General features: G+C 28.6%; 3 protein-coding genes and 2 long non-coding RNA genes across 7 annotated transcripts; 3 read left to right on the top strand and 2 right to left on the bottom strand.

Annotated features, from left to right (window-relative positions):
• The first annotated feature begins 5,931 nt into the window (after window positions 1-5,931).
• Window positions 5,932-51,991, top strand: LOC105848888 (macro domain-containing protein CT2219). 3 transcript variants are annotated; one of them, XM_065806145.1, is made up of 10 exons: window positions 5,933-6,774; window positions 22,552-22,695; window positions 24,505-24,615; window positions 26,021-26,050; window positions 26,927-27,022; window positions 33,130-33,150; window positions 33,625-33,728; window positions 34,245-34,275; window positions 51,218-51,291; window positions 51,726-51,991. In XM_065806145.1, the coding sequence occupies exons 1-10, from the start codon at window positions 6,075-6,077 to the stop codon at window positions 51,807-51,809; spliced, it is 1,395 nt and encodes a 464-aa protein (XP_065662217.1). In that variant the 5' UTR covers window positions 5,933-6,074; the 3' UTR covers window positions 51,810-51,991. The 3 variants fall into 3 exon arrangements, with proteins under 3 accessions (XP_065662218.1, XP_065662217.1, XP_065662220.1); XM_065806148.1 differs by lacking the exon at window positions 5,933-6,774 and adding an exon at window positions 20,278-20,400; XM_065806146.1 differs by lacking the exon at window positions 24,505-24,615 and having other exon boundaries at window positions 5,932-6,774.
• On the top strand, window positions 18,451-19,202 carry LOC100214378 (peptide deformylase, mitochondrial). The gene has a single exon (XM_065806144.1). It carries the CDS (start codon window positions 18,586-18,588, stop codon window positions 19,174-19,176), a length of 591 nt encoding a protein of 196 aa, XP_065662216.1. The 5' UTR covers window positions 18,451-18,585; the 3' UTR covers window positions 19,177-19,202.
• Window positions 42,784-45,275, bottom strand: LOC136084886 (uncharacterized). Its single transcript, XR_010640922.1, has 5 exons — window positions 45,091-45,275; window positions 44,799-44,880; window positions 43,202-43,280; window positions 42,982-43,079; window positions 42,784-42,889 (listed from the first exon to the last, which is right to left on the bottom strand). It is a non-coding gene; the product is annotated as an uncharacterized LOC136084886 (long non-coding RNA).
• Window positions 51,992-71,155: 19,164 nt separating the features above from the next.
• On the bottom strand, window positions 71,156-72,270 carry LOC136085140 (uncharacterized). Its single transcript, XR_010641110.1, has 3 exons — window positions 72,174-72,270; window positions 71,727-71,882; window positions 71,156-71,365 (listed from the first exon to the last, which is right to left on the bottom strand). It is a non-coding gene; the product is annotated as an uncharacterized LOC136085140 (long non-coding RNA).
• A 6,208-nt stretch (window positions 72,271-78,478) lies between these two features.
• Window positions 78,479-91,563, top strand: LOC100211993 (synaptotagmin-14). Its single transcript, XM_065806143.1, has 6 exons — window positions 78,479-78,695; window positions 79,264-79,386; window positions 79,531-80,252; window positions 90,126-90,312; window positions 90,664-91,036; window positions 91,277-91,563. The coding sequence occupies exons 1-5, from the start codon at window positions 78,686-78,688 to the stop codon at window positions 90,975-90,977; spliced, it is 1,356 nt and encodes a 451-aa protein (XP_065662215.1). The 5' UTR covers window positions 78,479-78,685; the 3' UTR covers window positions 90,978-91,036; window positions 91,277-91,563.
• The last annotated feature ends 18,437 nt before the right edge of the window (window positions 91,564-110,000 follow it).

Here is a 110,000-nt window from a genome sequence, read left to right as displayed (position 1 = left end):
TCTACAACAACATGAGTGATGATGCTGATGATGATGGTGGTGAGGATGTAGAACTGCAACTAAACATGGGTGATGAAGTTCTTGATTATGAAATTTCCAGTGGTGAATCTGATGATGGTGTTGCAGCACCCAGAAACATGAAACAATATCCGGAGTTGTGCAAAGCTTTGGACAGATGCAAGATTAGTAACAGAGAAGCTTGTCTTGTAGTGAATGCAGTGCTAAAAGATATGAAGCTATTGTCGGCAGAAACTGCAATAGATCCTGCAAAACTTAGACGTCAGAGAGGTCTTTGGCGGCAGAAACAAGTTTCTAAGCATGCTGCCAAGATGCAAGAACTAATTTGTATTGGATTTGATGGGAAGAAAGACTTAACTTTTGTTGAGAAGTCTGGTATACGTAGAAGCATAAAGGAAGAACATTATGTTATTGTATCATTTCCAAACAATAACTACATTGATCATGTAATGGCAGAAACAGGTAAAGCAGTTGACGTTGCAAATGAGATATTATCGATAATTGCAAATACAAATTCAGCAAGTACGCTACTAGCAGTTGTTTGTGACGGTACAGTAACCAATACAGGCAAACGAAATGGTGTGATTCGAAAATTAGAGAAAGACGTTGCAAGACCACTGCAATGGCTTGTTTGCCTGTTGCATGCTAATGAACTACCATTTCGGAAATACATTTCTGCTATTGATGGAGGATGTACAAGAGGTCCTAGTAGTTCCAGTGGTGTAATTATGAGTGCGCTAGACTTTGACCCCAAGGATTTACCAATTTCAAAGTTTAAAGCTATGTAAGGAAAAGTGGTTGAGATTAATGATGAGGTTAAGAACAGTCTAAGTACAGATCAAATATATCTTCTTAGAGCATGCTTAGCAGTGTAGCAAGGTTATACAAATAGTGATGAAATTAGGTCTTTACAGAACGCAATGCCAGGAAATTTTAACCATGCTAGGTGGCTAACAAAAGCCAACAGAATTTTGAGATTGTATATGTCAAAAGAAGTCTGTTCCCCATCACTATACAAAATTGTACGCTTATAGTAAATGTTTACGCTCCTTCATGGTTCAATATCAAGAGTCATCCTTCTTGCGCTGATGGTGCAAAGAACTTTTTTTATTTGCTGAAGCATTGTCATGAGCTTGGAGCAGAAGATTGGAAAATATTAGAGCCTGTGTTGCAGAACAACAACTACTTTGCCCACTCCGAAAACATTCTTCTTTCTGGTGTTTGTGACAATGATGATTCTGTGCGACATTTCTGTTGTGAAAAAATAATTAATTTGAGAAGTACTTCGTGTAGTTCTTCTGTGCGTGTTTTTGATAAGTCAAGTATCAAGCTAAACGCCAATGCTTTGACTTACGTTGATATGATTGACTGGACTACAGCTAACCTCACACCACCACCGTTGCTAGCAGCTATTGAAAGTGAAAAACTTCAACACTGTCAGTTTGATTTCATTTTTGGTATACCCTGTCACTCTCAGGCAGTTGAGCGTGCTATCCAAGATATCTCTGCAGCAAGCTCAACCGTGTTTTTGCATGAATCGCGACATGGAATGATTTTACAGTGTACTGCATCAAGAACAGAACTACCTAGTGTTAGCTGTAAATCAGACTTTTTGTAAATTACGTTTGATTATATTGTTTCATTGAACTAATAATATCTAGAACTTCACCATTTAAGTGAATTTTATGTTTTGACGTCGATAACACCCCCTTATCGTTGACAGGGCCGCAATTAAGGGGGTGCATTTAAGGGGGTGCATTTTAAACTTTTTTTTATAGTAAGCAAAAAATGCTTATAAAACCCCTAAAAAAATACTTTTTTGCGCTAGCCATGGATATGGCCTCTGTATCATATTAAGTGCTTAATGAATTTCTTATATTTTTAGCTATAAGCCATTAAAGGGTAAATCTTTGCGGTAAAGTTGCAAGTACAAGACACCTGTTGTTTTAAATGTTTTTGGCCTTTTTACAATAAGTAGCACCTAGAGCAACTTTTTAGACCATAGCCAGGTTAGCAACTCTAAAAAAAAAAAGTATGACCCGCCCTAATATATATATATATATATATATATATATATATATATATATATATATATATATATATATATATATGTATATAAAATATATATACATATTGTATATATAGATATAGATATATAGATACATATTGTATATTTATATATTGTTATTATATTTTTTCTTTGATAGAGAAAAAGTTATTATTTTTTGCATACAGTTACCTAATATGATTAGAAAATACAAACGTCTAATTAATCGACAATCCTGGGAAGAAAATTCAATGAAAGCAGCTATTGAATCAGTAATGAAGAAGAACAAGATGCCACATAGCTTTAACAAAAAAACAGGAATGGCAGGCTACCAGTGGGCAAAAAGCTTTGTAAAACGCAATCCTGTTATTTCTTTGCGTATGAGGGAACTTTTGGAGCTAGAGCAATGGGATTTAACCGACCTGCTGTGAATAAATTTTTTGAACTATTGACTAAAAGCATAGGTGAAAATAACATAACTCCAAATAATATATATATAATGTTGACGAGACAGGAATTTCTTCAGTACCAAAAAAAGTGTCAAAAGTAATTGCTAAGAGGGGTAAAAGAGGTGGGCAAGAGAAAATCATAACAATCAAAATGTGTATGAGTGTCTATATATGAGTGGTATATACGTGCCCTCCTTGATTATTTTCCCCCGTGTTAGAGCTCCCAAGAATGTTAATATTATCGAAAAAGCTCCTCTGGGTACTATTGCATCATATCACCCTAGTGGTTGGATGCAAACAGATATATTTTTGAAGTGGTTTGACCATTTTCTGTCCTTTGTAATGCCATCCAAAAAAAGGCCTGTACTGCTATTATTAGATGGTCATGCAACACATACAAAAAAATATGGAGTTCATAATGAAAACACGTTTAAATTATGTTACTGTTTTCCACAACATTGTTTACACCGTCTGCACATGAAAATTATGTTACTTCTTTCCACCACATTGTTTACACCGTCTGCCGCCACTAGATGTCTCCTTCATGACACCATTTAGTAGCAACTATTTGAATGAAGTTCATATTTGGCTGCGTACACATTATCCTAGAGTTGTGACCGAATATGAGATTCCAGAACCATTTGGAATAGCTTATATGAAATCTGAAAACATGTTGACAGCTGTAAATTGTGAAGCTTTTGATGATTGGATGTTTGAGCCTTCAGAAACAACCAACAGGTCATTTCCTGAGATGGATTCAGCAACACCAAATCTAACTACCAAGTCTCAAACACAAACTATTTTACTGCAAGAATTATCCCTGACATCTTGCTCTAAATCAGAAACTTTGTCTTTGACATCTATGGCTTCTTTCACAATTGCTTCACCTGCAGAAATTGTAAGTATTTCGAATGAGAAAACTCAGCAAACCAAATGGGCAAAACAGCTATACTCACCAGTTCACCATATAAAGCGGAGCTGGCAAAAAAGATGGTTATAAAAACTAAAAAAAGAAAAAGCGCTCAAACAGTTGACAAGACTGTAGAAACAAAAAATGATACACCTACAGAAATTGTACCACGAAAAGTATACCCCCAGCAATTTTTGTGATTTTTGTTTAATAACATTTTCAAAAACTGTTGCATTTTTTTCTAAATTGCTAAAATTAAAAGCTTTTTTTTGTTGTTGTTGGTTGTTGAAATACACTGGTAAAAAAACACAGGTCGTTTTTATTTTCCTATTTCATTAATCTAAACCTTACGGTGGCTGTTATGACCCTACTTTCCTATATATATATATATATATATATATATATATATATATATATATATATATATATATATATATATATATATATATATATATATATATATATATATATATATATATATATATATATATATATATATATATATATATATATATATATATTGCAACTATTAATATATGATATAATAATAGTAGAAATATAATTTATATCCATATCAATAACTAATTAACAGATTTAAAAACAACACATTTGGAAAACATCAAGTTAAAACACTTTTTTTGTAATTCGTATAAGTTGTTGCAAGGGAATTAAAATATTATGGGGAGTTAATTTGTTTCGCCGCCAGAGGTTAATTTATTTCACGACACCGGCCTATAGGCCGGCGTCTGTTTTTACAATATTTTTACAATATTTCGATTACAAATAACAAATTTCTACGAAATGTTTTTTCAACAACTATAGTCGTTGAACATTTTGTAGAAATTCGCAACTTTTTGCAAAGCATTCTTATTTGAAATAAGTAAAAACATAAAAATAAATTTTTTTAATATTGATACATAGTAGCGTTACACAGATAGTCACGATAAGTTAAAATAAAAGAAGTAAGTTAGACCGTTGCATATTGTCCAGTTTATTTTCCATGGTGTGTTACTTTTAAGTGTTTTATATTTTACTTTTTTAATGGAAAAAGTTAGAAGAAGACCCTTGGCTATCCAAAAAACACCAAAATTTCATACTCGATTACTAATACATTTACAATTGTTAGGTTATGTCGCCTGAGCCAACTTGATATCGGAGTAAGTTAGCTCAGGTATAAGATAGTGATAACATAGTTTTTATCTTCTTTTTTTTTTTTAGATTATAAAAAAGTAGTTTATTATAACTTGAATATTTTATAGCATGAAGGTCCTTCTAATTTGTAAACTATTTCTAACTAAACTTAATTAACTAATTAAACTTAATTTCTAACTTCTAAATTCTAAATAAAAACCAACTGATCTATCCAGCTACTATTATTATTAAGTATGTTTCCCTCAAACCTTATTTCCATGTTAGTTCTTTTTTATAATTATTTAGAGCAGAGATTTTAAAATCTTTCTCTTATTTATAAAATAAATATTACTTATATACTTGATTGTGTTTTATAAACTAGATATAAAAAGCAAAAATTTCCTATTTTATTTTATATTTAAAAATTTTTTGCGGTGGACCAAGTCCTGTCATTTTTTTGCGGGGAGGGAAGAGGGGATTTTTAGTCACTCATCTTTCTCTAAACTATGCTAGTGTTATTTTCTTTTATTTTGCTAGATTAGTTCCACATTTTCTGCAAATTTGAAAAACGGCTATCATTTAAGTTTATATTGTCAATGAAGCATTTTTCGATTCTCCCTAAAACTACGCCTCCGTCACATATTTTATTTATATTTTTTTTCCTTTTTTAAAAAGCAAATTAAACAAACTTTACTTTAGCTGTGACTTAACATTGAATAAAAAATTTTAAATGTGAAGAACTTATTAATATTTATATTTTCAAAGCACAATTAACGGGTGTTGGGGAGGGGGCTAAAATTTTTGGGTTTTCATGTTCCCATGTCTGGAAGCTAAATGTCTCGAAGACCAAAAAATGCTGGCAACACCCCCTGTATATACATATATACATATATACATCTAGCTTTCACTTAATCAAGAACTCCAAGGAAGGGGTGTTTTTAGTCAGACTTTAACTTACTTTGCCTAATCTTCGCATAGAAAAGTAAGCCTTAGAAGTTAGTGAGATATGTGAAGATTATGCTGAAATGCATAATACTATCGACTACTTTTATGCAATAGACACATCACCATATATATCATAAGGATGTGTACAAATACGCAAGTTTGATAAGTTTCAAATATAAGATAATTTTAGATTTACAGAAAAAAGTTTTAAATATAAAACAACTTGTGCAAAATAATTGTGAAAATTTTTGCTGAAAATTAAAGGTCGAAGTTTTGATAGTTTGAAAAAATTTGCATTCTGAATTGTTTACCTATCATGAATCGATTACCTAACGAGACTTGAAAAATCTATGCCAAATCTCGAAATATTTCCGAACAGAAACCCTGCTCGGACGTCCATCATCATCTCTAACCCTATTTGCGCAATTCGAACTATTTCCGTGTTTTTACCGTCTAGAGAAAGCTCTACTCCTTTTATATTATTTAATGATAATAGGTAACTTAGTTAAATGGACGAAAAATAATCGCTGTTTTGAAATACTTTTACTAATAAATCATTTTAAAACTTAGAGACATGCATGCCTTACTTGCTGAATTGGATGACAAGCTTCCGAAAGTCGGGTGGTTTAGAAATTGTCTAATTACTCTTGGTGTTGGTACAAGTGTTTTGTTTTGCTGTCGCTTTTATCTTGCCTTTAGACGTGCAAAGTGCAATAATAAAGTGTTGTTGTCAGGAAAGACTTGCATTATTACAGGTGCTAATACTGGTATTGGAAAAGCTGTAGCACTTGAATTTGCTCGACGTAAAGCAAAAGTTATTTTGGCATGCCGTGATGTTCAAAAAGGTAACGATGCAGCTATTGACATTCGAAGATCTATCAAGGACGCAAATGTAAATGTCTATCAACTTGATCTTGCATCGTTTACTTCTATTAGAAATTTTGTGCAATTATATAAAGAAAATGAAAATACTTTAGACATTTTAGTTAACAATGCTGGTCTCATGTATGCACCGTTCACCAAATCTGAAGATGGCATTGAGTTGCACTTTGCTGTGAATCATTTAGGACATTTTTTACTAACAAATCTGTTACTTGATTATATGAATAACCATTCAAGAATTATTGTTGTGTCATCAGCTCTTTATAAAAAAGCTCAGCTAGATCTTATAAACTTTAATGAGGAAGAGATTTATGATGCTTTTCAGGCATATGGAAAAAGCAAACTTGCAAATATTTTGTTTGTTAATGAACTTCAACATTATTTGCCGCCTCGTAAGTTCTTATTTTATTCATGTTTAAAATTATCAATAAAATATTATCTTTTATTTGAACTACAATCTGAACTACAAAATAGGAAAGTAAACTGAGTTCATAGATCCATAGTAAAATAGAAATACCTAACCAAACCTCAGCAAACAATTTTTCATCTAATTATTATTATCACCATTATTAGTATTATGATGATGATGATGATGATGATGATGATGATGATGATGATGATGATGATGATGATGATGATGATGATGATGATGATGATCATCATCATCATCATCATTATCATCATCATCATCATCATCATCGTTATCATCATTATGAGAAGTTAACATAAATAGTTTCATCTAAAAGTTGCTTCGCTTTTAATAATGCTGTTTATTTTAATCAATCTAATTGTCTTGGTTTAAAATACAATTTTTCTTTTGAATGACAACTCTGCAGTAAATTAACAAACTAACAATTAGTGATCTAAAAACTATTAAAGATGACATGCCTTAAATCATAATGAAGTATATATAGTAAGCTTTTTTTAAAATTTTTTTTTGAATTTAAATCCATGTTAAAAATAATACATACATGTAACATACATGAAATTAATTACCCTTTACAGAAAGGTATTTCAAAGAGAAGATGGGATATGACTGCAAAGTTTTTCCCCAAATTACCATTTTTAAATAAAGTTTATCTTTAAATAGGGTTGCATAGTTTTATTCTGGATAATAATAGAGCAAGTATGTATCTGTAATTAAAATATGTGTTTCTTAAGGGTAAAATTAAAAAAAAAATTGATTTGGCGATAGATATAGAATTAATGGTTATGATTGTATATTTGTCATTAGGAGGACAAAACATTCAGATTGTCTGAAAAGCGAGTTGGAAAGTTGATTATTTTTGTAAGAGATTGAAAAAAAGCAAAAGTTGTGGGCTTTAAGCCCTGCAGAGTCACTGATACTAGAACCAGGCAGTTCTGTATGATGAGCAATAAAGTCACCACCAACAATAATATTGGCTAAAGGGTACAGAGAAAGGAGTTGGTCTATTTGATCAGAGATAACATCGAAAATAGTGCAGTCTTAAGATAAAAGAGAGCAATATAGAACAGAGAATGGTGGTAGAGTGAAGTGGTACTAAAAGAAAGCACATAAATGAATAGTCTGTGGATTCAAACCTAGTTTTAAGACAAATCGGTGAATTCTTACAAATGTAAATGCCCAGGCCAAGCATGTGACTATTGGAGTCTTTACAAATTAAAGGAAGATAACCATCAACACGAAGATCGCAAGATGAGACAGCTGAACTCAAATTAGTCTCACGAAGAGCAAGTAGGTCCGGTGAACTTGGCAAGAGATAATACTTAACAGAAGTTACTTCAAAGACCGCAAATATTAGTGAATGTTAGATTTAGAGAACTTGGTGATGACAATTGTTTTTTGTGTTTTATAGTATTTGGTACTTTAGTCATTATTTGGTTTGTTAAAGAACTTGACTCAAACCACGGATAGTACTCAATACACTTGTTAATAGTCCAAGCTATTGTCTTGGTACTATTAATAATCCTAAGATGTAACAAAAGGCTCCAAATGTTGCTTCAACAATGCACACCAAAATACGAATAGGGACACCATCCATATGCAACATGACACTGTTAGTACTCTGATTCTTTACAGTTGTTGATGAAATCAGCCTCTCTGAAAGCTACCACAGAGTTCGGGAAGCCTGACTACCAGCTGACCCCTGAACCATAAAACTGAGTTTTAGACCGTACCTTCTGTACTCCTCTAGAATGAGTTGCCTAGTCATAAAAACAGAGACACAAGCAAAAGCTATGCATTGAGTCAAGAAGATCCAGCATTCAACATCCTAAACTGAAAACAATGTATTATAAATACATCTATGTCAGCATAATTGATGAAGAAGGGGTGCGAAGCTGGTCAACAGATAGAATCTGTTTACCTCTTAAGTCTTTGCCTAGGAGGCCTTCTACAAGACAGTAGCCGGATGTATTTTTATTAAGACATTATCTATAGCCTTTACTCAACCAAGATCCTCAAGGAAGGGAGGGTGTTAATTCAGAGTTTGCCTCGAAAAGTGTATCCTACAAGGCAGCAGGACATAAAGCATATTGTACTGGGTTACATGTTACAAGTAGCAAGATAACCTGTTATTGTGTTTTTTATTGATAATTGTCAATAATAATAAATTTAAGAGAACTTAAAATATAAAAACTGCAGTTTTTCTATATATTTATCCATTTATTAAACCATAAAATATAAAAATTTACAATAATATTTTATAAACTCACATAAATAAGGTTAGGTTTCACTCATATAGTTAAAAACTAGTCAACGAAGTGACACCTAAAAAAACAAAAAAAAAAAACAAAAAAAAAAAACTATTAATAAAACATAGAAAGAATTTAAAATATAATAAAGAGAAAAAAATTAGATAAAGTTAAATAAAGCACTAATAAATATAGTATTAATGATTGCAATAATAGTATAATAATAATAATAATAATAATAATAATAATAATAATAATAATAATAATAATAATAATAATAATAATAGTAATAATAATAATAATAATAACAATAATAACAATAATAATAGCAATAATAATAATAATAATAATAATATGATTAAAAAAACATTACAAATAGTAACTATAACATGATAACTTTACTAAAAATTGTAACTAATGAACTATAGTAAAAATAATTATAGTAAAGTTTGTAACTATGACAGAAATTATTAAAATAAACATAACATTTGCAAAAGTTAGGACAATAACCATAAAACTATTACTACAATTGAATCACTACCACTATCATTATAAATAATATATTAATAAGATTTCTAAAATAAAGGTAAATTAATGATAATAGTAATATTAGTAGTAGAGTCAAAAAAGACAGTATAAAATAAAAGTAATAATAGTTTTATAAATAGAGTAATATAAAAAAAAAACAATAATAATATAAAATAAAATATATATTTATTAAGTATATACTCAAATAAAAAATTTTTATTTTTGTTTTGATTAAGGAGAAGAATGTTGGTAATAAGAGGGCACTTAGTTAAATTCTTTTTTATTATAAATGGTATTATTTGGTTCCATTGAGAAATACATCGGTGTTTTATAGATAGTTTGCCATATTTGATAGTGTTGAAAAAGGAAGTGAGCAAGTTAAGATTGTCCGTAATTCGAGTATAATATTTGTGTGTGTCACTTGTTTTAGTAAAAAAATTATTAAACGAATTTGGTAGTTTATTTTGAAGAAAATCAAACACAAAGAGACAATTATAAAGCTTTATCTTGATCTTGAAATTTTAGAATTTTTAATTCAGAAAACCTATTTTGGATATTAGATCGTAAAGGAGAAATGTCATAGTTCTTATGAAAGTGCATTGTAGACTGTTTATACAATGTAAAACTACCTTTTTGACCTCAAACAGTGCAACAATAACATAGATGTGAGGAGAACAAGGAATAGTAAATTTATATTAGAATATGTTGGGGAACATAGTGTTGTATTAATGATGACATACTATTGGCACATGAGAGTTTTTTATTTAATTGAATTAGTTTATAGTACCATGATAGGTTTTTGTCAAGAAAAAGCCCGAGGTATTTTATATATTTAGATGGGAAAAGTATTTTACCATTAATTCTAATTTTCACATAATCACTATCAACCATTTTTTAGAGGGTGAAAAATAAAAAATTCGGTTTTATTGATATTTAGAGAAAGACGGTTACTATTTAAGCAATAACAAATGATGGACATCTGAATTAACTTTTTTACAAAGCTGTGCAAGTGATTTGTTTATGCATAGAAGATTAGTGTCGTTAGCAAAATGATGAATAATCGAATTATTTATAGAGTGAGGCAGATTGTTAATATATATTAAAAACAGTAAAGGCCCTAGAACGAAACCCCGTGGGACACCATACTTAATAACTTTACTTGTAGATTGAAACCTGTTAATCAAGAAACTAAGTACCATTTTTAATATAGAATGAAAACCAATCATTAGCGATACCCCATATACCTTAGTGATACAATTTTTTAATAAAATCATATTGTCAACTGTATCAAATGCTTTTTGGAGATTTTTTTTTTTAAACATCTTCGCTTCCAATAAGGTTGCAAGAAGCTACTAATTAAAGTTGGAAGTTACTGAAAGAGAAAAGATGAAGATTGCAGAGCAAGATAACGATTGATGAACGACAAAGGATTGCAAATTATATGAATCAGGAAAGCAAGATGAAGGAAGCGAATTCCAAAGAGCTGATGTTCGAGGAAAAAAACTAGACGAATAAGCGTTTTTAGAGCACTTTGGAACAGTCATTAAAAAAGGATGAGACCTAATTGAATAACGACTAACACGAGAATGAATTTTAGTAGATGGTACAAGAGACGCTAGCTCTTTAGAGCAGTGCCCATTATAGTATTTGTAGAAAAGAGAAAGAGAAGCAACATTACGATGATGTGATAATGGTCGGAGGTTGGCTGCAAGAGAAGGTCCAACTATGTTTACAATGCGTTTTTGTACCATGTCTAAAAGAGAAAGGGTATCATTAGAAGATCTGCCCCAGATATGGCAACAGTATTCCATACAAGGCCAGATTTGAGATTTATAGTAATAGAGAATAGAATCCAAAGTAAGAAAATGACCAGCTTGATAAAGAGATGTAACCTTAGCAGACGCTAATTTTGCAACTGATTTGATATATGGTTTCCAAGAAAGATTGGAAGTAAGAGTTAATCCTAGAAGATGAAGAGTAGGTGACTCATCGAGTACATCACCGTTCATAAATATAGGAAGATCTAAATTATTGCGATTACAATTGGCTGAAAAAAATTGAGTTTTGTCTGTATATGAAGTTCACCAGCCACTGTGAGCCCCATGCTGTAGCAGAAGTGAGATCCTTTTCAAGCTCAAATGCCCCCTCCAAGCAATCAGGTGTTGCTTTCTTATCACAACAAGAATAAATAGTAGTATCATCAGCAAACAATGCTACCTTAGATGTGAGAATATCTGGAAGATTGTTAATTTTATTATTATTAAGTATTAAAAAGAGTATAGGCCCTAGGATAGAACCTTGAGGAATCCCTGAAGTTACAGAAGAAGAAGAAGAGCGCTGTCCATTGAGGACAACTTTTATACTACAATTGGAAAGAAAGGATTCAATAATCTTAAAGATGTTGCCAGATACACCATAAGAAGAAAGCTTATGAAGAAGACCAGCATGCCAAACTTTATCAAAAGTTTTTGAATGTCAAGAGCAATGGCCTTAACCTCTCCACCTTTATCTAATGCGCAATAAAACCTATCAGTTATTACTGTTAGCAAATCAGTTTTAGAACGAGAAGATCGAATTCCATATTGATGGTCAGAAAGTAAGTTATTAGATTCAAGATTAGAAATTGAGTGTTTGTTAAATAAAGATTCAAAAACCTTGCTTATGATAGGAAGAAGACTAATGGGACGGTAGTTAGACGAATCAGATCGCTCTCAAGAATTTTTGAAGATAGGGATAACAGATGCTGTTTTCCAGCAGGCTGGAAAACAAGATTCTGATAAGCACTAGTTGAATAGTTTTGAGAGTATAGACGACAGCTCCAGAGAACACTTCTGCAAGACAAAAACAGGTATGTTGTCCGGGCCACAAGTTGTAGAAGAGTCTAGGCAGGAAATCACTTTAGATACATAAGCTGGAGTGATACGAATGTCAAGCAATGGATCAACCTGTTTGAGGGCTAAATCAGGTAGAGCGCAACTAGTGGAATCAAGAGATGATATCGATGAAAAGTTTTTAGCAAACAATTCAGCTTTGTCTTTAGGTGAGGTGACAAAGTCTGAACCATACAAGAGAAGTGGAAATAAAGATTTGCTCTTTTTATTAATACTATTAAAGATTCTCCAGAAGTTACGAGAGCCTAATTTTTGAGATTAGATGCAAGATTTCATGACGACGAGCTCTCAATTTATTGGTATTGGTAGTAAAGTAGTGAGAAAAGTGTTTTTTTTTTTGCAGTGTTACAAGTAAATTTCTATAAGTTTTATAAGTTTTTTCAAGAATTAGTTTGTCATAAAGATTTTTTGTTTTAAGAAACTTCTTAAATACATTGTTTGGTTTTTATCGAGGTTAAAATTGCTGAATTAATCCATGGTTTAAGGCCCTGATTTAAGCCACTTAGTTTTTTTAGCGTTGCGTGTTTGTCAGAAGAGAGTTAATGCTAGTGAAAAAATCTTCATATGATTTATTTGTATTACCGTTGGAAACTTTAATTACTTTATCCTTGTTTGTTTTCAAGTAATCATTCCTGAATTCTTTACTATTTAATTTTTGGAAGTTTTAAAGAAGAACATTACTTTTACAAGAATTAATATTTTTTTTTTAAAAGATGAATAAATTATAAACTGTGGCAAATAATCCAATATTCTAATAATTAGATTGCCCGAAAAAATATCTTTAGAAGTTAAGTTAGAAAATATATTATCAGTTAAAGTACTTGAGTGATTGGTAATTCTTGTTGGTAAAGATATAAAAGGTAGAAAGTTGTTTGAAACAAGTTGGTGTTCTAATACTCCAAGATTAAATTATCTGAGTTTGCTTTTATAAGATCTTTATTAAAACCACCCATTATAAAGATAGTTTTTTTTTTTTTCAAAAGCAAGTTTTTCAAATACAATAGCTAGATATGAAACAATAAGTTCATTAATATCCATCTTAGGATGGTGATAAGCACAGCCTACTGGGTCAAATCATTATATTTCAACCAATGGGCTGTGGGGCCCCATCTTTGATTTTCCTGATTTTTACATGTCATTATCTACATTATGTAGATAGGTTAAATTTAAAATTTCAGACTTTCAAGTGCCGCGGTTTAGAAAATATAGCTTTATAAACACAGCCCAGTGACAGTGTTTATAAAGCTATGTTTTCTAGACTGTTCAATTGCCCCCCTCGATTCAAGAATTATAAAAACAGACTACTTCAAAGCCTTATAACTTTTTTCTAACTTTTAAAAAGTAACATCTTAAAAAAGTATAATAGCTTCTATAATAAAAATAATGATTAATGAAGGAAAAAGTCGAAACTTGTTAGAAACCACTTTTATTATAAGGTTTTGTTTTTACTTTTAAATTGATAATTAGTTGCTAATTCAAAACAATTAATACAGTATAGTTTATTTAATCTTTTTTTTATTGGATAGGAGTAAAACCATCTTGTGTTTTGGAGCTCAGGCTCATTTAATGTGGCAATAATGTCACTGACTGGATACCAATGGATATCTGATGTTTTTGGATATTTGAAATAATTGCCAGCTTTATGTAAACAGCTGACAGATATATAGTCATTTTTAACATCTATTACCTTTCCAAGGAAAAAATCACCAAAATAATGTGCTAATACCCAATCAGCAATATTGATGTCAACATTTGCTGACTTTAGCGTATTAATGCAAGTATCTTCCAGCATGTGAAAAATTTCAAATGTTTTGCTCATTGATGTTACATAAGCTTTTAAACAACATGATAGAAGTGAGAAACAATGATATGAGCGGGTTCCTTTAAAAGAAACATTCTCAAATTGTTTAGCAAGTACTTCATGAGTGTTAACAGCTGTTTCATTTTCAGAAATATAAAGAAATCTAAAAAAAAAGTTAACATAAATCTTATAATCCAAGAACATAATTTTTAAAATGTATTTAGTAAGCTTTTTTTTTAAAGTACTATTTTCTTTATAATTTTCCTAATAAAAAACCTTTATAGCAAAAAGTTCAAAATTTGTTTTTTATAGGATTGACTTTTTATAACTAAGAATAATATAAGCTATTTTCTTCATTTTAATTAAAAGTTCATAACAATATCGAATACAAGACATCCATTATTTGAAAAAAAATCATAACCAAAATCCACAAACATTTAAAAAACAAAGTGCTATATCTAATGTTTTTAAAATTTTCTATAGCAAGTAAAAGCATGCCCTTTGGTGTCAAAATTTGATTTCCAATCGGCCTTTGGAGGGACAGGTTATTAATTACTCTTTTCACTGTACCACTTACTCCATCACATGCACTTTTTCCATGCGCAGTGCCAAAAAAATGCTGATCTGCTTTCAGCCCGTAGTCTTTTTCATGAAAACAAAGGTTTTTCGGATTAAACCTATAATATATTAAGAAAAATTATATTCATAAAATAAAATCAATAAATTTGATAAAAAAATAATATCCTAATTAGTCTATAGCAAATTTGACAAGCATCATTCTAGTAGCCGAATATGGTTTGATTAAAAATAGTTTATCAGAATTTTTTTGAATTTTTTGAAATGAGCTGGCTTACCTATTTTATACTGGCTGCCTGCACCATCAGTGAAATAATGAATCTTTTGAATTTGTGGGTATTCTTCTTTCAGAATAAATACGATTATTGAAACATAAGTGAAGACTGCCTCAGTATTGTGGATCAGATTGTCTGATATAATGCAATAACATTTGCATGTCTGAGGTTTGCTGAAATAATGATGTTTTGTGAGTTCATATAAGTTGTTTGTTAAATCTTCAAAAAACTCATCAAGATTTTTAACTATTGTTTCTAAGGAGTATCTATCAGTTTTCAACCATTGTTAATAAGTTATTTCATTTTCTGAATTGTCAACCAGATTATTTATCTTTTTTCAATTCTTTCTTTTCCAGGACACTTTTTACACTCGTGAAACATACATTCTTTATTTTCTAATGAGCAAACAAGTCATCAGTTCTTTTAACTTTTATTCATTTTTGAATGCTTTTACCATTAGATTTGCATTTTGATGGTGGATATGAACACAGACATTATGGGTGCCAGATTTTCCAGCAAGTACACAGTGTTTTGGCCTTAAAAGAGCGAATTATGTTAATCCCACCTTAACTATATCATTAGACTTTGATTCTTCTATCCAATTTTGGTATACTTCTGAAAGATTGCATAAAATAAGTCTCTTCTGAATGTGCTTTCTACCTTCAACTGTTTTTATACTTATATACTCCTTTGCACCTGGCAATAATCATTATTTTCATAAAAGTTGACATTTTGATTTATAACTTTGGAAGTCAATTTTTTTGGATTTCTTATGTCAGTTGATCTCTCACCACAGATTCCTTTAGTGTCCTGCAAAGCTCTTGCTTGCTTTACCATATATTGTGTTGTTTTAAATTCATTTACCGTTTCCTGAATGGTCCAATGGACGGGAACTAAGGTGAGTAATTTTATTTTCTGTGTAATACTATTCTCATTATGAAACTTTTGTTTTAGCTGTTCTACTAGATAATCTAAAGAGGAGCTTTTAAGTGCCGTAATTTGTGACTCTTCTTGTTCATATGAATTCAAAGACTCATTTAACAACTTGACTTTTTTTTTACTTTTTTGTCTTTTTGTAACATACTCATGCTTACTGATCTTTTAGTCAGCGACAAACCAAATTTTATAAGACAAGGATTTAGGTTATCAATTTGTATAACAGAGTTATCAGGTAATACATAATCTGGATCTTTTCTCTCTTCAACTGCTTCAACATTCTTGATTTTTCTAACGCAACTAAAACATATTTTTTCCCAGGAATCAAAGCAGAGTTCAGTTGATTATGCTCCAAAGTGACAGTTGTCAGATTTCCTTTAATAATCTTTGAATCAATCGAGAGAGAGTCACAGCATGACTTATGAAATGTTGGATAGTATTTAACAAATTGTAGAGTACAGAGTATGATGAGTACAATTTGTATGCAGATTATTATTTTTTATTCCAGTTCTTAAGGTCAGCAAGTATTTTTCCTCATTTAACATTTCCAAAATTTCAGACTGAACTCAGTATGTATTTTTATCTAACTTTTGTTCAATCCCAATAGAACAAGAATTCATTATTTTCTTCACTATAAACAAATGAATCGAATTGAATTATTATTGAACCTACTATATAAATGCAAAATGATGATGATTTACACGTGAAGATTTTAAGTTTTGTTTGTGAACCCAATTTTAGCAAATTAGAAGCTAATAATATTTTGTTAATTGTTTTAAAATTAATTTATGAAGCTAAAAAAAAGGAACAAATTAAATAGAATAAGTTTAGCATTTGGAAAACAAAAACAAAAGTTGATTTGAGGAAATCATGTTTAACTTAAAAAAACGAAAACTTGAAACAAAAACCAGTGGTATGTTTACTTTAAGTATATAAAAAATTTATTATAATGCATATAATTTGTTTTTATTGTTATTTTCTTAATTAAACAAAAAAAGGAAAACAGAAAAAAAGTCAGAGTATTCAGATATCTGCAAAAAAAATCAGAGAACCATCAGGAAAACCATCAGGGAACCATCGGGGTTTAGTTTTGAAAAAATCGGGAAGAAGTTATCATGGAAAATGGATTGTCATTAAACTTATGTACTTATATAAGATGTATATCGTACATGTAGTATAAAATTTTATTAGCTAGATAGTTTTATGAACTTCTCTTAATACTTTGTTTGAAATTATTTTAAAAACTTCTTTTTTAATTTTGATAACTTTATCTGTTCAAGTTTTATTTGGTTTTCTTAAAGTTTCAAATTTTCATCTTTCACAAAAATATATCTTGGCAAAGTTGAAAAATGTAAACTTTGTACCATTATGCTCTACAAAAAATAAAGCACCAATCATTGATGGTTTTTTCTATTTTGAAAAATGACAACCATTAATTGGAAGTTTAGCATAAAAAATTTTCTTTTTAATCTTCTAACCAAGGTTGTTTTTTGTTTATTTTAATAGACTATGGTATAATAATGGTCTTAACAATAAATAATTTATATTACAAATAAGCACAATACCAAATGATTCTCAATAATACTAGGTTTTAGTTTGTTAAAGTTAAAAAGCAAATTTGCTTTTCTTTTTATGTGTTAGTGTTAAAATAACTAATCAGAATAACATTTATCTAAGTTTTTATTATTTAATAAATGTCTAACAATTCATGAAATATTATATTTTGTTATGTAATTTATTTGAAACACAGTTAACTGTTACTAATTCTTTTTTAGACTTGGATATTACCGCTAATTCTATGCATCCTGGTATTGTATGGACTGAGCTAGCTCGTTACAAGTTGTCAAATTTTGTAACAAAACTTCTATACAATTTCTTTGGATTCTTTTTTTTAAGAACACCTGATCAAGGAGCGCAAACAATTATTTATATGGCAACTGATCCTAGTTTGAAAGGTATAACCAACCAATATTTTGGTGATTGTCAAATCGAAGAACTTTTACCACATGCCAGATGTGAAAAAAGAAGTTCAAAATTGTGGGAAGTATCAGAAGAATTAACTGCTTCAAATTTTACGAGATTTACTAAATGAAATTTTTATTTTTCAATCCAGTTTAACTCTAATTTATATTTAAAAAATTATATATTTTGTAGTCTAGCTTTACATATTATGTTTTATAGATTGTTAAATCTTCTTCAATGCATGTTTTTACGAACACTATAAATTACATTTACATAAAGTATATTCATATTAAATGGATTAAGTATAATTATGCACTAACAACAACAACAACAAAATGATAAAAATTAACTTTTAATTTTCTCTAAATTGATTTTTATTTTTTTAATAACAATTATAGCAATAAATTATAATAATTATGATAATTAATCAATAATAATAATTAATCAATAGTCAATAAATAGTAAAGCATTAAAGATATTTAGTATAATATTTTTTCAAAGTATGAAATCCATATATTTGTTTTTTGGAGTTTTGTAAATATATTTTTTAGTTATATCATGTCTTCATTATTCTATAAATTAAAAAGTGAAATAGACATCTTACTTACAAGAGAAAAAATAAAACTTCGGCAGAATGGGGACCCCGTATTAAGAAAGGTTGCTCGTGAAGTGCCTCTTGACTACATAAATACTCAAGATTTCAAAGATCTTATCACTAAAATGATTCTGATAATGCGTAGCAATAAAGGTCAAGGTATTGCTGCACCTCAAGTTGGTGTAGATTTACAAGTTATAGCTATTGAATTTACCGATCATGACCTTGAAATGGCTACAAAACAATATGGCAAAAATGAAGTTGAAAAAAGGCAAATGAGAACATTTCCTTTGCATATTTTTATAAATCCTAAGTTAAAAATAATTAATTATGAAACTACATGTTTTGAAGAAGGATGTCTAAGTATTTTAGGAACAGTTGGAGTTGTTCAGCGATACCGAGAAGTGCAACTTGAATTTGTTAATGAGAAAGGTGATAATGTTTTGATGAATTTTGATGGTTGGTTAGCTCGCATGGTTCAACATGAAATGCACCATCTTAAAGGATTGTTAATTTTAGACTTTTTTACTAAAAAAAAAAATTTTTTTAGGTAACTTAATATTTTGTGGAGACTTTAAAATTAGTTAGTTTTTGATTTTGAAATAAATCAGCAAAATTACTCATGTGAAAATATTCATATGATGTAATCATAGGCACATATGCCATAAGGGGAATCTAGGTAACTGACTATGGGCACCAACCATATGGGATCGCTTAATTTTTTACTTTCTTTGATCAACTTTATCAGACATTGTTTTACTTTATTTTTTATCATGTATCAGAATTAATTTTAAATTTTTTAAAAATTATTCTTATGATTAGTTTAAAATGAATAACAAAGATTTTAAGCAATGTTTTTAAATAGTTTTTGATAAAAATTGACAAGTATAAAATTATATACATTCACAAGCCACAGTTGTTTCATGTTCAATAGCCATTTTCCAGGCAGGGTGCAAATTTTAAACTTTTATGTTTAAATACTGGTATCAAATTAGCTTGTGTTTAGATTATGGTAACTGGCGCTTAGATTCAAAAATACCTTGTCAATACATCAAGAAAATTAATATTATTAGTCACTACTTCTGAACACCAATAGGTATTTTGGTGGTAATTAGTAAATTATTTTAAATGGTAAGAGTCGTTTTAACATGACTAAACAAGTAAATCATATTAAAATGACTCTTACCATTTAAAATAATTTACCAGTTCTTTTGTTATATTTGACATTTGTTAAAATGATTTTTAAAAATTCTTTTTGTATATATAGGAATGTTATCAATTTTATGGCTTTATTATGTTTATTTTTACAATTATATGCATTATTTTATACCATTTTTAACAAATATATTTTAACTGATGATGACTATATATACTTGAAACATGTCTTGAATTAAAAATGATAAAATGTTTTTAAGTGAATTTTAAAAAAAGTTTTAAATATATATATATATATATATATATATATATATATATATATATATATATATATATATATATATATATATATATATATATATATATATGTATATATATATATATATATATATATATATATATGCATATATATACATATTTATATATATATGTATAGATATGTGTATATATATATATTTATATATATATATGTATATATATATATATATACATACTTGTATACATGTATATGGTTATTAACTGCAAACAGATTAATTTCTAAAGAAAATATAACATGTCAAGTGAAAGATCAATTGGTACTTCTACTTCACAAAATCAATTATCTAATGAATTAAAAAAAGCTGGTATTTATTTAGATATATGTGTGTGCGCTTGTTTTTATAAATATATAAATTTGAGATATGTTTTTTAACTGTTTTTTAACTTAATAAATTTAAAAAGTCGTCAAACCAGTCAAACCAGTAAACAAACAAAAAAGAAACATGCCATACATTTTCATATCTCAAAATTTTAAAAAAAAAAAAAGTAAATTTCAAAAAAGTATACTAATAAAAGTTTTTATGTTTTAAATTTATTAGCACAGAGCTCTTTCAACAAATCATCAGTTTTTAAAGAATCATCCGTAAAAAAAGCTGATTGTGTTATCATTTTTCATAAATTCTGTACCAAATTTGATTGTAAAACTAATTGAGTCATTTAATTCATATAAAGAAATTTGAATATTTCTAATGTCATGATTTTTTTGACTAGATTATAAAACCATCATTATTAAATCTAAAATAATATTTGTCTATACCATGTACTTCATGGTTAGAAAAACACAGAGTTTAGATTTTTGAAAAAAGCTTAGTCTTTTCTAAAAGCTCAATAGTAAGATTTTCATAATCTAGTGCAAAATCTGTACCCAAGGTTTTACTAATTGTTTGGTAAAACAATTGTTAATTAAAAATGAAATTATTATTATTTAAAATAAAAGATGCTGAATAAATGAATTCAGGTGTAAATTATTTATCTATTGATTCTTAATTTAAAGTTTTAAGGCTTCTATCCTAAAATTATGTGGGATATATGAAGTTAACAATGCCACATATCATTATACAACTTTCTGATTCAAACTCTCTTTTTTTTAACTCAATTTTTCTGAAAAAATCCTAGTCATCTTTAACAAATGTTTTTTGTTTCCTTATGATTAGAGACAAAAATATATTTATAAACTGTCATAAATGAGATAATGGTGTGTCTATTCTGGCAATAATTGATTTTTAAGATTAAGCCTTTAAGATTATTTGGTGGTTTCATTTCAATAAACAAAGAGTTGTAAAGTTTTAATATGTCGATACTTTCATTTATTAATTTTAGGAATTATATAGAAACTTCAAGACTTCCATTTAAAGTTTAAAATATTTTATCTCATTTGCTGTGAGGGATTTGTTTATTTATTATTTTATTTATTTATTAAAATAATTAGACTGCTAAAAACTATTTTGTTGTTTTCAAAATTTATTGTTTTCTTGATAATTGTTTACTACTGACCTTTCATAGAAACCATATATACAATCTATTGCTAAATCAGCATCTGCTAAGGTTGTTTCTCTTTATTGTATTTGCCATTTTCTTACTTCTGATTCCATTCTTTTCTTACTTCTGATTCCATTTTCTACCTCTACAAATCTTTTACTCGTCCCTGTATGGAATACTGTTCTCATATTTGGGCTGGACAAGGTCTAAAAGTGCATTGTAAACGTAGTTGGACCCACTCTATCTGCTAAGCTTGAGTCCCTTTCCCATTGTCATAAAGTTGCATCTCTTTCTCTTTTCTACAAATGCTATCATGGTTGATGCTCAAAGGAGCTATCGTCTCTAGTTCCATCAACTAAAACCCATTCTCGCTTGACTTGTCATTCAGCAAAGTCTCATCTTTTACTGTATCTGTCCCTGCATGCTCTAAAAACCTTTATTCGTCTAGTTTTTTTCCCTGCACTTCAACCCTTTAGAACTGAATACAGAATACAATATTATATATATATATATATATATATATATATATATATATATATATATATATATATATATACATATATATATATATATATATATATATATATATATATATATATATATATATATATGTATACAATGTATATATATACAAATATTTTATATTTTTATTAATAATAATTGACTAATTCCATATAAAAAAATTTTAAAAATCAAAAACTTTTGCATTGCAAAACAAATATTTGCATATGTATATTATATTATGCATATTATATTTGCATATTATATTATGCAAATATTTGTTTTGCAATGCAAAAGTTTTTGATTTTTAAAATTTTTTTAATGCAATTAGTCAATTATATAAAATATTTGTATACGAAATTTAATATATTTATAAGTAAAGTTAATGTTATTTAAATATTTTAAATATAGTGTAAGTAATTATGTTATATTAAAATTATTTTTGTATAAATTATTTAATTTCTTTCTGATACAAGGTGATCCTTTGAACAATGTATACAATTCAAAGTATTTCAACTTATCATTGGATGAAAAGCGTACTTTTTATAAATGTGGAAACAAGTTTAAAACTTTAGATGATATTCCTTTGTGGGATGCATATCAAAAAATTTATTGCAAAGGTAAGCATCTTAAAAACTTTCAGTAGGAATCAGACCGATCTTTTCTGCCCTCTTTTTTATAGCTATTTTTTGTTTAAAATATTATGGGATAGCGACAATTTTTGCACTTAATAATAAATGACAATAATATATGAAATAAGTATAGAATGCATTAGTTTGATATCGCCTAACAAAGGCTGATGCTGATACTTTTGATACCGTTAATTGATTACTAATACCATTAACTGATTACTAAAATATTAATAATAACAATACTTCAAGTTGAGATTAGAATCATCGTGTTCTACAAGTAATCTGTAATCCAGTATAATTGCACATTAGGAATGATTATTGCACCAGGAATTTTAGCCCCTAAAAATTTACCAGGAACCCCAATAATTGCTTGTTTACAAAAAAAAGCTTTAAAATGCTTGGTGATTATATAATTGTTGTGATAAGGTGTTTTAATTGCACACAGATGTGTACAATTAAAGTGTACATTTAATCTGTACAATTAAAACAATTGGTTACAATTAAAACAGGAAATTAAAATAATTGGTAGTATTTCAGTTGAATGATAATGACCGGACCGGACTTCAGTTGAATGATAATATTTATAAATAATGATTTTAAAGTCTATTTTTGAAATTATGAATGACACTGAATTGGAATCTTCTTAAATCATTTTTTTGGTATCTTTGTCAGCAATCTTCTGAAATCACACAAATAGCACAAAGTAATGCTAGTATTTATTTAACTGAACTAATGATGTTTCTTTGATTAGATATCCAATGGAACATTTAAAAGGAGCTTATACTCCATCAGAACAACATACTATGGGTATTTTTGTATTTTATTACTTAATACTAAAAAAGACCATTAATGACTGCTCATAAAGACTTTATGACCAGCCTATGCCATTTTGATAGTCTCATTTCACAACTTGACATAAAGTTCATGTATTAAAGAAAATCATTGACATGTATTCGGACTATTTAAAGTAAAAAAATGAAGCCAGAGGTAATGAAAAAGATTTTGAAAACCAAGCACGTTTTAAGAAAGCTTGATAACTTGACTAATATGGAGCTGCTGAGCAAATAAAACATTGTTTGCCCAAATTGATCTCCAGCAGTTCAACTCTAATTGATCATCTACCTGTCCAGCTAATGTCTGCTGTTAATATTAGTTTCAAACTTCTTGGATTTGCATTATTGTCTGGGATTGCCAATTATAAAAATATTTTGTACAACTTCAGTTGTCTAGTCTTCACTCATAAGAATAACTTTATCACCTAAAGGAAGTTTGTTAAAATAAAATTGTTGTAATAACCTATCAATTGCATTCAAACAAACATTCACACATTTTTTTTTTTAAATAGATGAAATTGTGATAATATTTTACAATCTTCTTCGAATCATGTTGCATTTTTAAAAGGTAGGAGAAAAGGATTGAAGCATTTAAGTATATTTATCTGGGTAAACAAACAAAGATAAACATACTCATGTATAGAAATCAGTAAAAAAAAAAAAATAGATAGAAGGAAAAAATAGGTATTCTTTTTTTCATTTTTATTCACTTGATTTCAAATAGTAAGGTTTTCAATCAAAAAATGTAAAATTAATTAGGGTTTTAGCCAGGGAGAATATTGTCCCTACATTTATCTGCTATTGGAAATTTTTCTTTTATCCTTCCCTTTCCATCATTTTCATCCTTTAAGTTACACTAATCTTTTGAAAATTTCATTTTTGTAAGTTTACCACAGGTTTTTTCTTATTAAATACTAATAAAATTTATAAAATCTTTTTTGCTGATAGTATTGTTTTTATTTAGACAATTATGGTCATAAAAATAAATATCCATCTCAAAAAGAAGTAAACTCTAAAGTTTCGTTATGGCAAGGAGATATTACAACACTTGAAATAGATGCAATTGTTAATGCTGGTATATAACTTGTTAACTTTGTCTATTTTATAGAAAGTTTTGATAAAAACCCATTGTAAATGATGAGTCATTTAAAATGCATTGTTGGATCTTCTGTAAAAAAGAAAGATTTTCATTAGAAGAACCAGCCCAAATATGATAATAGTATTCCATACAAGGATGAATAAGAGATTTATAGAGGAAAAGAATAGAATCAGGTGTATGAATCAGGGGTCTTGCCAATTGCAATAGAGAGGCAATCTTAGTTGACTCAAACTTTGTGAACGGTTCTGTGTTTTTCATGAGAGGTCAGTAAATCATAATATCAGAAGTCATAGAACTCAATAAGAAAACCATTTCATCTGGAAAATTAAAAGGTTAATATTGTTATTTATTATACATATCATCATCATCATCATCATCATCATCATCATCATCATCATCATCATCATCATCATCATCATCATCATCATCATCATCATCATCATCATCATCATCATCATCATCATCATCGTCATCATCATCATCATCATCATCATCATTATCATCAATATAGTGACTTTATCTCCACACTTGTAAGGTTTGCCCATTTCTCATCATGCCATTTCTCCAACATGGACAATCTTTAAGATCTTTTTTTCTCAACTAAAGCTTTTTAATGTCATTTGTAATGCACACTCCCCAGGTTTTCTTACTTGTACCTTTTTTTTTACTATACCTTTTTATCCTGAATCTACAAATTCTGTACATTGGGATACCTAATTAACAGTTCCCTGATACACTTATCAGATATACTCACTATTCCCTATCTGTCTAAAGTCAATTCATTTTTTTTTTATCTTGAAGAGTCACACATACATCTATCTAATCATTGTTTTTTCTTTTGATCTTTAATAATGTGCCTCTTGCTGTTAAAAGTGGAGAAGATTTTCTGAGCTTTATCTAGGTACAGTTTACTTTTGCCCATTATTCCTCTTTTGCTCCACCAGCTGATTCATTTGAATCTCTGAGATGTTAAAACTTAACAACAGGCTTCATCTTTTTACCATTTATTTATTTCATTCTTTTTAAAGTTTTCAAAGTAAAAGTATATGACTAATTTCCAAAACAGTATATTCTCCATACCCTTATACACTTTTCAATATTTATATATATAGATATAAAAATGAATGAAGGTTTGTTTGTACATATGTTTTTCATTCTTTCCATTGCTATTCATTTAGTCTTCACCAAATTTTTCACAGACAATCTATAGGACGATGGAAAAAACATTGGCTAAATAAAGCAACCATTTTTTAATCCTTCTTGACATTCACAAATTTTTTGTATGAAGTTATTTTACTTAAAGATAAATAAAAGATTTTTAAAAAAAGTTAAAAATAAATGTTTAAAAAATGTTATTAATGTTTAGTAATTTTTTCTTAAGCAAATCCAAGTCTGATGGGTGGTGGTGGTGGTAAGACATTTTTTGTTATAAATTTACATGTATTTTATATAGAAGTTTATTTACAGTTTGTATATAAATTTAAGGAGTAGATATAGTTTTTTCCTTATAAGACTAGGATTATTTTATGTCATAACATTAAAAATATTTAAAAAAAGCACTAATTGCTGGTTTTACTTACTGAAAGTTCTACTTACTGAAAGTTCTACTTACTGATGACAAGGGTCAAACTTCTTAAAGTTGTATACAATTTTTATTACACATGCACATACATTTTACATGAATTCATATTTGCATTAACTTTTATATGTTTTATATGTTTTTCTTATTTTGTGAACATAAATTTACTGTAGTGTCTAAGATTAGAGCTGCATTAAAGCTCTTATCTAGTTAAAACTTTTTAAGTTAAAGCCAGCAATCTGTTTGGTTAAAATTGCAAACAGTCAAAACATCAGATTACAAAAAGAGTCAGATTTTAATGCATGTTGATGAAGTAAGGTATAAAGTTGCAGTTAAATAAAGTCAAAAGACTTGATTTAGCTGCAGTAAACTTGAGTTTATCAGTCAATCAGATGATTGACTGATAAACTCAAGTTTACTGAATGATTATTTGTAAAGTTGAGTTAATCAGTACTCAAGTACCTTTCAAGCACTGATTAACTCAAACTTTACCAATAACCAAGTACGTAGTTTAATTAACTCAAACTTTACCAATAATCAAGTAATCACTTAATCAAGTACCTACTCAAGCACTGATTAACTCAAACTTTTTGACTTAAGTAAAATATTTGTTTAGTCAAACTGTTTTCTTTGGTCTTTTGGCTGTTCGAGTTACCGGAATTTAACTGTACATACATTTTATATATCATTTGTTTTATAATTATTAAGTTGATGGATGCATACATCAAGCTGCTGGATCTACACTCAAGAAAGAGTGCTTAAGCCTTAATGGTTGTTGTAGTGGCGAGGCAAAAATAACAGCAGGTAAATATTTTTCAATAATATGTTAAATTTATAAATATAAATTTAAAGTTGTTTTCAAAATCTTTGAACTGAAAATATAACATTGTTTTTATAAAATATATGAGTGTAGAAAAATATGAAGTTATTAGGATAAAGACTGAAATGTGGTTTTATTTGCAGAAAATATTTTTAGCCAAAGTTTGTAAAAATTAAATTTTATTCTCTTTTTTTTTTTAATAACTTTTAACGGTTTTCTAGTTAGATTTTGTAGCTTATTTGTTTACTATTTTTTCAAAAATAAGTAAATAAAAAATAATAACTTTATAAGTAAAATAGTGACTTAAATAGTAACTTTAAGTATTTTAATTTACCTCAAAAAAAGTAATACTTATCGCAGACGATCTGTTTTTCAGTATTAGGGTACCTTTAATGTTAATGTTAGCTAACCTGGTATAAATGCAGGATTTATAGCACTCAGAAAACAAGAAAAAATAGGAAAAAATACATTAATAAAGCTGAAATTAATATCTTAATGAGTGTGTTGGCTTATGTACAATCGGTTGAAAAGTTTATTAAGCAAACTACATTTATTCATTGTATGCAGTTTTATTGTTGTAAATACAAATACAATCATAAGGACGTCTGCAGGAGAAAATTTTTTTCTTTTAAATTTAAAATATTACTTTTTTTTTCTGATCAAGGTTTCGATTTACTATCTTTGTTGGGGAATTAATAGTGTTTCAAAGCATGAAATGAAGTGAGAAATAGAGGATTTGAATGGCTTCTGTTTTAATATTGCCAGTGGTTTCAGTCAAAAAACACAGTACTGGCTCAAAATTTGTTCAATAATCCTTTAGTAAAAATCATTTACTATAAAATTTTTCTATCAAATTTCGAAATGATTCTTAAAAAAAAAAGCTTATAAGAAATTTAAGCTATGTGTACCAGGATAAATTAAAAACATTAAAAAACTCGCAGATAAAGAAAGAAAGTGATCAAAAAAATTTAAATGGTTCAAAATGTAAAAATGTTTAAATTTACAATTTAAATATTCACAGAATTTACTTTTTTATTAATTAAAATATTCATCAACAATAGTTTAAACTTTACCAAAATTATTATAAGTAATAAAGAGAAAAAATGGTTTGCTGTTTACCAATTAGTTTATGCCTTTTTGATAAAAACTTAGTACTATGTTAATAAATAAAGATAATTTTTTATGATGGTAATATCAATTGTATCACAATTTGAATTTTTATGATACTATTGCAAGGTTGTGTATCTGTGTATATATATATATATATATATATATATATATATATATATATATATATATATATATATATATATATATATATATATATATATATATATATATATATATATATATATATATATATATATATATATATATATATATATATATATATATATATATTAGGACGGAGCTTATTTTAGGAAAAAAAAATTTTTTTAAACTTTGATGGTCGTACCCTTTTAAGTTGTTCCTTTCAAGTAGAAAACACTCCCATAAAAATTTCAGCAGAAAACATTTATATTTAGGGGTAGCTTAAGTGCTCAAAAGTTTCGAAAGTTTTGAAAAATTTGACAGATTAAGAATAAATTAACGATTATTTTCATTTCTTGATACATCACAGTAATCATTAAATGTTATAATTTTTGACGACTATTGATTAAACATAAACAAATTTAATAAGTTTATTAATTTCACAAACCATATTTTTGAAATAATACAACTTCACGTCGTATGAGTATTGTGTAAAATACGCAATTATTGTCATGTTATGCAATATAAAATTTTTGATTAAAAATATGAATTTTAAAATTAATTAACAATAACTCTTGAGTTAATATGTTCTACTCTTTTGCTGGCTTCTTTGCCAAAGTTTGCTTTCGGCTGTCTGGGTAGGCTCAACGATGTTCTTCCACAACTTGTAGCAGAAACTGGATTCATCGCGAGTGATAAGTCCACTATACTCCTGGGTTAGTGCAACTCCTCGTTCTGCATGATCGTTTACTACTTTCAACTATTTTACCATCTCTGTTGCTTGTTTGAAAATGTTGTCACGTTCATTCCATAATTCAGGATCAACATTTAAAAATCCATCTGGTAACTCCATCATTGAAAAGGATTTCATGGATTTGGCAGTGACAAAATCTTCCGAATTCTTGTTTTTTAATACATCCATTGGAACACTAAGCCTTTTGGTGTGATCTTATTCCAAATCTTCGTTCTGCATGGCACTCGCCATAAGTCGTTTTGTGGTTGAACTGACCTGATCATCAAAAAATGCTAAACCCACAAGTTCAGGCGACAAATACCATAAATGATTGGATAGCTTGATTGGTGTAGCTTTCGCAATTACTGGATGGATGGTCGAGTACTTCAGCAAAGATTTCATCAACATCAAATTGCTGTATGGAGCATTTGCAGCTAGTGGGGCTGTGATTCATATTTTCAGGTAGACACAAACCGTAAATACACAAACATCACGTAATCCTGGGAAAAACCTCTGGAGCAGATGTTGATCCCATGCATACTTGGAATACAGCACCAATGATGAGTTCCATAATATGATGTCGGCATGCAAATTACAGAAGCTCCTTGCCAAGCTTTTGCTCCAGAAGAACACATGCACCAGCAATTCTGCCTGTGTTGGAACTTGTCGTATCAAAACACATTGCTCGGATGCTTGGATTATATTCCAATTGCCCCAAAGACAGCAGAAGCTTGAGCCTCCCCAGTTCCAGATAACAGCTTGGCAACAGTTAAAAGTTGAGAAACACCTTTGCCAGAAACCATTACTGGCAGACGATCCACCTTTTCTTTGCCAGTCAAATGAGGAATAAGTATTCTGTCCCAATGTACAACCAAAGGAATTTGAACACAAAACTCTGCTTTTAAACTTGCTGATCTCTTGGCTCGATGCTCCTGCCTTTGTCGATGTATTGAATCTAGATTTATAGCAAGATTGTCAATATTTTGACCCAAACTTCTAGTTGTTTCAGCAATAGCAAATGCAGCTTTGCAGTGAGATAATATGGTTCTGTCTAGAGCAGCTGCCAGACCTGGTGTAACAACAGATTTTGTGCCCCATTTTCTTTTTGCTGGAGTACAAAATGTGGTGCCTCCAACTGCTCCAGCGGCACTCTCGTCTTCAGTTTCCACATTTGAACTATCTTCTTCGGATGATGAGCAACTTTCAGTTGCAGCCTGTATGTGCTGCATATCCTGATCCTCCATTTATTGATGCCTGAAATCCAGTTTCCTTTTTCTTTCGGCTGCCCTTTTTTCTTTCATTGTCAAAGTTAGATCTAATCCGTCCATTGATCCTCGTCTTCCTTTCTCTCGCTGTGCAAACAAGAAGTCTTTGTCTTCTTGAATGTTAATCATGCTCACAGCATTAGCATGAGCCAAATCAAATAAATTATCCAATCTGGAGATAAAAAAATCCTCTCTTGCTTAATGAGTTACAGATTTTCTTCCTTTGTTTTTTTTTTAGCAAACGTCATTCTTCAAACAATTGTTCCAATTTTGTATGGCAATTTCGATGTTCCCTCATTGGAATTCGAGCTTTCGGCCAAAACTTAGCAATCTCATTAACTGTAACAGACAATGATTGTCGAACGGTTTCTTTCAGGTCTATGTGGTGATGCAAAAACAAACCAAGAGCCATACCCAAAGATGGAAGCTTCCTGTGAGTTCAGCCACTGAATCTCCAAGTAGATACACCTGTGTTTTAGATCTAGTTGCTACTGATATTTTTCTATATTCTAAAAAAAAAAGAAATTCACAATATTAAAAATAAGCTTATATTGCAGAAAGTATTCATTTATTTAAAAAAAAAATTTCATTGTGATTACCCTGTGCATTGTGAATACCATTTAATAAAATACCATTTAAGTTGATTTAACCAATCAATAAATGGAAAGGAATAAACAGGCCAGTAGGGCCAACAAAAGAAAACAAGCAACAATGTGCATAAAGGACCACGCAGGGTCGTAAAGAGAAAAGGGTTACACATACCCGGTAAAAGTAAACGCCTTCTACAGTATGCCTCGCCCCAGAAGGGAGCTAAGGAAAATTGAGCAATCTCTAAATTTTGTCCAAATGAGCCCATATTTGGTAGTAATTATTTGTATATGTAAAGGAATAGAATGGGAGGGTAGGACAATCAAAATTTGAAACTTAAAAAATAAACTCCACCCATGTATATATATATATATATATATATATATATATATATATATATATATATATATATATATATATATATATATATATATATATATATATATATATATATATATGTATATATATGTATATAAATAAATAAGAAAGATGAAAAAAAAACAACTTTTTTACAGTACTTAAAGTTTCATGCCGTTTGCGGCACTCATCAGCCATATATTTAAATCAAGAAAAAACCGTTCAAAAATACAATTAAAAAACCGTTACATAATTAAAAAAAACAACAATGGAATGAGTTCTGACGTCAAATAATAATAATAGTAATACTAATGATAATAATAAAAATAATAATAATATGGAAAAACATCTTTTTTAATGGCAAGTGTCATATTGGGAAAGAAGGAATCTGTTTCTATGTCTACACTTAGAAACAATCTCACTCCTTTTATATGTTATAGCATTTAATTAAAAAAAAATTAAATGCCATTGACTTTTTCTTTTGTCAGATAGTAGTTTGTGTTGTATTTTGAGTGATTGGTATTTACAGATGAATGGCTGACAGAAGCACAGAGATGGCTAGTAGGCTAATAACAGCCATGTCACATGTATTAGCAACAGGATTTGTTTTAATAAAATTAATATTTCATTAGTATAGTTAGTAGTTTCTGCTGCTCAATAAAGTTTCAATATTATATTAGTTTCAGTAATAGTAACAATAAAATTAGTACTTTTTGCTGCCAGAGGATAATTCTGAATGTAAGTTGAACTTCTAAACTAAATTGTGTTTCTCTTTATATTTTATATTTAGTATTTTTAAAACTCAAACAAACATAAACACTTGGAATTATTTTTAAAAAGAATTCCAAGTGCAGGCACATTTTATTTAAATCCAAGAATATTACAACTTTTTTTACTTATATAAAGTATGCACTTTTTGGATTATTGTAAAAGTTTTGAAGTATTTTTATAATATTTTTATTATACGATTTTTACAAGAAAAGAACAATTAATTTTGGTTTATTGCTTTATTTCTTTTGTTTATCAAAAAGAATTGCTTATAAAAAAATGGAAATTAAAATCATAATAATTTTACTTAATTTTAGTTGAATTAAAAGAAACTTTTTATGTCATAAATTATATTCTTCTTTTATTTAATACAAAATTTTTAATTCAAAAAATCCTTGAAAAAGGATTAAATTCTGAATTTGTACATATGCTGAAGTTTAACTTCTAAACTAAATTTTGTTTCTCTAATATTTATTCTTATATTTATTTTCTTATATTTTATATTAATATGGTAATTTTAAACTTAAAGAAATATAAAATTTATGTTTATTTGAGTTTTTTTTTATTACAGAATGTACAATGTATAAAAGTTGTATTTTACTGTTTTATGTAGTTCATTTGAAGAAATTGAAATTTTTAGTTTTCTTTAATTTTTTGATTTAGCTATAGCAAATTATATTTAAAAAATACAACTTCAATTGATTAATTCTATTTAGGTGTGGTACACTTATTAATCAAGGAGGGAAAAGGGGTCAAGATATATACAGATAACATTTATTAGTTGCATAAATTATGAGCATTTCATGGCCGCCTGATAAAAATGAGCCAGTTTAAATCAAAATTTATACTAAATATGATGTGACAAGTCTTGTGCCAAAAAAATAATCTCAAAATGTGTGTTAACTTGATTTTAAATATATCTTAAAATTTGTTGAAAATATCTTAAAATGTGTGTTAACCAAATGTTAAATATATATCTTAAAATGTCTCTTAACTTGTAATTAATGTATTTTAATTATACAACTTTTTGTGTTTCATTATAATTTTTTTTATTTTTTTATTGTATGATAGTTCTTCGATTTTGCACTTAATTAAAATGATATTTATTTTATATTGCGAATCCTTCAAGGCCACTGTTTACCTGCTAAATGTAAGTTTCTATTTTTTAACAAAGTTTTTTTTATTTCTAATAGTTTATATTAAAAAAATAGCACTTAATAAAAACTATAATGATTTAAATTTTAGGCAATTTAAAAATTCAAAGTCTGCAAACTACATAAACTTATTGTCATTAATTCATTTCCTAAATTAATTTTTGTTAAAAACTGTAAATACCTTAAATAATTAAAAATATTACCAGTGATGAGCAAACTTCTTTTTGCAACAAAGTTCGTTAAAAACGAATTAAAACAAATTATATATAAAAGCAAAATACAGTGTTATAGGTTTAAAATAAAATTATTTATAATAAATATATAAGTGTTTGTAAAAAAGTGGTTTTCAATTTAATTAATTGAAATGTCTTAGCAGGTTGCGTTTAAACATCTGACAGATAGTTGGTTGTTCATCACTGGTTACAATGTGCATTGATTTTTTGAAATAAATGGTTTTATACTGCATGCAGATATAATTCATACTGTGGGGCCAGTGGGAAAAAATCCTGACCTTCTTGAAAGTTGTTATAAAAACTGTCTTCAGCTTGTCCTAGATTTTGAAATAAAGACCATTGTAAGTGTTTCATGAATTCTGTTTTAAGATTTCTAAGAATATATAAATAATACTCTTTACCTATATACTCTTACATTTTATGATTTTGTTTATTAACTTTTTTGTTTCACTGATTTAATAGTATCCAAGCAAACATTGTTTTAGTGAATTTGCAGTGGACTTATATAGGCATTTTGAGCGGTTTATTGGAGTTTTGTTCATTGGTTACTTAGTGTACCATTAGTGGTAACCACTATAAATGGTTAGTCGATAACTTTTCGACATGTTAATTCTGATTAGTCATCAGCCACTTTTGACGGCTGCCACAAATGGTCTACTAAGTAACAGACGAGCAAAACTACAGTGGACTGCTCAAAATGCTTATGTAGGTCCACTGAAATATTCCCCTATAGAATGTTTGCTGGGATTATTTTATGTTATTCACTTGTGTTTAATATTGATGAAATGTTATCCATTTGTGGCAATACTATTGTGATATAAAAATGATATAGAATATTTCTTCTTTTATTTATATAGGCATTTTGCTGCATATCAACAGGAATTTATGGTAAACTTTGCTTTTGTAATGATAACTTTTTTTAAAAAACTTTTCTTTTATTTTTGTAGGCAAAACTTTTTATTTATAAACAAAAAAAGCCTGTGTAGATAATTTTATTATAAACATTAAACTTTCAGTTTCAGTACTCTAAAAAACCTTTGTTTAGACTTCTAATTTTATTTATGTTATAGAGATATAACATAAATTGTTTTTACATGACAAAATAAAACAGCTATTAAAGTGAATAAGTTATTTAAAAACTAAATACTAATAATACTATAAATTAAATAGTATTTCAATTAGCTTATATAAAGCAAGTAATAATCTCGAATAATATTTCAATTTCCTTATATAAAACAACTAATAATCTTGAATAATATTTCAATCAGCTTATTTAATCTAATGTAAAGTAAATATAGTATAAATAATGGTACCATAATCTTTGAAGATCAGTCTGATTTAAATTAATTTATACACTGAATTATATCAAAATTATTTTTAAAATAATAATAATAATTTTTTTCTTGTTTAATAATAATAAAAAATCTTTTATTATGCAAAAAAAAAGAATTTTGTAATAGCGTAGAGTTTTGATGACGTTACAAAAATATTTTGTTTGTATATCAATCCCACTTGCATTATCTAGATTTTAAAGATGCATTAAAACTTGCATTATCTAGATTCAAAGATGTTTTGACTGGATTTATTTCATTTTATTTCTTTCCAAATTCTTTAATAACTTACAAGACATACTTTCAGAGACTTTTAGTAGAATAGACTTAAAAGTTAAGAGACAAATCAAGGTTAAATAAAAGCCAGTTCTGGTTTCCACTATGCCAGGATTTGGCATGCAGTTGTTTGTAAAAAGAACTTTAGTAGTGATTTTTCACAGTTTATAAACAATATTACAAGTTTTATTACCATAGATGTTGCAAGGTGGACATACATGGCTTCTTGTTTTTTTTATAAAAAGTTTCACTAAATAGGTGCTCCTGTAAATTTTAAATATTTTATGTAAACGATAATAAATTTGTCAGTTTTTGACGTTTAACAAAATAGTTTAACCTTTCCAGGATTTTGAATAAACGGAGCGCAGATTTGACGACTTTAGCTGAATTTCAATAAATTCATGCTTTTAATCAAAAATAATTTGAAAACCTATATTTTTGATATAAATTTTTTAATAAAAATATTTTTTATTAAAATAAAAGCCAAAAAAAAACTCTACTTAAACCTAATGCGAACACATTCAGGGAATAATAGTCAGGCAAAAATGAAAAAAAAGATTTTATTTTATTTTTTTTTAAACATCTTCGCTTCCAACAAAGCTGCAAGCAGCCACTAATTAAAGTTGGAAGTTACTGAAAGAGAAAAGATGATGGTTGTAGAGCAAGATAATGATTGACGGACGACTTAAAGGATTGCAAATTATATAAATCAGGAAAGCAAGATGAAGGAAGCGAATTCCAAAGAGCTGATGTTCGAGGAAAAAACTAGACAAACAAGCGTTTTTGGAGCACTTAGGAACAGTCACAGAAAAAGGATGAGAATTGAATGACGAGTAACACAAGAATGAATTTTAGTAGATGGCACAAGAGACGGTAGCTCTTTAGAGCAGTGCCCATTATAGTATTTGTAGAAAAGAGAAACAGAAGCAACATTACGACAATGTGATAATGGTCGGAGGTTGGCTTCAAGAGCAGGTCCAACTATGTTTACAATGCGTTTTTGCACCTTGTCTAAAAGAAAAAGGGCATCATTAGAAGAACCGCCCCAGATATGGCAACAGTATTCCATAAAAGGCTGGATTTGAGATTTATAGAGATAGAGAATAGAATCCGAACTAAGAAAGTGATGAGCTCGATAAAGAGATGCAACCTTAGCAGATGCTAATTTTGCAACTGATTTGATATATGGTTTCCAAGAAAGATTGGAAGTAAGAGTTAATTCTAGAAGATGAAGAGTAGGTGACTCATTGAGTAAATCACCGTTCATAAATATAGGAAGATGAAAATTATTGCGATAACGATTGGCTGAAAAAAATTGAGTTTTGTCTGTATTGAAGTTCACCAGCCACTGTGAGCCCCATGCTGTAGCAGAAGTGAGATCCTTTTCAAGCTCAAATGCCCCCTCCAAGCAATCAGAGGGTGTTGGTTTCTTATCACGACAAGAATAAATGGTAGTATCATCAGCAAACAATGCTACCTTAGATGTGAGAATATCTGGAAGATCATTAATGTAAATTAAAAAGAGTATTGGGCCAAGGATAAAACCTTGAGGAACCCCTGAACTTACAGAATAAGAAGAAGATTGCTGTTGATTGAGGACAACTTTTATACTACGATTGGAAAGGAATGATTCAATAATCTTAAAGATGTTGCCAGATACACCATAAGAAGAAAGCTTATGGAGAAGACCAGCATGCCAAACTTTATGAAAAGCTTTTAAAATATTAAGAGCAATGGCCTTAACTTCTCCACCTTTATCTAATGCACGATAAAACCTATCAGTTATTACTGTTAGCAAATCAGCTGTAAAACGAGAAGATCGAAATCCATATTGATGGTCACAAAATAAGTTATTAGATTCAAGATGAGAAATTAAGTGTTTGTTAATTAAAAATTAAAAAGCTTACTTATGATAGAAAGAAGACTTATGGGACAGTAGTTAGACGAATCAGATCGCTCTCCAGAATTTTTGAAGATAGGGATAACAGATACCGCTTTCCAGCAGGCTGGAAAACAAGACTCTGATAAGCACTAGTTGAATAGTTTTGAGAGTATAGATGACAGCTCCAGAGAACACTTCTGCAAGACAATAACAGGTATGTTGTCGGGGCCACAAGCTGTAGAAGAGTCTAGGCAGGAAATCACTTTAGATACATAAGCTGGAGTGATACGAATGTCAAGCAATGGATCAACCTGTTTGAGGGCTAAATCAGGTAGAATGCAACTAGTGGAATCAAGAGATGATATTCATGAAAAGTTTTTAGCAAACAATTCAGCTTTGTCTTTAGGTGAGGTGACAAAGTCTGAACCATACAAGAGAGGTGGAATTATAGATTTGCCCTTATTATTGATATTATTAAAGATTCTCCAGAAGTCACGAGAGCCTAATTTTTGAGATGAGATACGAGATTTCATGACCTGAGAATAGCAGGATTTGGCGTTAGACAAAACCTTTTTACAATGGTTTCTAGTAGCAATAAACAGACGTCTGTTTTCTGGAGAATTGTTTTGCTGATAAATATGGAAGTAACGGTTTCGGTTGGCAATCGCAGCAGCACTGTATGAGGAAAACCATGGAGGAGAGTGAGGCTTGACCTGGAATCGTTGAGAAGAACATTTGTCGACAGGAAGACAAAAGATTTCTACCCAAGGGCCATCATGAAGAAAATCACGGAAAGAATCCCAGTCAGCTTTACTGTAGTTGTAAGAGGTTCGATAATAGGGGGATTCAGGTGATGAAGAAGAATGAGATATTAGTTTTAGAGAGATCAAACTGTGATCAGAAGCACCTAAGGGTGAATGTGGAGAAACTGAGCACTGGCTAGGATCAGAAACAAGACATAAGTCGAGTAGAGAAGGTAAATGATTAGGGTTGTCAGGAAAGCGAATTTGAAAGTTGACTATTTGAGTTAGGGATTGAGAAAGGCAAAAGTTGTGGACTTTAATGCCTGCAGAATCACTGACACTAGAGCCAGGCCATTCAGAGTGGTGAGCATTCAAGTCACCAACAACAACTATATTAGCTGATGGATAAAGAGAGAGGGCTTGGTCAATATGATCAGAAATAATATCAAAAAGAGTTCAGTCTTGAGATGAAGGAGAGCGATATAGAACAAAGAGAAAGGCAATAGAGTGAAGTGGTGCTAAACGAAAGCACATGAAAGAATAGTCTGTGGATTCAAACCTAGTTTCACGACAAATAGGTGAATTCTTACGAATGTAAATGCCCAGGCCAAGCATGTGACTATTGGAGTCTTTACGAATTAAAGGAAGATAACCATCAACACTAAGATCACAAGATTAGACAGCTGAACTCAAATTAGTCTCACAAAGAGCAAGTAGGTCTGGTGAACTTTGCAAGAGATAAGACTCAACAGAAGAAAAGTTACTTCGAAGACCACAAATATTAGTGAATGATAGGTTTAGAGAACTTGGTGATGATGATGGTTTTTTGTGTTTTATAGTTTTTGGCACTTTATTTATTTTTAAATTAGATTGAAGAACTTGATTCAAAGCATAGATAGTACTCAGAACACTGTTTATAGCCCAAGCAATTGCCTCATTACTACTAATAAACCCTAAGCCGTAACAAAGGACTCCAAATGTGGCCTCCGCAATGCACACCAAAAGTACAAACAGGGACACCATCCATGTGCAACATGGCACTGTTAATACTTTGATATTTTTCAGCTGTTGATGGAATCAGCCTCTCTGAGAGCTACCACAGAGTTCGGGAAACCTGACTACCAGCCGGCCTCAGAACCATAAAACTGAGTTTTAGAGCTGTACCCTCATTAGGAGATAATAGAATGAGTTGTCTAGTCATAAAAACAGAGACACAAGCAAAACCCATGCATTGAGTCAAGAAGATCCAGCATTCAACATCCTAATCTGGAAACAATGTATTAAAAATACATCTGCGCCAGCCTAAAAGATGAAGAAGGGGTGCAAGGCTGGTCAACAGATAGAATCTGTTTACCCCTTAAGTCTTTGCCAAGGAGGCCTTCTACAAGATAGTAGCCGGGTGCAAAAAGGGGGAAAATCTGAAAAAATTCAAAACACTGTTTCTTGATCAATTTTTTTTGAAACTTAATAATTTCTTGTTTATAGCTTCATTATATTATTATCATTCATTTTTACTCAAACAAAAGAAAAGTATTTAAAAAATCTCAAATTGAACAAATATTAAAAAAAAAAAAAAACTATACATTAAAAAAACAGTTGTTTGGGGTTATAAAAGTTATAAAATTATTCTCAGTTAACTATTTTAGTACATCTGAAATCTTTATGATGAAGGAAGATGCAGTGAAAATTTCAGCCAAAAATGCTCTTCTCAATCACGAGATATCTGGTTTTAAAGTTGCAAAAAAATAAGGAAAAAGGAAAAGCTTGTAAAAACAAAAACAGAAACAAAAAAAGATTTGAAACAGTTACATCAACTTAAAAACCACCAAAAACATCAGCAACATCTTTGTTGCTGATGTTTTTGGTGGAGAGCTTTTATCTTGTTTCTTAATTGTTTGTATCTTTTTTTAGTCTTCTCATTACTCTTATTTACAGACCATCAAATACTTTACAGACCATCGGATACTTAACTTTTTAAGTAATATATTAGCTTTTTGCAAAAATCTGCATCTATTAATTGCAAACTCTGCCATTTTATTGTTTACACCATTTTCTCCATCATTAAAATAAATTATGGTAGAATTGATACCAATCTCTAATATATCTTTTGTTACAAAAGTGTTTTTCGGACAATGTGACTATACAATATTGTTAAAACCTTCGTTGGCATTTTGGGTTTGCCCGTAAAGGCATTTTGATAATAAATCGTCACTTCTGAGTTCTAAAAATGTTGGCAGCAAAATTTGAAAACTCCATGATGGTAAAGTTATATTCTTTTTATAATTGTTAGTGCCATTAATTAAATCTTTTTTATATTTGCACCAACTGGACGATCTAGGTGGACAAAACTGATGTCAAACTTCGTCCCCTTTATCTGTTTCACAGCAATGCCAAACAATTGCTAAGACAGCTTTTTTCATAGCGTATAAGTTATTTAAATTTTGTCGAACGGCAAGTCCATAAAAGTTTTGCATTGAGTTAATTGTTTTATCTGTTAGCTTACCGCAATCAGACAGAATTTTTTGTTCCTTTGAACTTTTTACGAAGATTTCCACATTTCTTTTGCACATGTCCAACACATTCTAATTTAATTGGACTAATACCATAAAATCCCCACTTCTGCCAAGAACCACCTACTGAAACACGACATGTTGTGATGCCTAAATGAGCTTTATTTTCAGGGTTTAACTTAATCTCACTAACTGCTTTTACTATGCTATTACTTGCAACATTATTTTAAGCTTTATACAATTGACTGATTATGTTTCGATAACTGGGTTCAGATAATGACTCCATATTGAGGCGTCTAGCAAAACTTTTTATTGCTGCAAGACCTTTCCCATTTTCTCGAAAAGCAATTACATTTCGAACATTAATTTCAAATAGATTGCGCCCCTGTGTGTAAATGTTATTTTCATTATAGACATCAACAGTTATTGGTGCATCTTTAGGACACGAGTTGGAGATGTATAAAATTAATTGCTCCAATCACAAAAAAAGCATTTATTTAAAAATTTGTTTGCAAAATCCATTCTTAGATCAAGTTTATTGAATGAACTCAGCTTTTGTGCATTACACACAGAGCATGTTAAACTACTTATAAGATCTTTAAGAATTTTAAAATTTACAAACAAAAAATAGTTATTATCTTCTTTAGAAGTCTCATTCGAAGTTTTTGATATTTTTTGATAACGAAGTGAAGAAGATTTTAAAGTTTCTGTCACCTTGCTTGACTTCCTAAACCGATTTCCTTTAAACTTAGATTTTTTCTTTCTTCTCAAATTCTGTTTACTGGACATTATCAATAATCTAATAAAAAATACAAGTAAAATGTTTTGAGATATCAATAGGTCCCAAAACTTGAATCAAGCTGTACAGCACACTCTACAATACATGACAAATCAAAAGCTGTTTTATTTAGTTGCATTTATTGTACAATATACAGACTTTATTTAGATATTTGTTTCATATTTTAGAATAAAAATACATAATTTTTAAATAAAAATTTATTTCAATATTATTTAAAAATTTTCCGCCAAAAAGATATTTTAATCATAAAAAATTAAACTTACCTATGAAAAATTAAGCTAATAGTAGTAAGTATTTTATGCAAAATATATTTTCTAGAAGGATAAATTTTGCATTGAATGATATATTAAAATAAAAATAAAATTTAAAAAAAAAAATGAGTTTTTTTTTCTATATGAGCTTAAATAAATACACAACTAAAAAAAGACATTTAATAACTAGTTATCTAATTAAACAAAAAAAAAATTGTTTTATAATGACTTCAGTTGATTTTATGATTAGAAATTCTTTTACATGAAAATGTTTGTAATCTATATAATAATACTGAACTTCATAGTAGTAGTGCCCTTTCGAGCCTGTTTGACACAGAACTCTTGGTAGCCATTGCAACTAAGGTAATGGCGAGAAAGAGTTGCAGCAGCTTTGTATAATAAGAAAGCGTGAACGAAAGTGTATGCAAATATGTAACGTACGCAAACTTCAAATTATGTAATGTTAGAACATACTAAAACATATATCAAGTTTTATAGTTTTACGTTTGCTTGAAAACTGCATTTCGCCACGTCTCCTTAATATTGATCGAAAGCAATTATTTCCGTTAAAAAAAAATTATTATTTACTTTTAAAATTTTGTTAGTCAATGTGCCAGCGTGGCCGAGTGGTTAGCGCGCAGAGCTTCTCTACAAAAAAGCCACGGTTCGAAGTCCTATCACCGGTGACTTTGTTTTTTAAATTTTTCAAAATTTTTTTAACTACAATGTATTTGAAGTTTTATAGAGACTAGCAGAAAGCAACCCGTAATACGGGTTACGGTCGGTCTATTACTTAATTTACAGTGGCTGTTTTCCACTATTTAAAGTTGCGAAACCTTAACTAATACTATGTAAGAAAAACGCCTTTAAATTAAAAAGTTAAGCCATCTGCAAAATTCAAATAAATTAATTTACCAATTAGTTAACGTTATTTAAGTAATTTAAAACTGACATAGGTCATATCAGTGTATGGCAGAACCATTTTCCTAGACATTACAAAGCTTAACACAGTACGTTTTTAGTTACTGACACAAAATAATAACACTTCATCATGCTTTAAATTGAGTAAAGCTAAATTCTTTTATATCATGAACTTTAATTAATAAGATTAATATGAAGTATACTTTGACACTAATAAAAGACAGTATATTGGCAATATATTTGAAGTATATTTTCTCATATATTTTGACACTAATAAAGGACCTCCCTTCCTCGTTTTTGCTTTAATGGTGGCCAGGAGAATAAAGTTATTTTTTTTAAGAGTAATCAAGTTTTTGATAAAGACTTTTTACCAAAATAATAAAATGTAAAACAATGATTTACATTTTTAAGAATTTTTTCTTTTTAATATATATAAGAATTTAAAATATATAAGAATTTTTTCTTTCCTCAAAAGTGTTGCAAATGCAAACTAAGCTAATTAATTAGTTAAACCCGTTATAAAATTTAAGTAACTTCGTATTTGACAAATGCGCAAAACTACAATATTCTCCATGTATTTAAAGGTTTTGAGTTTGTTTTTAGTTGCGACCCCTCTTTAAAAATATCTCTCAAGTTACGTACAACAAATTATTAGGCACAAAAAAGAGAAATTTAAAAAAAAATTGAACTAATTGCATATATTTATATCATTTTAACTAACAAAAAATTTACAATAAAAGGAAATCAGGGTATTTTTTTAAAAATCGTATAAATGCGTCAATCGTAAATCTTAAAGAAAAAAAAAATGGAATTATGATACCGTAATTACAAAAAAATAAATAAAAATAAAAAAACCACATAAAAACTCAATATCGATTTACCTATTTATATTAACCTATGTTGACATGGCAGTTAATATAAACATTTATCGAAAATGTAACTATAAAATCTGTTTCCAAGTACAAAAGGATTAACAATACTAAAAAAAAAATAAAAATCAAATTAAGATATAAATTGCATTTTTAGCAAAATGTTGTCTTGGCTTTTAGTAAATAAATAAAAGCAGTTTTATAACATATATAGTACATTTTATAAATAAACCTCTACAATTTCCTTGGTACAACAACTCGATCATGATTAATAACAACTCTGTAAACATGAATTTTCTAATAATCTAAATCTTAATAAATTATAAACAATTAAACTTAAATAAAAATGTATGAAAATGATTAATGGTATATTAAATATAGAAAAACAAACATATAATAACTATAAGAATTATAGTAACTTATATTTTCAATATTAACATCTATAACACATTTAAAAGTACAATTTAAAAAAAAATTACAATAAACTAATTACTTAATAAAATTTTAAAAAGATTTTCTATTACCTATCAATTTAAGCTACTAAACATTATCTACCTAATGTCAACTTAAACATTTTCATAACCAAGTGTTTTCTTAAAGGTCATGACTTCATTAAGAAAACAATTCGTTAAGAAAAGTCTGGAAACTACTTAAAAACTAAGAAATAGTGTATTTTACAGAATACAGAATTGTAACTAATATCAAACAATAGGTATAACTATGCGCACTAATAATAATAATAATATTCACTGTGCTATTTCAGATAAAAGTCACTAATTTATGCTTTTGCTTGAAGAAATTATATTAATGTATTTATATTAAGCAACAAAAGCAGCGAGTTCTAGTAATGAAACTACCTATTAATCATTTTTAACAACAGACACTAACATAAAGATAAGTCAAAGGTAACAACATTACACAAAAAATAATTAAAGATGTTATGTATTTTCAGAATAGTTATATTGGCTAGACTACATTTAGACCTAAAGCAGTAACACCACTTGACTGGTAAGGTTGATGAATCTTGCTCTAGATCTATATCTCAAATATATTGTGTGTTATAGTTATATTAACTATAAAACACAATTTTTTTAAATGTTATATAACATATAAAAACACCTCATTAACAATCATGTACACATTAGATAAAATCAGGGATGCAGAGTACCAAAAAGGACTCCGGATTTGAAAGTCACAAAAAGATTACTTTATCCTAGTTTTTGGTATACAGGAGCACTAAAAATATAAATAAGTTTATGGACTACTAATAGGTAAAAAAAATTACAACTATTAGGTTAGAGGAACAATCATTTTATTAGCCCAGAATTCTTAGGTATTATGGCGGCAAGGACTCCTGGCTTATAAACAATAAGTTTCAAGTCATCAAATCTCATGAAATTATTATAGCAGATAATAAGTCAATAAACATGTTTAGAGCTTCTGGACACTACAGACTTGGAAAAAGTAGATAGATAGAAAAAGCTGGAGTCTTTTTGGGACTTTGCATCTCTGGATAAAATACATTTCATACTATTATAAAGACACATTTATATAAACACATTTATAAAACAACTATATATATCACTACATACTTGTATTTATCAAACTACATATATCATCTCATACACATATTTATCAAAAACTTTTTAACTTTGAGCATAAGATAAACATGTAAGCAAACCTTTAACAGCTATAAAACGACATTTATTAGCATAAATTATTTTTAATGTAACAAAGAATGCAGACTACAATTTACAACATTGTAATGAAAAAGATGAAACCATTAAAGAACAAAATTATAAATTTCAAATAAATACATATTCAGATACCTTAAAATGAAGCATAACACAACATTCTTTTGACAATTTCCAGAAGAATTTTTTTTTATTTTTCTATTCCTTATTATTTTTCCTAAGAATATAAAATATATAATATAGATATAGAGCAATATAAAATAGATTGAAATAAACGCAAACTTATGTATATAAACTTACATGAACACAAACAACAATCTTATTCTATTTAACTTTCATATTAAACACATAAATAAAATTTTATACTCATTATTCTTTCTACAAAAAATAATCTTAATCTATAAATAAGAAAATGAATTGAACTTACTAAAAAAGCCATCAGCTCCTCTTAATTGCTCCAGAAAATAAAACAATACTTGCTTAAAATGTTCTAAAAAGACTAACGACAAAACTGAAACAGTTTACTTAAACAGAAATTTTAGTTATAAACTTCTTTTAAAAAATGAAAACAGGCTATAAAAATTAGAAAAATAAAAACAACCAAAAACAAACAAACGATTATTTGAATTTTCTATTTTAAACAATGAACAACATCAATTCTTTTCGAAAATAATAATATATCAGCTTTAATTTGCTTGCTTGCTTGCTTGCGAAAGACCGCATGGCAAATGTAACCGCGCATAAAAAAGTCTAGAAACTACTTAAAAACTTAGAAATGGTGTATTTTACAGAATACAGAACCGTCATTAACAACACTAACATTAGGCGTAACTATGCGCACTATTCATTACCGTATTCATATATAAGATTATATACAAACATATGTAACGATATTATACAAAAAAAGCAAGATTTAAACTTGCCACGCGGCGATCTCAACTTTTTTTAAAAACAATAAGGGGGTTTTAAAAGTATGTTTTTAATAAGAACATAATTAAAAATTTATATTTTTGTATTTAAAATGAATCATTTTATCAAATTTATTATTTTTAAAAATAATTAAAAGTTAAAATTATTTAGTATTGGTATAATAAGGAAGTTTTGAGTTTTACAGCTATTTTACCACGCCCTCGTTAAACATTCTAAACAGAGTGCGCAACAACGACAGAATTTAGATAATTATCAAAATAGTATACTCCATTATTTTTTTGCCTAATTTTTAGATTAGGGATTGTCCATAAATTATGCAACGCTAAATTTCACTAATGAACACTACAAAAATGATCAGAGTTTTCCTTCGCAGAATCATAAGTTAAATAAAAAATCAAAGTAGCCTTATTAAGTTAAATAAAACTCGCCACCTGAAAGAAATTAAGATCTCCTTTTTAAAAAACAGATTTAGCGTTGCGTAATTTATAGACGTTCCCTTTGCGTTTTATAGTCTATAGTTTTTAACGGTCTAGGATCATCTTTGTTCTGCCATTTGTATAGCGTTGCGTACAAACGTCTGTAAGTGTAAACGTCTTTAGCATATGTTGAGTTTGCAATCAGTATATGGAACAATCGTGTATAATAAATCTATAAAAATGACAAAACTTTTGAATTTTATTTTAACAATTAAAAAACATTTTTGTTATACTATTATTTTTTTGCCATAAACTTTGCTATAATTATTATAGATATATACTATAATAAAAATTTTGCTTTAAATATTGCTATAAATACAGCAAGATTGAAAAATATTTAAAATTTATTAGGGGAGGTTTTTAATTCCCCAAAACGACACTGATGACAGCGCACTAAACCACTGAGCAATCAATGATATGCGTTTAGGAGAAAAACAAACTTTATTATAAATCTCTTATAAGCTCTATGTATGTGGAAATGTTAATTTCCGCATAAATAACGGTGCGCATGTTAATTTTTTTTGCTCTTAAAGCCATTTTTTGAAATTAATTATTTTACGTAAAAATGTTAAAGTAAACATATAAGGAAAAATAGACAAAGACCCATATTTTTATGGGTCAGATCAGCTAGTAGAAACTAATAATTTTAGGTTTAAATTTAAACTAAAAATTTGGCCAAACGAAAATCATATCTTAAAGATACATTAAAAATGAACTCATGCATCTTTCAACTTATACTTTCATGTGGAAAGCAAGCATGAAACTCATTCTGGCTCAACCTTGATATCATCAAGGGCTTGAAGTAGAGCTCTCTCATGAGGCCCTATGTTAGTTTTGTATTATTTTTTTCATGATCCTCACACTCTATTTGCAATTGATTATAGTCGACCTCTAAAACTTTGCATTGCGCTCTTATAAGTACAATTTTTTCAGAAATAAAAATTTAAAGAATTTCTATATTTTTACCCTGACATACAAAACATTTATAGCTCTCTATATCACACATTAATGTGTGATAAAAAGTAATTACACTTTTTTCAGAATAACCAATAGTTTTACAGTATTGATGAAGCCACCCTAGGTACATACCACATTGCACCTGATCAGTATTACAGTTGTATTTTAAAATTAAACACCTAATGCTTGTACAGGTTTCTTGTTTTTTACAGCTTTTTTATTTTATTAGTGGAGTTTTGAGGAATGTGTTTTAATTCAGAAAATTTTTTTTTACCGGCTTTCCATCGCGTCTTTAGATTTATTATGTCCACAAATTGCTTACCTAATAAAGGCAAAGTTTCTGCTGTATTAAAATATTCAACGCTTTTAGCAGCCCATTTTTCACTCGTCCTCACATCTTCACTATTAGATAATAATAAACATGCCTGACAATTTATAGCCTTTTTTTTTTTTTTGTTATTCACCTCCTCAAGGCCGAGAAGGCCACTACAGATGAGGAGGCTACTTAATAGTGGTTATAACCCTCTCTCAACTCTATAACTCCGAAACACCAACCTTGAGGAACAAGGCCGCTGCGCGGAGAAGCAAGTTGAGCGCGGTACTACCAGGGACGTGGTGGGGATCGAACTCGAAACCTCTCGCTTATGAAGCGAGCGCTTTACCACTGCACCACTACCGCAGTCTTACATTCCTTTTAACAATAGTTTATACAGTTTTAATACTATTCCTAACACCATATGCAAAACTGGAGGCACTACATTTTCTAAATTATTATCGGAAAAATCACAGGAGCAATAATTGAATGATCAAACTTACCTAGAGTTCTTAGGTTTCCACCATGTCTATTTTCAATTAAAAATGCGTCTAGGTCTTCAGAATTCAGTCGTGGGCATCCTTAATATGAAAAAATCATCTGCATCTGCTGTTTGTTTTATATTTTTTTGTGGAGCTTGAGACAGATGCATTTTAAATATAATTTGTTTTATGAAGCTTTAAAATTTTGTAAATTAAGTTATTTTAGGCATGTTAACTTTTTTAGGCACATTTTATCAAATTCATCAAATAAAGCCAATTAAAATCAATTGGCAAAATAAAGATTATAAAACTAAATAAATCTTTTCTTAATCTAAATAATTTCATTAAAATGGAAACGACAATGTTAGCGATCTTATCTGCATTAATCGCTTAACAAAAGGAAATTACATTTATCTTCCCAATTATCTTCCCATTCAATGTATAATTTTAAAATTTTCCTCTCACTTTAATACATGCTCTCACTTTAGAATAAACACAAAAATTGACGACCTAATAATAATCACAAACACAAACAATAAAAACTATATTTATTGACAAATAGATTCACTTGATAAAAGAAGATTTGGCAACTTATCTGATATTAGTCTGATTGTCCAATAAGAAAAATTCAGCGTAGCTTTGTTTATTTATTACCAAGGTCTCCTATATACCTGGCCAGTGCACTCGCTAACTATTTTTCAAAAAGCATACGCTAAGGAGCCGATGTAAACCAGTTTTTAGAGAAAGGAAAAATGTGAATCTAAAAGTTGCGAAGATGCTGTGCGTATGGATGTAAATCTGAGTATGATCATGATCCGAAATCTATAAGCTACCACTCTTTTTACTGCTGATAGCAATCTTTGTTAGCAATGGCTTAGGAGAATTAAAGGAGAAAATTTTGCTCCTACAAAAAACAGCTACGTTTGCTCCCTACTCTTTATACAAACAGACTTAAAAGAATGCAAGCTCTGATTCTAACAGAAGTGGCGAGCGAATTTGTATGGAAAAAATTTTAGAAAGGAAGGTATTAAGACCTGAAGCTGTACCATCAGTATTTCCATCTTTGCCAAGTTTAAGTATAGTAACACCAGTGCCTTGTTCAACTGTTTTTTCTTTTTCTACATCTCGTTTAAACAGGGAAAATAATGTAATAAAAAACGATTTCGAAATTTTTCAATTTAAAGATGCTGTTAAAACATTTGAAGAGCTTACTAAAAAGGTCACAAGCAAATTCCGAAATTTCCATCTTAATATTTTTGTTGCTAGTGATATTGTAAGCTATTCTCTTTTTCAGTTAACTGAAACAGGAATAACTGTTAAATCATCTGTTGTCATATATAAAAATTTGAACTTTGATGTTTACATAAATAACATAGTTGTTCCTAAAGAATCTTTCCAATCAGTAATGGCAAACATAGCAAAAGTTCCAGTTTATCAGATTTAGAGAATTTGCTAAGTTACATCATTTAATTGAAAAGGATATTGAAATTTCACCTATATCTACATGTGTTAAACTTTTAGAAGAATATAATTGCACTGAAGAAATTTGTACAAAGCTCAACTTTATGTGACCAGCTTCTTTTATTAGAAAAATCATGCCAAAGTAGAAGATACAACAATAATCTTTTTACTTGTTTGTTGTGGCATACAAGTAGTAAAAGATGCTACGAGATGATTTTATAATCTTTACATTGCCATCGAGTGCTACTCTCGGAAGTAATCTAATTTAATATCAGTATCTACTGAAATAAATAATGAAAATAAAATTTATCTTAAAAAAAGAATACAATCTTTGATCAGTAAAGAAAAAATTGTAAATTAAATATTTGATGAAATTTATACTAATTAAGAAGTTGATAAGGCAGATGGAAGGTTTTTGGGTATTGTTGATGAAACAGAGAAGCTAGCAACAACTGTTTTAATATTTTTTATCACTTCAGTTTGCTACAGAAATTATATGGATACTGTTTGCCTTTTTCCTTTTTCTAAAATAAATGTTCCCACTTTAAATAAATGTTGGTTTCAGATCCTGGAAATGCTTAATATTATTGGATTTCATATAATAGTTACAACAAGTGACGTGCATCGTAATTTTTTCATGAGTTGTATTCAGAATATTGACTCCTTTTATTAATTATCCAATATTAAACAACATAAAGCTCTTTAATTGATCCTACTCAGAATTTTAAAAATGCTTTTAACAATTTTGAAAGTCGTAAGATATTTTCTATTCCAATACCATATATAACCAATTACAAGTTTTAATTTCACCTTCTGGTTTAAAATACATCAATGCCGATTTTAATGATATTTTACAAATTTTTCAGTATGAGAGTAGAAAACACCTTAAAAGTTGCCCATCACTTGTCCAAACAATGACTTCTTTTTTAGTAATTGTTTACAACTGATAAATTTTATTAAACTAATTTTTTTGATAAATTTTTATCATATTTCTAAATATTACATGTGGAGTTTAGTAACACTTCTTTGGAGTTTTTTTGCTTCCAGCAAACAAATCTTTAAAGAGACATCAGAAAAAGTTTTGTTTCAAAATTTTTCATGGTTGATATGATAACACATAAATGATATAAGATTCAGAAAGATTAAACATTCATGGATAAGTGTTCCAAATTTTAACAATCTAGCATAAAGATAAGTTTGGCGATTTTAGTTGGCCCAAGGTTTTCCGTAAAAGTTGCTAAAAACAGAAAGCTGATCCCAAACCATTAGCAATGATTTAATATATTTTTGTTTTATTCCGTCTAATATAAAAATTTACTGATCTTTTATGATTTTTTTTATTTGAAGATGAAAGCGTTTAGGGTTCGTCCATAAATTATGCAACGCAAAATATATTTTAAAAACAGTAGCAGGAGATATTAGGCTCTTTTACGCGTCAATTTTCATTAAACTTTTTGGATTATTTTGATTTTTATTTAAATTAAGACTCTGGGAAAACTTTTGATCTTTATTGTTTTGTTTACTGTGGAAGTTTGCGTTCGGTAATTTATGGACGATCCCTGATAGAAAATAAATTTTTTTTAAAGTTTGTAAATTTTTATACTTTTGGTGCGGAATTTTTTTTTTGATAAACTCGTGACGTAATGCCCATTTTTTCATTGCGTGTTTTACATTGCGTGATACATCAGTGTTACATAAGTAAAATTAAAACTTTTAATCATTGGTTACCAGATCACTTTTTATCATACCAGATTCGGAAAGATTGCTTGCATCCCTAGTTATTACTGCATTACAAGATATAATTTAAAAAAATGATTGAAAATATTATAGAAAACCCTTCAGAAAAAGAAGAACCGTAATGTGAATTTTTTTTTTTTTTTTGCACGAATATTTTCATTTTTATTGTTTTACTGGGATCAATTTGTTTTATTGAAGGTTACCCAAACAAAGATGCTGCTCATGTTGCTCTCAAATACGTACGTCATTGGCTAGAAGAAAATTATAATAAGGTAAAGTATGATTGCTTGACTATTTCGTAACTACTTTTTTTTAATTTAGGGTTATTTTTTATCATTTGTGAAAAAAAAAATCTATAAAAAAAACAAACTATAAGTTAATCCTAAAGGTGATATTGTCCCTAAGGGGTCGTCCATAAAGGACGTCATTCAGAATTTAAACACTTACTAGAAGTAGAAGTTTATTGTCTCTCTTCCGCGGAGATTTTCATTGAACATAAAGCGCTCTAATGCTTTAAAACCTCTGCTCACAAGAGCCAACATTCTCCTACTTCTAGCCATAAGTTAAACTTAGCGTGACGTCCTTTATGGATGACCCCTAACGTTGTTAGGAACAATATCACCCTAAAAAACAAAGTTAGCTACTATAAGTATACCTTGAAAAATTGGAATGGCATTAAGTCTGTAACCTTTTGTTTTATTTTTAGATTGATCGTATTATCTTTTGCACATACATATCTAAAGACTTTGAGATATACAAGGAACTTATGTCCAACTTATACTTTTCGTAATTCAACAATTCCAATATTTTCAGATATAGTTTACAACAACCCTGCGTTATCAAGATTAAGAAAAATCACTTAAAAATCGTTATAAAAAAATCACTTTGAGAAATAACGCTAAATGCACAAAAAACATGAGCATGAATTTAATTATTTGCAAAGGATAAATTTTCTCTTCTTTATTATTATTTTTTTACTTGTTATTTTATACAAAGTTATTATTTATTATCGTGCTGCTTGCGGTAATAATGACGATAGCTAATAAGTACCCGAATCCTCTTAATCAAAACAGTTTATTTATTTATCTTTATTTATCATTTTTTATTTACTATATTAACTTTATTTATCAGTAAAAGTTACAAAAGTATTTAATAAACTACGCCACAATAAAATACTAAACTATATAACCGATGACGGTGATCTTTGGTCACCAATGTCAATTGGTTCAAATTATAATTCTACTATTAATTTTTTATTTGTAACAAAGTTTGCATGGACAATTAATAGGCTTTTACTTGCCAGTTTTTTCATATAATTTATGTTTCTTGTTAAAGAAATGTCTATTGGGGGAAAAATTCCAAATTAATGATCCAGATAGTGAAGAGAATTTTTTCCGTACAATTCCGATTTAATTTCATTCCGAGAGGTACAAAAGTAAGCGTTGTTGTGTATTAAATTTTTTACATACCATGTCACGTAGTAAGCTTTCACTAAAAGAAGTTTTTAGTTTTAAACATTTATATTGCAAAAATTTGTAAACTTCTTTGATGCACTGAGATAATTATCATTCTCTTGCGTCGTAAAGTAATCGCGTGTAACTTGTTGATTTTTGTATATGTTGCTATAATTCAACAGATCCGCGCTTGAAGACAGTACATGAATTGAGATTTGAAGAAAGTCTTTAATAAAGTTTTCTTTCTCTCAAGATTTTTATTAGATTTTTGAAAGATGTTTTGAAATGTTGTTAAAATTTAATTTGTTGTTCACAGTTATTGCAACTAGTTTAACAGCATTTTTTTTTCCAAGTATGATTATCATCGATTAAGTTTTTTTTTCCAAGTATGATTATCATCGATTAAGTTTTTTTTTCCAAGTATGATTATCATCGATTAAGTTTTTTTTCCAAGTATGATTATCATCGATTAAGTTTTAGGCAGTTGCTTTTATACCATTTTACTATCGACTTATTATTCTCAAGTTTATAAAATAGAACACGCATATCTTTATCTGTTACATTACATGATTTTCCCGGGATCCCGGGATTTTAAACAGATATATAATATCTGCAAAGTATTAACTAAAATTAAAAAAATAGATTGTACCAGAAATAAAAATCAATGTTGAAAAAAAATAATTAAATTTGGCTTACAACTTTTTTGTTCACAGATTACAAAAATCATTTCAACATTAAAGGCTATTCTCCATTCAGCTTTTTTTTTAACTTTCCGCGCAAAAAGCGACTTCACGCATGCGCACACTGTAATATTAAAAAAAGTTGGCGGAAAATTATAATAAAAGTTGGAGGAAATAAAAGCTCAACAACGTTGAGCTTTTGAGCGGAAAGTTATTTGCTTCTATAGTATTATCCAATAAAAAACAAGAAAGCTATCACATGATACAAGAAATAATATTTTGTTTTAAACAAACTTTGAAAAATAAACAAGTATACTTGGATTAACAATTTTGCTATTTTATGATTATATTATGAAATATTAATGCTAAATTAGATATAGTAAACGGGTAAATAAAGTAATAATTATTTTAGGAATAATATAACTAGACTTTAATAATATTTTACTTTACAACTAATTTGTTTTTGAATTATAAAAAGGTATAAAATGAAAATTAATAACAATGGTGATTTGGCTAGAATTAATATGTCACCTGAACAACAAACATATATTTTATCTTTGCTTCAAAAACAAAACAATTCACAGCAACTGTTTTTGTCGCAACCAACAATTGAAACCTCACTTATATGTTCTAAAGAATTAACTAAAAAAATGTAAATTCAACTCTAAAAAGAAAAATTAACTCCAACGATATAGACGAAATTGATGATGAAGAGTTTATTGAGTGTGTTAAAAAATACTCCTGTTTATGGAATACTGCATTGTCTTCGCATAAAGATTATGATAAAAGAAAAAATGCTTGGGAAATGATTAATGAAAGTCTTGGTGGTGCTTATACAGGTTAATAATTTTCTTGCATTCAAAGGGAAACTATAGAGAAAAGTTTTAGTTTTGGGCTGATTTATGTTTATAGATCTAATTTATAATTCTAATCAATTAATAGTTACTGATTATACTTATTTTAATATATCATGGCACTCTAAGTAGTGCTTTTTTTAAGTTTTTTTGTTATATTTGATTTTTTGTTATTAAAACTCACTCTGTTCTAATTAACTTTATAGTTGAATCCCTAAAAAAGCTATGGAAAGGTTTACAAGAAAATTTTAAACGATGCAATGACAGACGAGAGAAAGCAACACGGTCAGGGGCAGCAGCATCTATACTGCCAACATGCAAATATTTCAAACAACTACAATTCTTGACAGATACAGTCTGTCCTCAAGACACAGATTCGAACTTAGATTCAATAGTTGAAGAAAACGTCAATATAGATTTCAAGTTGAACCAACTATATACACAAAAAATTTACCTGAACAAGTCGGTTGCAGTTCCACCGATTTGCAGTTCAACACAAAAACTTGTTCAAGTCGCAATAAAAAAAAACATAAAGCAGTCAATGCTATTGATACCTTACTTGTTGAAAGTTTAAAACAATTAAATAAAGATGACAATGAAACTATTAACACAGATTCTGATGATTTATATTGTAGAAGTTTGTTTAGCAGGTTAAAAGAGCTTCCAAAAAAGAAAAATCGTTTGGCAAAAATAAGAATTGAAGAGGTTTTATTTACTTTAGAGTTTGAAGAATAATAACTTTTTAAACAAAACTTTTTATATAAAAATTATATAAATTTATTTATATTTATAATAAAAAACATCAAACTTTAAATTATTTTCTTTTTTATTCCTTGTATACTGTGTCTGAATATTATTATTTACTATTTTATATTATTCTTCATCAAAAGGATTAGATGTACTGTTAACTGTTCTATCTTGCCATAAAACTAAGCCCTCCTCCGAATTAAAGTAATCTTTATAATTATTTCTTATAGATTTTGCTTTTTTGATAAAATTATGGACTCCTTGACATTGAATTGATTTAAGTCCTTGATAATTATTTGTTTCTTTTCTCCATTGACCAGGAATACTCTCGTGTGAAGTTTCTTGATCAACATAATGACTTGGGCAATATGAGAGATTATCTGTTTTTATTTGTATTTTCATTAGAAAGTTGTGCAGAGTCACAGTTGCTTTTGCAACAATCTTCACATTTTCAACTTTTAATACTATCGGTCTAAATATTCGGAATCTGCTAGCCAATACCCTAAAAGAGTTCTCAATTACTCTTCTTCCTCTTGATAAGCGATAGTTAAACACAATTTCTGTTTTATCGAGATTAGTTCTTCTTGGATAAGGTCTCAACATATGCGGCTTTAATGCAAATGCCTCGTCGGCTAAAAAAGTGTAGGGAAATGTTATGGATTTTGAATAACCACTTATACATGATGGATCAGAAAAATTTAACACATTATTGTCAATAGCGGATCCAACTTTGCTATTATTATAAATACCACCGTCACTTTGACGCCCGGAGCCACCTATATCAACCAAAGTGAGTTCATATTTTGCATTACACATTGCTAAAAGTACAATGCTAAATGTTTTTTTGTAGTTAAAATACATTGAGCCACTTCGGGCTGGCAACTGAATAATTACATGTTTACCATCTATTGCCCCAAGACAATAAGGAAAATTCCAACTTTCGTTGAACTCAGAAGATATTTCAAGCCATTCTTTTTGTGAAGATGGTGCTAACAAATATCCTTTTTTACAAATAACATTCCAAATTACTTTACATGTTTCTATGATAATTCTTCCTATAGTTGTAGGGCTCATTCTGAAACTTATTGCGATTGTTATCTGAGCATCGCCAGTAACAAGATATCTTAATGCTATACATCTTTATACTATCAGTCTTTCTTCAGCAGTTGCAACTGCCTGTCTTAGAGAAGATTTAGATATAAATATATGGAGCAACCCATGATAGTAATATTTCAAAAGTTTGTGAACTCATGCGAAAACTCTGAAAGAAGTATACACTGTCAAATAGTTTTAAATCTTTTACTAATACATTAAAAAGACCTTTTCGTGAACGTTCCATAAAAATTCTACGCATCCACATATTATGTTTCCTGCGATTTCTCAATAAAATACACTTTTTTAATATAAGCAATAAAGTTATTTTCTTTTTTAGTAGATTTCTTTTATTTAAAACCATTTTTTTTTTTTTAATAAAAAAACAAAACAACACAAAATTCAGCGCTGTAAATGGAGATTAAATTCCGCTTGAAGTTTTCCGCCCAAGAGCAAACTATAGCGCGTAAGTTTCCGCCTAAGCGCAAAAAATTCTGAATGGAGAACGGCCTTAAGTATTAATAATTTGGCTATATGTCTACCAAATAAAAGTTTTTTACGTAACAATGCCATAGTAACTGATATATAATAAAAAAACATTTGTACAAAGTTTGCGAAACGATTGTTTTTAAAAAAAGTTATGCAAGAGAAGCTGAAATTTTGATATTTCGTTTTTCATAGTATTAATATTTATTTGAGAGATGGTTTTCGTTAAACGCATTTTAGTTCTTGAAATTTTGTCATATTAATCTTATTTTGCTCGTCTAACTTTTTAAAGTTTGTTCGTTTAATAACTTCCATTTATTTTCTCTTAAATGATTTTTGTTACTATGTTTAAAATATGTAACTAATTTCATGTTAGAATGACTGGTATATTTTGAGTAATTATTTTACAAAAACTTGGTGGTTTATACTTTTTAATTGGGTAATCAAGTCATATATTTTTTAGTAAGAAAAAAATTTTTTTTAACGGTGTATTATTATTTTTAACGGTGTATTAATATTTTAAAAATGAAACTTTACTATGGTTCTTTTGAGATTTATTTATATTTCCTGGGTAACAACCTTAACAAAAATACATTTGTTAAATAGAGGCAATTTATGTTGTTGGCGGTAAAAATATAGTTAGGAAAAATTATGTAGAAAATAAGGAAATATATTATGTTTTATATGTTTTGAAAAGTGACTTCAGGAGAACCAAAGCAAAGTTTCTTCGCCAAACACTTAGGAATTTATTTTGTAAAATAGTCCAGCGAAAGAAAACACCCGCTCAGCCTTGACACTTGTCAATTTAACAGTCATTAGAAATGAATAAACCTTTTCTAAATAATCACCACGTGTACCACGATTTCCCAATAGTGTCATTTCTTTTTGTATTTTTGATAAAAACTTCTCGTATCTTACAGGTTGTATCAGTAATTGTCATTCTTTAATAACACGATTAAATTCCTCTTTAATACTTAATGGATTACCTACGAACTCTAGTACCATATCAGGTTTCTTAGTCAAACCCAGTCTATGAGACTCAACTGTTGCTCCTACTAGAACAGATATAAAAGTATCTTTAGAGCAATTAAACCAAAAAATATTTGATATTTACTTCAATATTTACTGTAACTATTTCTTTCTCAACTTCGACCGTAACGCTTGTATTGCTGAAGTCTACTTATATAAGTTCGGCGTTTATTCATATAAATCATTAAATGCTGTACGAAATTTTTTTTAAATATATATCGCTGTTCATGTAAAAATAAAACAATAAAATTACAATTAAACTTTTACGTTACACGAAGAATATATATAAAACAGACAGGGGCTCAAAGAAGATACGGATGACTGGTGTCACCACAATCTTTTCATAGAGCCCTTTTCCAATAACATTTTAAGCCCACATGGCTTTAATAAATTTAAAATAAAACATTTTTTCTAAAAAATACTACGTTAAGAACAAAAACTCATATATGTATACATACTCATATATACATATACACGAAAACATACCCACTTATACAAACATGCTTACAAATATGTCAAAAATTAGGGAGATGCAATTTCAATTGTCGTTTAAAAGAGAAAGTGCTTTTCAAATTTTTTATATTGTTATTTTTTAATTGATTCCATAATGACGGGCCTTGGCTAATAATTGAGAATTTTGATACTTGCGATTTTACTCTGCTCAAGTGATAGTTATGGTTGGTATTAGACCGAAGGTTGTATTTTTGTCAAAACGCCAATGTAAAAATACCAGAAAATATTTTTGGCAGCAAGTTATTCTTATATTTAGACATAAATATTTATATTTGAAGCGAATTAAGTTTTGATATATTTAACGCATTCATGTATTTCATTACAGGCGAAAGGTTTTCTAATCTCTTTAAATAGTTAACCGCTTTATATGCGTGGTTTTGTAGGCTATGTAATTTTATTAATTTAGTTTTGTGTGTGTTTGCCCAAATAATAATTTTTGCTTTTGTTATTTTCAGTATCTTTTAATTTATAAAGCGTAAAATTAATAGCAATGTTGGCTGTAAACAGATTAGAATCCCGACGAAAAATTTTAAAGGTTACTTTTATTTACTAAGAGTTGTAATGGGCTCGAATAAATTTGTTACTTCATCATGATTGTATAAATAGTTTTATCACGTTGTGTGCCTTTTTAATGACCAACCCATAAAAATTTAAGTTAGTTTATTTTAAGGTATTGTATTTTGAATGTTGGATTTCAGTAAATCTTTTTCCATTTCCTTATCCATGGATGAATCACTGCCAGAAAATTTATTTTTCAATTTCTGGCTGATTTGTAATGAGTTCATAAATTAGGCTGGCGTAGATGTACTTATAATTCATTATTTCCAGTTTAGGATGTTGAATATTGGATCTTCTTGACTCAATGCATGGGTTTTGCTTGTGTCTCTATTTTTATGACTAGGCAACTCATTCTATGATCTCCTATGAAGATACAGCTCTAAAATTCAGTTTGATGGTTCTAAGGCCTGCTGGTAGTCAGGTTTCCCGAACTCTGCCGTAGCTCTCAAAGTGGCTGATTCCATCAACAGCTGAAAAATATCAGAGTACTAACAGTGCCGTGTTGCCCATGGATGGTGTCCCTGTTTGTACTTTTGGTGTGGGTTGTCGAGGCCACATTTGGAGCCCTTTGTTACGGCTTAAAGCTCATTAATAGTAATGAGCCAAACCTTTTCCCTTTATCCTTCAGCCAGTTACTGTCTTATTGATGACTTTAATATTCATCACACTGAATGGCTTGGTTCTAGTGTCAGTGACTCTGCAGATGTTAAGGCCCACAATGTTTGCCTTACTCAATCTCTAACAAAAATAGTCAAATTTCCAACTCGTTTTCCAGACAACTGAATCATTTACCTTCTCTACTCAACTTATGTCTTGTTTCTACTCAACCATGTCTTGTTTCTCCACGTTCACCCCTAGGTGCTTTTGGTCATGGCTTGATCTCTCTAACACTACTATCTTTTTCTCTTTCATCATTAAAATCCCCCTATCATTGTACCTCTTATAAATTCCTTAAAGATGACGGGGACTCTTTCCGTAATTTTCTTCGTGATGGCCCTTGGGTAGATATTTTTCGTCCTTCTGACAAATGTGCTTCTTACTTGGATTCTGGCTGGCATGGAATCCTTTATTCCCTATCAACAACTCTAAGTAAACCCTCACTTTTCTCCATGGTTTTCTCATTATGCTGCAGCAATTTTTGATCGTAGCCATTCCAGCAAATCAATTCTTCAGAAAACAGACGTCTGTTTACTACTGCTAGAAACCATTGTAAAAAGGTATTGCTTTACACCAAAGCCCGCTATTCTTAGGTAACAAAGTCTCGTATTTCATCTCAAAAACTAGGCTCTCGTGACTGGAGAACCTTTAACAGTATGTATAACATCTGTTATTCCACCTCTTTTGTATGGTTCAGATTTTGTCACCTTACCTTAAGACAAAGCTGAATTGCTTGCTAAGAAATTCTCACTAAATCAATTCTTGATTCCACAAGTTGTGTTCTACCTGATATAGCCAACAAACAGGTTAATCCATTGCCTGATACTTTCATATTACTCCAGCTTCTGTATCTAAAGTGATTTCCTCCTTAAACTCTTCTACAACTTGTGGTCCGGACAAGATTCCGGTTTTAGTCTTGTAGAAGTGTTCTCCATAGCTGTCGTCTATACTTTTAAAACTATTTAACAAGTGCTTATCAGAGCCTTGTTTTCCTTCCTGCTAGAAAGCGGCATCTGTTATCCCTATTTTCAAAAATCTGGCTTGCGTAACTACCGTCCCATTAGTCTTCTTCTTATAATAAGTAAGGTTTCTGAGTCTTTAATTAACAAATACTTAATCTCTCATCTTGAATCTAATAACTTACTTTCTGATTATGGATATGGATTTCGATCTTTTCGTTCAACTGCTGATTTGTTAGGAGTAACAACTGATAAGTATAATCATGCATTAGATAGATGTGGAGAGGTTAAGGTTATCGCTCTCAACATTTCTAAAGCTTTTGATAAAGTTTGGAATGCTGGTCTTTTCCATAAGCTCTCTTCTTACGGTGCATCAGGTAACATCTTTAAAATAGTTGAACTATTCCATACTAATCGTAATATAAAAGTTGTCCTCAATGGACAGCACTCTTCTTCTGATCCGGTAACTTCAGAGGTTCCTCAAGGTTTTATCCTTGACCCAATAATTTATTAAACTTACATTATTGATCTCCCAGAAATTCTCATACATAAGGTGGCAATCGCTGATGATACTACCATTTGTTCTTGTCTTGATAAGAAGACAACACTCTCTGATTGCTTAGAGAGGGTTACTTGAGCTTAAAAAGGATCTAACTTCTGCTATAGTATGGGGCTGTCAGTGGTTGGTGAATTTTAAATCAATTTTTTTAAGCTAATCATTATTGCAATAATTTAGGTCTTTCTATATTTATGAACTGTAATGTACTTAATGAGTCATCTACCCTTTATCTTCTAGGATTAACTCTTACTTCCGATCTTTCTTGGAAACCATTTATCAAATCAATTGTAAAATTAGCATCTGCTAAGGTTGTATCTCTTTATTGCGCTCTCCCCATTCTTAATCAGATCTACTCTTTTTTACTATAAACCTCAAACCCATTCTTGTATGGAATACTGTTGCCATATCTTGGGCGGATCTTCCAATAATGCCCTTTCTCTTTTAGACAAGGTGCAAAAACGAATTATAAACATACTTGGACCTGTTCATGCAGCCAACCTCCAACCATTATCATATCGTCGTAACGTTGCTTCTCTTTCTCTTTTCTATAAACACTATAATGGGCACTGTTCTAAAGAGTTAACGTCTCTTGTGCCATCTACTAAAATTCATTCTCGTTTTACTCGTCATTCAGTTACGTCTCATTCTTTTACTGTAACTTTACCTAAGTGCTCCAAAAATTCTTATTTGTCTAGTTTTTTTCCTCGAACATTAGTTCTTTGAAATTCACTATCTTCATCTTGTTTTCCTCATTCATATAATTTATATTTTCTCTTCCAGTAATTTGCAACTCTAATAGTGGTTGCTTGCAGCTCTGTTGGAATGAAGATGTTAAAAAAAAAATCATCTCTTTTTATGAATAGCACTAATTAGGGCAGGCTGTAGTTCGCGGGCAAACCATAATTGTTGATTATCAATCAGCAATATTTCGACATTTTTTCATAACACAAACTCCGCTGGTCATTATAGCCATAGTTACAAATTTATGTGTAAATTAATTAGTCTTTAGTGTTTTTTGTTATATTTGATGCAGATTATTTGCGGTGCTTGAACAAGAACGAGCAAAGAAAACCCACAGAGGAATATAAAATATTTCTATTAAAAAGACTTTTAATAAAAATTTCTGCGTAAATATTATGGTCGTTAGTTTTAGTTTATTTTCCTTATAGTTTAATGCACTTTTCTGTTGGTATTGAACCTGATAATTCAATGCACTTTTCTGCATTGAACCTTCTATTCGCACTGAACCTAAATTCCAGAAATTTTGGCCATGAACGTTAATACTTATATTATCTACCGCATGATTACAAATTGTGTAGACAGATTTCTGAACCCCACAGTAGTTAAAACGGCACCTAAATCTGTCAGACGCCGTTGGGCAGGCAGGCGTAGTATAAAGTGTTATATATTTCTTTTCCAAATTCAGAAATGCTAAATGCTAGTGTATTTTTGTGAGTAAAACTACTTCGCAATTTTTGATTAGATAGAACTTATTGTTAATATTTATGTTAAAAAGTAGAAAAAACAAAAAAACATTTATGCTTATATTTATTTTCCATGAAGCATGTTGATTAGTCACCAACGATTTTCGACTTTTTTTTAGCTTCAAGAGTGAGTATCTTTATTAGACTATAAAACTATAATGTGCAAAATTTGAAAGTTGCAAATCTTACTATTCTTTCTTATTTTAATTTAATTTACTTATAACTCATTATGAAACATAAACTAGAGTGAGTTATAATTGATAAATTTTTAAAACGAGTGTTGGTGTAAAACATTTTCCTGCGCATTTTCATATATAATGGCACGTAAATCATTTATTTTTTAATTAAATTATTTTTATGACATGTCTGGGTCCTGTAAAAATGGGTAATTTTATATGAAAGCCATATAATTAAATGAACTTATGTACATAAAACATTTATTTAAAAAAAGTCGTTTTAATTGTTGCAACTTATTTGGCTTAGATAGACAGTTAACAAAAAAGAAGTTTCAGTTTTTTTTGTTTCTAAGTTAGAAAAAAAGACATTTATCTTTTTAGCTTGAACGCAGCCGGTGTAGGAGGTACGAAGTACTTAACCGGTACGGATCACTGTACAGTAATTCCTACCTAACGGTACCGATTACTTGACAAGTGACTCCTACCTAGGTGCCGGACACTGTACTTGGGTACCGAACACTTAACATTTTACTTTGCCGTGTAAATGTTTTATAAATATGTAAAAAACGTGGAAAATGATACTAGCATTAGCAAAAAAAAATTAAAATCAAATGTCTTAAATTTAGTATTTATCAAATTTTTTATTTCATGTAGTAATGTTTTTATATCAAATTACGATTATAATGTAGTATATTTTATAGCCGTTTTGAAATGATTTAATAGATATTTATATGACTTTAATAAAGTGTGTGTGTATGTGTATGAAGTGTGTGTGTATTAAGTGTGTGTGTATGTGCATATATTTATATATGTTGTGTTTGTATGTATATATATATATTTATATATATTTATACGTGTGTGTCTTTGTGTGTATGTGTTTGAGAGCCAATGAATTTATAAATGTAGGTTTATATAGTATTAGTTACTCTCCTGAGCGACCACTTCTATGTTCTTATTGTTATTGTTTTATTTTCATCTTTATAATTAACATTGTTATTCTTCTTATTGTTACTGTTGTTAGTTATTACTGTTAGTACTTATATACTTATTTTAAATGTTTGGCTACTATTATTATCTTTATAATTAACATTTTTATTTTTATTATTTTTACTTTTGTTAGCCATTGCTGTTAATTATTATTACAGTATTATTATTATTAATTATTTTTTTCTTTTTCTATTATATTGTTTCAAATTTATAGTGAATATTTGTAGGTCGTCGCGTTTTTGTCAGTTACATAACTGTTTGTGACTGATCCTAACTTTATATTTTTTATAAAGTGAAATAAAATGATTGATTGATTGTAAGTATTTTATGAATATGCTATGAACACCTCTTTTATGTATTTTAGTATAAAATGGCAGAACAAAATTCAACAGAGATTGGTGACTCAAGATCATTTGAAAAAATAATTAAAGAACCAAACTTTTATGATATTGAGAATTATTTATCATCAGAAATTTTTCCTGAACATTTACAAGGAAGAGAAAACATAGGTATTAAAACAAACTTTAAAAAACAAAGTGACAGATTTGTAATTGTTAATGGTATGCTACATTACAAATATAAAAAAATCTTATAAGTTACTTCTGGTCCAGAAACCTTATGTGTTGTCAAAGATCAAATGTTGCGTGATCAGTACAAAAAAGCAGCACATGATGGATTAGGCACATCAACTGAATCGAAGGCTTTAGGTGGACATGTTGGGAGAGATAAAACAATATGGAAATTGATTGATTCCGGCTATTGGTGGCCTAATATGAATAAAGATATTCGAAACTATGTTGCCACTTGTGTATCTTGTCAAAAATCAAATTCAAAAATGAAAAAAGTTTCTCCAGAGTTGCATTCAATACCAGTTCCAACTAAAGTATAGCATCAAGTTGGTGTTGATCTCTGTAGTCTTCCTAAAAATCCAGAAGGTTATGTTGGCATTTGTGTAGTCGTTGATTACTTTTCAAAATGGGTTGAAGCAAAGCCTATTTATAATAAAAGTGCTGAAGAGGTATCCAGATTTCTTTATGAACTTATATGTCGTCATGGTTGTACATCAATTCAAATTAATGATCAAGGTCGAGAATTTTGTAATAAAGTTTCTGAAAATTTGTTAAATACATAATTCGATTGGTGAAATCTTTTTAACATTATTATGTCGACTAGGCGATTTTATATCAAGTTATTTGAAGTGTTAAAATCTTGCTTTAAACTTATTTGTCCCACTTCTACTCCCACTTATCCCACTTCACCCTAAAAGCACGGTTTCACTAAAACTAAAAATGTATATACTTAGTTATAATTTCCTGGATTAAAAGGGGATTGAATCGATGCCCGAAAATAAGGTTTTATGTTAAAAACTGGTTTCGCTCAGTTCAAACTTCAAATAAAAAAGATATTGCAATTGCCCAAAACAAAAAACTCCTTTTGCAAATTAGAAATATTTTTTAGCCTAAATCGTGTTATAAAATAAACTTTATCTAAACTTCAGTTTATGAGAAATAAATAATTTTATACAAAAAATATTGATATTTTCTTCAAACACGTTTTCTTTGCCGTTAGTACATGTTACCTAAGTTAAGTGTTTGGTGCCTGGCCGGTAGGAATTACTGTACAGTGATTTGCACCTAGGCAGCGAGTACTGTACAGTGTTTGTTACCTTTCGGTACGGCTAACTGTACAGTTTACGCTACCGTTAAGTCAATCCTGCCTACTACACCGGCACAACTCAGAAAAAAGTTACGCTTGGTTTCTAAAACCTTCTAAAACAAAAAGTATATTACATACCAAGAATGTTTTTTATTTCGCGAAATTAACTATTACTATTTACCAAAAACACCAATTAATAATTGTACCGTTACGGAAACGTAGTATTATATTATAATAAATTTCCGTTAGGAATGAAAAACCGCTTATAAAAGCATGCGACATTTAAATTTGACTTGAAAACTTTAAAAAATACTTGATAAACTGAATAGGTTTTAATTCACCGATAGTGAAACTTGCTGTGTTATTGTTATTAACTATAAAATAATTACAAAAAAAGTTCTTCAAAAATAACCCAGCTGGATTATTTAGAAAAAAAAAAATTTTCTCCCCGACCTTCGGCTCTTTCGATGGAAAATGTCTTCTTATATCATTTTATAATGCTACTAACAGTAGATATAAAAAGTCCAGTAGCTTTTAAGACTTGCTTGTAGTTTTCACATTCCGCAGCACTATTAAGATCAACTTTAATCGTTAAATCTACCACGCCTAAAATAACAAAATTTACGTTTCGTTCACTTTTCAAACAAGACTCACAATGTTTACGTGCAATTACATTTTGTTGCAACATGAACTCTGTTAAAAGTAGTGGTTTCATAAAGTAGTGGTTTCATAAAGTAACGCTTTTAATGTATTTTGTTGCAACATGAACTCTGTTAAAAGTAGTGGTTTCATAAAGTAGTGGTTTCATAAAGTAGTGGTTTCATAAAGTAGTGGTTTCATAAAGTAGTGGTTTCATAAAGCAGTGGTTTCATAAAGCAGTGGTTTCATAAAGCAGTGGTTTCATAAAGTAGTGGTTTCATAAAGTAACGCTTTTAATGTTCTTTTTAATGTTCTTGAGCAAAATTAAAAATGTCTTACCAAAAGTAAGAAAAGTATTTACTTATATGCATTCATTTTGAAAAATATTTATTCTATAAGTATTTAAATGTTTGTCATTTAGTTAGTATAAAAGCAGTTTAATAAAATTAATTAATTAGTTGTAACCAAATAACGTATAATTACACATTCTAATATCTAGTGCAATATCTGTTCGCTTTCTTTATGCTATCTTTCTAACTCAACTTCTTCTGACTTTCACTCTATTATTCTTCGTTCTTTTTAAACTTACGTACACTTGGTCCATTAAAGCGGGACATCTTTAATAAGCTGAACTCGTTTTCGCGGGCCTTAGTATGTGGCTTCTATATAGCAAATAGCCAAAGGGGGATAAAACAAAATACTAAAATAAAGGTAAGTTTTACATAGGCAACATTTAAAGGATGAATACTTAGCTAGCCTTGAGGCTCTCCTTTTGGGTACATAAAGTCTCTCTAAGAGATAGTTGTAACTCTATTGACTCTTAAATGTAATGCGTACATTTTCATAAATACTGTACTGCTTTTGTTTATGTTTCAAAGGTTTAATATACTCTTACTTATGCTGAACGTCAAAAGAAATATCGTGAAAGACAGTTTGAAAAATTTTGTGAAATTGGAGGTTGAAAAAAAAAAGAAACATCGAAAGAAAGAGTAGACAAAAAATAGCAGAATTAAAATCTGCAGTTTTTTTTTAATATGTTTATTTCACCTTCTACAATAAATAAAGTTTTCATATATATACAACGAAATAAGTAATGGGTGCCCCATTTTTTATAAAATCGTGATTTATAAATATCATATTATATTGGCGTAAATATACAAAGTAGTAAATAGTAATTTCTAAAATGCAGTTGCAAAAAAACGATTATATACTTATAATAAAATTAAAAAAAAAGATGGAAAAAAAGAGATATATACATATATTTATACTGAGAGAGTAATATCATTAATAAACTTTGTTATGGTGGATTGTGATAATAACATTCTTTTAAAAGAATTTTTTTTAAAGTTATTTTGATTTTTTATTAGAGCTTTACTTTATTTAAAAAAAAAGATTTAAAATCTAACATAGTGAGATCCATAAATAAGAACAACCGTTTAGATTCTTTTTTAAATCGATCAAGAATGGTTTTCTTTTTATTTGTAATATCCGAAAATAAATTCCATAAACATGACCCACAATGCTTAATTGAGTATGAACTCAATTTTAAACTATATCTTGAGACAGCAAAGTTGTTGACTGAGAATCTTGTGCTATATTTATGGCAGATTTCACTAAAATAGGATTCAAATATTTTTGGCGACATTCCTAGCTTAGTTCTATGCATAAAGACTCAAATTTCATGTAAATTTATTTTATAAAAATTTAAAGCTTTAAGTAAACACAATAAAGGCTCTCAAAGTTCTGCTCTATTTGTTCCAAATATAGTTCGACATGGATTTTTTTGTTTACTATAAAACTTTTTTAATTTTGTATGATTGGTACTCGCCCAGGGAATACTACAGTATGTTAGGTAACTTTGGAAAAAATGCAAAGTACAAACCTTTTAGTTTATATGAAAATTCCATCTTAAATTTTCGTCTAATTCAACGCCTAAAAAGTTTAAAGATAATTCTCTTTTAATTATAGCCTTGTTTATAATAAGGTCTGGTAATTTTAACAGCACATTATTAGTTTTATTCAATTTTTGGAACAAAATGAACTTAGTTTTATCAGCATTTAAAGAAAGTTTGTTACAAACCTCTCATTAACTTCATCTAATTGTTTAAGTTGTTACATCCCCCCCTTACAAACTGCAAATACTGAAAAGAAATAGTAAAAAAAAATAAAGAAAAGCTGTTACGAGAGCCGAGTCGACTCTACCAAAACCGCCGAGAAAGAAGTCTAAAGTTGTACAAAAACTTTTAACAAAAATTAAGAAAATCCCCAGCTGAGAAAAAAATGCAACGTGAGAAAAAATTGCTGTAACTGTACAATTGTTCTTGATTTTTACCAGCATAATGATATATTCCGCCAAGCACCATGTGAAAGAGACACCATCATGGTTAGATTAAAGGGCAATGAAGACACTGTGAAAAAGCGTTGTTTGTCTATGATGGTTAATGACGATTATGCTATTTTTTAAGGTGATTATCCTAAAGAATCAATTAGAAAATCAAAGTTTGCAAGTTTACGCTACTTGTGCTTTTGTCTACTTCAGTGCCAAGAAATGTTTGTTGTTGTCAACAACATCAAAATATAATCCTTATCCTTAAAGCCCTTCACAAATTTGATTCAAGTTTTTCATTGTATTCACATGAATTTTCTCTATTCACGTGAATTTCCTCTAAATGTCTATGTGATATTGAAAATGACATTTTTTATAATTAAGTGTGTACAACATGCGAAGATGCTGCAAAGTTTCATAAATCTTTATGTTTTCAATGAAATTGAAAAGAATAAATGCATTACATGGTACAAATAGGAGAAAGTTGTGAAAGGTAATGGAAAAGAATATATCAAAAAATTTAAAAAAAAGGGAAGAGTTAATCTTTACAGCACCATTTCGAAATCTTTACCTACATTTCTTTGACATTTTATTAAACAGAAACAATTAAAACATATATCGTAATCCAACTTTAAAATAATCCAGACACTGCCATTCTTCAAGTGGATTTTGCTGAAAATTCTTAAACTTTGTGGCAAGATGAAGTACAGTCAGCAAATTAATACAAGAAGTAAGTTACTGTCTTAACTGCTCAATTTTGTTACAACAACTCATGCTCATCAGCTGTCATAGTTTCAGGTGATTTAAGTCATTCAATAAAATCTCATGTATTTTTTTATAACTTATTATCTAACCATGTTGCATTGTTGAATGTGTTAAAATGTTTGGACAAACGGGCCGAGTAATCAATTTAAAAATCGTTTTATTGTATCAGTAATACTCTGGTTAGAAGAACAGCATGATTTAAAATTGTCATGGAGTTTTTTTTGCTGCTTCTCATGGGAAAAGATCAGTAGATGCAATTGGTGGGACTGTTAAAAGAGTAGCAACGTAAAAAATAATCCAGAGAAAGTTAACAATAACTAACGCCATAATTTTTCATGAAGCTGTTAAAAATGAGACTAATTTCAACCACAACCATTCAACAATCAACAGCCTTGTGGGAATCCCTCGATATGACAGCGACTGCAACCAACGACAATGTTGCTGATGTTGATGTGCCAAGTACGAGTGCGCTTGATGAAGATGTGAAGACTTACTTGGAAGATATGACAATTGGGCGCAACGATTGTCCACTGACATGGTGGAGGAAAAATAAAAGTTGATTTTCTTGTCTTGCTAAGCTTGCTCAATTACTTCTAGCAATCCCAGCGACCAGTATCAATTCAGAGCATCTGAACTCAGCATCTGGAACATCGTTTCCATTAAACGCTGCAGTCTTCTATCAGAGCATGTAGAAGAACTAACCTTTCTTCATAAAAATTTGTAGACATGTAAAATTTTTAGCAATGGGATAAGTATGGTTTGTTGATGATGACATTTTTAAATGAATTGAATGTACACTTTCATTAGTTTGTTTAATAATCTCAAACTCGATCAAATTTTTGTAATCTCCATCGAACTCGATCGAAGAAAAAATACCTAATCTCGCACAACTCTAATGGAGTTGGTAACATTTATTTATAATTTAATTGAGTTTTAAAAATATTTATTATTAATATCATTATCTATTTGTTTTTGGTGTTAAAAATATGAAAAAACAGCGCTTATTAAAAAAGATGTTTTATGTTTTCTTCAAAAAATAATGAGTTTAACAATATTCTTGATATAAAAAAATAATCTGATGCACAGTAGGCCAAGATCGACATTAGATGGACAAAAAATAAAAACTCCATTATTTTTAAAGCTTTCAGAAATTTTTATGAGAGACTCTAGTCATCATAAAAATCCTTTTTCAAAATTTTTTTTTTTTCAGATACAGCAACCTAAACACCCTAATAGAAAAGGGTGTATAGGGTGTTAGGGATATTAAACATGACTTTTGGTTGTTTTTAGAAACAGTTTTTCCCAGATTTCAAAGTAATAATTAATTAAAATGTTTGTTACGAGTTAGACCCTTTTTTATAAACAAAGAAACATATATTTATTTTATCAGAAATCAGTGTTAAAACATACGAAACTTAAAAGTAAAAAAAAGATTTTTTTTTTGTTTCCATTTCCGCCATCTTTGCTTTACGAAAAATTTAGTTGTAAAACCAGCATTAAAGTGTGCAACTCGCGCAAGAAAATGTTTCTATTATAAAACAGTGTGCAACTGTTGTACGGCATTCATACAACTATTGAATACAAAACGCTAAAGTAAACACACATTTACAGTCATGTCTAAAGCATAAGTCTAGGTATACTTCAGACACTAGAAACAAATTTAAAAATACTTCTAACAACCTAAAATTAATATAAATTAATATATAAGTAATATTAAATAAATATAAAATAAAACAACCTAAAAATAGAACCACGAGGTCTAAGGTCGATGTCCTCAAAACCAAGAGGTCCGAGGTAGACGCTGGCTTTAGCCAAATAAACGACATTGGTAAGAAATGAGGCGTGAACTTCCCAGTTAAATATTCTTTTGCAGTCTTCTGTGATAAGACCGTAGTGACTTTTAGGAGCACCTTAATAACCACAAAAAACAAAGTGACATGCGTAATAGCTGTTTACACACAGGTACTCAATATGTATAGAGAAATATTTTTCAATTTTTATTCTTCATTTAAACCTTAGAAGACAATTAGAAAACATTTGGCAAAGCAAAAAAAGCTAAGTTACAACTTAAGTGTATTACTCTCGAGTCGTTAATACAAGGGGCGGTGGGGTGGCCCAGCTAACACACCAGCGTTGGGCCAACGTTGGCCCGATGCTTCTTGTAACGTTGGCCCAACGTTGGCATCCAGCGTTGGGCCGATTCCTTGATGGCCGCCGGGCATACATTGGCCCGATTACATTGGCCCAATGCAGTTTAGCCAGCATTTATCCGACGATATATTTTATTAGGTTCAGTGAATTATAAACGCTACTTGTAACTAGCACGCAGTTAGTTAGGTCATTGTTAACATAAAATTTCTTAAATTTGTTTATTTTTAATGTATTAAAAAGATTGCAATTGCAATCGACGTATGATTAAAGCTATTTAAATTGTTTTAATCAAATGCAAGCTGAAATGTGTTTGTTATTTCATTCAAGCTAAATTTATTTTCAAGGTAAAAAACAAAACATATTCAATAAAATGAAATGTATATCAGATAATATTAAAACTGTTATACAATAATCTAGACATTATCTTCGCCATTTGCATCACTGCCTTTGTCCCAAAGTTCCGAGTGGCATGCATAATCAATCCTCGCACCATCTGACTTTTTTCGGTCCTACAATTTACGAACCCACGACTTCATTTGATCGTTTACTTCCGCTTTTGAAACATCTTTTGCACCTTGTCGTAAAAAAAATACATTTAAATATTATTAAATAACTTTGTGTTAAAACATTTCAAAAACTTTAGTAGCCCTAAAAAATAGATTAACTACAGTTTAAAAGAAATTTGTTGGGCAATCATTAAAAAGACAACAAATGAAACCAATTACATTCTATTTACATTTAAACCAAATTTTATCTATTTTTCGTAAAGCCAACTTGGGTTTCCTAAAAGTTAAAACCTTAAATAGGGTTACATTCAGTTATAACTTAAGTATAAGTTAAAACTTACATGTGTATAAGTAAATTGTTTTATGTTATAACTGAATGACCCTATACAACATAACTACTATCATGTTTAATATTTATTGATCACTAACCATAAACAATAGATTCATGTTTTTCATCCCTTGCTTTGTCCTCCTCGATCTTCACTGTTTACTTTGTTGATCCACTTCTGTAGCCATCAATTAACAGAAAATGTTGCTCACTGTTTCTTCAACAACTCGTCCATCAATCAAAACAAGATAAATAATCTGAAAAGTTTAAAAATAAACCCATAAGATCAGATAAAATATTTTATTAAAAGTACACTGAAACTCTTTCAAGTAGAACCTGCTAAAGATGTTATAAAAATGGTATGCAATGGCAAAAATATATTGTCAGTTAATACCACAGCAACATCTGAGGAGCGCAGCGGTGGATTAATACTTTTATAGCCCTGGATCTAGTATTTTTGGAGGCTTTTTTTATACTCAACAGTGTAATAATGACTACTAAAAAATATGTAATATTTAAAATTTAAAAGCAAAAAATACATTATTTACGTCGAGACATATTAATGTTGATAAACCAGGTGACATTCTTCGCATAGGCAAATTGCTATTCTGTTGTTCACTCACATTTCTAACTAAAAGTAAATATAACAAACGTTAAAAACTTTGAATGAGTCTTGTTTTGCAGTGACGATATATATATATATATATATATATATATATATATATATATATATATATATATATACATATATACATATATACATATATATATATATATACATATATACATATATATATATATATATATATATATATATATATATATATATATATATATATATATATATATATATATATATATATATATACATATATATATACGCAAGTCTATATATGTAAATATTAAAGATAGTATATTTATATTATCATGTATAATTATGTATATTTTATTTCAATACATAAACTAGAGCTATATAGTATATATTACTTTTACCCGCAGTATCAGGAATTAGCTAAATGATAATAGTTATAATATTATTTGCTATATATATATAATATTATTTGGCAAATAATATTATATAAAAAATATAAATAGCAAATAATAAATATAAATATTAGCATTTAGCAAATTCCTGATACTGCGGGTAACAGTAATATATACTATATAAATATATATATATATATTTATATATATATATATATATATATATATATATATATATATATATATATATATAAATATATATACATATATATATATATATATATATATATATATATATATATATATATATATATATATCTGTATCTATATATATATATATATATATATATATATATATATATATACATATATATTATAGTATATATTATACCTACATAATAATATATACTATATAATATACATATATACCTATGTGTGTATATATATATATATATATATATATATATATATATATATATATATATATATATATATATATATATATATATATATATATATTTATTACAACAATTATAAATGTATTCTATAAAATATATATATATATATTACATATATACCTATATAGATGTATATATATATATATATATATATATATATATATATATATATATATATATATATATATATAAATATAATATACTAAAACTTAATCTAAATAGATCATAATATTATCTAAAATTAACAATAAATTTTTTGATAAAAACAACAGAAATCTTGGTTTAAGATTTATGACGAAACTAATAATATTATAGATATTGTATTGAATCCTTTGTAAGTGTAGCTGCACAATTCCTTGCACGCAACGCTCTAATATCTTTGCGGAACACTCAAAAATTACTTTGCTTTTTCTATTAATTTACAACGATGCCATTATAAAAAGCAAACTATTTTAAAATGGAGATAGTAATGCTATATATAAATGCTTTGAGTGAATAGCTCGATAAGCCGCAAGCGTAGGTTTTTCAAAGTAAGTTGGCCCAACGTAGAGCCAATGTGATGAAAATCTACGTCGAGTTACATTGCGTTGGCACTACGTTGGGCCAACGTTAGTCATCCAATCCAACGTTAACCCAACGTTGGGCCAATTAAGCATGTGTTAGCTGGGGGGGAATGATTATCAATTTTCGAAAAATGTTACCACCCACCCTATGCTTATTAAGACCCCCTTCCCCGTTTATCAATTTTTACTTGTTATAAACAACAAATTTATATCTCAAAACTAAAAAAAAATTCCGCGAAAATCGGCCATAAAATTTTGAATACAAATTATTTCAGTCATCGATAAAAACAAAAAAAATCGTTGACCTATTAAAACTCGACTTGTCAAAAATAAAGCTTTTGATATATTTCTTACCAAAGCACAGTGGGACAGAGTGTGCCAAAATACCAAAAAATCAATATCAGCATTGCACGGTGAAAATTTGTCATAATGGTGAAGACATTTCATTAGAGGAAATATCTAGTTAAAAAAACATTAAATATTAATTTAAGCGTAATTTTATGCGGTTATTTGCACGTTAATTTGACGTGTTCCGAAACGCTATTTTACATTTTTTATTTATCAACTTTCTTACGCTACTATTGCTTTAAATTAACTTTATCGACTTTCGTTTTAAACTATATTATTTTAATTAAGAATGTTTTTTTTGCTCAGGCTGTCAGCTGATGAGAAATACTGAACATGTAAAAAAAATGTTTTGTACACAAAGAATACGGACAAAATCTTTCATTACTGTTATAATATATAAGTTTTGTAAATATAAATCTAAAAAAGTTTTTTTATGATAAATACATGGATCGAAAAGTAACTTTTTAAATGTTTACACTGATAAAAGTTGTCTTGCCCATTAAGAATATTTCGTATTTTTCACCAAAATAATTAATTTTTTTATTATTTTTTTTTATATTATATAATTAAATGTTATTACTTTATTTATGCATTTTATATATAAATATAGCTATTCTAATAAATAAAACTACGAAAATAATTTTGGCACAAAAAACTCGATTTTGTCCCACTGTGAAAAGTATAAAAGTTTTATCATCTTACTAAACCCAATTGCTTTTAGAAAATGCTCATTTGACAACGAGTCACGCTAGAATTATATAGTTTAAAAATTTAAAAAAATCAATTTTTTTTACTGTTTTATTTTGGAAATTATGAAAAAATTCCCTTCCTCCCTCCTTCCACCTTTAATTAACCTACCCTCCCCGTCCGTCAATCTATTAGATCTGGACCAAAGTCCCAACCCCCTTTTATTCCAACCCTCTTGTTACTCTTATTCCATTCCTTTTTGTTACTTTTATTCCAACCCCCCTTGTTGTTTTGCAGCTTTTTTTTCTTCCAAATAATCCTCTTTACTCTCTCGTCCTCCATTTTGAAGCGTTTTAATATAATTTTACAGCGACTTTTTAAATACCGAAGTTTTTTTTTGTTGTTGTTGTTATTTAGGTGCCCTAAGAAGACCTAACGGTCTTGTCACAGAGCACTGCGGAAGTGCATTTAACCAGGAAGTTCACGCCTCCTTCCTTACCGTGACGCGAAAATATGTCCAGAGCTCGTTTTGAGCCACGATCTCCTGCTTCTTAAACAAGCGCTCTAACCACTGTACCACGGCCGCACAACTTTAGGTTCAAAATTCGAATTATATCCGATTAACTAGACACATTCAATTCGAGTTCGATTATTGAATAAACTCGAACTCGAAACTTCGAGTTTCGCACACCTCTAATTTCCATAGATGCCGTAGAAAAACTTTGAAATAACATATCTATTGAAATACTAATTCATCAAAACATTATTCGCCATTGTCTGAAAGAACCAGATTATTGGTTACAAAAAAAAAGCAAACATTTATTGAAACCTAATCCATAAATTTTCGTATATTTGCTTTATAGGGGAAAAATCTCTAAAACGGGTTTCTCGCTTGAGATGGACCCCATCTCACCTAAGAAACCCGTTTTAAAATTATTAAAGTAAATTTCTTGCTTAGATGCGTAAAATAAGGTAAAAAGAGATATAGGTTTCACTTTTTGTTGTTAAGTCCAAAAACTGCTCCTATAAAATATTCATTTTTTGATTATTAAAATTAATGGCTAACTTTATTTTTTGTTTTCTGTCTGTCACTATTGAACCCATAATTGGGTGAACTTAGACACCAACTGTTTTAGATGTTTGTCTCTATTCTATCTTTAATATGGTTATAATAGGGACACTGTTAGACATTTAAAAAAATGTGTGTGCGTATCTAAGGTACACTGGTAATATTTAACATTAACCAGGATACACAATGGGAACGCAAGAAGACAAACCTTTATTTACTATAAAACAATTATATTACTAAATATTACTAAAGTTTTTATTATAACAGTTATTAAAAGGTGCTGCTTTGAGCATCGAAGTTACAGATTTTCAGTGCTGTACAAATATGTAAAAGATAAACGAAGCAGAGTTGTACATAACAAAAATAAATTAACAATAAAAATTGTCTAAATGAAATTGTAAAATTAAAAAAATGAGCACCGTTTCTTTGTTACATTACTTTTAGAAATGATACCAATATAAAATTCAAGTGAAGTATATTTTTAATTCTAAAAATAGATGGTACGGGTACCACACTCCATGGTATAAAAAAAATGAAATCTGTCACCATTTTCTATAGTTGGTTGGTTCGTTCATCCTTTTATTTGAAAATAGTGATTTTTCCGCAACTTGAAAAAAAAACAAAGTAAGACCCATCCCCGTATTTTTCAGAACGCAAAAATGTTCCAAGACATTCGAGTACACAACTTGATCAACTCGTCTAAGATACAAATTCCGCCTTTTTCCAGTGTTTCGGGCAAATTGACCATTATCTACACTGTCCCAATTCACCCCGATAGTGGATATTTTTTCCTATAAACTTGAAATCAATCAAGGTATATTAGTTACCGTTAGTAAGTGGCCGGGGTTGATATTTGACCGGGGCAGGGGCCGGGTTTATAATTGGAGCTGCATAAGCATTTAATCATCCTAAAGTATATGTTTTTTATTCAAAATTTATTTTATATTTTGTATACATATGCATATATAAACCTAATTATGATTAACATGATCATAATTATCATCATCATAATCACCATGATTATTACTATCATCGTTATCATCAGGCTTTGGTCTTCCACTTTTATGCTGTTTCTCTAATATAAACAATCGAGAGGATTTTAATTTCTTAATTAAAGCCTATTTATGCAAAATGTAAGGCCCTCTCTTCAAGTTTTCTTACTTCTACCACTGCCATTTTCTCCTGAAGCTGCTACCTCTCTACATGCTGATACCTAAATCACTTTAATCTTTTCTGACAAATGTTGTTCAGTACAACATTTTTTTAAATCTGTCTAAGATTACTGTATTTATCTCTTCGTGCTATAAAAACTTTTACTAATCCAGTTTTTTCTTTGCACATCAAAAAAATCTTATAACTCTTACCCATTTTCATGTTTTCCTTTTTTATACAACCAACAATTATTTAAGTCTTCAGTTAACTGTTTCCTAGTATTTTAACTTACTCTCTATTTTAAAGTACTCATAACTTATTAGTGGTTGCTTGCAATCATGTTGGAAGTAAATTAGAGTTTAAAAATATATAAATATATGCCAGTATTTAATAAATTGTAAATGTAAGTAAAAAATTATAATATATAAAGTGTTATAAATTTTTTTCTAGCCCCGGCTATCAACCCCAGCTAAATCTTATAATTTTGCCAGGGCCAGGTTTTCAAAAAGTCGTTAGGTATGTTACGGTTAGGTATGTGCTCTGTCTCGCAGTTTCATCAAATTAAAGTTTCACGGTTACAACTTTAGTGCTTTTGCCTATGCCAAAAAAGTTTTTTCATGAGAAATGGGATTTAAAAAAGCACACAAGCAGTTCAATGTACCGCGGAGTACATTGCAAAGAAAGCGAAATGACGTCAACGACACTTGCACAAAATTTAAGTTATGTCATAACTTGAACTATGTACAAGTGTTGTTGTAGTCATAATGATCAGTAAATTTGTGTTTCTAATAAAATGAAAAACGAGCTGGTGAATCATATTAAGCATATAGAAGCAATGCTTTTTTTTACACTTAATGTTTTGCATAGAGTTAGTTACCAGTTTGCTAAACCTAACAATCTCCATAAAAACCTAACAATCTCCATAAAAGGTTTCGTTTAAAAAGTAAACAAACTTGTGCTAATTGACTTATGTTAAGCTAAATATTGTGAATATTTGACTTGACATTCAAAGTTATCTATAAGAAAGCCAATTTAGGGTGGTCACGGGTTATGGAAATGATATAAATCATGGAAACGTCATGGAATTTCATTTGGTTATGTAAAAACTCATGGAATCCCTAGATTTTTATTCAAAGTCATACAATTACATTAATACATAATAATTATATAAATACATTACAAAATCATCATCGTACATAAATACATTACAAAATCATCATCGTAATTAAAAAAATAAATTTAAAAAAGTTAGTTAGGTGTCACACGGATTAGTTTATAGAATGATACTTAAAAACGTAAAAAGCACAAATAAACAAATCAAGAGAAAAAAAAGAAAGAAGAAGACTGTTTTGAATTTGAACTTTTAAAAGAGTTTTGCTTTAAAAAATAAATTCAAAAAGAAAAAAAAAAAAAGAGAGAGAATAAAACATTTAAAAAACAGTGTTTAACCTGTTTGAAAAATATTATGCATAATTTGCAAAAATCCTTTAAATTATGTTCATTCTTTTTGGTTGAAATTTTACTGGCATTCAAATGAAATATTCAGCATAAGAGCTTAGTTTTCACCCCGAATTTATTTTACGCATCAACGAATCTGCATTAGCTAGCAAATATGGAGGAAGAAGAAATCCTTGAAAACAATATCAAATAAATAAAAAAATAAACATTAGTTTTTTTAATTTTTATAAATAAATATATAGTTCTTAGATATTGCTTGACAAAAAAAATTGTTTTGGCTTCTTTTGTAATTCTTTGGTTGTTAGAAGTTTATGATACAAGACCGCTAAAAATGACTCGATATGTCCCTATGTAAGTTAATTTATAGTTAAATAATGTAACTTTTAAACAAACGATTAAACTTTTTGCTTATATATATACGTATATATATATATATATATATATATATATATATATATATATATATACGTATATATATATATATATATATACGTATATATATATATATATATATATATATATATATATATATATATATATATATATATATATATATATATATATATATATATATATATATATATATATATATATATATATATATATATATATATATATATATATATATATATATGATTTTAGTGAAGTGGTAAATGATCTAATTAGTCTTAAAAAAGATGCACAAAAATCTATAAAAGCAAAAGTTGTAAGTTTAACAAGACTCCATAATAGTTATAATAGTTATAATAATAGTCTAAAAAGAATTTAATACTTAAGGATTGTCCAAGTAATAGTTAAACATGAGACTAAAAGTTAAGCAAAAATCAATACTGTTGAGCAAGTGTCAAATAGTTTGGTAGAAATTCATTCTAATTGTTGAACAAGAGTTACATTTATGCTTATTTATATTCATTTTTAGTTCCTCTCCCGGCTTTAATATTTTTGAGTTCATTATTGGTTCTCCTGATCGTTCTGGCAATAGTTTATCTCCTGTTACGAAAAAATCTATTATGCCCTATCAATGGTGGAACAGGGGGGGAAGGTACGTCAACAAATTTCTTTGTTTAAAAAAGGAAATTTAGAATCAAAGTTTCTTATGCTATTACAATTTTAGAATTGAAAGTTTTTTTGTAAATTGTTTTAGAAAACTAAAAAATAACGACGTAAAAAATATATTTATTCTTAGAAGAAGGACAACCTTTATTAGAAGAAACTACGGTTCCGTCAAATCCTTCTGCTACTGTAGAACCTTCTATAGACATGACCGATACAAGTCAAAATCAAGAAGAGACTACTGGAAATGCAGAAAAAGAAGAAAATCCGTTAAAAGATGCAATTAATCAGTATCTTGCAAATCGAAAAACCGTTCGTGCCTTTGAAGATATACTACCACAAACACCGATGACTTCCGCTTTTCCCTCATCAAGTCCTAGACAAACTCCATCATTAACTCCCCGATCTCAAGAAAATAATCAAACTTCAACGGATGCTAGAGAAGTTGAGGAACCGCCTTTGTGCGTAGCAGGAAAAGTTCTTATACAGTTTACATATATGCCTGCCGCTAACAAAGTTAATTTAACTGTTATTAGAGTTCAAGACATGCCTGAAGTTGAACGAGGAGGGTCTGATATGATTGCTATTCATCTGTGCGTTCTTCCAATAAGAAAACAAAGGCAGAGAACCAAACCAATTGCTGTATCAAAAGGCGTATTTAACGAGACATTTTCGTTTATTCATATGACAAAAGACAAAATAGAAACTTGTGGAATCCGTTTAAGAGTCTATGGTACTCAGAGATTCAGCAGACGTCTGATTGGTGAAGTTAAACTTCCATTAGCTCAACTAGATCTAGTTAGTCCTTTATCCGATGAACAAGTTTGGAAATATCTAAGACCTAAAGGATTAGTGGTGAGTCACTTTTTAATTTTTCTTATTTTTTTATTTTTTCCGTTCATTTATTTATTCAAAATAAGTATTATAATAAAAATAAGTATTATAATAAAATAAAAAAATAAAGAAAATAATATAAACAAAAATTACAAATAAAACTTCAACTTTAAGATAAGAACGGAATAAGATTAATACATTTATAATAATTTTCATTCAGTTATAATTATATACTTTACCCATTATGCTATCAGAATAATATGAACACAGGCAAAAAGTCAACAATAAAATTTATTGTATATTTATTTGTATTATTATATATTTATTGTAATATTTAATATTTTAGCCAAGCAGATTTTTAAAACTATGCACAATGTGCATTGTACATATAACTTTCCTATAAATAGTATTATAGACGTTTCTAGATTTACTTTAATGTTTTAAGAAATATTCGAGTATTGTATAAGCTATTTGGTGAAATAATTTTATACATTTAGTTTTATATTTGAAAAACTTGTTGTATCAAGGATCACCAAAATTGAATTTTTGTATCAAATTTTTATCGTGTTATTGACCAAACGAGCATATGGCTACACTAATCGCCGTTAATTTTTAATTTAAGTAGAAACTCCATGCACCTAATTCAAAGACAGAAGTTGAAATGCTGTGTTAATGAGCATTTGGCAGCAATAGCAAACTTCATTTATCTTGAATTATAGTAAAACACCAAGAAAGAATAAAAAATGTGGTTGCGGTGCAACTTGGTGCAACTTTTTAATTCATCATTGTTGTTCATTTTGTTAAATATTGTTAAATTTTTTGTGAAAATGCCTCGAACAAGTTTACAATAGATAGATAGATATTTTTTAGACTCTTCAAATACATGTTCTAAAGGACACGAAGGCCCATACAAAGATGGGCACTAACAGCATGTCTATAAATATATTCAAAAAAATGCACCACTACAAAACCAATAACAAAATTATAAAATTATAAATATTATAAAAAAACAATATTATAAAGAAACAAATAGTTGTTCCTTTTAGAATAAATAGTCAAAGTAAATAAATCAAAGTAAATAAATAAGTCAAAAGAGTTAATCTTATTTTTAAATGATAAAATATTTTTTGCGTTCACAGCATCCAAGATCATATTGTTCCACATGTCAGCAACTCGGAAAGAAAAACTATATTTTCTTAAATCCAAGCGACAAAATTGTTTGCGTATTTTATAAATATGACCCCAGGTGTGGCTATTGTTGTCAATCTCAAAGAACAAAGATTGTTCTGTACAATTAAGTTTATGGAAAATTTTAAAACACGTTACTAAGTCAATTTTAAGGCGCCGAACTTCAAGCGATTCCAAACCAAGCAGCTGTAGTCTATTATGGTAGGACAAATTTCTAAAGTAACCTTAGAAATTTGTCCTACCATAATAGAAAATTTAGTTAGAAATAATATAACATAATTAGAAAATTTTAAATTTCCTAAGAAAATTAGGAATCTTAGTAAGGTTCCTAATTTTCTTAGGAAATTTTTGTTGGACATTTTCAAGCTATTCTAAGTGAAAAACACTAGCAATTTTTAGTTGCCACATATCTGTCCATATTACGAGTCTATTTAGAGCAACTACTAAATCCTGGCTTATCCATGTCACGTTATGAACCATATAACTTTATATCATCTGCATAAAGTTTTATACGACAATCCAGATTATTAGTTATAGCAGTTAAATCATTAACATATAATAGAAACAATGTAGGATGAATTTGTAATACATGTTTTTTTTTATAAGCATAATGCTTATAAGCATATGGAGACTCAGATTTGGAAAAAAAATAAGCAAATTTAAGCATATTCCTGAGCCTCGATAAACCATTTAAATGATTTAAATTTTATTTAATTAAAAATTATAAATATATATATTTCTAAATTTAAACCAACTAAAACAACAAAAATCAAAGTTTATGTTTTGCAATGCAACGACTTTATGAAGTAATAAAGCCATTGTGTTGCAAAACCTAAACCTCAATACTTGAACAGAAAAACATAAAGTTTAAGAGTCGCTCTGAGGTGTTTTATTTCTTTCTCTTTTTTTCTTCTCTCTCGCTTTTAATGTGTAGCTTATTTAATAACATATTCAAAATGTTTATTTTATTTCTTGCAATCCTTTAAATCTTATTTTCAGATACTGTTAAAAATAGTTATAATAATGTCAAAAAGAATAAAGAGAAAGCAGCCTACATTGGCAGCGTTTGGTTTCATAAAAATTTAAATTATACTTTGATAGTTACAAAGTGCCTCCACCATTCATCATTGATCCTGGCAGTGATCAACCCATAGGAAATCAGGGTGATATTCAACCGGTGGAGGCAGATGATGCTATAAATGAAGATGCCAACAAAATTCTTCCAGATGACACCTTTATTGGTCAGGGCGAGAAGGAATGCGAAGTTCATATCTTTGATTTCATTGATAACATTTGTATATAGTATATATGTTTTATTTTTTATCATTATACTACAATATTAATTCAGCTACATTAAAACCAAAGAAAATACAGAGCAAAGTTTTCTTATACCTTTAGTAACGCGCACACTTTTAGAAAGTATAGAAATAAGCATATTTTATTAGAAATATGCTTAAACATATTTTTGAGCCTCTTTTAATTTTTTGCTTAGGCATACCCGAGCCTGTTTCAAAAATCTCATATGCTTATAAAAAAAAAAACATGTAACTTGATATTCTTGTGTCAAAAAATCTTAGATTTATGCAAAATTTATTATAACTGTTGTATATAAAATTAGTGAAAGGTAAAGATCAGGTCGAGTCTTGTTTTCATTTTTTTCATTTTACTTTACACAACCTACACTTTATTAAAAACTGTAGTAAAACACACAAAAATAAAATATTTGACAAAAGCTTTCACAAAAAGGAACAAAAAATTTTAACCATTTTATTTCCTAATACTATAGATTTTTCTGGTTAGATTTTTTAAAAATATCTGAGGTCCCCTTTTTAATGCTGCATAAATTTTCAAAGTTTTTTTTAAAGCTTCTTGTTAATAAGATAAACAACAATGGCTACTCCAGAATTCTGTTATTTCATTATCATTTCCTACTCCAGAAATTCTGTTATTTCTTTGTCATAAAAGTAAGAGCAGTTAATTTTGAAATTACCCGATTTAATATAAGAATTTTGATTTTTATCTGAATCAGTGACTAAGTCATTTGTTGTACATTAAGCTTGGTTTTGTAGTTTGTGCAATCTTAACATATTCAACTCATCTGCCATCTTAAAGCTAGAAACTTTATTTTTGAAAGTTATATTTATTATGTTTTGAGTGAGAGAAACTTTTATCATCTTTTTTATAAAAAAAAAAATCATATTATTGAACCCGTTGTCATCAAAAATAAAGAGTATTAAACAGTTAAAATTGATTCAAAAAGGAACCAATATTCATGGTTCATCAGTTCTGATTGTTGTTTACATAAATCAAGAGAGTTCAAAAATGTAAAAAATTTTGTGGCCACTTTTTCAGTTTTTTGATCAAATGATGTTTGTGTTTCAAATTATTCCAACTATTTTTTATTTGCAACTTGAATTAGTTTGAATAAGCCATTTGCTCAAAAATCTCAATTTTCTTTGACAAAGAAGTGATCAGCAGCATTGCGTATCAACCAAACAGCAGCATTGCGTATTCAACCAAAACCACGCGGAAAACTTTGAAAAAATTAATTACATAAAATTTGGTAAAGGTGAGACAAATTCCGATTGCGCGCTAAAACTTTGAAAAAACATTCCTTGTTTATTCTTTTTTATATATAAATTACAAAATGTAAGTGTTCGGAAGTTTCTGGAAAAACATTTGGTTGAAAATAAATTGCATTTATATCATAGTTGGACCTGCTCTTGCAGCCAACCTCCAACCATTATCACATCGTTGTAATGTTGCTTCTCTTTTTCTTTTCTACAAATACTGTTATGGACACTGCTCTAAAGAGCAAGCGTCTCTTGTGCCATCTACCAGAATTCATTCTCGTATTACTCGTCATTTAATTAGGTCTCACCTTTTTTCTGTAACTGTTCCTAAGTGCTCCAAAAACTCTTATTCGTCGAGTTTTTTTCCTCGAACATCAGTTCTTTGGAATTCGCTTCCTTCATCTAGCTTTCCTGATTCATATAACTTGCAATCCTTTAAGTCGTCAGTCAATCGTTATCTTGCTTTACAACCTTCATCTTTTCTCTTCCAGTAACTTCCAACTCTAATTAGTGGTTGCTTGCAGCCTTGTGCCTTGTAGGAAGCAAAGATGTTTAAAAAAAAACAAAAAAAAACTCAAAACAAACTTTAGGATTTAATATTGCTTGTTTTTAGATATTTGATTGATATTAGATAATTGACAAACTGTGACGTTTTAAATATTTTTTTAAACAATTTAAATTGAGTCAGTCCAATGGCAACACTTCTTTTAATTCATTTTCATATTCATTTAATTCTTTTAATATATAGTTAATATAATTCATTAGTTAATATATAATTTATAGTTATTATAGTTATATTAGAGTTAATATATAATTCAAAAAGTTAAAAAATTGAAAATATGACTGCAAAAAAGTAGAATAATTGTTATGTAATTATAGGGCAATCCTAAAATAAAAAAATTGAATAAGAAATTAAAACTGTTTCTAATAAAAATTATGTTTTTGATATGTGCACAATAACAAAATCGATAAAAACTCCAAGCAACAATTTTCTTTTTAAAATTTGTATAAATTAATTTGTAAGGTCTGCATAAATTACATTACATTACAGCTATATTTGACAATTATATATTATCATATAATCAAATGTAGCATGAAACTAAAAAAACAAATTATAAAAACTACTTTCATTAAAAAAAATAAATGCGTTAATGTGATCCGCATGTGGCTATAATACTTATACCACTTAAAGTCACACAAAATGCGAATGCAAAACTATATTCACGCATAAAATGTTAAGTAATAAATTCATAAAATATGTGATTCATAAAAACTTTTTTTGTTGGGAACAGACTTTAATTTAACTTAGCAGAGTAATTTAAAACTTTAGTTCAAATTAAAATATTTTTAAAATATTTATTAATTATACAAGTTTAATAGAAAACATTTTAGTTTTTTTATTAGGGAATCTAAAATGATAGTGAAATAAATAAGATAAAAAACCAGTCTTAAATGTTTTACTATATAAAACCTTTTTAAACATTTATTCAGGCTTACTGTCTGGGGATTGATGAAGAAGATGAACCCGACCTTGACGACTGGTGAAACTGATGAACCGTACAAGACATTGAAATTTTCCACAAAAATAAACAAGGACGAGACAAACAAAATTAACAGAAAATTTTTTTTTTCTAAACTTTTGGTTAAATGTGGTATTTTATTTATTTTAAATATTGTGTAACCAGTTTGGCTATTGTATATTAAAATTAATTATTTAATATTTTGTAACTAAACTGTTCTTTGTCTCAAGACAATGTAAATATACTCTTTGGTACCCCCTCAAAATCAAGACCGCGAACGTGTCAATTACAATTTTGTTTGCTTTTTTAGATAAAGTTTTTGAAAAGAAAAAAATGCTAAAAACTAAGACTAAGAAGTTATATTTTTTTTATTTTTTAATTGTAAATATAAATATATTGTATTTTTAATATTATATTTATCTATAAAACCTCTTTGTAAATTTGTTAAAGCTTTTAAAATAAAAGACATTTTTAACTCGCTTTTTCTTTTGTAAAGAAAAATCAGAGGTAAAATAAGCACAGATACGAAATAGTAAAATCTTGAAAACAATGCGTTCATTAACACCTACTGGTGGTTTTATTGGTAAAATCTTGAAACCAATACGTTCATCAACACGAATTGGTGCTTTTAATGGTAAAATCCTGAAAATAATAAGGTCATCAACACCCACTGGTAACGTACAAAGCACAAATATCGTGAAAATATATATATAACTTTAAAAAACATTTTGATATTGCATTTAGTTTTACTTATTTTAAAATATTTTCGACCAAACATAAATAAATTACATACTGATAGAGATTACATTCTTACAGAATCTTTCAACAATACTTAAATTTCAAAATAAATATAATAATCAAAACAATTTAGAAAAAATAAGACCACTAACTTGTCAACTTTTTTTTGTTGTTGTTGTTGACATTTTTGTTGTTTAACTTTTTGTTATAGTTGTTTAACTTTTTAATTTTGAGATTGTTAAATAACAATCTCAAACAATTAAACAACAAAATCAAATTTGTTCTCAAAAAAATTTTGTTGTAACTTTGGTTTTGTATTACTTTGGATATTATAAATTCGAGTTTATTTTTACATTAAACTTTTGTAAACATATCACATGCATAATTTTCAGTTAATAGAATAGTATATTCAGTTATAAATAGTATAAAAATAAAAAGTAGGTTATTGAGTTAAAGTTGTTTAATAGAATTTTAATAGATTTTATTAAAAAACCCTGATTTTTAAGTAACAATTACTTTATCATAATGTTTGCTATTAGCAGAGCTTTAAACTGTGATTTTAATATTAAAAAAAAAAATGATTTTGCTAAACTTTGTTCTCTTAAGCTTTTTTTGTTTTCTTTTCTGTTTATAGAACTAATTCCAATATATAAATTCAGTAAGTTACATTGGATTTATACACAAATAAAAATTCGATTTTTTCATAAAAAAAACGGTGTTAAACGGTTACCCGGTTACCAGGTTTTACAATTTAAAAAAACCAAAAACCGGTTTTTTGAAATTTTTCGGTTTTTGCCAAGCCTATTTCCGACTAATATAATTATATAAATAATTCAAGAGATTTGTGATAACCTTTTCAAAACAAGTGACACAATCATATCCCTGAGAAGAAGTTCCTTTTTGTCGCTACTTTAGGATATTTAGTTTTCGGACACAAGTATTTTTCATACTTCCATTTTCTAATTCGCCTTTTTTTTCTCCTTTTTATTCTTGCATTTTTTGTTATTAATTTGCATCGTGTAAGTTTTTAGTTTTTAACGATAAAATAATCAAATTTTATATTAGTTTATTTTATGTTTAACTTTCGTTTGAAGTCTATATTTTTAACTGTACTTTAACGATGATTTATTTTAGACTACAATTTGTGAATATGTTTGATGAAGTTATTGTTCATCAAAAATATTTACAACATTTGTTCGTATTTTCTTTGTTTGTATAACTAATTGCGCTTCATCAATCTTTTTCCATAAACACTTCAAATTTTTCTATGGGCTTTCGTTTCTCAGTCTAGTTCGAGCAACGAAGGTTTTCTGCACCACAAATAAAAAAGTTGTTCTTCGTTCACCACATTGTTACCACAAGAACACGAACGTGTCAATAACAAATTGTTTTGTTTTTAACCTAAAGTTGTTGTTAAGAAAATAAAAAATGCTAAATCCTAAAACTGTAAAACTTTATTATTTTTTAAATTGATAATATAAAAATATCGTTTCTAAACATATTTATTTAAAAAACCTTTTTATAAATTTAATAAAGCTACAAATAAAATCCATTTTTTAACTCAATTTTTTGTAACAAGCAGGTTTTTGGTGTTTAAAATACGTAATTATCAGATACGCCACAATTTTAACTTTTAGATTTTTTTATTGCAGTGATTAGAGCCTGGGATCAAATCAACCCAAAGCTTGTGCCCTTCCTCCGCTTTCACTTTTCCCAAACTTAAAGGTGTGAGCAATAATTTACTGAGTTTTATACTATTTTTATACTATTCTAAATATATATTCGTTGATTGAAATCAAATTTCATTTTATAACATTTTAATATGGTTAGGACCATAAAGTTTACAACCTCTTATTTTAGAAAAGTAGAAATTTTACACAGACATTCCACGCGAATATTTTCAGATAAATTATGAAATAATGAATAATAGTTATTCTCTTAATAACTAAAACAGGAGCGCAAGTTTTTTTTTCTCAAGCTCCAATCACCAATGTAGTTTTTTGAAGCTTCATGCCTAAATGTTATATACCTGAATCACTAAGAAAGGTTTTTACGATCTTTGTGATAATATAAAACATTGTTTGGATAATTAAGTAAAAATTTATTTTACAAAAATTAAGTTTTATTTATTATATTTTACTGACAATACTTACTTCTATAGAAACTTTGAACAAACCTTTATACAAACTTTTAAAACTATACAAGCGCTTTAAAATTACACTATAAAAATCTACTTAGGGTTCGTCCATAAATTACGTCACGCAATTTTTGACCGTTTTTGAACTCTCCCCACCCCCACCCCTCCCTCTTCACAAAACAGTAACACTTTAGAAGCAAGTTTTGTATGAGTCATCACAAAATTACCAACCTTTCCCCCCACCCCTTCTAAAGGGTGACGTAATATATGGACGACCACTAATCTACTTTGTACTATGAAAATCTACTTATCTACTTAACACTATGAAAATCTACGTATCTACTTTGCGGAGATCTTTAAACTGGGGCTATAAAGTTTGATTTAATTTTTCTATTCTGTTCTAATTTCTATTCTAAATTGCGCTACAAAACATTTTTATTTAATTTTTCACTTATTAAAAAAATTCTTTCATTAGATAATATATTGTGGTGTTATTAAAAAGATAAAACTCATAAACGTATCTTTATTTACCTTGTTTGAATTTTTGGTGTTATTTTATATATTTATCTAAATTTACATAAAATTTATATTTATTTTAAATGTGCTTTATTGTTTTAGATGTATATTAAGTACTGAGAAAGTTTTTTTAGTTTTTTTTTAGTTAAATGTTTTTTTTTTTTTTTGTAATTCACCTCCCCAAGGCCAAAAGGACCACTACAGATGAGGAGGCTACTTGTGGTTTTAACCCTCTCCCAACTCTATAACTCCGAAACACGAGCCTTGACGAACATGGCCGCTGCGCGGAGAAACAAGTTGAGCGCGGTACTACCAGGGACGTGGTGGGAATCGAACTCCGAACCTCTCGCTTGTGAAGCGAGCGCTCTACCACTACAACACTACCGCATATTACCGCATATTATTTACCGCATACACCGTTTATTTGATAAGCAGTCGTTGAAACTTTATAAAAGTTTATTGTATTTTATTACTTTTTTAATATTATATATTTTTTGTTGAAAGCTTGTCAACACTTATTAAGGTTCTGACAACAAGGTATTTGTAATCTTATTCCAGATGACATGTTTGTATTGTTAGTTTTTGTGAAAATTCCTTAAAATTTATTATTATTTTTATTATTATTACAAAAAGAATAATTGATTATATAAAACTATTGCAAAAATATTGTTATATATAAAACTTTTATTTTTGTTTTATAATGAAAGTCTCTATAATATGTTTATTATAGTTAAAAGAAAAGTTACATAAAAGCTAGACAAAAATAGCCTTAAAAAGTTTGAACATTGTGTCTGTTAAAATATTTATTGAAATATTTTACTTCCATTGATTTTTGCATTCTAACTTATTTAAGGGTTCAGACTACTTGCAATGTTTAAATATAGCTTCTGTTTTTTATTTGAGTGCTTATGAGCTGCAAACTTTTTAATGAACGCATACGTTCTCTTCCCCTTCCCCGTCCTCGTCCCCTTCTTTTCTAATTCAGATAATAATACAAACTTTATTTGAAATAAAATACAAACAATAAAAAACATCATTACACAGTCATATCTGGTAACGCAAATAAGGAAATAGGTAGAGAAGCTCATTAGTTAACATCTCAGTTTATTTGCATATATGCTATTTTTATAGCCGTTTTCATTATCGTTTTTTCCTTTTTTATGATCTACGCAAGCATTTTCATGTACTTGCAAGTTTAAAAAACAAAAATAAATTTTCATAGACAGAAGATGAATTCACGGAACCTATCAAGAAAATTGAGAGTTCGGAGAGTGTTTTAACTTATGAAGAACCGATAAACATGCCTGAACTAATGGTAAATTTACATTACAAAGATTTAACGGGAAGGCTGTATGTGGAAATTATCAAGGGAGCAAACTTTAAAACAAGTACCATGGTTGTTAATCCATGTTAGTCGTTTGTGTAATATTTTTGTATTTAATGCTTAAATATTTTAATTAAAATAATTTATAATAATGTTTATTAGTAATATTATTATAATAAGTTTACATAAATTTTAAACTTTCTTTTTTATTTTTGTTTATCTTCTTTTCTTATTACTTTTTTTGTTAATTATATTCTTTGTTTGTTAGTATACTATAGATGTAACATAAATAACCTGTGCTTATGTAAGCAATTTTTTTTTTTTTTTAGAAAAAATCTTGTTTGTTAGTTATTTTCTTTGCCATTTATTCTTTTTATTAGTAAACTTTTGGTAATATTATTGTTTGTTATATTGTTATGTTTAACAAACTTTTTAGCTGTCTTTATAAAAGTTAAATGTGTTGCTGGTGACGGAAAGCAGATTGGAAAGAGTAAAACAATAATACATCCTCCAGCAAGTGATCCTGAATTTAACGAAACATTTGTGTACCCAATGTCAACGATAGATTTAAAAGAAGCAACTATGATGTTTACTGTTTTAGATGCAAGAAAAAAGAAAAGAGGTGAAATTATTGGGTGGTTTGCTTTTGGAAAAAATACCTCGGGAACAAACGAGTCTCTGCACTGGAATGAAATGGTTAAAAATCCTGATAGCGATGCTTGTCGTTGGCAAATGTTACTAATGCCTTAGCATCCTTTTTGTAACCTGGCTAAAATATCGGGTTTCTCAATTTTTCAAAACGACAAAAGGTAATATTTTTTTAAATAAAGCAGAATTTCTAAAATTACTTAATTTCTTTCATTTTTTATTAACTTTAATTTCTATTATTTGCCTAGTTTTAATATATTTAACAACAAATTTTTGTCAAATAATTTTTATCAAATTTTTATATTTAACTAAAAATTTTTATTGCCTAATTTCAATATATTTATCAATAAATTTTTATGTCATTGAACAAAAATTGTGCAAAAAGTTTCTTCTGTTTTTAGAACAATACTGGAGTTCATCTTTGTTAAATTCCTTGTCAATTCGTTTTGGCAACCCTGCTTTGCGATTCTATTATTTCAAAAAAAATTCAACGTGATAACATTTCTTATAAACAATTAACAATTTGTAAATATAATTTGATACATTTTTTTACTTTTATATAATTTTGCTTGTATCATTTATCATTTTTTTAATTTTGTATTACGACTTATTTCTGTCTTGTATTATATTTTCATCAATGCTTTTTGTTATAATTATCATCAAATAAATTCATTTTTGATAATTAAAAGCTGTTTGCTCAATTTTTCGTTCCTTTGATGATCATTTACTCTTTATAGACTTTTATTGAATTTCCAAAACAACTAATTTAAAACTTAAATACAGATGGGATATTTTGAAACACTATACAGGCTCAGAATAGGCAGAGATATACACAACCTGATATCTAGACGATAATTCGTCTGACATTTTTCACGTGAACTTCGGGAAGTCAGACGAGAAAACTTTGGTTATTTAAAAAAATTAATAATGGTGAAAAATATTTACGCTTAGCAGGTTTAAGGACGGGGGTAATAACCTTTTAAAAAACCAATTATCAACTATTTTCAACAAATTATCAACAATTTTATCAAATTTAAGATACGTCAAATATATCTTGTTAACCCGTATTTTTAACTTTCCAACTGAAAAAAGACTATTATTAAAGTTTTTTCTGATTTAAGATTTTTTTCTGATTTAAGATTTTTCTGATTAAAGAATTTTCTGATTTTTCTGACATTATTAAAGTTTTTTCTGATTGCAGATTTATAAAAATAATAATAAATTCATTTTTTTTTCTTACTCATAAGTAGTGGCCAAATTAAGTCGGATTAACTTCAAATTTAATTTATTCAATTCAAACATTTTGTTTTGCTTTTTATATACTCATAAGTTTCGGTAAACTCTTTTATTGCAGCATGGTATCCAATTTTAAATAAATGGATGATAAGTTGTTTGATTTTCAATGCAATGATCATGATGTTTTATTGCTTAAAAAAAACAAAAACATTATACCATTAACAAAAAAAAGGTCACAACCTTCTAAGGTTTTCTTACCTCCTTCGTTAAACGTGTGGATTTTATATCTTCATGATATCACACAAAAGTATTCATCCTATGATGATGATTCTATGAAAATTAATCTATGGGATAATAAGGGAAAAATAACAGAGGCTGACCTAAATATAGAAAAAATCATAAATGAAAAGCTAACTTATTTAAATAACTATCATTGTATTTGTAAAACATGCAAAAATAACAAATAATATTCTTTTTACATACTAATATTCTTTTTACATACAAATGTAAAAAGAATATTAGCAAAAATACAAAAAAATATAAATGCCATATCAAGAGGTCATGAAATTCTTAAAGAAAACTCACAAAGAATATTGATATCTATACCAAAAGATCAAAGAATATTTTTGAACAAACAAATTAAAGCTTGATCTTTGTATTATTATATTTTACATCATTAAAATCATCATCTGTTTTGGAATGAAATTGACCATATGGTCTATCAAGATAGCTTTTATATTTTTCTCCTAGTTCTTTGTGAAAATACCAATAAATTGATCTCACATTAGTCATAGTTGTAGAAAAGACTAAAGTTCTTTTAGCTGAATAAGTACTCAAAAGAATATGTTGAACAACTGGGTAGAAAAATTTTCTGGATTTCTAGAGTCAATATGTATTAGGCTGTATTTAATATTTCTTCTTTCTGGTGTAGATGATATAATAGCCAAATTATGCATACAAAGATTATCAATAATAAATTCAGCAGTACTTTTAGCTGCAGGTGCTGTCGATGCCAATACTGGAATTCTTTTAGGGGCAAGTGATAGCAACTCGAGAGTCTATTATAATGAGACCGAAATGCATCTGATTGTGTACTTGAACATCCCCTTTAACAATCACAGACAAATAAGGTATAAATAAAATCATGTAAATCACAAGATTTTACTTACATAATGCTATAGGTAATGCATTTATCTTTTCTTTCAATGAGTAAAATTTTTTTAATTTTAATTTAATTTAATGTATTACAAGAAGGTCTGACATTAAAGTTGTAAATATCAATGTTTACTTTACGTAGAAAATTTATCTATAACAAAATCACTTATCACTTTTTCGCACAATGACTTTCATCAATTGCAACTGCAACAAGTTTCTGATTAAAGGCAGAGTCACTGACAATTGAACTATAAGTTGTTAGAATGGCTTCAGGTGAACAAAATATAACATTTGCTTCATTATAATTTATCTAAAAAAAATAGTATATTTTTAAACAATAAACAACACTCCACAATTCCAAAAAAAAATTTACTTGAAGCATGTCTTAATTCAATATCAGAATAATATAATATTTTATAATAAATGCTTAACACATTTAGAATTAATGAAATATAATAATGCATTTCTAATCTTTAATGTAATTTCAATCTAAATGCATTAGCATTAAAACTTTCTCAATAAATGATTAATTATTTGCATTCACTAAAAAATATTTTACATGTTTTCTACAGAAAAATGAAATCAAAATTCCAAAATTTATGAACAATAATTCAGAAAAAAAAAAATTCTCAGAGTAATTACCAAGCAAAAACTAGACCTTCTCTAGAGAAATGAAAAACTTTATTTTGTAACTAAAATAATGTATAATAATGATAATTATTACCTCTGTTTGATAATCTTCAATATTTTTTCTTTGTTGATTATGCTTTAAAGAAGCTACTTTGAATCCCATTTTACTAAGTGTGTATATGTAACCTTAAATTATCTATTCCAAATCATTCTTCGGTTAAGTACGGCCATAAATCAATCACAAACCAATGCATAAAATCTTGGAATAAATTACCTCTTCACCTTAAATCACTTAACTCTATGCTCTAGAGATGCTGTTTGTAAAATGTTGGAATTACTGCGGGTCATTATTATTGCTTTTGTATTGTTATATGTGATATAAATATTATTATAACATTATTCTATATGTGTGTGTATGTATATGCGCGTGTATATGTGTGTGTACATATGTATGTAGGTGTCTATTTGTATATATGTATGGGAGTGCGTGTGTATATGTATGTATGTATATATGTGTGTATGTGTATGTATTTATGTATGTGTATATATGTATACATATGTACAGGGATGCTTTACCAAAATTTATCAACCGGTTCGCAGTGATATTTTCTTACAAATTTTTTTATTTTTTTAATATTAATATTTCCATCAAATTATTATGGTTGTCAGAGTGGCAGACTAAGTCAAGAATATTTAACTATCGTTCATATTCTTTGCAACAATAATGTAATAGGATAATAGAGAATAAAAAAATAATTCAACGAGGTAAAAATCACTTTTATTTTATTCATTCATTTCAAGAGATACAAAATTTACATCAAAAGAAACTGAACATAACAAAAAATTGTGAAATTTCATATATTAGTAAATATTATTGTTATAAAGTAATTATATTATTTAAAATATTTCCAAATAGCTAATTGATTTTCAGTACTTTCTACTATTCGTTTGGTTTAGATTTTTTAACCCTTGTATCATCTGCCGAGTTATGGTTTCTCAACCAAGTTTTTACATAGGGAACTGCGTTCCAATTTTCCAATGGACGACCAACTAAGTTTAATATCATCAAATTTGATACTGTCTGCACTGTTAACCGGCTCTTATATCAGTAATTATGATGTTCATCAATGAAAATCCTCGTTCTGCTTCAGCACTGTTAACGACAACCGTATTAACCATATTTTTCGCTTTTTGAATGTTTTCTGCAATTTTACTAATTTGTTGATGGCCATTGTTTATTACATTTTCTACATAATCACGGAAATCATTCTTATCAATATCAAAATTAAAAATTTTTCGAAATTTATCAATATTATTTTCGGCCTCTATCCACGGAACTACAATATCTTCAATTTTCCATGTGCTTGGCTCTAGCAAATTGGCTAGTTCATAAATAATGCTATTATCAATATTTTTTTTGTTACCATTTGATCCGAGATGAGAACAATCCATCAATCTTAATTTCATATTTTTTATGATGCTGTCAATAAGGGAATCTCTGGGAAGATTTCCATAAATTCTGTTTTCGACGAAGATAATGTTTTTGAATGCTTCAGAGTTTATAACTTCATCCACTTTTTTTTCGTAATGACCGCGACGATCTTTGAGCATTTGAAAAGCGTTAATTGTTCTTCTAATCAGTTGATCTCCCCTGGCAACATTTATATTTCTAGCTTTAAGGGCATTAGATAGTAGAGAGCACTCCTGTAGGATGTCAATCATTAGAGCTAAATCTACTAGAAAACATTTATTTTGTAGTCGTTTTGCTATTCCAGATATTTTTTGGTTAGAAGAGAACAACGTATACAAAGCAGGGTAGCTCCGCCATACAGCAAATGCAGATCTTAACTGCTCGCAGCCCATCTTGGTCCTAACACTCTTCCAATCTTAATTATATCCAAACTAAGCTTGGTTTTTATTAGATTGATGAAAAATACAATATATTTTGTCCATGAAAACTTTAAAATGATTAACCTGTTTGATATCTTTTATGGAATCATCTAAAACAAGTTGTAGGCAGTGATTGAGACAGTGCCAAATAATAACATTTGGAAACATCTCTTTCATTTGTACGCTGACTCCAGATTTACAACCGAGCATTACGCTAGCACCGTCAGAACAGAGTCCTATTAAATTCAGTTTTAAATAATTTGTATCAAATCCAACAGCAGGTAATACACCCAACAAACATTGAAAAATAGTATTCGCATCTTGTGCGTCAAGTTTCACAATATCTACGAATATTATTGGGGATATTTCAGAAGATGCTACTGTAGAAGATTCTACTTTGATGAAAACTATAAGCGTTGATTTACTGGAAATCAATAACAGTACAAATTTTTAAATTATTCCTAATAATTGATATAAACAATTCTTTTTTAGTTTCTTGCGCGATATACTCTACTATCTTACTTGCACTATGTCGAGAATGAAGTCCGGTTCCCATGTCCAACCCGTTTTTTACTTGAAGCTCTATTACACTTTCTATGTCTGAAAACGGACGATTTCTTTTCGCTAGACTGTAAACAGTGTTGAAGATTCTTGTAGTAGAACTAATAAATTTTTCGTTCATCTTATCGATGCATGCTGTAAAAGTTTGTTTTTTTAAGTATCTTGGCATGTTCAACAGCTAGTTTGTGTGCTTTTGATACAAAATGTTCACTCATTTTTTTTCTTAAAGATGCTTGTTGCACTATTTTGTCTTTTCCCGATGTCGTAACGTTACATTTTTTCCATTCCTGAGATATTAGTTTTGATTCCATTTTTAAACAATACTCACATACCAATTTCTGATTACTGACAAATAGCCCATCATATTTAATTTTAAACTCCTTCAACTGTTTTGCATTCCAACAGCTTGGTAAATTATTATTGTCCTCATTTTGGTAACTAGGAATCTCTAGTATTTCTTCCTGTAAAGTTCTTGAAACTGCATCTACCTCTGTTCGACCTGCTATCATTACTTAATGATGTTTCCTCTCTTATTTTTTTCGAGAAATATGTGGTTAACATATTTTGTCTCTTCATCTACAAAAAATAAAATAGGTATTTAAAAATTCATAAAAAGGTGAATATCAGACCAAAGTAATAACACTACAGTGTTGTTACTTTTATAACACTCTTTTAAATTACATTTATAGTTTGTTACATTTATAATTTATTGTTTGATTAACAAATAATCAAGCTATTATAAATAAAAATAATTTGGTTAAGTAATTCCAAATTTTAATTAAAGTAGTAATGCATCTAGAAAAAATACAATGGATATTTAAACAATGTTAAAAATCTCAGCAACTGTTACGAATACATATTTTTGACGCTACACGTGCATGTTAATGCTAGCATTTCTAAACTGTTACTAACGGTCCGGAAAAAACGCGCGTTAACTTTAAAATCAACCAATGAAAACACTGGTAATTTACATATTAGGCGAAATCTAAATAAAAAGGGGAATGGAGGACTAATTAACTGAAAGATTTCAATAAAGTAAAAAATTAGAATCGCAATGAAAACTTGATAAAATATTCAAATTGTTTATATAAAATTGCACCAAATGGTAAATAAATTTTATTTAAATAATTTTTTTTTGCCAAAGTTAAAAAATTTTATTTTCGCCTATTTTAATAGCCGGTTCGCACGAACCATAGAATTTACATCTAACGGTTCGCACGAACCGGTATGAAAGCATCCCTGCAGCATATTTACATACTCCACAAGGCGATAGCACACATGCGCCCGCGCACGATTTTTCGTACTTTTTTATAAAGAAACATTATTTAATTAAACGTGTTTTTTATAAACGTGTTTTTTATAAAGAAACATATTTAATTAAACGTGTTAAGATCTTCCTTTATTCAGATCTTCCTTTATTCAGTGAGTGTTGTCGTCTACTAATGGATGTTGGTTGAACATGAATCATTCTGCCTTTTTTATATCTTTCTCTAGTTAAAAAGGCAGAAAATTGTGTTCCTGATTTAAATTGTTTTTTTAAAGTTTCAGTATATTGCTTAACACGTTTAATTAAATATGTTTCTTTATAAAAAACACGTTTATAAAAACACGTTTAATTAAATAATGTTTCTTTATAAAAAAGTACGAAAAATCGTGCGCGGGCGCATGTGTGCTATCGCCTTGTGGAGTATGTAAATATGCATCCCTGCATATGTATATGTATGTGTGTGTATGTATGTGTGTATGTATGTATATATATATATATATATATATATATATATATATATATATATATATATATATATATATATATATATATATATATATATATATATATATATATATTAAGCCACTGTCATGTATATGATAATACTTGGCTCAGTGTGGGATTTATGTATTATGGATATATCATTCGTTTGCCACAAAAAAAAAAGTCAAAAAACTTTTAATCTTTTTGGGAAATACAATAGAAAATCTTGGAGATTCCACATGTCGTCACTTAAGGTCCGTAAATAAAACGAAACTTTCATGCGTTTTTAATTTTTTAAACGTAGATACATTGGAAATATACAGCAAATGCGGAAATTTGCGTTCTATAAAAAAACTATTTACCAAACTAAAACGTAAACTAATTGTTTTAAAATATATTTTAAAATATTTGTTAAACAAATATTTTAAAATATATTAACTGTAATCGAAGAACAATTTCTTGCTTTATTTTTTACTTATAATAAATTCATATTGTCGTATCAGCATGAGCTCAAAAAAACTTGCGAATCTGCGAAGGTTTTAAACAAAACTCGTATTAATAGTGGAAGATTTGCTGGAAAAGCTTCTGATTTACCCGTGAGTGATCTACCAACTTACAAACAGCTCATTCAATACGGTTACAAGATTGAGAAAGAATTATTTAATGGATAGAAAATTGACTCAGTATCAATCGTGACAAAAGTCAATAGTGACTTGCAAAAACTTTGGTAAAGAGTTAATCCAAATCTTCCTCTGATAAAAAATAAACCATTAAAAAATAAAATATCCAGAACATTTAAAAAAGTATTATCTGCAGAACGAATTAAATCTAAAAACAATAAGTCCAGTATAAGCTGGCTAGAAAAGAAACTGGAAACGTTGTTTGATTTGTCTGCTTTGCCGGTGCGATCTCCCAATTATTGATGACTGCAAAGATAGGTAAATATATATTTGTAAACATTTTTTAGTACAATTTGTTTAATGTTAAGTGAAAAAGATTTTATAAGGGTTGATGAAAGTTTACTATCCTATTCCCCTCGCCTTCTACTAAGGTATTAAGGTAAAGTCTTTATCCATAAACTAAAGAATGTAAGCCTATATAATAAATAGTTTCTATATTGTCTTGATTTTATAGTAAAGTATATACATTTAGACAAATCGGCTGTCGGAAAAGCGACTGCACAATGAAACACATAGTTTGTCTCTGTAAGGAAAGCAGAAAGGTATATCATGCAATTTTTATCAACATTTACTGTTAGAATTGATAAATATGGAGGGTTGGATAAAAAAGAGCCGCAAGTCATTTTAGCATTTACTGCTTATTTACGAAGTTATGGTCAAATGATTAGTGATCATGAAATTTGATTCATTTTATTCGCTTTAAATTTTAATACTTTTAAATTTTAAAATACTTGACTTATTTTAGGTCCCCGTTCTGGAAAGAGAATATTTAAAGGATCAAAGCTGCAAGATAGGACCAAAAGGAAGTTGGCAGTTAGGCAACGTGGACCAAGTGGATGCAACTTGGTCCACGTTGCATCCACTTGGTCCACAATGCCAAAATGTATATTAGACAGGAAAAAGAGGCCACTAGAGAGCTAATTAGACAGAGAAGTCTTCAAACAACATCAAAACTCGAGTCAGACGGTAATTTTAGTGCTGGATCTTCAAGTTTAGATACAGCTGAAAGTGAAGAATGTGAGGAGCAAATCATAAGTAAAAGAAATTACACAGACTTATCTAATTTAGCCAAGGCTGCAATAAGGTATGAAGTAAGTGATGCTGCTGCAGCTGCAATAGCAACAGCTGTGTTAATTGACTACAGAATAGTAACTGAGAGTAAAAAATCTCAGATAGTAACGTAATATAAGATTTTTTGTGAAAAGGTACGAGTGGCTAATTCAATTGACACAAAGCATTGTCAAGAAATTTCACAAATAAAAGTAATTGGTGTTGATAGCAAGAAAGACAAAAATTCATTAGTTTATGTGATGAAATACAATAGTAAGGGACCCTTTCTTTTATCGAACTACCAAAGATGAACATCACCTCACTTTTACTTGTGAAAATGACCCTTTCTCTGGAAATTATCTCATTATCAACTAACTCATACTATAATAGAAAATGGTAAAGGTAGTACTATGGCTTCAGCAACGTTAAATGTGCTTTCTGAATATGATAGTATTAAAAGCTTGGAAGCGATTGTTCTTGACAATACAAGTTCTAACACTGCGTAGATAATGGTTTAGTTGTCAAATTAGAAAAGCTTTTGAATCGTAGCATTCATTTAGTTGGTTGTTTACTTCACCAGGATGAGCTATCTCTTCGTCATGTTATATCTGAAATAGATGGAAAAACTAATGATCCTAAAAAGTATAAGGGCCCTATTGGTGAACAAGCGTCTGATACATTCATGCATGAAAACCCATTGGTTCAGTTTGTTCCTATTGATTTACCAGCGTAAACTTTATGAGTATTGCACTGGAATAGCTAAAGGTTCCATTTCTGTCAAGTATGCTAACAGGAAACCTGGTCCAGTCTGTCATGCACGCTGGTTAACTCTTGTTGTGAGAATTTTGATGGTTTATACAAGAACCGAGATACCTACACATGATTTAAACTGCATAACAAAGTACATAATACAAGTTTACTGTCCTATGTGGTTTGCCGTTAAAAGTTCAGCGCATTACAAAGATGCACCAAGGCTTCTCCATAAAACAATTCAATTAGTCAAGAAACAGGATAGCAGAATTAAAATTGTTGTATTGAAAAATCTTCAGGGTAACTCCTACTGCTGCTGTCAAGAAAACTTTCTTTATGCTATGCTGCTAGACGATGAAAAAGTTGTAAGAGACCGTGCTCTTAATCAAATCTTAAAGATTAGATTATCCAGGGAAACAAATCCAGATTTCAAACCTAAAATCAAAGCTAAGACAGTTAAGACCTTAAACTTCAATGCTAATGTTTGGACCGAATTAATTGAGATTTCTTCGATACAAATTGAACCTCCTACGTCAACTTTTATATCTTCAAATGAATTACTACAAGCTATTCAAACCGGCAATAAACTTTCTCTAACTGATTTGCCAAACAATTCTCAGTCGGTGGAAAGAGCTGTAAAACTCACATCTGAAGCTTCTAAAAAGGTTTATGGGCGGGTAAAGAGACATAACTTCATTCTGGCTAAAAACCAAAGCAGAGCCGAAAACAAGAGAAACGTGAAAAAGTCAGAATATCGTGTAATTATCTCAGAGTAATTTTACAAACTTGTTTTTACAACAATTTTACAAACTTGTTACAAATGTAATATATTGTATTTAATGTATATAAATGTGAGTTTAATGTTCTCTTTTATGAAAAGGCATTCCTAAAATGTATTATAACTTCAAGCTTGGTGTTACTTTTATTGTTAATGGTCTATAAAAACGTTGAAGCAAGGGTGTTATGTATATAAATACCTATGTAAACTCAAAAGACCTAACCAGAGCTAGCGCAAACAGATAGTAAATAAGGGTGTGGGGTAGTGACTTTAGCTAACTTAAAAACAAAAAAAAATAGGTACTTGATCTCTGATCATTGCTGAATAATATTATAATTAAAAGCTCACTAGCTTTAATAAGTTCATTGTTCGGGGAGGAGTGTCATACACCCATTTTTTAGACTCTAGCCCCAATAATTTTTCCAACATCGATAGTTTTAAAGAAACTTTAGTTTCAATTGACTTGAAAACTTGAAAATCGGTTCATAAAAAACTATATTATATTTCATAAATATCTGCGACTGAAACTTTTTCAAACCCTGCCTCGTTTTCACATGGCATTAGCCAATGAGATTTCATAAAACATTGTGAAAACGAGGCGTGACATGTAAAAAGTTTCCGTCGCAGATATTTTTGAAAAAATAAGTTTTTCAAAATATTAAATTCTCTTTTTGAAAATTTGATTCATGAAAAAATGATTTTGCATATAATTTAAAGCTTGTTTTAAGGAGAATCAATCAGTGTGTTTCATAAGTTCTATTAGTGCGTTTTAAATTTAAAAGTCTTAAGTGGAGTATGACAGTGTCAGATGAGATAATTCGCGTCTGTTCACTTTATGAGTTCAAACTTGGAACCAAAGCTGCAGAAGCTTGTCGTAAGATATGCGCTGCTTTTGGGGAAGGTACCATAGCAGAAAGGACGGGTCAAAAGTGGTTTAAAAAATTTTCTTCTGGAAATGTAAATCTTGAAGATAAACCAAGATCTGGAAGACCATCCATCGTAAACAACGAGGATATCAAGCTGGGAATCGAGCAGGACTCCAGTCAAACATGTTAGAACCTTGCCTTAAGATTTAATGTGATTGATGAAACTATTCGTTTACATTTGCACCAATTTGGAAAACGCTGGAAGTTGAGGAAATGGGAACCTTATGAGTTGGGTGAAACAAACAAACTACAGCGCTTAATTATTTGTTCTTCATTGCTTTCCCGCCACAATTTAGTGCCATTTTTTGACCGGATGTTGACGTGTGACAAAAAATGGATTATGTACTGCAACAAAAAACGAACATATCATTGGCTAGCCAGTAACGATCCAGTACCAATGACTCCTAAACCAAGCATTCACCAACAAAAGGTTTTACTGTGTGACAAACTATTACTGCTGAGATATACCTAGACCAATTGGACAGAGTTTCGGTTGCTCTTCACCAAAAACAAGCAGCTTTGGCAAATAGAAAAGGTGTTGTATTCCACCAGGACAACGCCAGACCGCACACCGCAAAAATCACGCGGGAAACTCTAGCACGTTTACAAATGGAGATTCTACCTCACCCTCCGTATTCACCAGACCTTGCGCCAAGCGACTATCACTTGTTTTTGGCCCTGGATAATCATATGAGGAATCGACAGTTTCGAAATAGAGAAGATCTCGAAAATGAGTTAATTCAATTTTTTAACTACCAAACTCAAGACTTTTATAAAAATGGAATATACCAGCTTGTTTCACGATGGGAGAAAGTTATTCTTGCTGAAGGAGACTATTTTTCAGAATAAACTTTATTAAAACTGTTTTTATGTGTATTTATTTATGGATCTGCAAAACTGCACGAACTTTTTTGGTTGCCTGATAAGTATATTTTATAAGCATATAGGGTATAAGCTGCTACTGTAAAACATTAGTTTACATTTTCTTTTTGCAAAAACTTTAATGTTTAACTCTTTATAATCAACAAGTGGGTATAAAAATACCAACAACGTGTTTGCAACAACCCTTGTAACATTTTAACAATTAAACTTTATATAAAGTACTTCACCAGTAATTCAGTTATTTAATTTTAGAATTTTCAAGCATGGAAAAGCAATGTGATCGGCATTACTGTAAAATTATGAACATATGTTAAGGACCTGAACGGAGTAAGAGTTTTGAAAGTAAGAAACCAGTCTTATAAAATGTGAGTTAAATAAAAGCTTTTTAAAGTTGTTATTAAGGTGCTCAAAGAAGATACGGTCTTATTACAGAGCACCGCAGAGGAATTTTTGACTAGAAAGTGTACGTGCTCAGACATTGTTCATTTTTGCGGAAAAACAGCAAAAATAAGAAGAAAAATTTTTTAGAGCTTAGAGAAAAATAATAAAGTTGAATTATTTATTTCTATTTAACTATCCACAAACACACTTATGTATATCAGCAACTTCTGCAATTTCAGAAAAGGTTTTTATTACTACCGGTTTTGTCGTCACTGCCAGAAAAATTACGCTGGCGGTTGAAAATGCTGAGAAGATTGTTTCATATAAAAAAACATTAAAAATTAAAAATTAATTTATGGTTTTTTTATAGTGGTTTTAAAAACCTGTCATTCTAAATTCATGAAATAATTAATCTCCAAAACAATTTTTTTGTTTTAACCGAAACCAAACCGAACCGATCAAATAAAATTTCATATCGAACCGGAAAAAAACTGAATTGTTAGTTTTAAATTTTATTATCAAATCGAAAAATACAGAACGAAAAAAAACTTTAACCGCGTGGCCTTATTAACTGGTAGCCTAGCACAACTGCATATAAATTTTGTATTGAGAAAGCTTCATAGACCAGCGGCTTTACAATTTACGAGAAATGTAGATTTACAGATGTTTTCAAGTTTACTTTAAAATATATATTATTTTCTTCCGTTTCTCTATATTAACTATAGAAAAAATTTCATTACCAAAACAGACATTATTGAAGTTTTAAGATATTTGAGAGCAAATATTGTTTCATCCAAGTAGATTTTTGTACCTTTCACATACTCTGACAAGTACTAAACTAAAACGAGTTTCCTGTGTTGATATTAACAAAAGTCACTACTTTATTTATTTTGAAAATTTGCTTTGATTTTTCATTTGAATTTTTTACATACGCACATGCCTCAATCAAAACTAGCAAATCAGACTGTGCATCAGTTGGATTCGCTGCAATCAGTGCTTATTCTGAACCTGTGTAGGGTTTTAAATTATGCATACGGATGGTGCTGGTGGTGGTGCTGGGGTTTGGGATGAGATAAAACTTTAAAGAATTTTGGATGGGCATAATGTGTATTTTTTGAAATAATTTATATATGTATATATATATATATATATATATATATATATATATATATATATATATATATATATATATATATATATATATATATATATATATATATATATATACAGAGAGGCTTTTTATATTTAAAAAGAAGCTGTCAGCAAACTTTCTCTAGAAAAAGCCTAGTAAAGTCAAAATTCTATTGTTTTGCAACAATAAAATTTTTCAACTAGCCAATTTGCTTTAAGTTTATAATTAATCTGTATATAAGTTATTATAGTATTATTAATAATATTTAAAAATTGTTTGCTTTTTAAAGGTACGAAGTTCAAATTCAGAATATCTCTGAAAGTATTTTTCTCTATTTGTTTCTCTCTGCAGTGCCCTTTTAATTCAAGCTTCGTATAACAACAACAAAAAAAAAGAAGAGAAAAACGCGTGCGCACTTTATAAAATGCTTCCTGGACTTCACGGCAATAAACATTTAAACAAAATATAGTTATACTAAATTTATATAGATTTGAATATATGTTAAAAGTATATATTTTTATAATGAATTGAAAAATATACTTTTATATATTTAAAGTATATATTTTGTGTCTATTTTTTATATGTTTATAAAGATTTAATTATTTGAAATAGGAAGTACCTAAAGTTATTAAATTATATTAAAAAAGTTTTAAATAGTCTAATGCTAAAGTCTATGCTATTGGCGTAGATTTCGGCATTTTCCTGAAATTTGGAATTTTTCTAAATATGTATTCTTTTCAGTTACTTTCATTACTGAAATTTTGAAACTAATCTTTACAGAAAATCTTTTTCGTTTTTAACCTATTTCTAAAACTGTAAAACGTTCAAAAAATGTGAGAGCTCTAAACATGGTATGGTCGTATTTTTGGAGCTCCTAAATTCACATTCCCGATTACACAAAAAGAAAAAAATCTAATTATACATTTTGATCCAAATTAAATTGAATGTTTATTTTAAAAAGTAGTTCTCTTTACCAGGTGGTAACTGCGGGAGTTTCTCGAGAGTATTCTTATTCATCTTTTCAAATCACGTTTGTGTCTCAAGTTAAAGTTTTTTTATTTAGAGGTTTATTGCAAATAATCAGAACAAAGACGTCAAAATTCAGACAAATAATCAGAACAAAGACGTCAAAATTCAGACAAATAATCAGAACAAAGACGTCAAAATTCAGACAAATTAATCCCAAAAAAATTAGTCGATTTTCTGATAATTTATTTTAATTAAAACAATTTATTAGAATATTGATTTATAAAGTTATAATAATCTAATATAGAAATACTTTTATTTTTCAAAACGTGCTTGCAAATAGACATTTTTTAAGAAAACTTAAAAAAATGTTTTGCTATTTGCATGACATTTTTTCATTTTTGCTGTTCTGTTGATAGTCATAAAAAATGTTTGTCTCAAGAATAAATTATTAATTTAACGAATTAAAGAGTTTTTGGAATCTGGATTCATTTTAAAAATAAATTCTCATTAATGAATTTTCTAAACCCTTGGATCACGAGTGATGTTCTTAAACCTTCAAAAAAACAAAATGTTTATTTAACAAGTTTCTTAAAAAAAACCTTTTAAAAATTAAGCTAATTATAAAAATTATTCACGGCTATTTGAATTTTTAGGCGCTCAAAAAAATATTAATATTCTGAACAATTATTAATCTGAAAAAACGTGCCATATTATTAAACTGGTAATCGGAAGAAAAAAATTTCCACAGAAATTTACTTTCTGAAAATGTTAAAATTAATAAAAATTGTATTGTAAATAAGTTAGTGGCTGAAAAATTTAATTGAAAAACCCTTAGCGGCTGAAAAACTTAATCAGTTTTTTTTAAATAAAAAAAAACGGATTATAAGACAATAGAATGTTTCTCAAGGGTCAGTTTTAGTTTCATTTTTATTATTATTATTATTTTTTGAACATTATATTTTGGCGTTAAGGAAATTTTACAACCTACATGAATTTACAAATAAAATTAATAAATCAACATCTGTGTGTAACAAACATCACTTTGATTTAATTTTAAACTCATTAAGTGAAATATTCTTTTCGGTAACAATGTTTGGAAAACTTTTCCACAAAAATGGCCCACGATTCTGAACTGAATAAGAAAAATATTTTGAATAAGATTTAGGTACAACAACGTTGCTTACGGACAATCTTATAGAATACTTATGGTGTATTTTTTCTAAACAAGTTTTAAAATTATTTGGAGACAACCCACATTTTGTTTTATTCATAAACTGTTAAACTAGATGGATGTTAAGTTTGAGAATAATTAAGGCACCAAGTCTACGTAAAAGAGGTTCACAAGGAACAGCTTTACAAGTTCCAAATGCAGTTCTAACAGCATGTTTTTGCTTGCTATACAGTTTTCTTAACTTAGTGTGATTAGTACTTGCCCATACCATATTTCCGTAAGTTAAATAGCTAAAAGAAAAATATAAGTTTTTCAAGGACCTGAAATTTAAAAATATTTTTGCTTTATAGATTATGCCAATGTTTTAATGGAGTTATATATTATTTCCATGATAGATTTTCATCAAAATTCGCTCCTAAAAAATTAACAGAAGTTTGCCTTTTGATGTTAGTTTTATTTATTTGGAGATTGGGTACAATAACATGTATTTCTTTAGATTTGCTTGGTTTTTTTTTTTAACATTCAAAGACAGTTTGTTGCATATAAACCACTCATTTACTTTATTTAGTTTTCATTGACTACTTTAAAAAATGTTTCAACACTTTTAAGAAAATAAAAAAGATTAAATTCATCAGCAAATAAAACAAAATTTAATAAGTTTGATATTGAAGATAAATCATTAATGTATAATAAGAAAACTAAAGTTCCTAATATAGAACCCTGTAGAACTCCACAAGTTATGGCATTTTTGGTTGTTTCTATATTACCACAATGTACGTATTGTTTTCTGTTAAACAAGTAGTTTTCAAACCAGTGTAAGTTTGAATCTTTTATTCCGTAATGTTCCATTTTTTTAATTAGAATGGAATGATTTACGGTGTCAAAAGCTTTTGACAGATCAATGAAAACTCTTAATGTGAAACAATCTTCTTTAAATGCATTAGATAAATAGTTAACTAATTCTACTACTGCGTGATCAGCCGAATTTTTTTTTTTGAAACCAATATCTCATTTATATATATTTTTCGAAACCATTTCTCATTTATATAAACGATATAAACAAAACTTTTCAACATTTCGAGTTCAATTTTGTTTTTGTTTACTAAGCAAGAAGTTGCTTAGTAAACAAAAACAGGCTATAATCTCAATCATAGATCGTTTCTCCAACACTCAAATATTATTTAATGAACTCGATATTCTAAATGTATATAAACTAAACCCTCATCATATTTTTATCTTCATGTTCAAACTTCATAAAAAATCAATTTTAGTTCACTTTTTGAAGAAACAAATTACTTATAGGGGAGGTGGGGGCATAATAGCCCCCTAACGTTTGTAATAATGTTATCTAAAAATAAAAACGAAAATATGTGAAAGTAAAAACAGTTTATTTAAATAATCACATTAACAAACTTTAAATTGCAACAACAATAAGGAAAAAAATAAAACGGTTTTTGAAAATGTTATTACACATAAATTACACTTAGTGAAAAAAAAGTTTGTGGCCCCATTGTGAGGCACAACCGGACCCTCACAAAAATCCCTTGTACGTTTAATTTGCACGCACAATAAACAGTTAATTTGCACGTGCAATGAAATTCAATTCGATTGGAAACTTGAAATTTAAGAAACTTTTAAGAAACTCAATATTCCCAAATGTCGTTAGAGAACTTATCAATGTAATACATAAGTTTGCACACCAAAAGCACTGTTTAAAAAATAGTCACAGTTTCAATGGTTTCATTTCTCAATTAATTACTATCAATTTTTATAACTGAAGCAGCTTTTATTATGTATGGAATGTTCCTATTATTTAATGAATGTTCTTAACAATTTTCTATTGTATACCATTTTTGAAAAGTTTAGACTTTAGTTTTTTTTAGCTCAAAGTTCTGAGTATTCTTAATTTCTGTAAATACGTTTCATAAAATATTAAACAGTTATCTTGCAACATTTTGGGCCAATATTGAGTAATAATTTTGCATATTCTATAATATTGCATATTCTATCATGTCAATATTACCAGAATGTGTATTCAATAAAGAAAGCAATGGAAAATCTTTCCTAATAATTTTTAATGGTGGTATAATGCATGCTTTGATTAATTGCATGGAAGTATAACAGTAAAATAATGCTATAACATTAAAATAATATCTATCAGTATTTTCTATTTTCTTCTTTATTTTTTTTAAGTTCTTTAAAAACCAAACCGAACCAAACAGATTCTGCATGATTTTGTAAATAAGTAGGAAAGTGTTCCAATATAAATATGTAGGGCATTTTTATAACTATTACAAAACGTTATGTAAAGATAATAGACAACTTGTAAGATATTTTCATTTAAGCTCTCAGCAACTTTATTAAATAACATCTTGTAAAATACAATATGATAATTAATTTTTAACATTTGGTAGCTACATATTGTACCAGCAATGTATTTAAAATTGTGTACTCAGTATTTTTTTAGTGTTTACAATATTAAACATTCTGGAACAGAATGACCAGATGACTACATGTAATAGTAATTTTTCCATGGTATTTGGAGGTAGAATGGGTATTGTTTATAATCTTTTATTAAAAAGGATCTTTTAGCATGCTCTTCTTGTTTTATTAATCAGGATTTTTAATTAGCTTTTTTAATTGTTTTATTAAGCAGGATCTTTTATCCTGCTCTCCTTGTTTTAAAGTACTTTTTTTCTTGAAATCTTTTTGCACATATAACAGATGACTTAGTTGAAATATAGTTTTGCATATTTACAAATAACTTTATCCTTTAAACTTTTTATGGTTCGTAAGTTGTTATTGAGTTTGATTAAAAATTTTGTAACTTTTTATGGTTTGTTGACATTAAATGTAAATAAAATCAAAACATCTTGTTTTAAATCGTTTTATAAATAGCCAACGACACAACATTCAATATTTTTTGTTCTGCTAATAGAGCCTTTAGTTTATATTGTGTAAATTATACAATTATACAGTATAATTACTACACTTTAATTCAAAACCGCAAAATACTGGCCTTCTATTTATTCTGCTTTTGGAATTTTCGAACCTATTTCTTGTTTCACATTTTCACTATTTTTCCGAAAAGTCCCTTTTCGATATTATTCCTTTTTTCACAACTTCGATCTAATTCCGTTTTTTGAATTTTCGATAGTATTCCTTTTTTCACAATTTCAATGTT

The sequence above is a fragment of the Hydra vulgaris genome, chromosome 09 (genome assembly GCF_038396675.1).
Source record: "Hydra vulgaris chromosome 09, alternate assembly HydraT2T_AEP".
NCBI classification, from domain to species: domain Eukaryota; kingdom Metazoa; phylum Cnidaria; class Hydrozoa; order Anthoathecata; family Hydridae; genus Hydra; species Hydra vulgaris.
This window is presented reverse-complemented; position numbering and strand designations above follow the sequence as displayed.

Bases quoted from the DNA above. Each gene is read 5' to 3' on its own strand.
- LOC105848888 (XM_065806145.1), top strand. From the start codon at position 6,075: ATGCATGCCTTACTTGCTGAATTGGATGACAAGCTTCCGAAAGTCGGG. The intron at 33,729-34,244 runs GTAAGTGTTTCA...TTATTTATATAG, and splicing joins ATTTTGAAATAAAGACCATT to GCATTTTGCTGCATATCAAC. The intron at 34,276-51,217 runs GTAAACTTTGCT...GTTTTATTGAAG, and splicing joins CATATCAACAGGAATTTATG to GTTACCCAAACAAAGATGCT.
- LOC100211993 (XM_065806143.1), top strand. The intron at 79,387-79,530 runs GTACGTCAACAA...ATTTATTCTTAG, and splicing joins TGGTGGAACAGGGGGGGAAG to AAGAAGGACAACCTTTATTA. The intron at 80,253-90,125 runs GTGAGTCACTTT...AAATTTTCATAG, and splicing joins TAAGACCTAAAGGATTAGTG to ACAGAAGATGAATTCACGGA.
- LOC100214378 (XM_065806144.1), top strand. From the start codon at position 18,586: ATGTCTTCATTATTCTATAAATTAAAAAGTGAAATAGACATCTTACTT.